Source organism: Pleurodeles waltl, unplaced genomic scaffold, assembly GCF_031143425.1.
Source record: "Pleurodeles waltl isolate 20211129_DDA unplaced genomic scaffold, aPleWal1.hap1.20221129 scaffold_72, whole genome shotgun sequence".
Lineage (NCBI taxonomy): Eukaryota > Metazoa > Chordata > Amphibia > Caudata > Salamandridae > Pleurodeles > Pleurodeles waltl.
In genome coordinates, this window is record NW_027150393.1 from 790,054 (window position 1) to 914,855 (window position 124,802).

Sequence of the window (124,802 nt, forward strand, 5' to 3'; positions counted from 1 at the left end):
CACTGGTGTGGCTAAAAATCACAACCACACCCCTCTCCTGCCCTCTCCTAATCTAATCAAGGGGGCACCTAGTTGTCTGGGGTTGCAGGATGTGGGGGTGTTGCTGGGTGCTGCAAATGTCCTTCTCTGCCTTTGAAGACCAGTTTGGCAGCCCTCCCCCTTCCTGCCTCACCATCTGCTGAGGGGAGATTCTCTCCCCCAAGCACATTCCTTTGTGTGAAGCCTGGCCACTTCACACCTCATCAAGGCAGCCTGGCAGAAGCTGCTGCAGGCTGGCCAATCAGAGCACAGCAGCAAAAACAATGCAGAGCTGAAATTGGCAACTTTTTAGGTAAAGTCTAAACTTTTTACCTGGACAAGTTGTATTAAATCCAACAACTGGAAGTTGTGGGATTTATTACAACAATCAATTTGATACCAAATTCTTGGTATGTAACATTTAAGGAGACTTTAAAATTTAAAATAAAGTCTGCCCATTCTAGCCTATGAAGGCCATTTACTTCAATGAGGGAAAAACGAATTTGGCTGTTTTTACCTCACCAGGGCTTATAAATCTATTTTTATAAAGTCCCTGCTTATAGTTACATGGCACCCAGCCCTAGGGGCACATAGTGCACACCTTAGGGGTGACTTATATGTAAAAATAAGGTAGTTTAAGACTTTGGAAGTACCTTTAATTCCAAAGTCGAATTTGCATATAACTTTAATTTAAAAGCAGCCAGCAAGGCAGGCTTGCTTTTAAAATGACACTGGGCACCTCAGCAATGCACCTAGGTGTGCACCACCTATGCTGTGGTCCCTAAACCTACATGCCCTACCATATACTAGGGACTTATAGGTAGGTTAACTTAGCCAATTATAATTAGCCTAATTTGCATATCCATTTTACTCAGAGCACAGGCCCTGGGACTGGTTAACAGTACCCAGGGCACCATCAAAGTCAGGAAAACACCAGCATAAAGTGGAAAATGGGGGCAAAAAGTTAGGGGGCCTCTGCAATCAGCCCTGTTTTCCCACACAACCCCCACCCAGCCCACACGCCCAGGAGACTCAGCCCAACCCTGGGAGAGTCTTCCTGGCTTGTTAGGCGAGGAAGACAGTGAAGAAAACTGGCTGTCCCTTTGCAGGGCCTACTCTGCCTTATATCCTCCTGTCAGGGTCACTCCCTCTGGGTAGTGAACCCACCCCAACAATGAAAGGACCCATTTCAAACTGAAACTTCCCTCTAGGGTGGTCTTCCTCCTCTCTCTCTGCCAACTTGGGTAGTGAGGTGCCCACCTCCCCTACTCCTAACTTTGCTAGGGCAACACCTAGCTTACCCAAAGAGGTCACCCAACACTTGAGCAACCCCACCATGACCAATAGGGTCAGGGGGCCTACTTTGCTATTGGCCCTGGGGTCTGCCTCCCAGGCCAAGTACAGTGCTGCCAGGAAGGCTAGCACCCAGCAGAGGCTACTGACAGCTGTCAGTACCCAGAACCACACCCTAAGCTCTCCACTGACAGGTGGCTGAGCTGCTTTAGGGGCATCTTTGGGGTCCTGGCACCCCTCTTGCTGTCTAGAGTGGGGGGCTACCACCTCCTGTGGCAGACACCCTCCTTCCACTCTCCCTTCTGTCAGTGCAGGGGCAACACCTTGCATCTGGACAGCTGCCTGACTACTCAGGACTTCCTTGGGGTCAGGTGAGGCCTCACCAGTGCCAACTCTGGGCTCCCCCCTACTGGGGCAGAAGGCCCTTGGCTCCCTGGAACTCTCTTTAAGAATGGCCTACCCTTCCTTTTCTTCTTTCCTTTTCTTGGGGACCCCTGTGTCCTAACTGTAGGGACTGACTCCCCAGGACTTTGGGTTGGGGGGCGCCCTGGGCGACTACCCCATCTGTGACCAGACTCACCTCTGGGAGGTCATTGCCCAGGATACAATCTAGGGGAAGGTCAGCACTGACTACCACCCTAATCCAGTCAAGGATACCCTCCCTTTCTAGGGGTACTATGGCTACAGGTTTGGAGGTGACCTCCCCTGTGGCTATCCTGACTTTCTTTGTCTTTCCTGGGACATACATGTCTGGGGTCACTAACCGGTCACTCACTATAGTGTGACTGGCACCGGTGTCTCTCAGGCCAGTGGTAGGGATCCCATTCACTTGAATGTGGTGGAAGTGCCTACTCCCACCCTCAGGGATCACCAGCTTACCATCTGGTCCTGTCTCCCAGCTCAATGCTAGGAGGACTTCTTCATCTGAGGAATCCTCCTCTATGGCTACACTGGACAGCCCAGTGCTAACCACCTTCTTTGGACAGGCTGCATCTCCTCTGAAGTGACCTGTCTGCTGACAGTCAAAGCAAGCCCTACTGTCCAAGAGTTTTTTTAACCCTGGGTCTCCCTGTCTCTGCTTGTCAGAGTGGGAGTGGGATTTACTCTCCTCCTTCTTAGGGTTCTGGGGTACAGAGGGAGTCTCTGTGGTGGGCTTACCACCTCCCTCCTTAGGTTTTTGGGGACCTGTCCCCCCCTTCTTGGAGTCTCCCCCCTGGGACTTGACAACCACCCTGGTTCTCAACCACTCATCAGCTGCCTCCCCTAGCTCTCTAGGGTTGGTCTGCTTAGAGTCCACTAGATGCTGGCGTAACCTTTCTTGGATACAATTGGTCAAGATGTGCTCTCTCATGATCAGATTGTATAACCCCTCATAAGTATCTACTTTGTTACCAATAATCCAGCCCTCTAGTGCCTTTAGTGAAATGTCCACAAAGTCAACCCAAGACTGGGTACTGACCTTCTGGGTGTCCCTGAACTTCATTCTATATTGCTCTGGGGTCAGACCAAACTTCTTGGCTAAGCACCTCTTCATACTAGGGTATGAATCTGCCTCCTCCCCCCTTAAGGTCAGAAGCCTATCCCTCCCTGAGTTGGGGACCAACTCCCACAAAATGGAACCCCAGTATTGAGGCCTAACCCTTCTCATTTGGAGTGCCCTCTCAAAGGCCCCCAGCCACTTATCTATGTCATCCCCCTCTACATAAGCAGGAACTACCCCCTTGGGTAACCTGGGGCAAACTCCCCCACCCATGGACACCTCGGCTTCTTTATCGCTGCTTCCATCTCTTTTCTCTTTGTATGCCCACTTTTTCTTTTCTAGGGCCAGCTTCTCTGCTTCCAAAGCTATGTATGCTAGCTGGGCCTCCAGCTCTCTTTCTCTGATGGATGGGTTCTCTCCTCCTGAAAGGACCCCCTTCCCACCACTAGCTTTGGATCTGCCCCTAGTGACTGTGTTTACTGAGGACCGTTCTTCCTCATCCTCACTTGGGCTCAGATGCCTTCCCTCCCCTGAGTGGTTAGAGCTTGCATCCTCCCTTCTTTCTCCCTCCTCTGGAGCTTCTTCTGACTCTACCTCTTGGGCCTCAGCCCATGCTGTCAGGGATGTGATCAGGATTTGCTTCCTGAGATCAGTGGTTGCAGGCAACCCTCTTTCAATACACAACCCCCTAAGCTGGACTACTGTCAGTGTGGGTAGGCTAGCCAGATCAAGCTCCATGGTTCCCTAGTTTTGTGTCAACAAAAACTTTTTGCAAAAATTGGAAACAAGAATTTAGAAAAATTACAAAAATTCAATAATTGAAATTAATCCAAATTAAAAATTAAAAACAATTTTTGCACTAGGACAATTTAAAGGATTTTTAATTTGTTTTACCTAAAACTGTAACGTGATATTGAACACAAGTACAGGATCCCGTCGCTGCGTCCAATTATGTTGGAAAATGGGTTATTGGTAGGGCAGGTCGGTACCTACACCTAGCAACAAGGCACTAACCTCCACAAAGGTACAGTTAGGTCTCAGTAAATTAATCCCAGCTCTACCCTTGGTAGCTTGGCAACGAGCGTCAAGGCTTAACTTAGGAGACAAAGTGTAAAGCATTCAAATATCACAAAACAGTAATTAAATAAAACACAGGAAACAGTTTAAAAATCCAAAACCAATTTATAAAAATAGTTTATATGTTTATCTTTAAAATGACACAAAAACGATTAAAATCGGTTCAGGGGAACCGGAGATATGAATTTTTAAAGAATTATTACTTTTCTAGCGCTTAGAAACAAAAAGCGCCAATCGGGTCATCTGGTTGCACCTCGACCGGGGCAAAGTCAAACTTTCAGGCCGACCGCGATGGAGCCCTGCTCGGCTACAGGTCGCGGAAGGCCTCGGTTAAAAAGTTACCTTCTGACTTAGTCTTTATTTTGAAGTTTTTCTTCACCGGGACGAACCTGCCAGTTGAATCCGACCTCCTGGAGCCCTTGTCCGGATACGCGATGTGGGTTTCCTCGGTGGAGACTTTTACCTTCGGACTTAGTCGTTTTTTCGAGATGAAAATCCTTCGATCGGGGTAAACCTGGATCTTGATCCGACGTCCATGGAGCCCTTCTGGGATACGATGGCTGGGAGGTCCCGGTCAACTTTTTACGTTCGGACTTAGTCTCTTTTTTGGATGTTTTTCTTTACCGGGACGAACCACGAAATCAGGCCGGGTCGCGGTTGAGGCAAGCCGGCTAGAATTTCCGCGGCGGGTCGGTCCCTCTCTGGAGCTTTTTTCCAAAAATTCTCAAATCTTTTCCAAACTTCTGGGGCTTCACCCAGATGTTCTTTTAAGGTTCTTTTGGGGTCCACAGCTCACCCCAAGGGTCCAGAAGTTCTGTGATGGTCCTTGGGGGGTGCGGACTTCAACTCCCAGAATGCACCTGGCGCAAACTCCTTTTTGGCCACTGGACAGTGGTCAGCTGGTCGCTTTCTTCAGGAGTTGGTGCAGGGGACTCTGGTTTAGCAATTTTTCACCTGTAGCAAACAGGGAGTCCCTCCTTGAACCAGTTGAAGCCAGGCAAAGTCCTTCTTGTGGTGAAGCCCAAGTGTGCAGCTGGTGCAGTCCTTCTGAGTGCAGGGTCCAGGTGCAGGCCAGGGGTCCAGCAGGGCAGTCCTTCTTCTTCTTTAGTTCCTTTCTTGTTGAATTCTGGAGGGGATCTGAGGCGTGGGTGCAGGTCTGCCAGTTTTATCCTTGCTCCTGGGTGAAAAGCAGGGGGGCCCTGGTTCTCCAATCAGGGACAGGGTCGTCCCCCTGTGATGACCACTTCCTGGGAAGTGTGGCAAAAATCCATCCCAGAAGGCAACAGTCTCTAAAAATCCAACATGGATGAATCTGATTTTTGGAGGTTACATCTGGCTGAGCCCACCCACTGGTGTGGCTAAAAATCACAACCACACCCCTCTCCTGCCCTCTCCTAATCTAATCAAGGGGGCACCTAGTTGTCTGGGGTTGCAGGATGTGGGGGTGTTGCTGGGTGCTGCAAATGTCCTTCTCTGCCTTTGAAGACCAGTTTGGCAGCCCTCCCCCTTCCTGCCTCACCATCTGCTGAGGGGAGATTCTCTCCCCCAAGCACATTCCTTTGTGTGAAGCCTGGCCACTTCACACCTCATCAAGGCAGCCTGGCAGAAGCTGCTCAGGCTGGCCAATCAGAGCACAGCAGCAAAAACAATGCAGAGCTGAAATTGGCAACTTTTTAGGTAAAGTCTAAACTTTTTACCTGGACAAGTTATATTAAATCCAACAACTGGATGTTGTGGGATTTATTACAACAATCAATTTGATACCAAATTCTTGGTATGTAACATTTAAGGAGACTTTAAAATTTAAAATAAAGTCTGCCCATTCTAGCCTATGAAGGCCATTTACTTCAATGAGGGAAAAACGAATTTGGCTGTTTTTACCTCACCAGGGCTTATAAATCTATTTTTATAAAGTCCCTGCTTATAGTTACATGGCACCCAGCCCTAGGGGCACATAGCGCACACCTTAGGGGTGACTTATATGTAAAAATAAGGTAGTTTAAGACTTTGGAAGTACCTTTAATTCCAAAGTCGAATTTGCATATAACTTTAATTTAAAAGCAGCCAGCAAGGCAGGCTTGCTTTTAAAATGACACTGGGCACCTCAGCAATGCACCTAGGTGTGCACCACCTATGCTGTGGTCCCTAAACCTACATGCCCTACCATATACTAGGGACTTATAGGTAGGTTAACTTAGCCAATTATAATTAGCCTAATTTGCATATCCATTTTACTCAGAGCACAGGCCCTGGGACTGGTTAGCAGTACCCAGGGCACCATCAAAGTCAGGAAAACACCAGCATAAAGTGGAAAATGGGGGCAAAAAGTTAGGGGGCCTCTGCAATCAGCCCTGTTTTCCCACACAACCCCCACCCAGCCCACACGCCCAGGAGACTCAGCCCAACCCTGGGAGAGTCTTCCTGGCTTGTTAGGCGAGGAAGACAGTGAAGAAAACTGGCTGTCCCTTTGCAGGGCCTACTCTGCCTTATATCCTCCTGTCAGGGTCACTCCCTCTGGGTAGTGAACCCACCCCAACAATGAAAGGACCCATTTCAAACTGAAACTTCCCTCTAGGGTGGTCTTCCTCCTCTCTCTCTGCCAACTTGGGTAGTGAGGTGCCCACCTCCCCTACTCCTAACTTTGCTAGGGCAACACCTAGCTTACCCAAAGAGGTCACCCAACACTTGAGCAACCCCACCATGACCAATAGGGTCAGGGGGCCTACTTTGCTATTGGCCCTGGGGTCTGCCTCCCAGGCCAAGTACAGTGCTGCCAGGAAGGCTAGCACCCAGCAGAGGCTACTGACAGCTGTCAGTACCCAGAACCAGACCCTAAGCTCTCCACTGACAGGTGGCTGAGATGCTTTAGGGGCATCTTTGGGGTCCTGGCACCCCTCTTGCTGTCTAGAGTGGGGGGCTACCACCTCCTGTGGCAGACACCCTCCTTCCACTCTCCCTTCTGTCAGTGCAGGGGCAACACCTTGCATCTGGACAGCTGCCTGACTACTCAGGACTTCCTTGGGGTCAGGTGAGGCCTCACCAGTGCCAACTCTGGGCTCCCCCCTACTGGGGCAGAAGACCCTTGGCTCCCTGGAACTCTCTTTAAGAATGGCCTACCCTTCCTTTTCTTCTTTCCTTTTCTTGGGGACCCCTGTGTCCTAACTGTAGGGACTGACTCCCCAGGACTTTGGGTTGGGGGGCGCCCTGGGCGACTACCCCATCTGTGACCAGACTCACCTCTGGGAGGTCATTGCCCAGGATACAATCTAGGGGAAGGTCAGCACTGACTACCACCCTAATCCAGTCAAGGATACCCTCCCTTTCTAGGGGTACTATGGCTACAGGTTTAGAGGTGACCTCCCCTGTGGCTATCCTGACTTTCTTTGTCTTTCCTGGGACATACATGTCTGGGGTCACTAACCGGTCACTCACTATAGTGTGACTGGCACCGGTGTCTCTCAGGCCAGTGGTAGGGATCCCATTCACTTGAATGTGGTGGAAGTGCCTACTCCCACCCTCAGGGATCACCAGCTTACCATCTGGTCCTGTCTCCCAGCTCAATGCTAGGAGGACTTCTTCATCTGAGGAATCCTCCTCTATGGCTACACTGGACAGCCCAGTGCTAACCACCTTCTTTGGACAGGCTGCATCTCCTCTGAAGTGACCTGTCTGCTGACAGTCAAAGCAAGCCCTACTGTCCAAGAGTTTTTTTAACCCTGGGTCTCCCTGTCTCTGCTTGTCAGAGTGGGAGTGGGATTTACTCTCCTCCTTCTTAGGGTTCTGGGGTACAGAGGGAGTCTCTGTGGTGGGCTTACCACCTCCCTCCTTAGGTTTTTGGGGACCTGTCCCCCCCTTCTTGGAGTCTCCCCCCTGGGACTTGACAACCACCCTGGTTCTCAACCACTCATCAGCTGCCTCCCCTAGCTCTCTAGGGTTGGTCTGCTTAGAGTCCACTAGATGCTGGCGTAACCTTTCTTGGATACAATTGGTCAAGATGTGCTCTCTCATGATCAGATTGTATAACCCCTCATAAGTATCTACTTTGTTACCAATAATCCAGCCCTCTAGTGCCTTTAGTGAAATGTCCACAAAGTCAACCCAAGACTGGGTACTGACCTTCTGGGTGTCCCTGAACTTCATTCTATATTGCTCTGGGGTCAGACCAAACTTCTTGGCTAAGCACCTCTTCATACTAGGGTATGAATCTGCCTCCTCCCCCCTTAAGGTCAGAAGCCTATCCCTCCCTGAGTTGGGGACCAACTCCCACAAAATGGAACCCCAGTATTGAGGCCTAACCCTTCTCATTTGGAGTGCCCTCTCAAAGGCCCCCAGCCACTTATCTATGTCATCCCCCTCTACATAAGCAGGAACTACCCCCTTGGGTAACCTGGGGCAAACTCCCCCACCCATGGACACCTCGGCTTCTTTATCGCTGCTTCCATCTCTTTTCTCTTTGTATGCCCACTTTTTCTTTTCTAGGGCCAGCTTCTCTGCTTCCAAAGCTATGTATGCTAGCTGGGCCTCCAGCTCTCTTTCTCTGATGGATGGGTTCTCTCCTCCTGAAAGGACCCCCTTCCCACCACTAGCTTTGGATCTGCCCCTAGTGACTGTGTTTACTGAGGACCGTTCTTCCTCATCCTCACTTGGGCTCAGATGCCTTCCCTCCCCTGAGTGGTTAGAGCTTGCATCCTCCCTTCTTTCTCCCTCCTCTGGAGCTTCTTCTGACTCTACCTCTTGGGCCTCAGCCCATGCTGTCAGGGATGTGATCAGGATTTGCTTCCTGAGATCAGTGGTTGCAGGCAACCCTCTTTCAATACACAACCCCCTAAGCTGGACTACTGTCAGTGTGGGTAGGCTAGCCAGATCAAGCTCCATGGTTCCCTAGTTTTGTGTCAACAAAAACTTTTTGCAAAAATTGGAAACAAGAATTTAGAAAAATTAAAAAAATTCAATAATTGAAATTAATCCAAATTAAAAATTAAAAACAATTTTTGCACTAGGACAATTTAAAGGATTTTTAATTTGTTTTACCTAAAACTGTAACGTGATATTGAACACAAGTACAGGATCCCGTCGCTGCGTCCAATTATGTTGGAAAATGGGTTATTGGTAGGGCAGGTCGGTACCTACACCTAGCAACAAGGCACTAACCTCCACAAAGGTACAGTTAGGTCTCAGTAAATTAATCCCAGCTCTACCCTTGGTAGCTTGGCAACGAGCGTCAAGGCTTAACTTAGGAGACAAAGTGTAAAGCATTCAAATATCACAAAACAGTAATTAAATAAAACACAGGAAACAGTTTAAAAATCCAAAACCAATTTATAAAAATAGTTTATATGTTTATCTTTAAAATGACACAAAAACGATTAAAATCGGTTCAGGGGAACCGGAGATATGAATTTTTAAAGAATTATTACTTTTCTAGCGCTTAGAAACAAAAAGCGCCAATCGGGTCATCTGGTTGCACCTCGACCGGGGCAAAGTCAAACTTTCAGGCCGACCGCGATGGAGCCCTGCTCGGCTACAGGTCGCGGAAGGCCTCGGTTAAAAAGTTACCTTCTGACTTAGTCTTTATTTTGAAGTTTTTCTTCACCGGGACGAACCTGCCAGTTGAATCCGACCTCCTGGAGCCCTTGTCCGGATACGCGATGTGGGTTTCCTCGGTGGAGACTTTTACCTTCGGACTTAGTCGTTTTTTCGAGATGAAAATCCTTCGATCGGGGTAAACCTGGATCTTGATCCGACGTCCATGGAGCCCTTCTGGGATACGATGGCTGGGAGGTCCCGGTCAACTTTTTACGTTCGGACTTAGTCTCTTTTTTGGATGTTTTTCTTTACCGGGACGAACCACGAAATCAGGCCGGGTCGCGGTTGAGGCAAGCCGGCTAGAATTTCCGCGGCGGGTCGGTCCCTCTCTGGAGCTTTTTTCCAAAAATTCTCAAATCTTTTCCAAACTTCTGGGGCTTCACCCAGATGTTCTTTTAAGGTTCTTTTGGGGTCCACAGCTCACCCCAAGGGTCCAGAAGTTCTGTGATGGTCCTTGGGGGGTGCGGACTTCAACTCCCAGAATGCACCTGGCGCAAACTCCTTTTTGGCCACTGGACAGTGGTCAGCTGGTCGCTTTCTTCAGGAGTTGGTGCAGGGGACTCTGGTTTAGCAATTTTTCACCTGTAGCAAACAGGGAGTCCCTCCTTGAACCAGTTGAAGCCAGGCAAAGTCCTTCTTGTGGTGAAGCCCAAGTGTGCAGCTGGTGCAGTCCTTCTGAGTGCAGGGTCCAGGTGCAGGCCAGGGGTCCAGCAGGGCAGTCCTTCTTCTTCTTTAGTTCCTTTCTTGTTGAATTCTGGAGGGGATCTGAGGCGTGGGTGCAGGTCTGCCAGTTTTATCCTTGCTCCTGGGTGAAAAGCAGGGGGGCCCTGGTTCTCCAATCAGGGACAGGGTCGTCCCCCTGTGATGACCACTTCCTGGGAAGTGTGGCAAAAATCCATCCCAGAAGGCAACAGTCTCTAAAAATCCAACATGGATGAATCTGATTTTTGGAGGTTACATCTGGCTGAGCCCACCCACTGGTGTGGCTAAAAATCACAACCACACCCCTCTCCTGCCCTCTCCTAATCTAATCAAGGGGGCACCTAGTTGTCTGGGGTTGCAGGATGTGGGGGTGTTGCTGGGTGCTGCAAATGTCCTTCTCTGCCTTTGAAGACCAGTTTGGCAGCCCTCCCCCTTCCTGCCTCACCATCTGCTGAGGGGAGATTCTCTCCCCCAAGCACATTCCTTTGTGTGAAGCCTGGCCACTTCACACCTCATCAAGGCAGCCTGGCAGAAGCTGCTCAGGCTGGCCAATCAGAGCACAGCAGCAAAAACAATGCAGAGCTGAAATTGGCAACTTTTTAGGTAAAGTCTAAACTTTTTACCTGGACAAGTTATATTAAATCCAACAACTGGATGTTGTGGGATTTATTACAACAATCAATTTGATACCAAATTCTTGGTATGTAACATTTAAGGAGACTTTAAAATTTAAAATAAAGTCTGCCCATTCTAGCCTATGAAGGCCATTTACTTCAATGAGGGAAAAACGAATTTGGCTGTTTTTACCTCACCAGGGCTTATAAATCTATTTTTATAAAGTCCCTGCTTATAGTTACATGGCACCCAGCCCTAGGGGCACATAGCGCACACCTTAGGGGTGACTTATATGTAAAAATAAGGTAGTTTAAGACTTTGGAAGTACCTTTAATTCCAAAGTCGAATTTGCATATAACTTTAATTTAAAAGCAGCCAGCAAGGCAGGCTTGCTTTTAAAATGACACTGGGCACCTCAGCAATGCACCTAGGTGTGCACCACCTATGCTGTGGTCCCTAAACCTACATGCCCTACCATATACTAGGGACTTATAGGTAGGTTAACTTAGCCAATTATAATTAGCCTAATTTGCATATCCATTTTACTCAGAGCACAGGCCCTGGGACTGGTTAGCAGTACCCAGGGCACCATCAAAGTCAGGAAAACACCAGCATAAAGTGGAAAATGGGGGCAAAAAGTTAGGGGGCCTCTGCAATCAGCCCTGTTTTCCCACACAACCCCCACCCAGCCCACACGCCCAGGAGACTCAGCCCAACCCTGGGAGAGTCTTCCTGGCTTGTTAGGCGAGGAAGACAGTGAAGAAAACTGGCTGTCCCTTTGCAGGGCCTACTCTGCCTTATATCCTCCTGTCAGGGTCACTCCCTCTGGGTAGTGAACCCACCCCAACAATGAAAGGACCCATTTCAAACTGAAACTTCCCTCTAGGGTGGTCTTCCTCCTCTCTCTCTGCCAACTTGGGTAGTGAGGTGCCCACCTCCCCTACTCCTAACTTTGCTAGGGCAACACCTAGCTTACCCAAAGAGGTCACCCAACACTTGAGCAACCCCACCATGACCAATAGGGTCAGGGGGCCTACTTTGCTATTGGCCCTGGGGTCTGCCTCCCAGGCCAAGTACAGTGCTGCCAGGAAGGCTAGCACCCAGCAGAGGCTACTGACAGCTGTCAGTACCCAGAACCAGACCCTAAGCTCTCCACTGACAGGTGGCTGAGATGCTTTAGGGGCATCTTTGGGGTCCTGGCACCCCTCTTGCTGTCTAGAGTGGGGGGCTACCACCTCCTGTGGCAGACACCCTCCTTCCACTCTCCCTTCTGTCAGTGCAGGGGCAACACCTTGCATCTGGACAGCTGCCTGACTACTCAGGACTTCCTTGGGGTCAGGTGAGGCCTCACCAGTGCCAACTCTGGGCTCCCCCCTACTGGGGCAGAAGACCCTTGGCTCCCTGGAACTCTCTTTAAGAATGGCCTACCCTTCCTTTTCTTCTTTCCTTTTCTTGGGGACCCCTGTGTCCTAACTGTAGGGACTGACTCCCCAGGACTTTGGGTTGGGGGGCGCCCTGGGCGACTACCCCATCTGTGACCAGACTCACCTCTGGGAGGTCATTGCCCAGGATACAATCTAGGGGAAGGTCAGCACTGACTACCACCCTAATCCAGTCAAGGATACCCTCCCTTTCTAGGGGTACTATGGCTACAGGTTTAGAGGTGACCTCCCCTGTGGCTATCCTGACTTTCTTTGTCTTTCCTGGGACATACATGTCTGGGGTCACTAACCGGTCACTCACTATAGTGTGACTGGCACCGGTGTCTCTCAGGCCAGTGGTAGGGATCCCATTCACTTGAATGTGGTGGAAGTGCCTACTCCCACCCTCAGGGATCACCAGCTTACCATCTGGTCCTGTCTCCCAGCTCAATGCTAGGAGGACTTCTTCATCTGAGGAATCCTCCTCTATGGCTACACTGGACAGCCCAGTGCTAACCACCTTCTTTGGACAGGCTGCATCTCCTCTGAAGTGACCTGTCTGCTGACAGTCAAAGCAAGCCCTACTGTCCAAGAGTTTTTTTAACCCTGGGTCTCCCTGTCTCTGCTTGTCAGAGTGGGAGTGGGATTTACTCTCCTCCTTCTTAGGGTTCTGGGGTACAGAGGGAGTCTCTGTGGTGGGCTTACCACCTCCCTCCTTAGGTTTTTGGGGACCTGTCCCCCCCTTCTTGGAGTCTCCCCCCTGGGACTTGACAACCACCCTGGTTCTCAACCACTCATCAGCTGCCTCCCCTAGCTCTCTAGGGTTGGTCTGCTTAGAGTCCACTAGATGCTGGCGTAACCTTTCTTGGATACAATTGGTCAAGATGTGCTCTCTCATGATCAGATTGTATAACCCCTCATAAGTATCTACTTTGTTACCAATAATCCAGCCCTCTAGTGCCTTTAGTGAAATGTCCACAAAGTCAACCCAAGACTGGGTACTGACCTTCTGGGTGTCCCTGAACTTCATTCTATATTGCTCTGGGGTCAGACCAAACTTCTTGGCTAAGCACCTCTTCATACTAGGGTATGAATCTGCCTCCTCCCCCCTTAAGGTCAGAAGCCTATCCCTCCCTGAGTTGGGGACCAACTCCCACAAAATGGAACCCCAGTATTGAGGCCTAACCCTTCTCATTTGGAGTGCCCTCTCAAAGGCCCCCAGCCACTTATCTATGTCATCCCCCTCTACATAAGCAGGAACTACCCCCTTGGGTAACCTGGGGCAAACTCCCCCACCCATGGACACCTCGGCTTCTTTATCGCTGCTTCCATCTCTTTTCTCTTTGTATGCCCACTTTTTCTTTTCTAGGGCCAGCTTCTCTGCTTCCAAAGCTATGTATGCTAGCTGGGCCTCCAGCTCTCTTTCTCTGATGGATGGGTTCTCTCCTCCTGAAAGGACCCCCTTCCCACCACTAGCTTTGGATCTGCCCCTAGTGACTGTGTTTACTGAGGACCGTTCTTCCTCATCCTCACTTGGGCTCAGATGCCTTCCCTCCCCTGAGTGGTTAGAGCTTGCATCCTCCCTTCTTTCTCCCTCCTCTGGAGCTTCTTCTGACTCTACCTCTTGGGCCTCAGCCCATGCTGTCAGGGATGTGATCAGGATTTGCTTCCTGAGATCAGTGGTTGCAGGCAACCCTCTTTCAATACACAACCCCCTAAGCTGGACTACTGTCAGTGTGGGTAGGCTAGCCAGATCAAGCTCCATGGTTCCCTAGTTTTGTGTCAACAAAAACTTTTTGCAAAAATTGGAAACAAGAATTTAGAAAAATTAAAAAAATTCAATAATTGAAATTAATCCAAATTAAAAATTAAAAACAATTTTTGCACTAAGACAATTTAAAGGATTTTTAATTTGTTTTACCTAAAACTGTAACGTGATATTGAACACAAGTACAGGATCCCGTCGCTGCGTCCAATTATGTTGGAAAATGGGTTATTGGTAGGGCAGGTCGGTACCTACACCTAGCAACAAGGCACTAACCTCCACAAAGGTACAGTTAGGTCTCAGTAAATTAATCCCAGCTCTACCCTTGGTAGCTTGGCAACGAGCGTCAAGGCTTAACTTAGGAGACAAAGTGTAAAGCATTCAAATATCACAAAACAGTAATTAAATAAAACACAGGAAACAGTTTAAAAATCCAAAACCAATTTATAAAAATAGTTTATATGTTTATCTTTAAAATGACACAAAAACGATTAAAATCGGTTCAGGGGAACCGGAGATATGAATTTTTAAAGAATTATTACTTTTCTAGCGCTTAGAAACAAAAAGCGCCAATCGGGTCATCTGGTTGCACCTCGACCGGGGCAAAGTCAAACTTTCAGGCCGACCGCGATGGAGCCCTGCTCGGCTACAGGTCGCGGAAGGCCTCGGTTAAAAAGTTACCTTCTGACTTAGTCTTTATTTTGAAGTTTTTCTTCACCGGGACGAACCTGCCAGTTGAATCCGACCTCCTGGAGCCCTTGTCCGGATACGCGATGTGGGTTTCCTCGGTGGAGACTTTTACCTTCGGACTTAGTCGTTTTTTCGAGATGAAAATCCTTCGATCGGGGTAAACCTGGATCTTGATCCGACGTCCATGGAGCCCTTCTGGGATACGATGGCTGGGAGGTCCCGGTCAACTTTTTACGTTCGGACTTAGTCTCTTTTTTGGATGTTTTTCTTTACCGGGACGAACCACGAAATCAGGCCGGGTCGCGGTTGAGGCAAGCCGGCTAGAATTTCCGCGGCGGGTCGGTCCCTCTCTGGAGCTTTTTTCCAAAAATTCTCAAATCTTTTCCAAACTTCTGGGGCTTCACCCAGATGTTCTTTTAAGGTTCTTTTGGGGTCCACAGCTCACCCCAAGGGTCCAGAAGTTCTGTGATGGTCCTTGGGGGGTGCGGACTTCAACTCCCAGAATGCACCTGGCGCAAACTCCTTTTTGGCCACTGGACAGTGGTCAGCTGGTCGCTTTCTTCAGGAGTTGGTGCAGGGGACTCTGGTTTAGCAATTTTTCACCTGTAGCAAACAGGGAGTCCCTCCTTGAACCAGTTGAAGCCAGGCAAAGTCCTTCTTGTGGTGAAGCCCAAGTGTGCAGCTGGTGCAGTCCTTCTGAGTGCAGGGTCCAGGTGCAGGCCAGGGGTCCAGCAGGGCAGTCCTTCTTCTTCTTTAGTTCCTTTCTTGTTGAATTCTGGAGGGGATCTGAGGCGTGGGTGCAGGTCTGCCAGTTTTATCCTTGCTCCTGGGTGAAAAGCAGGGGGGCCCTGGTTCTCCAATCAGGGACAGGGTCGTCCCCCTGTGATGACCACTTCCTGGGAAGTGTGGCAAAAATCCATCCCAGAAGGCAACAGTCTCTAAAAATCCAACATGGATGAATCTGATTTTTGGAGGTTACATCTGGCTGAGCCCACCCACTGGTGTGGCTAAAAATCACAACCACACCCCTCTCCTGCCCTCTCCTAATCTAATCAAGGGGGCACCTAGTTGTCTGGGGTTGCAGGATGTGGGGGTGTTGCTGGGTGCTGCAAATGTCCTTCTCTGCCTTTGAAGACCAGTTTGGCAGCCCTCCCCCTTCCTGCCTCACCATCTGCTGAGGGGAGATTCTCTCCCCCAAGCACATTCCTTTGTGTGAAGCCTGGCCACTTCACACCTCATCAAGGCAGCCTGGCAGAAGCTGCTCAGGCTGGCCAATCAGAGCACAGCAGCAAAAACAATGCAGAGCTGAAATTGGCAACTTTTTAGGTAAAGTCTAAACTTTTTACCTGGACAAGTTATATTAAATCCAACAACTGGATGTTGTGGGATTTATTACAACAATCAATTTGATACCAAATTCTTGGTATGTAACATTTAAGGAGACTTTAAAATTTAAAATAAAGTCTGCCCATTCTAGCCTATGAAGGCCATTTACTTCAATGAGGGAAAAACGAATTTGGCTGTTTTTACCTCACCAGGGCTTATAAATCTATTTTTATAAAGTCCCTGCTTATAGTTACATGGCACTCAGCCCTAGGGGCACATAGCGCACACCTTAGGGGTGACTTATATGTAAAAATAAGGTAGTTTAAGACTTTGGAAGTACCTTTAATTCCAAAGTCGAATTTGCATATAACTTTAATTTAAAAGCAGCCAGCAAGGCAGGCTTGCTTTTAAAATGACACTGGGCACCTCAGCAATGCACCTAGGTGTGCACCACCTATGCTGTGGTCCCTAAACCTACATGCCCTACCATATACTAGGGACTTATAGGTAGGTTAACTTAGCCAATTATAATTAGCCTAATTTGCATATCCATTTTACTCAGAGCACAGGCCCTGGGACTGGTTAGCAGTACCCAGGGCACCATCAAAGTCAGGAAAACACCAGCATAAAGTGGAAAATGGGGGCAAAAAGTTAGGGGGCCTCTGCAATCAGCCCTGTTTTCCCACACAACCCCCACCCAGCCCACACGCCCAGGAGACTCAGCCCAACCCTGGGAGAGTCTTCCTGGCTTGTTAGGCGAGGAAGACAGTGAAGAAAACTGGCTGTCCCTTTGCAGGGCCTACTCTGCCTTATATCCTCCTGTCAGGGTCACTCCCTCTGGGTAGTGAACCCACCCCAACAATGAAAGGACCCATTTCAAACTGAAACTTCCCTCTAGGGTGGTCTTCCTCCTCTCTCTCTGCCAACTTGGGTAGTGAGGTGCCCACCTCCCCTACTCCTAACTTTGCTAGGGCAACACCTAGCTTACCCAAAGAGGTCACCCAACACTTGAGCAACCCCACCATGACCAATAGGGTCAGGGGGCCTACTTTGCTATTGGCCCTGGGGTCTGCCTCCCAGGCCAAGTACAGTGCTGCCAGGAAGGCTAGCACCCAGCAGAGGCTACTGACAGCTGTCAGTACCCAGAACCAGACCCTAAGCTCTCCACTGACAGGTGGCTGAGATGCTTTAGGGGCATCTTTGGGGTCCTGGCACCCCTCTTGCTGTCTAGAGTGGGGGGCTACCACCTCCTGTGGCAGACACCCTCCTTCCACTCTCCCTTCTGTCAGTGCAGGGGCAACACCTTGCATCTGGACAGCTGCCTGACTACTCAGGACTTCCTTGGGGTCAGGTGAGGCCTCACCAGTGCCAACTCTGGGCTCCCCCCTACTGGGGCAGAAGACCCTTGGCTCCCTGGAACTCTCTTTAAGAATGGCCTACCCTTCCTTTTCTTCTTTCCTTTTCTTGGGGACCCCTGTGTCCTAACTGTAGGGACTGACTCCCCAGGACTTTGGGTTGGGGGGCGCCCTGGGCGACTACCCCATCTGTGACCAGACTCACCTCTGGGAGGTCATTGCCCAGGATACAATCTAGGGGAAGGTCAGCACTGACTACCACCCTAATCCAGTCAAGGATACCCTCCCTTTCTAGGGGTACTATGGCTACAGGTTTAGAGGTGACCTCCCCTGTGGCTATCCTGACTTTCTTTGTCTTTCCTGGGACATACATGTCTGGGGTCACTAACCGGTCACTCACTATAGTGTGACTGGCACCGGTGTCTCTCAGGCCAGTGGTAGGGATCCCATTCACTTGAATGTGGTGGAAGTGCCTACTCCCACCCTCAGGGATCACCAGCTTACCATCTGGTCCTGTCTCCCAGCTCAATGCTAGGAGGACTTCTTCATCTGAGGAATCCTCCTCTATGGCTACACTGGACAGCCCAGTGCTAACCACCTTCTTTGGACAGGCTGCATCTCCTCTGAAGTGACCTGTCTGCTGACAGTCAAAGCAAGCCCTACTGTCCAAGAGTTTTTTTAACCCTGGGTCTCCCTGTCTCTGCTTGTCAGAGTGGGAGTGGGATTTACTCTCCTCCTTCTTAGGGTTCTGGGGTACAGAGGGAGTCTCTGTGGTGGGCTTACCACCTCCCTCCTTAGGTTTTTGGGGACCTGTCCCCCCCTTCTTGGAGTCTCCCCCCTGGGACTTGACAACCACCCTGGTTCTCAACCACTCATCAGCTGCCTCCCCTAGCTCTCTAGGGTTGGTCTGCTTAGAGTCCACTAGATGCTGGCGTAACCTTTCTTGGATACAATTGGTCAAGATGTGCTCTCTCATGATCAGATTGTATAACCCCTCATAAGTATCTACTTTGTTACCAATAATCCAGCCCTCTAGTGCCTTTAGTGAAATGTCCACAAAGTCAACCCAAGACTGGGTACTGACCTTCTGGGTGTCCCTGAACTTCATTCTATATTGCTCTGGGGTCAGACCAAACTTCTTGGCTAAGCACCTCTTCATACTAGGGTATGAATCTGCCTCCTCCCCCCTTAAGGTCAGAAGCCTATCCCTCCCTGAGTTGGGGACCAACTCCCACAAAATGGAACCCCAGTATTGAGGCCTAACCCTTCTCATTTGGAGTGCCCTCTCAAAGGCCCCCAGCCACTTATCTATGTCATCCCCCTCTACATAAGCAGGAACTACCCCCTTGGGTAACCTGGGGCAAACTCCCCCACCCATGGACACCTCGGCTTCTTTATCGCTGCTTCCATCTCTTTTCTCTTTGTATGCCCACTTTTTCTTTTCTAGGGCCAGCTTCTCTGCTTCCAAAGCTATGTATGCTAGCTGGGCCTCCAGCTCTCTTTCTCTGATGGATGGGTTCTCTCCTCCTGAAAGGACCCCCTTCCCACCACTAGCTTTGGATCTGCCCCTAGTGACTGTGTTTACTGAGGACCGTTCTTCCTCATCCTCACTTGGGCTCAGATGCCTTCCCTCCCCTGAGTGGTTAGAGCTTGCATCCTCCCTTCTTTCTCCCTCCTCTGGAGCTTCTTCTGACTCTACCTCTTGGGCCTCAGCCCATGCTGTCAGGGATGTGATCAGGATTTGCTTCCTGAGATCAGTGGTTGCAGGCAACCCTCTTTCAATACACAACCCCCTAAGCTGGACTACTGTCAGTGTGGGTAGGCTAGCCAGATCAAGCTCCATGGTTCCCTAGTTTTGTGTCAACAAAAACTTTTTGCAAAAATTGGAAACAAGAATTTAGAAAAATTAAAAAAATTCAATAATTGAAATTAATCCAAATTAAAAATTAAAAACAATTTTTGCACTAGGACAATTTAAAGGATTTTTAATTTGTTTTACCTAAAACTGTAACGTGATATTGAACACAAGTACAGGATCCCGTCGCTGCGTCCAATTATGTTGGAAAATGGGTTATTGGTAGGGCAGGTCGGTACCTACACCTAGCAACAAGGCACTAACCTCCACAAAGGTACAGTTAGGTCTCAGTAAATTAATCCCAGCTCTACCCTTGGTAGCTTGGCAACGAGCGTCAAGGCTTAACTTAGGAGACAAAGTGTAAAGCATTCAAATATCACAAAACAGTAATTAAATAAAACACAGGAAACAGTTTAAAAATCCAAAACCAATTTATAAAAATAGTTTATATGTTTATCTTTAAAATGACACAAAAACGATTAAAATCGGTTCAGGGGAACCGGAGATATGAATTTTTAAAGAATTATTACTTTTCTAGCGCTTAGAAACAAAAAGCGCCAATCGGGTCATCTGGTTGCACCTCGACCGGGGCAAAGTCAAACTTTCAGGCCGACCGCGATGGAGCCCTGCTCGGCTACAGGTCGCGGAAGGCCTCGGTTAAAAAGTTACCTTCTGACTTAGTCTTTATTTTGAAGTTTTTCTTCACCGGGACGAACCTGCCAGTTGAATCCGACCTCCTGGAGCCCTTGTCCGGATACGCGATGTGGGTTTCCTCGGTGGAGACTTTTACCTTCGGACTTAGTCGTTTTTTCGAGATGAAAATCCTTCGATCGGGGTAAACCTGGATCTTGATCCGACGTCCATGGAGCCCTTCTGGGATACGATGGCTGGGAGGTCCCGGTCAACTTTTTACGTTCGGACTTAGTCTCTTTTTTGGATGTTTTTCTTTACCGGGACGAACCACGAAATCAGGCCGGGTCGCGGTTGAGGCAAGCCGGCTAGAATTTCCGCGGCGGGTCGGTCCCTTTCTGGAGCTTTTTTCCAAAAATTCTCAAATCTTTTCCAAACTTCTGGGGCTTCACCCAGATGTTCTTTTAAGGTTCTTTTGGGGTCCACAGCTCACCCCAAGGGTCCAGAAGTTCTGTGATGGTCCTTGGGGGGTGCGGACTTCAACTCCCAGAATGCACCTGGCGCAAACTCCTTTTTGGCCACTGGACAGTGGTCAGCTGGTCGCTTTCTTCAGGAGTTGGTGCAGGGGACTCTGGTTTAGCAATTTTTCACCTGTAGCAAACAGGGAGTCCCTCCTTGAACCAGTTGAAGCCAGGCAAAGTCCTTCTTGTGGTGAAGCCCAAGTGTGCAGCTGGTGCAGTCCTTCTGAGTGCAGGGTCCAGGTGCAGGCCAGGGGTCCAGCAGGGCAGTCCTTCTTCTTCTTTAGTTCCTTTCTTGTTGAATTCTGGAGGGGATCTGAGGCGTGGGTGCAGGTCTGCCAGTTTTATCCTTGCTCCTGGGTGAAAAGCAGGGGGGCCCTGGTTCTCCAATCAGGGACAGGGTCGTCCCCCTGTGATGACCACTTCCTGGGAAGTGTGGCAAAAATCCATCCCAGAAGGCAACAGTCTCTAAAAATCAAACATGGATGAATCTGATTTTTGGAGGTTACATCTGGCTGAGCCCACCCACTGGTGTGGCTAAAAATCACAACCACACCCCTCTCCTGCCCTCTCCTAATCTAATCAAGGGTGCACCTAGTTGTCTGGGGTTGCAGGATGTGGGGGTGTTGCTGGGTGCTGCAAATGTCCTTCTCTGCCTTTGAAGACCAGTTTGGCAGCCCTCCCCCTTCCTGCCTCACCATCTGCTGAGGGGAGATTCTCTCCCCCAAGCACATTCCTTTGTGTGAAGCCTGGCCACTTCACACCTCATCAAGGCAGCCTGGCAGAAGCTGCTGCAGGCTGGCCAATCAGAGCACAGCAGCAAAAACAATGCAGAGCTGAAATTGGCAACTTTTTAGGTAAAGTCTAAACTTTTTACCTGGACAAGTTATATTAAATCCAACAACTGGAAGTTGTGGGATTTATTACAACAATCAATTTGATACCAAATTCTTGGTATGTAACATTTAAGGAGACTTTAAAATTTAAAATAAAGTCTGCCCATTCTAGCCTATGAAGGCCATTTACTTCAATGAGGGAAAAACGAATTTGGCTCTTTTTACCTCACCAGGGCTTATAAATCTATTTTTATAAAGTCCCTGCTTATAGTTACATGGCACCCAGCCCTAGGGGCACATAGGGCACACCTTAGGGGTGACTTATATGTAAAAATAAGGTAGTTTAAGACTTTGGAAGTACCTTTAATTCCAAAGTCGAATTTGCATATAACTTTAATTTAAAAGCAGCCAGCAAGGCAGGCTTGCTTTTAAAATGACACTGGGCACCTCAGCAATGCACCTAGGTGTGCACCACCTATGCTGTGGTCCCTAAACCTACATGCCCTACCATATACTAGGGACTTATAGGTAGGTTAACTTAGCCAATTATAATTAGCCTAATTTGCATATCCATTTTACTCAGAGCACAGGCCCTGGGACTGGTTAGCAGTACCCAGGGCACCATCAAAGTCAGGAAAACACCAGCATAAAGTGGAAAATGGGGGCAAAAAGTTAGGGGGCCTCTGCAATCAGCCCTGTTTTCCCACAGAGGCTCTCTCTCTAAGCGTGCCATAGCAATTGATGTTTTCTGTCAAGGATTTTTTGTTTGTCTCTAGCAAGGAAAGAGGTAGTCAAGATGCCCTGTGCCAGTGAGCTGAACTAGGGCACTGATGTGAAAAGCAGACCCTTTCTGGTAGTTGTAACCCTCTGCAAGTCCTGGACCCTTGCACCGTAGACTTCCAGACCAGAAGCACTGAAGGGCCTGCTAGCTCTTGAGCCAGAGAAGCATGCCTCTTGGATTCAAGTACACTTGCTCACTCAGCGCTCGATCAGGCGAGATTTATAGTAGTGGCTCATAGGCCTGAAACACTCACCTGGGAGACGCGGGGTGGCTGATTTCCCGGAATGGCCCTTGATGGGGAAATCACCTCCTTTCCCCCGCCTCATTTCAGAATTGTGTGCAAGTCGCAAGACAGTGTTCAGGGGTTCATGGGTACTGCCTACTCCCAGCTGCCTCTCTGTCTTCTTCATGTAAATTGCAAGTCACGAGGAGGCACCATTGCCAATATGCTCCTCCCACCTAACCAAGAAACCCAGTTTGAGCTTGTCTGCCTGTGTTGTTGCAGGGGCAGTGTCTTCTTTGCCCAAAAGGTGGCAGGAGAGACTCACTTCAAACGATAGAATCAACTGCTTAAGTAGAAACCAGCATGGTAGTTACTGTCATAAAGTGCAGCTCTAACAGAAGGTGTGCCTGAGATGCCCCTTCCAGTAATACACAGAATTTTGATTGAGGGCCCAGCCGATGGGTTGGTGGATTTCTCCTCACATGCCACAGCAGCTTCCAAAGATAGTGGTGTGAGGAGCTGGCTGTGCAAGCAGAGCAAGATTTAAGGTAAGAAAACACACCTGTTAGGAGTGGGATTTGAACCCACGCCTCCATGAAGAGACCAGAAGGCTCAGCTTCACTGAAGATCAAGCTCTCTTGAGTCTGGCACCTTAGACCACTCGGCCATCCTGACAGCCAAAACATTGTGCAGGTCTGACTCTTCAGTCTGCACTTGTTGATGCTGCCGCTTGCAATGTTCCTATAAAAGTCACAGCTTTAAAGGCCCCACAATATAACATGGCCAAGAAAAAAAAAAAAAACAGAACAAGAAACAAGGCACATGCACGACCACCGAGGGATGCAGATAACTTTTTATCGTCCTGCAATAGTAAAGCACATTTTACACAGGTCACAAGTTTTTAAAGGTCATTTCTGTCTAAGTGTGCATTGAGAGAGACTGAGGTTTTAGTGAGCAAACACAAAAGCTACTGCTGCCCAGTGTCGAACCGGGAACCTTTTGCGTGTGAGGCAAATGTGATAACCACTACACTACAGAAACAAGCTTGCTGGCTTGACTGAAGGAGCACAGTTCCCCTCATATGTTTGCCCGATTTCCTCTATACTTGATCAGCAGTTGCTCAGAATGCGAGGGGTAAGTGTGAAAATTGCAGCGGTGTCAGCCAGCATGCATACACTCAGACGTCCTGAAAAGTCACAGCTGCGGGCAGAGACAGACAAATATCTGATGCCTAAATGCCAGGAACGCAAGCCTGTGAAATCATCACACAGGGCGCACTGAGAGCAAGCAGGAAGGAAGCCAAGGCATTGTAATCCATTTTTCGCCTGAGGCAAAAAATATGTTTTGCGCAACAATGCTTCGAGTGGAATGAGAAATGTTGAGGGGTTGTGTATTTTGAGCAGGATTTGATTGTTTTCCGCTAAAATGGGCTTGTCCAGGATTTGAACCCGGGACCTATCGCACCCGAAGCGAGAATCATACCCCTAGACCAACGAGCCTGGGCACAGAAGCGCTACGGCTCCCACCCTGCTCCGAGGGTTGGTGGCAGAGAGTGGGAGACTACATCCCAAAGCAAGAAACGCCACATGGTGCTCTCTTCTGCAGTATGACTAGAGTCATTTGCATGGTCGTCATCGAACATGACATAAAAAGCCTCTATCCTTTAGACATGTTGTCCCAGATTTACAAGAAAATCACTGAGCGCGACGCTGTGCCAAATTTGCAAGCCCCACGCTCCGTCATTTTCAAAATGCAGGGAAGCGCCGTATTTAGTAGAATACAGCGCACCCCTGTGCTTCCCCCGCACCAGCTCTAAATTAGCTGCTGAGCGCCAACGCAGCCGTTCTTGCACCATGGTACAAGGATGACTGCGTTGAGGGGGAAATTGTTTTTGTGCAGGAAGGGACACCTTCCTGGCCAAAAGAAAAATCTTCAATGGTGATTTGCTCTTACTTCTATGTGTGCTGCAGAATGCAGCACACATAGAAAGTGAAAAAACTAGGAGAAATGAAAACATTTCTCCTCAGTGCGCCACTCTAACGATACCCCTGGGATGGCATTGGATTTTGGCGCTGACGCAGATTTACGACAACTCCTAAATCTGGAGCAGCATCAAAATGCTATGGTGTTGCTGTGGCACACTCACAGCAACACCCATTGCACGCCCCTTCCAGGGAAAGTGCTGAATGCTAAGGTGCTGTATTTACAAGGTGGTGTTAAGCCACAAAAAGTGGCTGAACGCCATCTTGTAAATACCACGCAGTGCATAGTGCCACCGGGGCATCACTAAAAGTGATGCTCCGTTGGCGATTGGGCCTTGTAAGTCTGGCACCTTATTTGCTCAAGGTGTGTGTTCTTGGTGAGGGCAGGAAAGCTATTTTCGCTCTCATACCTTCCCTCCTTGGCTGGCTTGAATGCGGTAGGCTCAGGTTTCAATGCAAAGGTCAAACAGTGAGCAACTGACTGACGTAAGCTGGCGCAACTCCTCTTGGTGAGCTGTGACAGATGCCCCAGGAGCGTAGTACCTCACGATGGTGAGGGATAGATACAGTCTCTTTTATCTCAGCTTGCCTGTCAGCTGAGTCAGGAAATGCAAATACTGGGAAAAAGCCCAGCGACTTGCTGTTTTTGCTTGGCTTCGAACCAGGGACCTTTTGCATGTGAAGTGCGCATGATAACCACTACACTACACAAACAGACACACTTGCCGGTTTGCTTCATGTGGCTATGCATTGTACTGGAACCACCACACTATGGAAACAGACACACCTGCTTGCTTTATGTGGCTCTGCATTGGACTGGGATGCAAGGACTGAGGGCCAATGTTCATGACGCTCAAAGGTGAGCCTTCCGGAACACGATCTCTTGCTTGGAAGAAAGGAACTGGCATCACTTTCATTCCAAGAGGTGATTTCAGAACTGGACCCGAAATTACCATGGAGAAGCACTGTGCGTTTAATGTTCCTATGAGCACTGCTGCTCCAGCACAGAAAAGCAGTTGCAAAGAAATCTCGCATACCTTCATGATGCTGAACCGTCTCAACGCAGGTATAAAGCATGTATTGCATTGCAACATGACATCTTACAAGAGTGAAAAGCAGAAATACTCCTGTTTAAAACACAGACTGAACCTATAAAGGTAAGGGTTTGTCTGGGATTTGAACCAAGGTCCTCTCACACCCGAAGCGAGAATCATACCCCTACACCAACTAGACTGCTGCTGCAGAGGCATTTGAAACATCTTCTGAAGCGTCTTTCAGGAAAGCAGGGCCATTTGGAGGCTCTCTCTCTAAGCGTGCCATAGCAATTGATGTTTTCTGTCAAGGATTTTTTGTTTGTCTCTAGCAAGGAAAGAGGTAGTCAAGATGCCCTGTGCCAGTGAGCTGAACTAGGGCACTGATGTGAAAAGCAGACCCTTTCTGGTAGTTGTAACCCTCTGCAAGTCCTGGACCCTTGCACCTTAGACTTCCAGACCAGAAGCACTAAAGGGCCTGCCAGCTCTTGAGCCAGAGAAGCATGCCTCTTGGATTCAAGCACACTTGCTCACTCAGCGCTCGATCAGGCTCGATCAGGTGAGATTGATAGTAGTGGCTCATAGGCCTGAAACACTCACCTGGGAGACGCGGGTGGCTGATTTCCCGGAATGGCCCTTGATGGGGAAATCACCTCCTTTCCCCCGCCTCATTTCAGAATTGTGTGCAAGTCGCAAGACAGTGTTCAGGGGTTCATGGGTACTGCCTACTCCCAGCTGCCTCTCTGTCTTCTTCATGTAAATTGCAAGTCACGAGGAGGCACCATTGCCAATATGCTAAGCCCACCTAACCAAGAAACCCAGTTTGAGCTTGTCTGCCTGTGTTGTTGCAGGGGCAGTGTCTTCTTTGCCCAAAAGGTGGCAGGAGAGACTCACTTCAAACGATAGAATCAACTGCTTAAGTAGAAACCAGCATGGTAGTTACTGTCATAAAGTGCAGCTCTAACAGAAGGTGTGCCTGAGATGCCCCTTCCAGTAATACACAGAATTTTGATTGAGGGCCCAGCCGATGGGTTGGTGGATTTCTCCTCACATGCCACAGCAGCTTCCAAAGATAGTGGTGTGAGGAGCTGGCTGTGCAAGCAGAGCAAGATTTAAGGTAAGAAAACACACCTGTTAGGAGTGGGATTTGAACCCACTCCTCCATGAAGATACCAGAAGGCTCAGCTTCACTGAAGATCAAGCTCTCTTGAGTCTGGCACCTTAGACCACTCGGCCATCCTGACAGCCAAAACATTGTGCAGGTCTGACTCTTCAGTCTGCACTTGTTGATGCTGCCGCTTGCAATGTTCCTATCAAAGTCACAGCTTTAAAGGCCCCACAATATAACATGGCCAAGAAAAAAAAAAAAAACAGAACAAGAAACAAGGCACATGCACGACCACCGAGGGATGCAGATAACTTTTTATCGTCCTGCAATAGTAAAGCACATTTTACACAGGTCACAAGTTTTTAAAGGTCATTTCTGTCTCAGTGTGCATTGAGAGAGACTGAGGTTTTAGTGAGCAAACACAAAAGCTACTGCTGCCCAGTGTCGAATCGGGGACCTTTTGCGTGTGAGGCAAATGTGATAACCACTACACTACAGAAACAAGCTTGCTGGCTTGACTGAAGGAGCACAGTTCCCCTCATATGTTTGCCCGATTTCCTCTATACTTGATCAGCAGTTGCTCAGAATGCGAGGGGTAAGTGTGAAAATTGCAGCGGTGTCAGCCAGCATGCATACACTCAGACGTCCTGAAAAGTCACAGCTGCGGGCAGAGACAGACAAATATCTGATGCCTAAATGCCAGGAACGCAAGCCTGTGAAATCATCACACAGGGCGCACTGAGAGCAAGCAGGAAGGAAGCCAAGGCATTGTAATCCATTTTTCGCCTGAGGCAAAAAATATGTTTTGCGCAACAATGCTTCGAGTGGAATGAGAAATGTTGAGGGGTTGTGTATTTTGAGCAGGATTTGATTGTTTTCCGCTAAAATGGGCTCGTCCAGGATTTGAACCCGGGACCTCTTGCACCCGAAGCGAGAATCATACCCCTAGACCAACGAGCCTGGGGACAGAAGCGCTACTGCTCCCACCCTGCTCCGAGGGTTGGTGGCAGAGAGTGGGAGACTACATCCCAAAGCAAGAAACGCCACATGGTGCTCTCTTCTGCAGTATGACTAGAGTCATTTGCATGGTCGTCATCGAACATGACATAAAAAGCCTCTATCCTTTAGACATTTTGTCCCAGATTTACAAGAAAATGACTGAGCGCGACGCTGTGCCAAATTTGCAAGCCCCACGCTCCGTCATTTTCAAAATGCAGGGAAGCGCCGTATTTAGTAGAATACAGCGCACCCCTGTGCTTCCCCCTGCGCCAGCTCTAAATTAGCTGCTGAGCGCCAACGCAGCCGTTCTTGCACCATGGTACAAGGATGACTGCGTTGAGGGGGAAATTGTTTTTGTGCAGGAAGGGACACCTTCCTGGCCAAAAGAAAAATCTTCAATGGTGATTTGCTCTTACTTCTATGTGTGCTGCAGAATGCAGCACACATAGAAAGAGAAAAAACGAGGAGAAATGAAAACATTTCTCCTCAGTGCGCCACTCTAACGATACCCCTGGGATGGCGTTGGATTTTGGCGCTGACGCAGATTTACGACAACTCCTAAATCTGGAGCAGCATCAAAATGCTATGGTGTTGCTGTGGCACACTCACAGCAACACCCATTGCACGCTCCTTCCAGTGAAAGCGCTGAATGCTAAGGTGCCGTATTTACAAGGTGGTGTTAAGCCACAAAAAGTGGCTGAACGCCATCTTGTAAATACCGCGCAGTGCATAGTGCCACCGGGGCGTCACTAAAAGTGATGCTCCGTTGGCGATTGGGCGTTGTAAGTCTGGCACCTTATTTGCTCAAGGTGTGTGTTCTTGGTGAGGGCAGGAAAGCTATTTTCGCTCTCATACCTTCCTTCCTTGGCTGGCTTGAATGCGGTAGGCTCAGGCTTCAATGCAAAGGTCAAACAGTGAGCAACTGACTGACGTAAGCTGGCGCAACTCCTCTTGGTGAGTTGTGACAGATGCCCCAGGAGCGTAGTACCTCACGATGGTGAGGGATAGACACAGTCTCTTTTATCTCAGCTTGCCTGTCAGCTGAGTCAGGAAATGCAAATACTGGGAAAAAGCCCAGCGACTTGCTGTATTTGCTTGGCTTCGAACCAGGGACCTTTTGCATGTGAGGTGCGCATGATAACCACTACACTACACAAACAGACACACTTACCGGCTTGCTTCATGTGGCTATGCATTGTACTGGAACCACCACACTATGGAAACAGACACACCTGCTTGCTTCATGTGGCTCTGCATTGGACTGGGATGCAAGGACTGAGGGCTAATGTTCATGACGCTCAAAGCTGAGCCTTCCGGAACACGATCTCTTGCCTTGGAAGAAAGGAACTGGCATCACTTTCATTCCAAGAGGTGATTTCAGAACTGGACCCGAAATTACCATGGAGAAGCACTGTGCATTTAATGTTCCTATGAGCACTGCTGCTCCAGCACAGAAAAGCAGTTGCAAAGAAATCTCGCATACCTTCATGATGCTGAACCGTCTCAACGCAGGTATAAAGCATGTATTGCATTGCAACATGACATCTTACAAGAGTGAAAAGCAGAAATACTCCTGTTTAAAACACAGACTGAACCTATAAAGGTAAGGGTTTGTCTGGGATTTGAACCAAAGTCCTCTCACACCCGAAGCGAGAATCATACCCCTATACCAACTAGACTGCTGCTGCAGAGGCATTTGAAACATCTTCTGAAGCGTCTTTCAGAAAAGCAGGGCCATTCGGAGGCTCTCTCTCTAAGCGTGCCATAGCAATTGATGTTTTCTGTCAAGGATTTTTTGTTTGTCTCTAGCAAGGAAAGAGGTAGTCAGGATGCCCTGTGCCAGTGAGCTGAACTAGGGCACTGATGTGAAAAGCAGACCCTTTCTGGTAGTTGTAACCCTCTGCAAGTCCTGGACCCTTGCACCTTAGACTTCCAGACCAGAAGCACTGAAGGGCCTGCTAGCTCTTGAGCCAGAGAAGCATGCCTCTTGGATTCAAGCACACTTGCTCACTCAGCGCTCGATCAGGCTCGATCAGGTGAGATTGATAGTAGTGGCTCATAGGCCTGAAACACTCACCTGGGAGACGCGGGTGGCTGATTTCCCGGAATGGCCCTTGATGGGGAAATCACCTCCTTTCCCCCGCCTCATTTCAGAATTGTGTGCAAGTCGCAAGACAGTGTTCAGGGGTTCATGGGTACTGCCTACTCCCAGCTGCCTCTCTGTCTTCTTCATGTAAATTGCAAGTCACGAGGAGGCACCATTGCCAATATGCTAAGCCCACCTAACCAAGAAACCCAGTTTGAGCTTGTCTGCCTGTGTTGTTGCAGGGGCAGTGTCTTCTTTGCCCAAAAGGTGGCAGGAGAGACTCACTTCAAACGATAGAATCAACTGCTTAAGTAGAAACCAGCATGGTAGTTACTGTCATAAAGTGCAGCTCTAACAGAAGGTGTGCCTGAGATGCCCCTTCCAGTAATACACAGAATTTTGATTGAGGGCCCAGCCGATGGGTTGGTGGATTTCTCCTCACATGCCACAGCAGCTTCCAAAGATAGTGGTGTGAGGAGCTGGCTGTGCAAGCAGAGCAAGATTTAAGGTAAGAAAACACACCTGTTAGGAGTGGGATTTGAACCCACGCCTCCATGAAGATACCAGAAGGCTCAGCTTCACTGAAGATCAAGCTCTCTTGAGTCTGGCACCTTAGACCACTCGGCCATCCTGACAGCCAAAACATTGTGCAGGTCTGACTCTTCAGTCTGCACTTGTTGATGCTGCCGCTTGCAATGTTCCTATCAAAGTCACAGCTTTAAAGGCCCCACAATATAACATGGCCAAGAAAAAAAAAAAAAACAGAACAAGAAACAAGGCACATGCACGACCACCGAGGGATGCAGATAACTTTTTATCGTCCTGCAATAGTAAAGCACATTTTACACAGGTCACAAGTTTTTAAAGGTCATTTCTGTCTCAGTGTGCATTGAGAGAGACTGAGGTTTTAGTGAGCAAACACAAAAGCTACTGCTGCCCAGTGTCGAACCGGGGACCTTTTGCGTGTGAGGCAAATGTGATAACCACTACACTACAGAAACAAGCTTGCTGGCTTGACTGAAGGAGCACAGTTCCCCTCATATGTTTGCCCGATTTCCTCTATACTTGATCAGCAGTTGCTCAGAATGCGAGGGGTAAGCGTGAAAATTGCAGCGGTGTCAGCCAGCATGCATACACTCAGACGTCCTGAAAAGTCACAGCTGCGGGCAGAGACAGACAAATATCTGATGCCTAAATGCCAGGAACGCAAGCCTGTGAAATCATCACACAGGACGCACTGAGAGCAAGCAGGAAGGAAGCCAAGGCATTGTAATCCATTTTTCGCCTGAGGCAAAAAATATGTTTTGCGCAACAATGCTTCGAGTGGAATGAGAAATGTTGAGGGGTTGTGTATTTTGAGCAGGATTTGATTGTTTTCCGCTAAAATGGGCTCGTCTGGGATTTGAACCCAGGACCGCTTGCACCCAAAGCGAGAATCATACCCCTAGACCGACGAGCCTGGGCACAGAAGCGCTACGGCTCCCACCCTGCTCCGAGGGTTGGTGGCAGAGAGTGGGAGACTACATCCCAAAGCAAGAAACGCCACATGGTGCTCTCTTCTGCAGTATGACTAGTGTCATTTGCATGGTCGTCATCGAACATGACGTAAAAAGCCTGTATCCTTTAGACATTTTGTCCCAGATTTACAAGAAAATTACTGAGCGCGACGCTGTGACAAATTTGCAAGCCCCACGCTCCGTCATTTTCAAAATGCAGGGAAGCGCCGTATTTAGTAGAATACAGCGCACCCCTGTGCTTCCCCCTGCGCCAGCTCTAAATTAGCTGCTGAGCGCCAACGCAGCCGTTCTTGCACCATGGTACAAGGATGACTGCGTTGAGGGGGAAATTGTTTTTGTGCAGAAAGGGACACCTTCCTGGCCAAAAGAAAAATCTTCAATGGTGATTTGCTCTTACTTCTATGTGTGCTGCAGAATGCAGCACACATAGAAAGAGAAAAAACGAGGAGAAATGAAAACATTTCTCCTCAGTGCGCCACTCTAACGATACCCCTGGGATGTCGTTGGATTTTGGCGCTGACGCAGATTTACGACAACTCCTAAATCTGGAGCAGCATCAAAATGCTATGGTGTTGCTGTGGCACACTCACAGCAACACACATTGCACGCCCCTTCCAGGGAAAGCGCTGAATGCTAAGGTGCTGTATTTACAAGGTGGTGTTAAGCCACAAAAAGTGTCTGAACGCCATCTTGTAAATACCGCGCAGCGCATAGTGCCACCGGGGCGTCACTAAAAGTGATGCTCCGTTGGCGATTGGGCCTTGTAAGTCTGGCACCTTATTTGCTCAAGGTGTGTGTTCTTGGTGAGGGCAGGAAAGCTATTTTCGCTCTCATACCTTCCTTCCTTGGCTGGCTTGAATGCGGTAGGCTCAGGCTTCAATGCAAAGGTCAAACAGTGAGCAACTGACTGACGTAAGCTGGCGCAACTCCTCTTGATGAGCTGTGACAGATGCCCCAGGAGCGTAGTACCTCACGATGGTGAGGGATAGACACAGTCTCTTTTATCTCAGCTTGCCTGTCAGCTGAGTCAGGAAATGCAAATACTGGGAAAAAGCCCAGCGACTTGCTGTTTTTGCTTGGCTTCAAACCAGGGACCTTCTGCATGTGAGGTGTGCATTATAACCACTACACTACACAAACAGAAACACTCGCCGGTTTGCTTCATGTGGCTATGCATTGTACTGGAACCACCACACTATGGAAACAGACACACCTGCTTGCTTTATGTGGCTCTGCATTGGACTGGGATGCAAGGACTGAGGGCCAATGTTCATGACGCTCAAATCTGAGCCTTCTGGAACACGATCTCTTGCCTTGGAAGAAAGGAACTGGCATCACTTTCATTCCAAGAGGTGATTTCAGAACTGGACCCGAAATTACCATGGAGTAGCACTGTGCATTTAATGTTCCTATGAGCACTGCTGCTCCAGCACAGAAAAGCAGTTGCAAAGAAATATCGCATACCTTCATGATGCTGAACCGTCTCAATGCAGGTATAAAGCATGTATTGCATTGCAACATGACATCTTAAAAGAGTGAAAAGCAGAAATACTCCTGTTTAAAACACAGACTGAACCTATAAAGGTAAGGGTTTGTCTGGGATTTGAACCAAGGTCCTCTCACACCCGAAGCGAGAATCATAACCCTACACCAACTAGACTGCTGCTGCAGAGGTATTTGAAACATCTTCTGAAGCGTCTTTCAGGAAAGCAGGGCCATTTGTAGGCTCTCTCTCTAAGCGTGCCATAGCAATTGATGTTTTCTGTCAAGGATTTTTTGTTTGTCTCTAGCAAGGAAAGAGGTAGTCAAGATGCCCTGTGCTAGTGAGCTGAACTAGGGCACTGATGTGAAAAGCAGACCCTTTCTGGTAGTTGTAACCCTCTGCAAGTCCTGGACCCTTGCACCTTAGACTTCCAGACCAGAAGCACTGAAGGGCCTGCTAGCTCTTGAGCCAGAGAAGCATGCCTCTTGGATTCAAGCACACTTGCAACATGACATCTTACAAGAGTGAAAAGCAGAAATACTCCTGTTTAAAACACAGACTGAACCTATAAAGGTAAGGGTTTGTCTGGGATTTGAACCAAGGTCCTCTCACACCCGAAGCGAGAATCATACCCCTATACCAACTAGACAGCTGCTGCAGAGGCATTTGAAACATCTTCTGAAGCGTCTTTCAGAAAAGCAGGGCCATTCGGAGGCTCTCTCTCTAAGCGTGCCATAGCAATTGATGTTTTCTGTCAAGGATTTTTTGTTTGTCTCTAGCAAGGAAAGAGGTAGTCAAGATGCCCTGTGCCAGTGAGCTGAACTAGGGCACTGATGTGAAAAGCAGATCCTTTCTGGTAGTTGTAACCCTCTGCAAGTCCTGGACGCTTGCACCTTAGACTTCCAGACCAGAAGCACTGAAGGGCCTGCTAGCTCTTGAGCCAGAGAAGCATGCCTCTTGGATTCAAGCACACTTGCTCGCTCAGCGCTCGATGAGGTTCGATCAGGCGAGATTTATAGTAGTGGCTCATAGGCCTGAAACACTCACCTGGGAGACGCAGGGTGGCTGATTTCCCAGAATGGCCCTTGATGGGGAAATCACCTCCTTTCACCCGCCTCATTTCAGAATTGTGGGCAAGTCGCAAGACAGTGTTCAGGGGTTCATGGGTACTGCCTACTCCCAGCTGCCTCTCTGTCTTCTTCATGTAAATTGCAAGTCACGAGGAGGCACCATTGCCAATATGCTCCGCCCACCTAACCAAGAAACCCAGTTTGAGCTTGTCTGCCTGTGTTGTTGCAGGGGCAGTGTCTTCTTTGCCCAAAAGGTGGCAGGAGAGACTCACTTCAAACGATAGAATCAACTGCTTAAGTAGAAACCAGCATGGTAGTTACTGTCATAACGTGCAGCTCTAACAGAAGGTGTGCCTGAGATGCCCCTTCCAGTAATACACAGAATTTTGATTGAGGGCCCAGCCGATGGGTTGGTGGATTTCTCCTCACATGCCACAGCAGCTTCCAAAGATAGTGGTGTGAGGAGCTGGCTGAGCAAGCAGATCAAGATTTAAGGTAAGAAAACACTCCTGTTAGGAGTGGGATTTGAACCCACGCCTCCATGAAGAGACCAGAAGACTCAGCTTCACTGAAGATCAAGCTCTCTTGAGTCTGGCACCTAAGACCACTCGGCCATCCTGACAGCCAAAACATTGTGCAGGTCTGACTCTTCAGTCTGCATTTGTTGATGCTGCCGCTTGCAATGTTCCTATCAAAGTCACAGCTTTAAAGGCCCCACAATATAACATGGCCAAGAAAAAAAAAAAAACAGAACAAGAAACAAGGCACATGCACGACCACCGAGGGATGCAGATAACTTTTTATCGTCCTGCAATAGTAAAGCACATTTTACACAGGTCACAAGTTTTTAAAGGTCATTTCTGTCTAAGTGTGCATTGAGAGAGACTGAGGTTTTAGTGAGCAAACACAAAAGCTACTGATGCCCAGTGTCGAACCGGGGACCTTTTGCGTGTGAGGCAAATGTGATAACCACTACACTACAGAAACAAGCTTGCTGGCTTGACTGAAGGAGCACAGTTCCCCTCATATGTTTGCCCGATTTCCTCTATACTTGATCAGCAGTTGCTCAGAATGCGAGGGGTAAGTGTGAAAATTGCAGCGGTGTCAGCCAGCATGCATACACTCAGACGTCCTGAAAAGTCACAGCTGCGGGCAGAGACAGACAAATATCTGATGCCTAAATGCCAGGAACGCAAGCCTGTGAAATCATCACACAGGGCGCACTGAGAGCAAGCAGGAAGGAAGCCAAGGCATTGTAATCCATTTTTCGCCTGAGGCAAAAAATATGTTTTGCTCAACAATGCTTCGAGTGGAATGAGAAATGTTGAGGGGTTGTGTATTTTGAGCAGGATTTGATTGTTTTCCGCTAAAATGGGCTCGTCCGGGATTTGAACCCGGGACCTCTCGCACCCGAAGCCAGAATCATACCCTTAGACCAACGAGCCTGGGCACAGAAGCGCTACGGCTCCCACCCTGCTCCGAGGGTTGGTGGCAGAGAGTGGGAGACTACATCCCAAAGCAAGAAACGCCACATGGTGCTCTCTTCTGCAGTATGACTAGAGTCATTTGCATGGTCGTCATCGAACATGACATAAAAAGCCTCTATCCTTTAGACATTTTGTCCCAGATTTACAAGAAAATGACTGAGCGCGACGCTGTGCCAAATTTGCAAGCCCCACGCTCCGTCATTTTCAAAATGCAGGGAAGCGCCGTATTTAGTAGAATACAGCGCACCCCTGTGCTTCCCCCTGCGCCAGCTCTAAATTAGCTGCTGAGCGCCAACGCAGCCGTTCTTGCACCATGGTACAAGGATGACTGCGTTGAGGGGGAAATTGTTTTTGTGCAGGAAGGGACACCTTCCTGGCCAAAAGAAAAATCTTCAATGGTGATTTGCTCTTACTTCGTTGTGTGCTGCAGAATGCAGCACACATAGAAAGAGAAAAAACGAGGAGAAATTAAAACATTTCTCCTCAGTGCGCCACTCTAACGATTCCCCTGGGATGGCGTTGGATTTAGGCGCTGACGCAGATTTACGACAACTCCTAAATCTGGAGCAGCATCAAAATGCTATGGTGTTGCTGTGGCACACTCACAGCAACACCCATTGCACGCCCCTTCCAGGGAAAGCGATGCGTGCTAAGGTGCCGTATTTACAAGGTGGTGTTAAGCCACAAAAAGTGGCTGAACGCCATCTTGTAAATACCGCGCAGTGTATAGTGCCACCGGGGCGTCACTAAAAGTGATGCTCCGTTGGCGATTGGGCCTTGTAAGTCTGGCACCTTATTTGCTCAAGGTGTGTGTTCTTGGTGAGGGCAGGAAAGCTTTTTTCGCTCTCATACCTTCCTTCCTTGGCTGGCTTGAATGCGGTAGGCTCAGGCTTCAATGCAAAGGTCAAACAGTGAGCAACTGACTGACGCAAGCTGGCGCAACTCCTCTTGGTGAGCTGTGACAGATGCCTCAGGAGCGTAGTACCTCACGATGGTGAGGGATAGACACAGTCTCTTTTATCTCAGCTTGCCTGTCAGCTGAGTCAGGAAATGCAAATACTGGGAAAAAGCCCAGCGACTTGCTGTATTTGCTTGGCTTCGAACCAGGGACCTTTTGCATGTGAGGTGCGCATGATAACCACTACACTACACAAACAGACACACTTGCTGGCTTGCTTCATGTGGCTATGCATTGTACTGGAACCACCACACTATGGAAACAGACACACCTACTTGCTTTATGTGGCTCTGCATTGGACTGGCATGCAAGGACTGAGGGCTAATGTTCATGACTCTCAAAGCTGAGCCTTCCGGAACACGATCTCTTGCCTTGGAAGAAAGGAACTGGCATCACTTTCATTCCAAGAGGTGATTTCAGAACTGGACCCGAAATTACCATGGAGAAGCACTGTGCATTTAATGTTCCTATGAGCACTGCTGCTCCAGCACAGAAAAGCAGTTGCAAAGAAATCTCGCATACCTTCATGATGCTGAACCGTCTCAACGCAGGTATAAAGCATGTATTGCATTGCAACATGACAACTTACAAGAGTGAAAAGCAGAAATACTCCTGTTTAAAACACAGACTGAACATATGAAGGTAAGGGTTTGTCTGGGATTTGAACCAAGGTCCTCTCACACCTGAAGCGAGAATCATACCCCTATACCAACTAGACTGCTGCTGCAGAGGCATTTGAAACATCTTCTGAAGCGTCTTTCAGAAAAGCAGGGCCATTCGGAGGCTCTCTCTCTAAGCGTGCCATAGCAATTGATGTTTTCTGTCAAGGATTTTTTGCTTGTCTCTAGCAAAGGAAAGAGGTAGTCAAGATGCCCTGTGCCAGTGAGCTGAACTAGGGCACTGATGTGAAAAGCAGACCCTTTTTGGTAGTTGTAACCCTCTGCAAGTCCTGGACCCTTGCACCTTAGACTTCCAGACCAGAAGCACTGAAGGGCCTGCTAGCTCTTGAGCCAGAGAAGCATGCCTCTTGGATTCAAGCACACTTGCTCGCTCAGGCGAGATTTATAGTAGTGGCTCATAGGCCTGAAACACTCACCTGGGAGACGCGGGGTGGCTGATTTCCCGGAATGGCCCTTGATGGGGAAATCACCTCCTTTCCCCCGCCTCATTTCAGAATTGTGTGCAAGTCGCAAGACAGTGTTCAGGGGTTCATGGGTACTGCCTACTCCCAGCTGCCTCTCTGTCTTCTTCATGTAAATTGCAAGTCACGAGGAGGCACCATTGCCAATATGCTCCGCCCACCTAACCAAGAAACCCAGTTTGAGCTTGTCTGCCTGTGTTGTTGCAGGGGCAGTGTCTTCTTTGCCCAAAAGGTGGCAGGAGAGACTCACTTCAAACGATAGAATCAACTGCTTAAGTAGAAACCAGCATGGTAGTTACTGTCATAAAGTGCAGCTCTAACAGAAGGTGTGCCTGAGATGCCCCTTCCAGTAATACACAGAATTTTGATTGAGGGCCCAGCCGATGGGTTGGTGGATTTCTCCTCACATGCCACAGCAGCTTCCAAAGATAGTGGTGTGAGGAGCTGGCTCTGCAAGCAGAGCAAGATTTAAGGGAAGAAAACACACCTGTTAGGAGTGGGATTTGAACCCACGCCTCCATGAAGAGACCAGAAGGCTCAGCTTCACTGAAGATCAAGCTCTCTTGAGTCTGGCACCTTAGACCACTCGGCCATCCTGACAGCCAAAACATTATGCATGTCTGACTCTTCAGTCTGCACTTGTTGATGCTGCCGCTTGCAATGTTCCTATCAAAGTCACAGCTTTAAAGGCCCCACAATATAACATGGGCAAGAAAAAAAAAAACAACAGAACAAGAAACAAGGCACATGCACGACCACCGAGGGATGCAGATAACTTTTTATCGTCCTGCAATAGTAAAGCACATTTTACACAGGTCACAAGTTTTTAAAGGTCATTTCTGTCTAAGTGTGCATTGAGAGAGACTGAGGTTTTAGTGAGCAAACACAAAAGCTACTGCTGCCCAGTGTCGAACCGGGGACCTTTTGCGTGTGAGGCAAATGTGATTACCACTACACTACAGAAACAAGCTTGCTGGTTTGACTGAAGGAGCACAGTTCCCCTCATATGTTTGCCCGATTTCCTCTATACTTGATCAGCGGTTGCTCAGAATGCGAGGGGTAAGTGTGAAAATTGCAGCGGTGTCAGCCAGCATGCATACACTCAGACGTCCTGAAAAGTCACAGCTGCGGGCAGAGACAGACAAATATCTGATGCCTAAATGCCAGGAACGTAAGCCTGTGAAATCATCACACAGGGCGCACTGAGAGCAAGCAGGAAGGAAGCCAAGGCATTGTAATCCATTTTTCGCCTGAGGCAAAAAATATGTTTTGCGCAACAATGCTTCGAGTGGAATGAGAAATGTTGAGGGGTTGTGTATTTTGAGCAGGATTTGATTGTTTTCCGCTAAAATGGGCTCGTCGGGGATTTGAACCCGGGACCTCTCGCACCCGAAGCGAGAATCATACCCCTAGACCAACGAGCCTGGGCACACAAGTGCTATGGCTCCCACCCTGCTCCGAGGGTTGGTGGCAGAGAGTGGGAGACTACATCCCAAAGCAAGAAACGCCACATGGTGCTCTCTTCTTCAGTATGACTAGAGTCATTTGCATGGTCGTCATCGAACATGACATAAAAAGCCTCTATCCTTTAGACATTTTGTCCCAGATTTACAAGAAAATGACTGAGCGCGACGCTGTGCCAAATTTGCAAGCCACACGCTCCGTCATTTTCAAAATGCAGGGAAGCGCCGTATTTAGTAGAATACAGCGCACCCCTGTGCTTCCCCCTGCGCCAGCTCTAAATTAGCTGCTGAGCGCCAACGCAGCCGTTCTTGCACCATGGTACAAGGATGAATGCGTTGAGGGGGAAATTGTTTTTGTGCAGGAAGGGACACCTTCCTGGCCAAAAGAAAAATCTTCAATGGTGATTTGCTCTTACTTCTATGTGTGCTGCAGAATGCAGCACACATAGAAAGAGAAAAAACGAGGAGAAATGAAAACATTTCTCCTCAGTGCGCCACTCTAACGATACCCCTGGGATGGCGTTGGATTTTGGCGCTGACGCAGATTTACGACAACTCCTAAATCTGGAGCAGCATCAAAATGCTATGGTGTTGCTGTGGCACACTCACAGCAACACCCATTGCACGCCCCTTCCAGGGAAAGCGCTGCGTGCTAAGGTGCCGTATTTACAAGGTGGTGTTAAGCCACAAAAAGTGGCTGAACGCCATCTTGTAAATACCGCGCAGTGCATAGTGCCACCGGGCCGTCACTAAAAGTGATGCTCCGTTGGCGATTGGGCCTTGTAAGTCTGGCACCTTATTTGCTCAAGGTGTGTGTTCTTGGTGAGGGCAGGAAAGCTTTTTTCGCTCTCATACCTTCCTTCCTTGGCTGGCTTGAATGCGGTAGGCTCAGGCTTCAATGCAAAGGTCAAACAGTGAGCAACTGACTGACATAAACTGGCGCAACTCCTCTTGGTGAGCTGTGACAGATGCCCCGGGAGCGTAGTACCTCACCATGGTGAGGGATAGACACAGTCTCTTTTATCTCAGCTTGCCTGTCAGCTGAGTCAGGAAATGCAAATACTGGGAAAAAGCCCAGCGACTTGCTGTTTTTGCTTGGCTTTGAACCAGGGACCTTTTGCATGTGAGGTGCGCATGATAACCACTACACTACACAAACAGACACACTTGCCGGCTTGCTTCATGTGGCTATGCATTGTACTGGAACCACCACACTATGGAAACAGACACACCTGCTTGCTTTATGTGGCTCTGCATTGGACTGGGATGCAAGGACTGAGGGCCAATGTTAATGACGCTCAAAGCTGAGCCTTCCGGAACACGATCTCTTGCCTTGGAAGAAAGGAACTGGCATCACTTTCATTCCAAGAGGTGATTTCAGAACTGGACCCGAAATTACCATGGAGAAGCACTGTGCATTTAATGTTCCTGTGAGCACTGCTGCTCCAGCACAGAAAAGCAGTTGCAAAGAAATCTCGCATACCTTCATGATGCTGAACCGTCTCAACGCAGGTATAAAGCATGTATTGCATTGCAACATGACAACTTACAAGAGTGAAAAGCAGAAATACTCCTGTTTAAAACACAGACTGAACCTATAAAGGTAAGGGTTTGTCTGGGATTTGAACCAAGGTCCTCTCACACCCGAAGCGAGAATCATACCCCTATACCAACTACACTGCTGCTGCAGAGGCATTTGAAACATCTTCTGAAGCGTCTTTCAGTAAAGCAGGGCCATTCGGAGGCTCTCTCTCTAAGCGTGCCATAGCAATTGATGTTTTCTGTCAAGGATTTTTTGTTTGTCTCTAGCAAGGAAAGAGGTAGTCAAGATGCCCTGTGCCAGTGAGCTGAACTAGGGCACTGATGTGAAAAGCAGACCCTTTCTGGTAGTTGTAACCCTCTGCAAGTCCTGGACCCTTGCACCTTATACTTCCAGACCAGAAGCACTGAAGGGCCTGCTAGCTCTTGAGCCAGAGAAGCATGCCTCTTGGATTCAAGCACACTTGCTCGCTCAGCGCTCGATCAGGCTCGATCAGGCAAGATTTATAGTAGTGGCTCATAGGCCTGAAACACTCACCTGGGAGACGCGGGTGGCTGATTTCCCGGAATGGCCCTTGATGGGGAAATCACCTCCTTTCCCCCGCCTCATTTCAGAATTGTGTGCAAGTCGCAAGACAGTGTTCAGGGGTTCATGGGTACTGCCTACTCCCAGCTGCCTCTCTGTCTTCTTCATGTAAATTGCAAGTCACGAGGAGGCACCATTGCCAATATGCTCCGCCCACCTAACCAAGAAACCCAGTTTGAGCTTGTCTGCCTGTGTTGTTGCAGGGGCAGTGTCTTCTTTGCCCAAAAGGTGGCAGGAGAGACTCACTTCAAACGATAGAATCAACTGCTTAAGTAGAAACCAGCATGGTAGTTACTGTCATAAAGTGCAGCTCTAACAGAAGGTGTGTCTGAGATGCCCCTTCCAGTAATACACAGAATTTTGATTGAGGGCCCAGCCGATGGGTTAGTGGATTTCTCCTCACATGCCACAGCAGCTTCCAAAGATAGTGGTGTGAGGAGCTGGCTGTGCAAGCAGAGCAAGATTTAAGGTAAGAAAACACACCTGTTAGGAGTGGGATTTGAACCCACGCCTCCATGAAGAGACCAGAAGGCTCAGCTTCACTGAAGATCAAGCTCTCTTGAGTCTGGCACCTTAGACCACTCGGCCATCCTGACAGCCGAAACATTGTGCAGGTCTGACTCTTCAGTCTGTACTTGTTGATGCTGCCGCTTGCAATGTTCCTATCAAAGTCACAGCTTTAAAGGCACCACAATATAACATGGCCAAGAAAAAAAAAAAAAAACAGAACAAGAAACAAGGCACATGCACGACCACCGAGGGATGCAGATAACTTTTTATCGTCCTGCAATAGTAAAGCACATTTTACACAGGTCACAAGTTTTTAAAGGTCATTTCTGTCTCAGTGTGCATTGAGAGAGACTGAGGTTTTAGTGAGCAAACACAAAAGCTACTGCTGCCCAGTGTCGAACCGGGGACCTTTTGCGTGTGAGGCAAATGTGATAACCACTACACTACAGAAACAAGCTTGCTGGCTTGACTGAAGGAGCACAGTTCCCCTCATATGTTTGCCCGATTTCCTCTATACTTGATCAGCAGTTGATCAGAATGCGAGGGGTAAGTGTGAAAATTGCAGCGGTGTCAGCCAGCATGCATACACTCAGACGTCCTGAAAAGTCACAGCTGCGGGCAGAGACAGACAAATATCTGATGCCTAAATGCCAGGAACGCAAGCCTGTGAAATCATCACACAGGGCGCACTGAGAGCAAGCAGGAAGGAAGCCAAGGCATTGTAATCCATTTTTCGCCTGAGGCAAAAAATATGTTTTGCGCAACAATGCTTCGAGTGGAATGAGAAATGTTGAGGGGTTGTGTATTTTGAGCAGGATTTGATTGTTTTCCGCTAAAATGGGCTCGTCCGGGATTTGAACCCGGGACCTCTCGCACCCGAAGCGAGAATCATACCCCTAGACCAACCAGCCTGGGGACAGAAACGCTACGGCTCCCACCCTGCTCCGAGGGTTGGTGGCAGAGAGTGGGAGACTACATCCCAAAGCAAGAAACGCCACATGGTGCTCTCTTCTGCAGTATGACTAGAGTCATTTGCATGGTCGTCATCGAACATGACATAAAAAGCCTCTATCCTTTAGACATTTTGTCCCAGATTTACAAGAAAATGACTGAGCGCGACGCTGTGCCAAATTTGCAAGCCCCACGCTCCGTCATTTTCAAAATGCAGGGAAGCGCCGTATTTAGTAGAATACAGCGCACCCCTGTGCTTCCCCTTGCGCCAGCTCTAAATTAGCTGCTGAGCGCCAACGCAGCTGTTCTTGCACCATGGTACAAGGATGACTGCGTTGAGGGGGAAATTGTTTTTGTGCAGGAAGGGACACCTTCCTGGCCAAAAGAAAAATCTTCAATGGTGATTTGCTCTTACTTCTATGTGTGCTGCAGAATTTACGACAACTCCTAAATCTGGAGCAGCATCAAAATGCTATGGTGTTGCTGTGGCACACTCACAGCAACACCCATTGCACGCCCCTTCCAGGGAAAGCGCTGCGTGCTAAGGTGCCGTATTTACAAGGTGGTGTTAAGCCACAAAAAGTGGCTGAACGCCATCTTGTAAATACCGCGGAGTGCATAGTGCCACCGGGGCGTCACTAAAAGTGATGCTCCGTTGGCGATTGGGCCTTGTAATTCTGGCACCTTATTTGCTCAAGGTGTGTGTTCTTGGTGAGGTCAGGAAAGCTATTTTCGCTCTCATACCTTCCTTCCTTGGCTGGCTTGAATGCGGTAGGCTCAGGCTTCAATGCAAAGGTCAAACAGTGAGCAACTGACTGACGTAAGCTGGCGCAACTCCTCTTGGTTAGCTGTGACAGATGCCCCAGGAGCGTAGTACCTCACGATGGTGAGGGATAGACACAGTCTCTTTTATCTCAGCTTGCCGTCAGCTGAGTCAGGAAATGCAAATACTGGGAAAAAGCCCAGCGACTTGCTGTCTTTGCTTGGCTTCAAACCAGGGACCTTTTGTATGTGAGGTGCGCATGATAACCACTACACTACACAAACAGACACACTTGCCGGTTTGCTTCATGTGGCTATGCATTGTACTGGAACCACCACACTATGGAAACAGACACACCTGCTTGCTTTATGTGGCTCTGCATTGGACTGGGATGCAAGGACTGAGGGCCAATGTTCATGACGCTCAAAGCTGAGCCTTCCGGAACACGATCTTTTGCCTTGGAAGAAAGGAACTGGCATCACTTTCATTCCAAGAGGTGATTTCAGAACTGGAACCGAAATTACCATGGAGAAGCACTGTGCATTTAATGTTCCTATGAGCACTGCTGCTCCAGCACAGAAAAGCAGTTGCAAAGAAATCTCGCATACCTTCATGATGCTGAACCGTCTCAACGCAGGTATAAAGCATGTATTGCATTGCAGCATGACATCTTACAAGAGTGAAAAGCAGAAATACTCCTGTTTAAAACACAGACTGAACCTATAAAGGTAAGGGTTTGTCTGGGATTTGAACCAAGGTCCTCTCACACCCGAAGCGAGAAACATACCCCTATACCAACTAGACTGCTGCTGCAGAGGCATTTGAAACATCTTCTGAAGCGTCTTTCAGAAAAGCAGGGCCATTTGGAGGCTCTCTCTCTAAGCGTGCCATAGCAATTGATGTTTTCTGTCAAGGATTTTTTGTTTGTCTCTAAAAGGAAAGAGGTAGTCAAGATGCCCTGTGCCAGTGAGGTGAACTAGGGCACTGATGTGAAAAGCAGACCCTTTCTGGTAGTTGTAACCCTCTGCAAGTCCTGGACCCTTGCACCTTAGACTTCCAGACCAGAAGCACTGAAGGGCCTGCTAGCTCTTGAGCCAGAGAAGCATGCCTCTTGGATTCAAGCACACTTGCTCGATCAGGCTCGATCATGCGATATTTATAGTAGTGGCTCATAGGCCTGAAACACTCACCTGGGAGACGCGGGGTGGCTGATTTCCCGGAATGGCCCTTGATGGGGAAATCACCTCCTTTCCCCCGCCTCATTTCAGAATTGTGAGCAAGTCGCAAGACAGTGTTCAGGGGTTCATGAGTACTGCCTACTCCCAGCTGCCTCTCTGTCTTCTTCATGTAAATTGCAAGTCACGAGGAGGCACCATTGCCAATATGCTCCGCCCACCTAACCAAGAAACCCAGTTTGAGCTTGTCTGCCTGTGTTGTTGCAGGGGCAGTGTCTTCTTTGCCCAAAAGGTGGCAGGAGAGACTCACTTCAAACGATAGAATCAACTGCTTAAGTAGAAACCAGCATGGTAGTTACTGTCATAAAGTGCAGCTCTAACAGAAGGTGTGCCTGAGATGCCCCTTCCAGTAATACACAGAATTTTGATTGAGGGCCCAGCCGATGGGTTGGTGGATTTCTCCTCACATGCCACAGCAGCTTCCAAAGATAGTGGTGTGAGGAGCTGGCTGTGCAAACAGAGCAAGATTTAAGGGAAGAAAACAAACCTGTTAGGAGTGGGATTTGAAGCCACGCCTCCATGAAGAGACCAGAAGGCTCAACTTCACTGAAGATCAAGCTCTCTTGAGTCTGGCACCTTAGACCACTCGGCCATCCTGACAGCCAAAACATTGTGCAGGTCTGACTCTTCAGTCTGCACTTGTTGATGCTGCCGCTTGCAATGTTCCTATCAAAGTCACAGCTTTAAAGGCCCCACAATATAACATGGCCAAGAAAAAGAAAAAAAACAGAACAAGAAACAAGGCACATGCACGACCACCGAGGGATGCAGATAACTTTTTATCGTCCTGCAATAGTAAAGCACATTTTACACAGGTCACAAGTTTTTAAAGGTCATTTCTGTCTAAGTGTGCATTGAGAGAGACTGAGGTTTTAGTGAGCAAACACAAAAGCTACTGCTGCCCAGTGTCGAACCGGGGACCTTTTGCGTGTGAGGCAAATGTGATTACCACTACACTACAGAAACAAGCTTGCTAGCTTGACTAAAGGAGCACAGTTCCCCTCATATGTTTGCCCGATTTCCTCTATACTTGATTAGCAGTTGCTCAGAATGCGAGGGGTAAGTGTGAAAATTGCAGCGGTGTCAGCCAGCATGCATACACTCAGACGTCCTGAAAAGTCACAGCTGCGGGCAGAGACAGACAAATATCTGATGCCTAAATGCCAGGAACGCAATCCTGTGAAATCATCACACAGGGCGCACTGAGAGCAAGCAGGAAGGAAGCCAAGGCATTGTAATCCATTTTTCGCCTGAGGCAAAAATTATGTTTTGCGCAACAATGCTTCGAGTGGAATGAGAAATGTTGAGGGGTTGTGTATTTTGAGCAGGATTTGATTGTTTTCCGCTAAAATTGGCTTGTCCGGGATCTGAACCCGGGACCTCTCGCACCCGAAGCGAGAATCATACCCCTAGACCAACGAACCTGGGCACAGAAGCGCTATGGTTCCCACCCTGCTCCGAGGGTTGGTGGCAGAGAGTGGGAGACTACATCCCAAAGCAAGAAAAGCCACATGGTGCTCTCTTCTGCAGTATGACTAGAGTCATTTGCATGGTCATCATCGAACATGACATAAAAAGCCTCTATCCTTTAGACATTTTGTCCCAGATTTACAAGAAAATGACTGAGCGCGACGCTGTGCCAAATTTGCAAGCCCCACGCTCAGTCATTTTCAAAGTGCAGGGAAGCGCCGTATTTAGTAGAATACAGCGCACCCCTGTGCTTCCCCCTGCGCCAGCTCTAAATTAGCTGCTGAGCGCCAACGCAGCCGTTCTTGCACCATGGTACAAGGATGACTGCGTTGAGGGGGAAATTGTTTTTGTGCAGGAAGGGACACCTTCCTGGCCAAAAGAAAAATCTTCAATGGTGATTTGCTCTTACTTCTATGTGTGCTGCAGAATGCAGCACACAAAGAAAGAGAAAAAACGTGGAGAAATGAAAACATTTCTCCTCAGTGCGCCACTCTAACGATACCCCTGGGATGGCGTTGGATTTTGGCGCTGACGCAGATTTACGACAACTCCTAAATCTGGAGCAGCATCAAAATGCTATGGTGTTGCTGTGGCACACTCACAGCAACACCCATTGCACGCCCCTTCCAGGGAAAGCTCTGAATGCTAAGGTGCCGTATTTACAAGGTGATGTTAAGCCACAAAAAGTGGCTGAACGCAATCTTGTAAATACCGCGCAGTGCATAGTGCCACCGGGGCGTCACTAAAAGTGATGCTCCGTTGGCGATTGGGCCTTGTAAGTATGGCACCTTATTTGCTCAAGGTGTGTGTTCTTGGTGAGGGCAGGAAAGCTATTTTCGCTCTCATACCTTCCTTCCTTGGCTGGCTTGAATGCGGTAGGCTCAGGCTTCAATGCAAAGGTCAACAGTGAGCAACTGACTGACGTAAGCTGGCGCAACTCCTCTTGGTGAGCTGTGACAGATGCCTCAGGAGGGTAGTACCTCACGATGGTGAGGGATAGACACAGTCTCTTTTATCTCAGCTTGCCTGTCAGCTGAGTCAGGAAATGCAAATACTGGGAAAAAGCCCAGCGACTTGCTGTATTTGCTTGGCTTCAAACCAGGGACCTTTTGCATGTGAGGTGCGCATGATAACCACTACACTACACAAACAGACACACTTGCCGGCTTGCTTCATGTGGCTATGCATTGTACTGGAACCACCACACTATGGAAACAGACACACCTGCTTGCTTTATGTGGCTCTGCATTGGACTGGGATGCAAGGACTGAGGGCCAATGTTCATGACGCTCAAAGCTGAGCCTTCCGGAACACGATCTCTTGCCTTGGAAGAAAGGAACTGGCATCACTTTCATTCCAAGAGGTGATTTCAGAACTGGACCCGAAATTACCATGGAGAAGCACTGTGCATTTAACGTTCCTATGAGCACTGCTGCTCCAGCACAGAAAAGCAGTTGCAAAGAAATCTCGCATACCTTCATGATGCTGAACCGTCTCAACGCAGGTATAAAGCATTTATTGCATTGCAACATGACATCTTACAAGAGTGAAAAGCAGAAATACTCCTGTTTAAAACACAGACTGAACCTATAAAGGTAAGGGTTTGTCTGGGATTTGAACCAAGGTCCTCTCACACCCGAAGCGAGAATCATACCCCTATACCAACTAGACTGCTGCTGCAGAGGCATTTGAAACATCTTCTGAAGCGTCTTTCAGAAAAGCAGGGCCATTTGGAGGCTCTCTCTCTAAGCGTGCCATAGCAATTGATGTTTTCTGTCAAGGATTTTTTGTTAGTCTCTAGCAAGGAAAGAGGCAGTCAAGATGCCCTGTGCCAGTGAGCTGAACTAGGGCACTGATGTGAAAAGCAGACCCTTTCTGGTAGTTGTAACCCTCTGCAAGTCCTGGACCCTTGCATCTTAGACTTCCAGACCAGAAGCACTGAAGGGCCTGCTAGCTCTTGAGCCAGAGAAGCATGCCTCTTGGATTCAAGCAGACTTGCTTGCTCAGGGCTCGATCAGGCCCGATCAGGCGAGATTTATAGTAGTGGCTCATAGGCCTGAAACACTCACCTGGGAGACGCGGGGTGGCTGATTTCCCGGAATGGCCCTTGATGGGGAAATCACCTCCTTTCCCCGCCTCATTTCAGAATTGTGTGCAAGTCGCAAGACAGTGTTCAGGGGTTCATGGGTGCTGCCTACTCCCAGCTGCCTCTCTGTCTTCTTCATGTAAATTGCAAGTCACGAGGAGGCACCATTGCCAATATGCTCCGCCCACCTAACCAAGAAACCCAGTTTGAGCTTGTCTGCCTATGTTGTTGCAAGGGCAGTGTCTTATTTGCCCAAAAGGTGGCAGGAGAGACTCACTTCAAACGATAGAATCAACTGCTTAAGTAGAAACCAGCATGGTAGTTACTGTCATAAAGTGCAGCTCTAACAGAAGGTGTGCCTGAGATGCCCCTTCCAGTAATACACAGAATTTTGATTGAGGGCCCAGCCGATGGGTTGGTGGATTTCTCCTCACATGCCACAGCAGCTTCCAAAGATAGTGGTGTGAGGAGCTGGCTGTGCAAGCAGAGCAAGATTTAAGGTAAGAAAACACACCTGTTAGGAGTGGGATTTGAACCCACAGCTCCATGAAGAGACCAGAAGGCTCAGCTTCACTGAAGATCAAGCTCTCTTGAGTCTGGCACCTTAGACCACTCGGCCATCCTGACAGCCAAAACATTGTGCAGGTCTGACTCTTCAGTCTGCACTTGTTGATGCTGCTGCTTGCAATGTTCCTATCAAAGTCACAGCTTTAAAGGCCCCACAATATAACATGGCCAAGAAAAAAAAAAAACAGAACAAGAAACAAGGCACATGCACGACCACCGAGGGATGCAGATAACTTTTTATCGTCCTGCAATAGTAAAGCACATTTTACACAGGTCACAAGTTTTTAAAGGTCATTTCTGTCTAAGTGTGCATTGAGAGAGACTGAGGTTTTAGTGAGCAAACACAAAGGTACTGCTGCCCAGTGTCGAACCGGGGACCTTTTGCATGTGAGGCAAATGTGATAACCACTACACTACAGAAACAAGCTTGCTAGCTTGACTGAAGGAGCACAGTTCCCCTCATATGTTTGCCCGATTTCCTCTGTACTTGATCAGCAGTTGCTCAGAATGCGAGGGGTAAGTGTGAAAATTGCAGCGGTGTCAGCCAGCATGCATACACTCAGACGTCCTGAAAAGTCACAGCTGCGGGCAGAGACAGACAAATATCTGATGCCTAAATGCCAGGAACGCAAGCCTGTGAAATCATCACACATGGCGCACTGAGAGCAAGCAGGAAGGAAGCCAAGGCATTGTAATTCATTTTTCGCCTGAGGCAAAAAATATGTTTTGCGCAACAATGCTTCGAGTGGAATGAGAAATGTTGAGGGGTTGTGTATTTTGAGCAGGATTTGATTGTTTTCCGCTAAAATGGGCTCGTCCAGGATTTGAACCCGGGACATCTCGCTCCCGAAGCGAGAATCATACCCCTAGACCAACGAGCCTGGGCACAGAATTACTACGGCTCCCACCCTGCTCCGAGCGTTGGTGGCAGAGAGTGGGAGACTACATCCCAAAGCAAGAAACACCACATGGTGCTCTCTTCTGCAGTATGACTAGAGTCATTTGCATGGTCGTCATCGAACATGACATAAAAAGCCTCTATCCTTTATACATTTTGTCCCAGATTTACAAGAAAATGACTGAGCGCGACGCTGTGCCAAATTTGCAAGCCCCACGCTCCGTCATTTTCAAAATGCAGGGAAGCGCCGTATTTAGTAGAATACAGCGCACCCCTGTGCTTCCCCCTGCGCCAGCTCTAAATTAGCAGCTGAGCGCCAACGCAGCCGTTCTTGCACCATGGTACAAGGATGACTGCGTTGAGGGGGAAATTGTTTTTGTGCAGGAAGGGACACCTTCCTGGCCAAAAGAAAAATCTTCAATGGTGATTTGCTCTTACTTCTATGTGTGCTGCAGAATGCAGCACACATAGAAAGAGAAAAAACGAGAAGAAATGAAAACATTTCTCCTCAGTGCGCCACTCTAACGATACCCCTGGGATGGCGTTGGATTTTGGCGCTGACACAGATTTACGACAACTCCTAAATCTGGAGCAGAATCAAAATGCTATGGTGTTGCTGTGGCACACTCACAGCAACACCCATTGCACGCCCCTTCCAGGGAAAGCGCTGAATGCTAAGGTGCAGTATTTACAAGGTGGTGTTAAGCCACAAAAAGTGGCTGAACGCCATCTTGTAAATACCGCGCAGTGCATAGTGCCACCGGGGCGTCACTAAAAGTGATGCTCCGTTGGCGATTGGGCCTTGTAAGTCTGGCACCTTATTTGCTCAAGGTGTGTGTTATTGGTGAGGGCAGGAAAGCTATTTTCGCTCTCATACCTTCCTTCCTTGGCTGGCTTGAATGCGGTAGGCTCAGGCTTCAATGCAAAGGTCAAACAGTGAGCAACTGACTGACGTAAGCTGGCGCAACTCCTCTTGGTGAGCTGTGACAGATGCCCCAGGAGCGTAGTACCTCACGATGGTGAGGGATAGACACAGTCTCTTTTATCTCAGCTTGCCTGTCAGCTGAGTCAGGAAATGCAAATACTGGGAAAAAGCCCAGCGACTTGCTGTATTTGCTTGGCTTCGAACCAGGGACCTTTTGCATGTGAGGTGCGCATGATAACCACTACACTACACAAACAGACACACTTGCCGGCTTGCTTCATGTGGCTATGCATTGTACTGGAACCACCACACTATGGAAACAGACACACCTGCTTGCTTTATGTGGCTCTGCATTGGACTGGGATGCAAGGACTGAGGGCCAATGTTCATGACGCTCAAAGCTGAGCCTTCCGGAACACGATCTCTTGCCTTGGAAGAAAGGAACTGGCATCACTTTCATTCCAAGAGGTGATTTCAGAACTGGACCCGAAATTACCATGGAGAAGCACTGTGCATTTAATGTTCCTATGAGCACTGCTGCTCCAGCACAGAAAAGCAGTTGCAAAGAAATCTCGCATACCTTCATGATGCTGAACCGTCTCAACGCAGGTATAAAGCATGTATTGCATTGCAACATGACATCTTACAAGAGTGAAAAGCAGAAATACTCCTGTTTAAAACACAGACTGAACCTATAAAGGTAAGGGTTTGTCAGGGATTTGAACCAAGGTCCTCTCACACCCGAAGCGAGAATCATACCCCTATACCAACTAGACTGCTGCTGCAGAAGCATTTGAAACATCTTCTGAAGCGTCTTTCAGAAAAGGAGGGCCATTTGGAGGCTCTCTCTCTAAGCGTGCCATAGCAATAGATGTTTTCTGTCAAGGATTTTTTGTTTGTCTCTAGCAAGGAAAGAGGCAGTCAAGATGCCCTGTGCCAGTGAGCTGAACTAGGGCACTGATGTGAAAAGCAGACCCTTTCTGGTAGTTGTAACCCTCTGCAAGTCCTGGACCTTGCATCTTAGACTTCCAGACCAGAAGCATTGAAGGGCTTGCTAGCTCTTGAGCCAGAGAAACATGCCTCTTGGATTCAAGCACACTTGCTCGCTCAGCGCTCGATCAGGCTCGATCAGGCGAGATTTATAGTAGTGGCTCATAGGCCTGAAACACTCACCTGGGAGACGCGGGTGGCTGATTTCCCGGAATGGCCCTTGATGGGGAAATCACCTCCTTTCCCCCGCCTCATTTCAGAATTGTGTGCAAGTCGCAAGACAGTGTTCAGGGGTTCATGGGTACTCCCTAATCCCAGCTGCCTCTCTGTCTTCTTCATGTAAATTGCAAGTCACGAGGAGGCACCATTGCCAATATGCTCCGCCCACCTAACCAAGAAACCCATTTTGAGCTTGTCTGCCTGTGTTGTTGCAGGGGCAGCGTCTTCTTTGCCCAAAAGGTGGAAGGAGAGACTCACTTCAAACGATAGAATCAACTGCTTAAGTAGAAACCAGCATGGTAGTTACTGTCATAAAGTGCAGCTCTAACAGAAGGTGTGCCTGAGATGCCCCTTCCAGTAATACACAGAATTTTGATTGAGGGCCCAGCCGATGGGTTGGTGGATTTCTCCTCACATGCCACAGCAGCTTCCAAAGATAGTGGTGTGAGGAGCTGGCTGTGCAAGCAGAGCAAGATTTAAGGGAAGAAAACACACCTGTTAGGAGTGGGATTTGAACCCACGCCTCCATGAAGAGACCAGAAGGCTCAGCTTCACTGAAGATCAAGCTCTCTTGAGTCTGGCACCTTCGACCACTCGGCCATAATGACAGCCAAAACATTATGCAGGTCTGACTCTTCAGTCTGCACTTGTTGATGCTGCCGCTTGCAATGTTCCTATCAAAGTCACAGCTTTAAAGGCCCCACAATATAACATGGCCAAGAAAAAAAAAAACAGAACAAGAAACAAGGCACATGCACGACCACCGAGGGATGCAGATAACTTTTTATCGTCCTGCAATAGTAAAGCACATTTTACACAGGTCACAAATTTTTAAAGGTCATTTCTGTCTAAGTGTGCATTGAGAGAGACTGAGGTTTTAGTGAGCAAACACAAAAGCTACTGCTGTCCAGTGTCGAACCAGGGACCTTTTGCGTGTGAGGCAAATGTGATAACCACTACACTACAGAAACAAGCTTGCTGGCTTGACTGAAGGAGCACAGTTCCCCTCATATGTTTGCCTGATTTCCTCTATACTTGATCAGCAGTTGCTCAGAATGCGAGGGGTAAGTGTGAAAATTGCAGCCGTGTCAGCCAGCATGCGTACACTCAGACGTCCTGAAAAGTCACAGCTGCGGGCAGAGACAGACAAATATCTGATGCCTAAATGCCAGGAACGCAAGCCTGTGAAATCATCACACAGGGCGCACTGAGAGCAAGCAGGAAGGAAGCCAAGGCATTGTAATCCATTTTTCGCCTGAGGCAAAAAATATGTTTTGCGCAACAATGCTTCGAGTGGAATGAGAAATGTTGAGGGGTTGTGTATTTTGAGCAGGATTTGATTGTTTTCCGCTAAAATGGGCTCGTCCGGGATTTGAACCCGGGACCTCTCGCACCCAAAGCGAGAATCATACCCCTAGACCAACGAGCCTGGGCACAGAAGCGCTACGGCTCCCACCCTGCTCCGAGGGTTGGTGGCAGAGAGTGGGAGACTACATCCCAAAGCAAGAAACGCCACATGGTGCTCTCTTCTGCAGTATGACTAGAGTCATTTGCATGGTCGTCATCGAACATGACATAAAAAGCCTCTATCCTTTAGACATTTTGTCCCAGATTTACAAGAAAATGACTGAGCGCGACGCTGTGCCAAATTTGCAAGCCCCATGCTCCGTCATTTTAAAAATGCAGGGAAGCGCCGTATTTAGTAGAATACAGCGCACCCCTGTGCTTCCCCCTGCGCCAGCTCTAAATTAGTTGCTGTGTGCCAACGCAGCCGTTCTTGCACCATGGTACAAGGATGACTGCGTTGAGGGGGAAATTGTTTTTGTGCAGGAAGGGACACCTTCCTGGCCAAAAGAAAAATCTTCAATGGTGATTTGCTCTTACTTCTATGTGTGCTGCAGAATGCAGCACACATAGAAAGAGAAAAAACGAGGAGAAATGAAAACATTTCTCCTCAGTGCGCCACTCTAACGATACCCCTGGGATGGCGTTGGATTTTGGCGCTGACGCAGATTTACGACAACTCCTAAATCTGTAGCAGCATCAAAATGCTATGGTGTTGCTGTGGCACACTCACAGCAACACCCATTGCACGCCCCTTCCAGGGAAAGCGCTGAATGCTAAGGTGCCGTATTTACAAGGTGGTGTTAAGCCACAAAAAGTGGCTGAACGCCATTTTGTAAATACCGCGCAGTGCATAGTGCCACCGGGGCGTCACTAAAAGTGATGCTCCGTTGGCGATTGGGCCTTGTAAGTCTGGCACCTTATTTGCTCAAGGTGTGTGTTCTTGGTGAGGGCAGGAAAGCTATTTTCGCTCTCATACCTTCCTTCCTTGGCTGGCTTGAATGCGGTAGGCTCAGGCTTCAATGCAAAGGTCAAACAGTGAGCAACTGACTGACGTAAGCTGGCGCAACTCCTCTTGGTGAGCTGTGACAGATGCCCCAGGAGCGTAGTACCTCACGATGGTGAGGGATAGATACAGTCTCTTTTATCTCAGCTTGCCTGTCAGCTGAGTCAGGAAATGCAAATACTGGGAAAAAGCCCAGCGACTTGCTGTATTTGCTTGGCTTCGAACCAGGGACCTTTTGCATGTGAGGTGCGCATGATAACCACTACACTACACAAACAGACACACTTGCCGGCTTGCTTCATGTGGCTATGCATTGTACTGGAACCACCACACTATGGAAACAGACACACCTGCTTGCTTTATGTGGCTCTGCATTGGACTGGGATGCAAGGACTGAGGGCCAATGTTCATGACGCTCAAAGCTGAGCCTTCCGGAACACGATCTCTTGCCTTGGAAGAAAGGAACTGGCATCACTTTCATTCCAAGAGGTGATTTCAGAACTGGACCCGAAATTACCATGGAGAAGCACTGTGCATTTAATGTTCCTATGAGCACTGCTGCTCCAGCACAGAAAAGCAGTTGCAAAGAAATCTCGCATACCTTCATGATGCTGAACCGTCTCACCGCAGGTATAAAGCATGTATTGCATTGCAACTTGACATCTTCCAAGAGTGAAAAGCAGAAATACTCCTGTTTAAAACACAGACTGAACCTATAAAGGTAAGGGTTTGTCTGGGATTTGAACCAAGGTCCTCTCACACCCGAAGCGAGAATCATACCCCTATACCAACTAGACTGCTGCTGCAGAGGCATTTGAAACATCTTCTGAAGCGTCTTTCAGAAAAGCAGGGCCATTTGGAGGCTCTCTCTCTAAGCGTGCCATAGCAATTGATGTTTTCTGTCAAGGATTTTTTGTTTGTCTCTAGCAAGGAAAGAGGTAGTCAAGATTCCGTGTGTCAGTGAGCTGAACTAGGGCACTGATGTGAAAAGCAGACCCTTTCTGGTAGTTGTAACCCTCTGCAAGTCCTGGACCCTTGAACCTTAGACTTCCAGAACAGAAGCACTGAAGGGCCTGCTAGCTCTTGAGCCAGAGAAGCATGCCTCTTGGATTCAAGCACACTTGCTCGCTCAGCGCTCGATCAGGCTCGATCAGGCGAGATTTATAGTAGTGGCTCATAGGCCTGAAACACTCACCTGGGAGACGCGGGTGGCTGATTTCCCGGAATGGCCCTTGATGGGGAAATCACCTCCTTTCCCCCGCCTCATTTCAGAATTGTGTGCAAGTCGCAAGACAGTGTTCAGGGGTTCATGGGTACTGCCTAATCCCAGCTGCCTCTCTGTCTTCTTCATGTAAATTGCAAGTCACGAGGAGGCACCATTGCCAATATGCTCCGCCCACCTAACCAAGAAACCCAGTTTGAGCTTGTCTGCCTGTGTTGTTGCAGGGGCAGTGTCTTCTTTGCCCAAAAGGTGGCAGGAGAGACTCACTTCAAATGATAGAATCAACTGCTTAAGTAGAAACCAGCATGGTAGTTACTGTCATAAAGTGCAGCTCTAACAGAAGGTGTGCCTGAGATGCCCCTTCCAGTAATACACAGAATTTTGATTGAGGGCCCAGCCGATGGGTTGGTGGATTTCTCCTCACATGCCACAGCAGCTTCCAAAGATAGTGGTGTGAGGAGCTGGCTGTGCAAGCAGAGCAAGATTTAAGTGAAGAAAACACACCTGTTAGGAGTGGGATTTGAACCCACGCCTCCATGAAGAGACCAGAAGGCTCAGCTTCACTGAAGATCAAGCTCTCTTGAGTCTGGCACCTTCGACCACTCGGCCATCCTGACAGCCAAAACATTATGAAGGTCTGACTCTTCAGTCTGCACTTGTTGATGCTGCCGCTTGCAATGTTCCTATCAAAGTCACAGCTTTAAAGGCCCCACAATATAACATGGCCAAGAAAAAAAAAAAAACAGAACAAGAAACAAGGCACATGCACGACCACCGAGGGATGCAGATAACTTTTTATCGTCCTGCAATAGTAAAGCACATTTTACACAGGTCACAAGTTTTTAAAGGTCATTTCTGTCTAAGTGTGCATTGAGAGAGACTGAGGTTTTAGTGAGCAAACACAAAAGCTACTGCTGCCCAGTGTCAAACCAGGGACCTTTTGCGTGTGAGGCAAATGTGATAACCACTACACTACAGAAACAAGCTTGCTGGCTTGACTGAAGGAGCACAGTTCCCCTCATATGTTTGCCTGATTTCCTCTATACTTGATCAGCAGTTGCTCAGAATGCGAGGGGTAAGTGTGAAAATTGCAGCGGTGTCAGCCAGCATGCATACACTCAGACGTCCTGAAAAGTCACAGCTGCGGGCAGAGACAGACAAATATCTGATGCCTAAATGCCAGGAACGCAAGCCTGTGAAATCATCACACAGGGCGCACTGAGAGCAAGCAGGAAGGAAGCCAAGGCATTGTAATCCATTTTTCGCCTGAGACAAAAAATATGTTTTGCGCAACAATGCTTCGAGTGGAATGAGAAACGTTGAGGGGTTGTGTATTTTGAGCAGGATTTGATTGTTTTCCACTAAAATGGGCTCGTCCGGGATTTGAACCCGGGACCTCTCGCACCCAAAGCGAGAATCATACCCCTAGACCAACGAGCCTGGGCACAGAAGCGTTACGGCTCCCACCCTGCTCCGAGGGTTGGTGGCAGAGAGTGGGAGACTACATCCCAAAGCAAGAAATGCCACATGGTGCTCTCTTCTGCAGTATGACTAGAGTCATTTGCATGGTCGTCATCGAACATGACATAAAAAGCCTCTATCCTTTAGACATTTTGTCCCAGATTTACAAGAAAATGACTGAGCGCGACGCTGTGCCAAATTTGCAAGCCCCACGCTCCGTCATTTTCAAAATGCAGGGAAGCGCCGTATTTAGTAGAATACAGTGCACCCCTGTGCTTCCCCCTGCGCCAGCTCTAAATTAGCTGCTGAGCGCCAACGCAGCCGTTCTTGCACCATGGTACAAGGATGACTGCGTTGAGGGGGAAATTGTTTTTGTGCAGGAAGGGACACCTTCCTGCCCAAAAAAAAATCTTCAATGGTGATTTGTTCTTACTTCTATGTGTGCTGCAGAATGCATCACACATAGAAAGAGCAAAAACAAGGAGAAATGAAGACATTTCTCCTCAGTGCGCCACTCTAACGACACCCCTGGGATGGCGTTGGATTTTGGCGCTGACGCAGATTTACGCCAACTCCTAAATCTGGAGCAGCATCAAAATGCTATGGTGTTGCTGTGGCACACTCCCAACAACACCCATTGCACGCCCCTTCCAGGGAAAGCGCTGAATGCTAAGGTGCCGTATTTACAAGGTGGTGTTAAGCCACAAAAAGTGGCTGAACGCCATCTTGTAAATACCGCGCAGTGCATAGTGCCACCGGAGCGTCACTAAAAGTGATGCTCCGTTGGCGATTGGGCCTTGTAAGTCTGGCACCTTTTTTGCTCAAGGTGTGTGTTCTTGGTGAGGGCAGGAAAGCTATTTTCGCTCTCATACCTTCCTTCCTTGGCTGGCTTGAATGCGGTAGGCTCAGGCTTCAATGCAAAGGTCAAACAGTGAGCAACTGTCTGACGTAAGCGGGCGCAACCCCTCGTGGTGAGCTGTGACAGATGCCCCAGGAGCGTAGTACCTCACGATGGTGAGGGATAGACACAGTCTCTTTTATCTCAGCTTGCCTGTCAGCTGAGTCAGGAAATGCAAATACTGGGAAAAAGCCCAGCGACTTGCTGTATTTGCTTGGCTTCGAACCAGGGACCTTTTGCATGTGAGGTGCGCATGATAACCACTACAATACACAAACAGACACACTTGCCGGCTTGTTTCATGTGGCTATGCATTGTACTGGAACCACCACACTATGGAAACAGACACACCTGCTTGCTTTATGTGGCTCTGCATTGGACTGGGATGCAAGGACTGAGGGCCAATGTTCATGACGCTCAAAGCTGAGCCTTCCGGAACACAATCTCTTGCCTTGGAAGAAAGGAACTGGCATCACTTTCATTCCAAGAGGTGATTTCAGAACTGGACCCGAAATTACCATGGAGAAGCACTGTGCATTTAATGTTCCTATGAGCACTGCTGCTCCAGCACAGAAAAGCAGTTGCAAAGAAATCTCGCATACCTTCATGATGCTGAACCGTCTCAACGCAGGTATAAAGCATTTATTGCATTGCAACATGACATCTTACAAGAGTGAAAAGCAGAAATATTCCTGTTTAAAACACAGACTGAACCTATAAAGGTAAGGCTTTGTCTGGGATTTGAACCAAGGTCCTCTCACACCCGAAGCGAGAATCATACCCCTATACCAACTAGACTGCTGCTGCAGAGGCATTTGAAACATCTTCTGAAGCGTCTTTCAGAAAAGCAGTGCCATTTGGAGGCTCTCTCTCTAAGCGTGCCATAGCAATTGATGTTTTCTGTCAAGGATTTTTTGTTTGTCTCTAGCAAGGAAAGAGGTAGTCAAGATTCCGTGTGCCAGTGAGCTGAACTAGGGCACTGATGTGAAAAGCAGACCCTTTCTGGTAGTTGTAACCCTCTGCAAGTCCTGGACCCTTGCACCTTAGACTTCCAGACCAGAAGCACTGAAGGGCCTGCTAACTCTTGAGCCAGAGAAGCATGCCTCTTGGATTCAAGCACACTTGCTTGCTCAGCGCTCAATCAGGCTCGATCAGGCGAGATTTATAGTAGTGGCTCATAGGCCTGAAACACTCACCTGGGAGACGCAGGGTGGCTGATTTCCCGGAATGGCCCTTGATGGGGAAATCACCTCCTTTCCCCCGCCTCATTTCAGAATTGTGTGCAAGTCGCAAGACAGTGTTCAGGGGTTCATGGGTACTGCCTAATCCCAGCTGCCTCTCTGTCTTCTTCATGTAAATTGCAAGTCACGAGGAGGCACCATTGCCAATATGCTGCGCCCACCTAACCAAGAAACCCAGTTTGAGCTTGTCTACCTGTGTTGTTGCAGGGGCAGTGTCTTCTTTGCCCAAAAGGTGGCAGGAGAGACTCACTTCAAACGATAGAATCAACTGCTTAAGTAGAAACCAGCATGGTAGTTACTGTCATAAAGTGCAGCTCTAACAGAAGGTGTGCCTGAGATGCCCAATCCAGTAATACACAGAATTTTGATTGAGGGCCCAGCCGATGGGTTGGTGGATTTCTCCTCACATGCCACAGCAGCTTCCAAAGATAGTGGTGTGAGGAGCTGGCTGTGCAAGCAGAGCAAGATTTAAGGTAAGAAAACACACCTGTTAGGAGTGGGATTTGAACCCACGCCTCCATGAAGAGACCAGAAGGCTCAGCTTCACTGAAGATCAAGCTCTCTTGAGTCTGGCACCTTAGACCACTCGGCCATCCTGACAGCCAAAACATTGTGCAGGTCTGACTCTTCAGTCTGCACTTGTTGATGCTGCCGCTTGCAATGTTCCTATCAAAGTCACAGCTTTAAAGGCCCCACAATATAACATGGCCAAGAAAAGAAAAAAAAAACAGAACAAGAAACAAGGCACATGCACGACCACCGAGGGATGCAGATAACTTTTTATCGTCCTGCAATAGTAAAGCACATTTTACACAGGTCACAAGTTTTTAAAGGTCATTTCTGTCTAAGTGTGCATTGAGAGAGACTGAGGTTTTAGTGAGCAAACACAAAAGCTACTGCTGCCCAGTGTCGAACCGGGGACCTTTTGCGCGTGAGGCAAATGTGATAACCACTACACTACAGAAACAAGCTTGCTGGCTTGACTGAAGGAGCACAGTTCCCCTCATATGTTTGCCCGATTTCCTCTATACTTGATCAGCAGTTGCTCAGAATGCGAGGGGTAAGTGTGAAAATTGCAGCGGTGTCAGCCAGCATGCATACACTCAGACGTCTTGAAAAGTCACAGCTGCGGGCAGAGACAGACAAATATCTGATGCCTAAATGCCAGGAACGCAAGCCTGTGAAATCATCACACAGGGCGCACTGAGAGCAAGCAGGAAGGAAGCCAAGGCATTGTAATCCATTTTTCGCCTGAGGCAAAAAATATGTTTTGCGCAACAATGCTTCGAGTGGAATGAGAAATGTTGAGGGGTTGTGTATTTTGAGCAGGATTTGATTGTTTTCCGCTAAAATGGGCTCGTCCGGGATTTGAACCCGGGACCTCTCACACCCGAAGCGAGAATCATACCCCTAGACCACCAAGCCTGGGCACAGAAGCGCTACGGCTCCCACCCTGCTCCGAGGGTTGGTGGCAGAGAGTGGGAGACTACATCCCAAAGCAAGAAACGCCACATGGTGCTCTCTTCTGCAGTATGACTAGAGTCATTTGCATGGTCGTCATCGAAGATGACATAAAAAGCCTCTATCCTTTAGACATTTTGTCCCAGATTTACAAGAAAATGACTGAGCGCGACGCTGTGCCAAATTTGCAAGCCCCACGTTCCGTCATTTTCAAAATGCAGGGAAGCGCCGTATTTAGTAGAATACAGCGCACCCCTGTGCTTCCCCCTGCGCCAGCTCTAAATTAGATGCTGAGCGCCAACGCAGCTGTTCTTGCACCATGATACAAGGATGACTGCGTTGAGGGGGAAATTGTTTTTGTGCAGGAAGGGATACCTTCCTGGCCCAAATAAAAATCTTCAATGGTGATTTGCTCTTACTTCTATGTGTGCTGCAGAATGCAGCACACATAGAAAGAGAAAAAACGAGGAGAAATGAAAACATTTCTCCTCAGTGCGCCACTCTAACGATACCCCTGGGATGGCGTTGGATTTTGGCGCTGACGCAGATTTACGACAACTCCTAAATCTGGAGCAGCATCAAAATGCTATGGTGTTGCTGTGGCACACTCACAGCAACACCCATTGCACGCCCCTTCCAGGGAAAGCGCTGAATGCTAAGGTGCCGTATTTACAAGGTGGTGTTAAGCCACAAAAAGTGGCTGAACGCCATCTTGTAAATACCGCGCAGTGCATAGTGCCACCGGGGCGTCACTAAAAGTGATGCTCCGTTGGCGATTGGGCCTTGTAAGTCTGGCACCTTATTTGCTCAAGGTGTGTGTTCTTGGTGAGGGCAGGAAAGCTATTTTCGCTCTCATACCTTCCTTCCTTGGCTGGCTTGAATGCGGTAGGCTCAGGCTTCAATGCAAAGGTCAAACAGTGAGCAACTGACTGACGTAAGCTGGGGCAACTCCTCTTGGTGAGCTGTGACAGATGCCCCAGGAGCGTAGTACCTCACGATGGTGAGGGATAGACACAGTCTCTTTTATCTCAGCTTGCCTGTCAGCTGAGTCAGGAAATGCAAATACTGGGAAAAAGCCCAGCGACTTGCTGTATTTGCTTGGCTTCAAACCAGGGACCTTTTGCATGTGAGGTGCGCATGATAACCACTACACTACACAAACAGACACACTTGCCGGCTTGCTTCATGTGGCTATGCATTGTACTGGAACCACCACCCTATGGAAACAGACAAACCTGCTTGCTTTATGTGGCTCTGCATTGGACTGGGATGCAAGGACTGAGGGCCAATGTTCATGACGCTCAAAGCTGAGCCTTCCGGAACACGATCTCTTGCCTTGGAAGAAAGGAACTGGCATCACTTTCATTCCAAGAGGTGATTTCAGAACTGGACCCGAAATTACCATGGAGAAGCACTGTGCATTTAATGTTCCTATGAGCACTGCTGCTCCAGCACAGAAAAGCAGTTGCAAAGAAATCTTGCATACCTTCATGATGCTGAACCGTCTCAACGCAGGTATAAAGCATATATTGCATTGCAACATGACATCTTACAAGAGTGAAAAGCAGAAATACTCCTGTTTAAAACACAGACTGAACCTATAAAGGTAAGGGTTTGTCTGGGATTTGAACCAAGGTCCTCTCACACCCGAAGCGAGAATCATACCCCTATACCAACTAGACTGCTGCTGCAGAGGCATTTGAAACATCTTCTGAAGCGTCTTTCAGAAAAGCAGGGCCATTCGGAGGCTCTCTCTCTAAGCGTGCCATAGCAATTGATGTTTTCTGTCAAGGATTTTTTGTTTGTCTCTAGCAAGGAAAGAGGTAGTCAAGATGCCCTGTGCCAGTGAGCTTAACTAGGGCACTGATGTGAAAAGCAGACCCTTTCTGGTAGTTGTAACCCTCTGCAAGTCCTGGACCCTTGCACCTTAGACTTCCAGACCAGAAGCACTGAAGGGCCTGCTAACTCTTGAGCCAGAGAAGCACCTCTTGGATTCAAGCACACTTGCTTGCTCAGCGCTCAATCAGGCTCGATCAGGCGAGATTTATAGTAGTGGCTCATAGGCCTGAAACACTCACCTGGGAGACGCGGGTGGCTGATTTCCCGGAATGGCCCTTGATGGGGAAATCACCTCCTTTCCCCCGCCTCATTTCAGAATTGTGTGCAAGTCGCAAGACAGTGTTCAGGGGTTCATGGGTACTGCCTACTCCCAGCTGCCTCTCTGTCTTCTTCATGTAAATTGCAAGTCACGAGGAGGCACCATTGACAATATGCTCCGCCCACCTAACCAAGAAACCCAGTTTGAGCTTGTCTGCCTGTGTTGTTGCAGGGGCAGTGTCTTCTTTGCCCAAAAGGTGGCAGGAGAGACTCACTTCAAACGATAGAATCAACTGCTTAAGTAGAAACCAGCATGGTAGTTACTGTCATACAGTGCAGCTCTAACAGAAGGTGTGCCTGAGATGCCCCTTCCAGTAATACACAGAATTTTGATTGAGGGCCCAGCCGATGGGTTGGTGGATTTCTCCTCACATGCCCCAGCAGCTTCCAAAGATAGTGGTGTGAGGAGCTGGCTGTGCAAGCAGAGCAAGATTTAAGGTAAGAAAACACACCTGTTAGGAGTGGGATTTGAACCCACGCCTCCATGAAGAGACCAGAAGGCTCAGCTTCACTGAAGATCAAGCTCTCTTGAGTCTGGCACCTTAGACCACTCGGCCATCCTGACAGCCAAAACATTGTGCAGGTCTGACTCTTCAGTCTGCACTTGTTGATGCTGCCGCTTGCAATGTTCCTATCAAAGTCACAGCTTTAAAGGCCCCACAATATAACATGGCCAAGAAAAGAAAAAAAAAACAGAACAAGAAACAAGGCACATGCACGACCACCGAGGGATGCAGATAACTTTTTATCGTCCTGCAATAGTAAAGCACATTTTACACAGGTCACAAGTTTTTAAAGGTCATTTCTGTCTAAGTGTGCATTGAGAGAGACTGAGGTTTTAGTGAGCAAACACAAAAGCTACTGCTGCCCAGTGTCGAAGCGGGGACCTTTTGCGCGTGAGGCAAATGTGATAACCACTAGACTACAGAAACAAGCTTGCTGGCTTGACTGAAGGAGCACAGTTCCCCTCATATGTTTGCCCGATTTCCTCTATACTTGATCAGCAGTTGCTCAGAATGCGAGGGGTAAGTGTGAAAATTGCAGCGGTGTCAGCCAGCATGCATACACTCAGACGTCTTGAAAAGTCACAGCTGCGGGCAGAGACAGACAAATATCTGATGCCTAAATGCCAGGAACGCAAGCCTGTGAAATCATCACACAGGGCGCACTGAGAGCAAGCAGGAAGGAAGCCAAGGCATTGTAATCCATTTTTCGCCTGAGGCAAAAAATATGTTTTGCGCAACAATGCTTCGAGTGGAATGAGAAATGTTGAGGGGTTGTGTATTTTGAGCAGGATTTGATTGTTTTCCGCTAAAATGGGCTCGTCCGGGATTTGAACCCGGGACCTCTCGCACCCGAAGCGAGAATCATACCCCTAGACCAACGACCCTGGGCACAGAAGCGCTACGGCTCCCACCCTGCTCCGAGGGTTGGTGTCAGAGAGTGGGAGACTACATCCCAAAGCAAGAAACGCCACATGGTGCTCTCTTCTGCAGTATGACTAGAGTCATTTGCATGGTCGTCATCGAACATGACATAAAAAGCCTCTATCCTTTAGACATTTTGTCCCAGATTTACAAGAAAATGACTGAGCGCGACGCTGTGCCAAATTTGCAAGCCCCACGCTCCGTCATTTTCAAAATGCAGGGAAGCGCCGTATTTAGTAGAATACAGCGCACCCCTGTGCTTCCCCCTGCGCCAGCTCTAAATTAGCTGCTGAGCGCCAACGCAGCCGTTCTTGCACCATGGTACAAGGATGACTGCGTTGAGGGGGAAATTGTTTTTGTGCAGGAAGGGATACCTTCCTGGCCAAAGAAAAATCTTCAATGGTGATTTGCTCTTACTTCTATGTGTGCTGCAGAATGCAGCACACATAGAAAGAGAAAAAACGAGGAGAAATGAAAACATTTCTCCTCAGTGCGCCACTCTAACGATACCCCTGGGATGGCGTTGGATTTTGGCGCTGACGCAGATTTACGACAACTCCTAAATCTGGAGCAGCATCAAAATGCTATGGTGTTGCTGTGGCACACTCACAGCAACACCCATTGCACGCCCCTTCCAGGGAAAGCGCTGAATGCTAAGGTGCCGTATTTACAAGGTGGTGTTAAGCCACAAAAAGTGGCTGAACGCCATCTTGTAAATACCGCGCAGTGCATAGTGCCACCGGGGCGTCACTAAAAGTGATGCTCCGTTGGCGATTGGGCCTTGTAAGTCTGGCACCTTATTTGCTCAAGGTGTGTGTTCTTGGTGAGGGCAGGAAAGCTATTTTCGCTCTCATACCTTCCTTCCTTGGCTGGCTTGAATGCGGTAGGCTCAGGCTTCAATGCAAAGGTCAAACAGTGAGCAACTGACTGACGTAAGCTGGGGCAACTCCTCTTGGTGAGCTGTGACAGATGCCCCAGGAGAGTAGTACCTCACGATGGTGAGGTATAGACACAGTCTCTTTTATCTCAGCTTGCCTGTCAGCTGAGTCAGGAAATGCAAATACTGGGAAAAAGCCCAGCGACTTGCTGTATTTGCTTGGCTTCAAACCAGGGACCTTTTGCATGTGTGGTGCGCATGATAACCACTACACTACACAAACAGACACACTTGCCGGCTTGCTTCATGTGGCTATGCATTGTACTGGAACCACCACACTATGGAAACAGACACACCTGCTTGCTTTATGTGGCTCTGCATTGGACTGGGATGCAAGGACTGAGGGCCAATGTTCATGACGCTCAAAGCTGAGCCTTCCGGAACACGATCTCTTGCCTTGGAAGAAAGGAACTGGCATCACTTTCATTCCAAGAGGTGATTTCAGAACTGGACCCGAAATTACCATGGAGAAGCACTGTGCATTTAATGTTCCTATGAGCACTGCTGCTCCAGCACAGAAAAGCAGTTGCAAAGAAATCTTGCATACCTTCATGATGCTGAACCGTCTCAACGCAGGTATAAAGCATGTATTGCATTGCAACATGACATCTTACAAGAGTGAAAAGCAGAAATACTCCTGTTTAAAACACAGACTGAACCTATAAAGGTAAGGGTTTGTCTGGGATTTGAACCAAGGTCCTCTCACACCCGAAGCGAGAAGCATACCCCTATACCAACTAGACTGCTGCTGCAGAGGCATTTGAAACATCTTCTGAAGCGTCTTTCAGAAAAGCAGGGCCATTCGGAGGCTCTCTCTCTAAGCGTGCCATAGCAATTGATGTTTTCTGTCAAGAATTTTTTGTTTGTCTCTAGCAAGGAAAGAGGTAGTCAAGATGCCCTGTGCCAGTGAGCTTAACTAGGGCACTGATGTGAAAAGCAGACCCTTTCTGGTAGTTGTAACCCTCTGCAAGTCCTGGACCCTTGCACCTTAGACTTCCAGACCAGAAGCACTGAAGGGCCTGCTAACTCTTGAGCCAGAGAAGCACGCCTCTTGGATTCAAGCACACTTGCTTGCTCAGCGCTCAATCAGGCTCGATCAGGCGAGATTTATAGTAGTGGCTCATAGGCCTGAAACACTCACCTGGGAGACGCGGGGTGGCTGATTTCCCGGAATGGCCCTTGATGGGGAAATCACCTCCTTTCCCCCGCCTCATTTCAGAATTGTGTGCAAGTCGCAAGATAGTGTTCAGGGGTTCATGGGTACTGCCTACTCCCAGCTGCCTCTCTGTCTTCTTCATGTAAATTGCAAGTCACGAGGAGGCACAATTGCCAATATGCTCCGCCCACCTAACCAAGAAACCCAGTTTGAGCTTGTCTGCCTGTGTTGTTGCAGGGGCAGTGTCTTCTTTGCCCAAAAGGTGGCAGGAGAGACTCACTTCAAACGATAGAATCAACTGCTTAAGTAGAAACCAGCATGGTAGTTACTGTCATAAAGTGCAGCTCTAACAGAAGGTGTGCCTGAGATGCCCCTTCCAGTAATACACAGAATTTTGATTGAGGGCCCAGCCGATGGGTTGGTGGATTTCTCCTCACATGCCACAGCAGCTTCCAAAGATAGTGGTGTGAGGAGCTGGCTGTGCAAGCAGAGCAAGATTTAAGGTAAGAAAACACACGTGTTAGGAGTGGGATTTGAACCCACGCCTCCATGAAGAGACCAGAAGGCTCAGCTTCACTGAAGATCAAGCTCTCTTGAGTCTGGCACCTTAGACCACTCGGCCATCCTGACAGCCAAAACATTGTGCAGGTCTGACTCTTCAGTCTGCACTTGTTGATGCTGCCGCTTGCTATGTTCCTATCAAAGTCACACCTTTAAAGGCCCCACAATATAACATGGCCAAGAAAAGAAAAAAAAAACAGAACAAGAAACAAGGCACATGCACGACCACCGAGGGATGCAGATAACTTTTTATCGTCCTGCAATAGTAAAGCACATTTTACACAGGTCACAAGTTTTTAAAGGTCATTTCTGTCTAAGTGTGCATTGAGAGAGACTGAGGTTTTAGTGAGCAAACACAAAAGCTACTGCTGTCCAGTGTCGAACCGGAGACCTTTTGCGCGTGAGGCAAATGTGATAACCACTACACTACAGAAACAAGCTTGCTGGCTTGACTGAAGGAGCACAGTTCCCCTCATATGTTTGCCCGATTTCCTCTATACTTGATCAGCAGTTGCTCAGAATGCGAGGGGTAAGTGTGAAAATTGCAGCGGTGTCAGCCAGCATGCATACACTCAGACGTCTTGAAAAGTCACAGCTGCGGGCAGAGACAGACAAATATCTGATGCCTAAATACCAGGAACGCAAGCCTGTGAAATCATCACACAGGGCGCACTGAGAGCAAGCAGGAAGGAAGCCAAGGCATTGTAATCCATTTTTCGCCTGAGGCAAAAAATATGTTTTGCGCAACAATGCTTCGAGTGGAATGAGAAATGTTGAGGGGTTGTGTATTTTGAGCAGGATTTGATTGTTTTCCGCTAAAATGGGCTCGTCCGGGATTTGAACCCGGGACCTCTCGCACCCGAAGCGAGAATCATACCCCTAGACTAACGAGCCTGGGCACAGAAGCGCTACGGCTCCCACTCTGCTCCGAGGGTTGGTGGCAGAGAGTGGGAGACTTCATCCCAAAGCAAGAAACGCCACATGGTGCTCTCTTCTGCAGTATGACTAGAGTCATTTGCATGGTTGTCATCGAACATGACATAAAAAGCCTCTATCCTTTAGACATTTTGTCCCAGATTTACAAGAAAATGACTGAGCGCGACGCTGTGCCAAATTTGCAAGCCCCACGCTCCGTCATTTTCAAAATGCAGGGAAGCGCCGTATTTAGTAGAATACAGCGCACCCCTGTGCTTCCCCCTGCGCCAGCTCTAAATTAGCTGCTGAGCGCCAACGCAGCCGTTCTTGCACCATGGTACAAGGATGACTGCGTTGAGGGGGAAATTGTTTTTGTGCAGGAAGGGATACCTTCCTGGCCCAAAGAAAAATCTTCAATGGTGATTTGCTCTTACTTCTATGTGTGCTGCAGAATGCAGCACACATAGAAAGAGAAAAAACGAGGAGAAATGAAAACATTTCTCCTCAGTGCGCCACTCTAACGATACCCCTGGGATGGCGTTGGATTTTGGCGCTGACGCAGATTTACGACAACTCCTAAATCTGGAGCAGCATCAAAATGCTATGGTGTTGCTGTGGCACACTCACAGCAACACCCATTGCACGCCCCTTCCAGGGAAAGCGCTGAATGCTAAGGTGCCTTATTTACAAGGTGGTGTTAAGCCACAAAAAGTGGCTGAACGCCATCTTGTAAATACCTCGCAGTGCATAGTGCCACCGGGGCGTCACTAAAAGTGATGCTCCGTTGGCGATTGGGCCTTGTAAGTCTGGCACCTTATTTGCTCAAGGTGTGTGTTCTTGGTGAGGGCAGGAAAGCTATTTTCGCTCTCATACCTTCCTTCCTTGGCTGGCTTGAATGCGGTAGGCTCAGGCTTCAATGCAAAGGTCAAACAGTGAGCAACTGACTGACGTAAGCTGGCGCAACTCCTCTTGGTGAGCTGTGACAGATGCCCCAGGAGCGTAGTACCTCACGATGGTGAGGGATAGACACAGTCTCTTTTATCTCAGCTTGCCTGTCAGCTGAGTCAGGAAATGCAAATACTGGGAAAAAGCCCAGCGACTTGCTGTTTTTGCTTGGCTTCGAACCAGGGACCTTTTGCATGTGAGGTGCGCATGATAACCACTACACTACACAAACAGACACGCTTGCTGGTTTGCTTCATGTGGCTATGCATTGTACTGGAACCACCACACTATGGAAACAGACACACCTGCTTGCTTTATGTGGCTCTGCATTGGACTGGGATGCAAGGACTGAGGGCCAATGTTCATGACGCTCAAAGCTGAGCCTTCCGGAACACGATCTCTTGCCTTGGAAGAAAGGAACTGGCATCACTTTCATTCCAAGAGGTGATTTCAGAACTGGACCCGAAATTACCATGGAGAAGCACTGTGCATTTAATGTTCCTATGAGCACTGCTGCTCCAGCACAGAAAAGCAGTTGCAAAGAAATCCCGCATACCTTCATGATGCTGAACAGTCTCAACGCAGGTATAAAGCATGTATTGCATTGCAACATGACATCTTACAAGAGTGAAAAGCAGAAATACTCCTGTTTAAAACACAGACTGAACCTATAAAGGTAAGGGTTTGTCTGGGATTTGAACCAAGGTCCTCTCACACCCGAAGCGAGAATCATACCCCTACACCAACTAGACTGCTGCTGCAGAGGCATTTGAAACATCTTCTGAAGCGTCTTTCAGTAAAGCAGGGCCATTTGGAGGCTCTCTCTCTAAGCGTGCCATAGCAATTGATGTTTTCTGTCAAGGATTTTTTGTTTGTCTCTAGCAAGGAAAGAGGTAGTCAAGATGCCCTGTGCCAGTGAGCTGAACTAGAGCACTGATGTGAAAAGCAGACCCTTTCTGATAGCTGTAACCCTCTGCAAGTCCTGGACCCTTGCACCTTAGACTTCCAGACCAGAAGCACTGAAGAGCCTTCTAGCTCTTGAGCCAGAGAAGCATGCCTCTTGGATTCAAGCACACTTGCTCACTCAGCGCTCGATCAGGCGAGATTTATAGTAGTGGCTCATAGGCCTAAAACACTCACCTGGGAGACGCGGGGTGGCTGATTTCCCGGAATGGCCCTTGATGGGGAAATCACCTCCTTTCCCCCGCCTCATTTCAGAATTGTGTGCAAGTCGCAAGACAGTGTTCAGGGGTTCATGGGTACTGCCTACTCCCAGCTGCCTCTCTGTCTTCTTCATGTAAATTGCAAGTCACGAGGAGGCACCATTGCCAATATGCTCCGCCCACCTAACCAAGAAACCCAGTTTGAGCTTGTCTGCCTGTGTTGTTGCAGGGGCAGTGTCTTCTTTGCCCAAAAGGTGGCAGGAGAAACTCACTTCAAACGATAGAATCAACTGCTTAAGTAGAAACCAGCATGGTAGTTACTGTCATAAAGTGCAGCTCTAACAGAAGGTGTGCCTGAGATGCCCCTTCCAGTAATACACAGAATTTTGATTGAGGGCCCAGCCGATGGGTTGGTGGATTTCTCCTCACATGCCACAGCAGCTTCCAAAGATAGTGGTGTGAGGAGCTGGCTGTGCAAGCAGAGCAAGATTTAAGGTAAGAAAACACACCTGTTAGGAGTGGGATTTGAACCCACGCCTCCATGAAGAGACCAGAAGGCTCAGCTTCACTGAAGATCAAGCTCTCTTGAGTCTGGCACCTTAGACCACTTGGCCATCCTGATAGCCAAAACATTGTGCAGGTCTGACTCTTCAGTCTGCACTTGTTGATGCTGCCGCTTGCAATGTTCCTATCAAAGTCACAGCTTTAAAGGCCCCACAATATAACATGGCCAAGAAAAAAAAAAAACAGAACAAGAAACAAGGCACATGCACGACCACCGAGGGATGCAGATAACTTTTTATCGTCCTGCAATAGTAAAGCACATTTTACACAGGTCACAAGTTTTTAAAGGTCATTTCTGTCTAAGTGTGCATTGAGAGAGACTGAGGTTTTAGTGAGCAAACACAAAAGCTACTGATGCCCAGTGTCGAACCGGGGACCTTTTGCGTGTGAGGCAAAAGTGATAACCACTACACTACAGAAACAAGCTTGCTGGCTTGACTGAAGGAGCACAGTTCCCCTCATATGTTTGCCCGATTTCCTCTATACTTGATCAGCAGTTGCTCAGAATGCGAGGGGTAAGTGTGAAAATTGCAGCGGTGTCAGCCAGCATGCATACACTCAGACGTCCTGAAAAGTCACAGCTGCGGGCAGAGACAGACAAATATCTGATGCCTAAATGCCAGGAACGCAAGCCTGTGAAATCATCACACAGGGCGCACTGAGAGCAAGCAGGAAGGAAGCCAAGGCATTGTAATCCATTTTTCGCCTGAGGCAAAAAATATGTTTTGCGCAACAATGCTTCGAGTGGAATGAGAAATGTTGAGGGGTTGTGTATTTTGAGCAGGATTTGATTGTTTTCCGCTAAAATGGGCTCATCCGGGATTTGAACCCGGGACCTCTCGCACCCGAAGCGAGAATCATACCCCTAGACCAACGAGCCTTGGCACAGAGGCACTACGGCTCCCACCCTGCTCCGAGGGTTGGTGGCAGAGAGTGGGAGACTACATCCCAAAGCAAGAAACGCCACATGGTGCTCTCTTCTGCAGTATGACTAGAGTCATTTGCATGGTCGTCATCGAACATGACATAAAAAGCCTTTATCCTTTAGACATTTTGTCCCAGATTTACAAGAAAATGACTGAGCGCGACGCTGTGCCAAATTTGCAAGCCCCACGCTCCGTCATTTTCAAAATGCAGGGAAGCGCCGTATTTAGTAGAATACAGAGCACCCCTGTGCTTCCCCCTGCGCCAGATCTAAATTAGCTGCTGAGCGCCAACGCAGCCGTTCTTGCACCATGGTACAAGGATGACTGCGTTGAGGGGGAAATTGTTTTTGTGCAGGAAGGGACACCTTCCTGGCCAAAAGAAAAATCTTCAATGGTGATTTGCTCTTACTTCTATGTGTGCTGCAGAATGCAGCACACATAGAAAGAGAAAAAACGAGGAGAAATGAAAACATTTCTCCTCAGTGCGCCACTCTAACGATACCCCTGGGATGCCGTTGGATTTTGGCGCTGACGCAGATTTACGACAACTCCTAAATCTGGAGCAGCATTAAAATGCTATGGTGTTGCTGTGGCACACTCACAGCAACACCCATTGCACGCCCCTTCCAGGGAAAGCGCTGAATGCTAAGGTGCCGTATTTACAAGGTGGTGTTAAGCCACAAAAAGTGGCTGAACGCCATCTTGTAAATACCGCGCAGTGCATAGTGCCACCGGGGCGTCACTAAAAGTGATGCTCTGTTGGCGATTGGGCCTTGTAAGTCTGGCACCTTATTTGCTCAAGGTGTGTGTTCTTGGTGAGGGCAGGAAAGCTATTTTCGCTCTCATACCTTCCTTCCTTGGCTGGCTTGAATGCGGTAGGCTCAGGCTTCAATGCAAAGGTCAAACAGTGAGCAACTGACTGACGTAAGCTGGCGCAACTCCTCTTGGTGAGTTGTGACAGATGCCCCAGGAGCATAGTACCTCACGATGGTGAGGGATAGACACAGTCTCTTTTATCTCAGCTTGCCTGTCAGCTGAGTCAGGAAATGCAAATACTGGGAAAAAGCCCAGCGACTTGCTGTATTTGCTTGGCTTCGAACCAGGGACCTTTTGCATGTGAGGTGCGCATGATAACCACTACACTACACAAACAGACACACTTGCCGGTTTGCTTCATGTGGCTATGCATTGTACTGGAACCACCACACTATGGAAACAGACACACCTGCTTGCTTTATGTGGCTCTGCATTGGACTGGGATGCAAGGACTGAGGGCCAATGTTCATGACGCTCAAAGCTGAGCCTTCCGGAACACGATCTCTTGCCTTGGAAGAAAGGAACTGGCATCACTTTCATTCCAAGAGGTGATTTCAGAACTGGACCCGAAATTACCATGGAGAAGCACTGTGCATTTAATGTTCCTATGAGCACTGCTGCTCCAGCACAGAAAAGCAGTTGCAAAGAAATCTCGCATACCTTCATGATGCTGAACCGTCTCAACGCAGGTATAAAGCATGTATTGCATTGCAATATGACATCTTACAAGAGTGAAAAGCAGAAATACTCCTGTTTAAAACACAGACTGAACCTATAAAGGTAAGGGTTTGTCTGGGATTTGAACCAAAGTCCTCTCACACCCGAAGCGAGAATCATACCCCAACACCAACTAGACTGCTGCTGCAGAGGCATTTGAAACATCTTCTGAAGCGTCTTTCAGGAAAGCAGGGCCATTTGGAGGCTCTCTCTCTAAGCGTGCCATAACAATTGATGTTTTCTGTCAAGGATTTTTTGTTTGTCTCTAGCAAGGAAAGAGGTAGTCAAGATGCCCTGTGCCAGTGAGCTGAACTAGGGCACTGATGTGAAAAGCAGACCCTTTCTGGTAGTTGTAACCCTCTGCAAGTCCTGGACCCTTGCACCTTAGACTTACAGACCAGAAGCACTGAAGGGCCTGCTAGCTCTTGAGCCAGAGAAGCATGCCTCTTGGATTCAAACACACTTGCTCGATCAGGCTCGATCAGGCGAGATTTATAGTAGTGGCTCATAGGCCTGAAACACTCACCTGGGAGACGCGGGGCGGCTGATTTCCCGGAATGGCCCTTGATGGGGAAATCACCTCCTTTCCCCCGCCTCATTTCAGAATTGTGTGCAAGTCGCAAGACAGTGTTCAGGGGTTCATGGGTACTGCCTACTCCCAGCTGCCTCTCTGTCTTCTTCATGTAAATTGCAAGTCACGAGGAGGCACCATTGCCAATATGCTCCGCCCACCTAACCAAGAAACCCAGTTTGAGCATGTCTGCCTGTGTTGTTGCAGGGTCAGTGTCTTCTTTGCCCAAAAGGTGGCAGGAGAGACTCACTTCAAACGATAGAATCAACTGCTTAAGTAGAAACCAGCATGGTAGTTACTGTCATAAAGTGCAGCTCTAACAGAAGGTGTGCCTGAGATGCCCCTTTTAGTAATACACAGAATTTTGATTGAGGGCCCAGCCGATGGGTTGGTGGATTTCTCCTCACATGCCACAGCAGCTTCCAAAGATAGTGGTGTGAGGAGCTGGCTGTGCAAGCAGAGCAAGCTTTAAGGTAAGAAAACACACCTGTTAGGAGTGGGATTTGAACCCACGCCTCCATGAGGAGACCAGAAGGCTCAGCTTCACTGAAGATCAAGCTCTCTTGAGTCTGGCACCTTAGACCACTCGGCCATCCTGACAGCCAAAACATTGTGCAGGTCTGACTCTTCAGTCTGCACTTGTTGATGCTGCCGCTTGCAATGTTCCTATCAAAGTCACAGCTTTAAAGGCCCCACAATATAACATGGCCAAGAAAAAAAAAAAAACAGAACAAGAAACAAGGCACATGCACGACCACCGAGGGATGCAGATAACTTTTTATCGTCCTGCAATAGTAAAGCACATTTTACACAGGTCACAAGTTTTTAAAGGTCATTTCTGTCTAAGTGTGCATTGAGAGAGACTGAGGTTTTAGTGAGCAAACACAAAAGCTACTGCTGCCCAGTGTCGAACCGGGGACCTTTTGCGTGTGAGGCAAATGTGATAACCACTACTCTACAGAAACAAGCTTGCTGGCTTGACTGAAGGAGCACAGTTCCACTCATATGTTTGCCCGATTTCCTCTATACTTGATCAGCAGTTGCTCAGAATGCGAGGGGTAAGTGTGAAAATTGCAGCGGTGTCAGCCAGCATGCATACACTCAGACGTCCTGAAAAGTCACAGCTGCGGGCAGAGACAGACAAATATCTGATGCCTAAATGCCAGGAACGCAAGCCTGTGAAATCATCACACAGGGCGCACTGAGAGGAAGCAGGAAGGAAGCCAAGGCATTGTAATCCATTTTTCGCCTGAGGCAAAAAATATGTTTTGCGCAACAATGCTTCGAGTGGAATGAGAAATGTTGAGGGGTTGTGTATTTTGAGCAGGATTTGATTGTTTTCCGCTAAAATGGGCTCGTCCGGGATTTGAACCCGGGACCTCTCGCACCCGAAGCGAGAATCATACCCCTAGACCAACGAGCCTGGGAACAGAAGCGCTACGGCTCCCACCCTGCTCCGAGGGTTGGTGGCAGAGAGTGGGAGACTACATCCCAAAGCAAGAAACGCCACATGGTGCTCTCTTCTGCAGTATGACTAGAGTCATTTGCATGGTCGTCATCGAACATGACATAAAAAGCCTCTATCCTTTAGACATTTTGTCCCACATTTACAAGAAAATGACTGAGCGCGACGCTGTGCCAAATTTGCAAGCCCCACGATCCGTCATTTTCAAAATGCAGGGAAGCGCCGTATTTAGTAGAATACAGCGCACCCCTGTGCTTCCCCCTGCGCCAGCTCTAAATTAGCTGCTGAGCGCCAACGCAGCCGTTCTTGCACCATGGTACAAGGATGACTGCGTTGAGGGGGAAATTGTTTTTGTGCAGGAAGGGACACCTTCCTGGCCAAAAGAAAAATCTTCAATGGTGATTTGCTCTTACTTCTATGTGTGCTGCAGAATGCAGCACACATAGAAAGAGAAAAAACGAGGAGAAATGAAAACATTTCTCCTCAGTGCGCCACTCTAACGATACCCCTGGGATGGTGTTGGATTTTGGCGCTGACGCAGATTTACGACAACTCCTAAATCTGGAGCAGCATCAAAATGCTATGGTGTTGCTGTGGCACACTCACAGCAACACCCATTGCACGCCCCTTCCGGGGAAAGCGCTGAATCCTACGGTGCCGTATTTACAAGGTGGTGTTAAGCCACAAAAAGTGGCTGAACGCCATCTTGTAAATACCGCGCAGTGCATAGTGCCACCGGGGCATCACTAAAAGTGATGCTCCGTTGGCGATTGTGCCTTGAAAGTCTGGCACCTTATTTGCTCAAGGTGTGTGTTCTTGGTGAGGGCAGGAAAGCTATTTTCGCTCTCATACCTTCCTTCCTTGACTGGCTTGAATGCGGTAGGCTCAGGCTTCAATGCAAAGGTCAAACAGTGAGCAACTGACTGACGTAAGCTGGCGCAACTCCTCTTGGTGAGCTGTGACAGATGCCCCAGGAGCGTAGTACCTCACGATGGTGAGGGATAGACACAGTCTCTTTTATCTCAGCTTGCCTGTCAGCTGAGTCAGGAAATGCAAATACTGGGAAATAGCCCAGCGACTTGCTGTTTTTGCTTGGCTTCGAACCAGGGACCTTTTGCATGTGAGGTGCGCATGATAACCACTACACTACACAAACAGACACACTTGCCGGTTTGCTTCATGTGGCTATGCATTGTACTGGAACCACCACACTATGGAAACAGACACACCTGCTTGCTTTATGTGGCTCTGCATTGGACTGGGATGCAAGGACTGAGGGCCAATGTTCATGACGCTCAAAGCTGAGCCTTCCGGAACACGATCTCTTGCCTTGGAAGAAAGGAACTGGCATCACTTTCATTCCAAGAGGTGATTTCAGAACTGGACCCGAAATTACCATGGAGAAGCACTGTGCATTTAATGTTCCTATGAGCACTGCTACTCCAGCACAGAAAAGCAGTTGCAAAGAAATCTCGCATACCTTCATGATGCTGAACCGTCTCAACGCAGGTATAAAGCATGTATTGCATTGCAACATGACATCTTACAAGAGTGAAAAGCAGAAATACTCCTGCTTAAAACACAGACTGAACCTATAAACGTAAGGGTTTGTCTGGGATTTGAACCAAGGTCCTCTCACACCCGAAGCGAGAATCATACCCCTATACCAACTAGACTGCTGCTCCAGAGGCATTTGAAACATCTTCTGAAGCGTCTTTCAGAAAAGCAGGGCCATTCGGAGGCTCTCTCTCTAAGCGTGCCATAGCAATTGATGTTTTCTGTCAAGAATTTTTTGTTTGTCTCTAGCAAGGAAAGAGGTAGTCAAGATGCCCTGTGCCAGTGAGCTGAACTAGGGCACTGATGTGAAAAGCAGACCCTTTCTGGTAGTTGTAACCCTCTGCAAGTCCTGGACCCTTGCACCTTAGACTTCCAGACCAGAAGCACTGAAGGGCCTGCTAGCTCTTGAACCAGAGAAGCATGCCTCTTGGATTCAAGCACACTTGCTCACTCAGCGCTCGATCAGGCTCGATCAGGTGAGATTGATAGTAGTGGCTCATAGGCCTGAAACACTCACCTGGGAGACGCGGGGTGGCTGATTTCCCGGAATGGCCCTTGATGGGGAAATCACCTCCTTTCCCCCGCCTCATTTCAGAATTGTGTGCAAGTCGCAAGACAGTGTTCAGGGGTTCATGGGTACTGCCTACTCCCAGCTGCCTCTCTGTCTTCTTCATGTAAATTGCAAGTCACGAGGAGGCACCATTGCCAATATGCTCCGCCCACCTAACCAAGAAACCCAGTTTGAGCTTGTCTGCCTGTGTTGTTGCAGGGGCAGTGTCTTCTTTGCCCAAAAGGTGGCAGGAGAGACTCACTTCAAACGATAGAATCAACTGCTTAAGTAGAAACCAGCATGGTAGTTACTGTCATAAAGTGCAGCTCTAACAGAAGGTGTGCCTGAGATGCCCCTTCCAGTAATACACAGAATTTTGATTGAGGGCCCAGCCGATGGGTTGGTGGATTTCTCCTCACATGCCACAGCAGCTTCCAAAGATAGTGGTGTGAGGAGCTGGCTGTGCAAGCAGAGCAAGATTTAAGGTAAGAAAACACACCTGTTAGCAGTGGGATTTGAACCCACGCCTCCATGAAGAGACCAGAAGGCTCAGCTCCACTGAAGATCAAGCTCTCTTGAGTCTGGCACCTTAGACCACTCGGCCACCCTGACAGCCAAAACATTGTGCAGGTCTGACTCTTCAGTCTGCACTTGTTGATGCTGCCGCTTGCAATGTTCCTATCAAAGTCACAGCTTTAAAGGCCCCACAATATAACATGGCCAAGAAAAAAAAAAAAAACAGAACAAGAAACAAGGCACATGCACGACCACCGAGGGATGCAGATAACTTTTTATCGTCCTGCAATAGTAAAGCACATTTTACACAGGTCACAAGTTTTTAAAGGTCATTTCTGTCTAAGTGTGCATTGAGAGAGACTGAGGTTTTAGTGAGCAAACACAAAAGCTACTGCTGCCCAGTGTCGAACCGGGGACCTTTTGCGTGTGAGGCAAATGTGATAACCACTACACTACAGAAACAAGCTTGCTGGCTTGACTGAAGGAGCACAGTTCCCCTCATATGTTTGCCCGATTTCCTCTATACTTGATCAGCAGTTGCTCAGAATGCGAGGGGTAAGTGTGAAAATTGCAGCGGTGTCAGCCAGCATGCATACACTCAGACGTCCTGAAAAGTCACAGCTGCGGGCAGAGACAGACAAATATCTGATGCCTAAATGCCAGGAATGCAAGCCTGTGAAATCATCACACAGGGCGCACTCAGAGCAAGCAGGAAGGAAGCCAAGGCATTGTAATCCATTTTTCGCCTGAGACAAAAAATATGTTTTGCGCAACAATGCTTCGAGTGGAATGAGAAATGTTGAGGGGTTGTGTATTTTGAGCAGGATTTGATAGTTTTCCGCTAAAATGGGCTCGTCTGGGATTTGAACCCGGGACCTCTCACACCCGAAGCGAGAATCATACCCCTAGACCAACGAGCCTGGGCACAGAAGCGCTACGGCTCCCACCCTGCTCCGAGGGTTGGTGTCAGAGAGTGGGAGACTACATCCCAAAGCAAGAAACGCCACATGGTGCTCTCTTCTGCAGTATGACTAGAGTCATTTGCATGGTCGTCATCGAACATGACATAAAAAGCCTCTATCCTTTAGACATTTTGTCCCAGATTTACAAGAAAATGACTGAGCGCGACGCTGTGCCAAATTTGCAAGCCCCACGCTCCGTCATTTTCAAAATGCAGGGAAGCGCCGTATTTAGTAGAATACAGCGCACCCCTGTGCTTCCCCCTGCGCCAGCTCTAAATTAGCTGCTGAGCGCCAACGCAGCCGTTCTTGCACCATGGTACAAGGATGACTGCGTTGAGGGGGAAATTGTTTTTGTGCAGGAAGGGACACCTTCCTGGCCAAAAGAAAAATCTTCAATGGTGATTTGCTCTTACTTCTATGTGTGCTGCAGAATGCAGCACACATAGAAAGAGAAAAAACGAGGAGAAATGAAAACATTTCTCCTCAGTGCGCCACTCTAACGATACCCCTGGGATGGCGTTGGATTTTGGCGCTGACGCAGATTTACGACAACTCCTAAATCTGGAGCAGCATCAAAATGCTATGGTGTTGCTGTGGCACACTCACAGCAACACCCATTGCACGCCCCTTCCAGGGAAAGCGCTGAATGCTACGGTGCCGTATTTACAAGGTGGTGTTAAGCCACAAAAAGTGGCTGAACGCCATCTTGTAAATACCGCGCAGTGCATAGTGCCACCGGGGCGTCACTAAAAGTGATGCTCCGTTGGCGATTGGGCCTTGTAAGTCTGGGACCTTATTTGCTCAAAGTGTGTGTTCTTGGTGAGGGCAGGAAAGCTATTTTCGCTCTCATACCTTCCTTCCTTGGCTGGCTTGAATGCGGTAGGCTCAGGCTTCAATGCAAAGGTCAAACAGTGAGCAACTGACTGACGTAAGCTGGCGCAACTCCTCTTGGTGAGCTGTGACAGATGCCCCAGGAGCGTAGTACCTCACGATGGTGAGGGATAGACACAGTCTCTTTTATCTCAGCTTGCCTGTCAGCTGAGTCAGGAAATGCAAATACTGGGAAAAAGCCCAGCGACTTGCTGTTTTTGTTTGGCTTCGAACCAGGGACCTTTTGCATGTGAGGTGCGCATGATAACCACTACACTACACAAACAGACACACTTCCCGGTTTGCTTCATGGGGCTATGCATTGTACTGGAACCACCACACTATGGAAACAGACACACCTGCTTGCTTTATGTGGCTCTGCATTGGACTGGGATGCAAGGACTGAGGGCCAATGTTCATGACGCTCAAAGCTGAGCCTTCCGGAACACGATCTCTTGCCTTGGAAGAAAGGAACTGGCATCACTTTCATTCCAAGAGGTGATTTCAGAACTGGACCCGAAATTACCATGGAGAAGCACTGTGCATTTAATGTTCCTATGAGCACTGCTGCTCCAGCACAGAAAAGCAGTTGCAAAGAAATCTCGCATACCTTCATGATGCTGAACCGTCTCAACGCAGGTATAAAGCATGTATTGCATTGCAACATGACATCTTACAAGAGTGAAAAGCAGAAATACTCCTGTTTAAAACACAGACTGAACCTATAAAGGTAAGGGTTTGTCTGGGATTTGAACCAAGGTCCTCTCACACCCGAAGCGAGAATCATACCCCTATACCAACTAGACTGCTGCTGCAGAGGCATTTGAAACATCTTCTGAAGCGTCTTTCAGAAAAGCAGGGCCATTCGGAGGCTCTCTCTCTAAGCGTGCCATAGCAATTGATGTTTTCTGTCAAGGATTTTTTGTTTGTCTCTAGCAAGGAAAGAGGTAGTCAGGATGCCCTGTGCCAGTGAGCTGAACTAGGGCACTGATGTGAAAAGCAGACCCTTTCTGGTAGTTGTAACCCTCTGCAAGTCCTGGACCCTTGCACCTTAGACTTCCAGACCAGAAGCACTGAAGGGCCTGCTAGCTCTTGAGCCAGAGAAGCATGCCTCTTGGATTCAAGCACACTTGCTCACTCAGCGCTCGATCAGGCTCGATTTATAGTAGTGGCTCATAGGCCTGAAACACTCACCTGGGAGACGCGGGGTGGCTGATTTCCCGGAATGGCCCTTGATGGGGAAATCACCTCCTTTCCCCCGCCTCATTTCAGAATTGTGTGCAAGTCGCAAGATAGTGTTCAGGGGTTCATGGGTACTGCCTACTCCCAGCTGCCTCTCTGTCTTCTTCATGTAAATTGCAAGTCACGAGGAGGCACAATTGCCAATATGCTCCGCCCACCTAACCAAGAAACCCAGTTTGAGCTTGTCTGCCTGTGTTGTTGCAGGGGCAGTGTCTTCTTTGCCCAAAAGGTGGCAGGAGAGACTCACTTCAAACGATAGAATCAACTGCTTAAGTAGAAACCAGCATGGTAGTTACTGTCATAAAGTGCAGCTCTAACAGAAGGTGTGCCTGAGATGCCCCTTCCAGTAATACACAGAATTTTGATTGAGGGCCCAGCCGATGGGTTGGTGGATTTCTCCTCACATGCCACAGCAGCTTCCAAAGATAGTGGTGTGAGGAGCTGGCTGTGCAAGCAGAGCAAGATTTAAGGTAAGAAAACACACGTGTTAGGAGTGGGATTTGAACCCACGCCTCCATGAAGAGACCAGAAGGCTCAGTTTCACTGAAGATCAAGCTCTCTTGAGTCTGGCACCTTAGACCACTCGGCCATCCTGACAGCCAAAACATTGTGCAGGTCTGACTCTTCAGTCTGCACTTGTTGATGCTGCCGCTTGCTATGTTCCTATCAAAGTCACACCTTTAAAGGCCCCACAATATAACATGGCCAAGAAAAGAAAAAAAAAACAGAACAAGAAACAAGGCACATGCACGACCACCGAGGGATGCAGATAACTTTTTATCGTCCTGCAATAGTAAAGCACATTTTACACAGGTCACAAGTTTTTAAAGGTCATTTCTGTCTAAGTGTGCATTGAGAGAGACTGAGGTTTTAGTGAGCAAACACAAAAGCTACTGCTGCCCAGTGTCGAACCGGAGACCTTTTGCGCGTGAGGCAAATGTGATAACCACTACACTACAGAAACAAGCTTGCTGGCTTGACTGAAGGAGCACAGTTCCCCTCATATGTTTGCCCGATTTCCTCTATACTTGATCAGCAGTTGCTCAGAATGCGAGGGGTAAGTGTGAAAATTGCAGCGGTGTCAGCCAGCATGCATACACTCAGACGTCTTGAAAAGTCACAGCTGCGGGCAGAGACAGACAAATATCTGATGCCTAAATACCAGGAACGCAAGCCTGTGAAATCATCACACAGGGCGCACTGAGAGCAAGCAGGAAGGAAGCCAAGGCATTGTAATCCATTTTTCGCCTGAGGCAAAAAATATGTTTTGCGCAACAATGCTTCGAGTGGAATGAGAAATGTTGAGGGGTTGTGTATTTTGAGCAGGATTTGATTGTTTTCCGCTAAAATGGGCTCGTCCGGGATTTGAACCCGGGACCTCTCGCACCCGAAGCGAGAATCATACCCCTAGACCAACGAGCCTGGGCACAGAAGCGCTACGGCTCCCACTCTGCTCCGAGGGTTGGTGGCAGAGAGTGGGAGACTACATCCCAAAGCAAGAAACGCCACATGGTGCTCTCTTCTGCAGTATGACTAGAGTCATTTGCATGGTTGTCATCGAACATGACATAAAAAGCCTCTATCCTTTAGACATTTTGTCCCAGATTTACAAGAAAATGACTGAGCGCGACGCTGTGCCAAATTTGCAAGCCCCACGCTCCGTCATTTTCAAAATGCAGGGAAGCGCCGTATTTAGTAGAATACAGCGCACCCCTGTGCTTCCCCCTGCGCCAGCTCTAAATTAGCTGCTGAGCGCCAACGCAGCCGTTCTTGCACCATGGTACAAGGATGACTGCGTTGAGGGGGAAATTGTTTTTGTGCAGGAAGGGATACCTTCCTGGCCCAAAGAAAAATCTTCAATGGTGATTTGCTCTTACTTCTATGTGTGCTGCAGAATGCAGCACACATAGAAAGAGAAAAAACGAGGAGAAATGAAAACATTTCTCCTCAGTGCGCCACTCTAACGATACCCCTGGGATGGCGTTGGATTTTGGCGCTGACGCAGATTTACGACAACTCCTAAATCTGGAGCAGCATCAAAATGCTATGGTGTTGCTGTGGCACACTCACAGCAACACCCATTGCACGCCCCTTCCAGGGAAAGCGCTGAATGCTAAGGTGCCGTATTTACAAGGTGGTGTTAAGCCACAAAAAGTGGCTGAACGCCATCTTGTAAATACCGCGCAGTGCATAGTGCCACCGGGGCGTCACTAAAAGTGATGCTCCGTTGGCGATTGGGCCTTGTAAGTCTGGCACCTTATTTGCTCAAGGTGTGTGTTCTTGGTGAGGGCAGGAAAGCTATTTTGGCTCTCATACCTTCCTTCCTTGGCTGGCTTGAATGCGGTAGGCTCAGGCTTCAATGCAAAGGTCAAACAGTGAGCAACTGACTGACGTAAGCTGGCGCAACTCCTCTTGGTGAGTTGTGACAGATGCCCCAGGAGCATAGTACCTCACGATGGTGAGGGATAGACACAGTCTCTTTTATCTCAGCTTGCCTGTCAGCTGAGTCAGGAAATGCAAATACTGGGAAAAAGCCCAGCGACTTGCTGTATTTGCTTGGCTTCGAACCAGGGACCTTTTGCATGTGAGGTGCGCATGATAACCACTACACTACACAAACAGACACACTTGCTGGTTTGCTTCATGTGGCTATGCATTGTACTGGAACCACCACACTATGGAAACAGACACACCTGCTTGCTTTATGTGGCTCTGCATTGGACTGGGATGCAAGGACTGAGGGCCAATGTTCATGACGCTCAAAGCTGAGCCTTCCGGAACACGATCTCTTGCCTTGGAAGAAAGGAACTGGCATCACTTTCATTCCAAGAGGTGATTTCAGAACTGGACCCGAAATTACCATGGAGAAGCACTGTGCATTTAATGTTCCTATGAGCACTGCTGCTCCAGCACAGAAAAGCAGTTGCAAAGAAATCTCGCATACCTTCATGATGCTGAACCGTCTCAACGCAGGTATAAAGCATGTATTGCATTGCAACATGACATCTTACAAGAGTGAAAAGCAGAAATACTCCTGTTTAAAACACAGACTGAACCTATAAAGGTAAGGGTTTGTCTGGGATTTGAACCAAGGTCCTCTCACACCCGAAGCGAGAATCATACCCCTACACCAACTAGACTGCTGCTGCAGAGGCATTTGAAACATCTTCTGAAGCGTCTTTCAGGAAAGCAGGGCCATTTGGAGGCTCTCTCTCTAAGCGTGCCATAACAATTGATGTTTTCTGTCAAGGATTTTTTGTTTGTCTCTAGCAAGGAAAGAGGTAGTCAAGATGCCCTGTGCCAGTGAGCTGAACTAGGGCACTGATGTGAAAAGCAGACCCTTTCTGGTAGTTGTAACCCTCTGCAAGTCCTGGACCCTTGCACCTTAGACTTACAGACCAGAAGCACTGAAGGGCCTGCTAGCTCTTGAGCCAGAGAAGCATGCCTCTTGGATTCAAACACACTTGCTCGATCAGGCTCTATCAGGCGAGATTTATAGTAGTGGCTCATAGGCCTGAAACACTCACCTGGGAGACGCGGGGTGGCTGATTTCCCGGAATGGCCCTTGATGGGGAAATCACCTCCTTTCCCCCGCCTCATTTCAGAATTGTGTGCAAGTCGCAAGACAGTGTTCAGGGGTTGATGGGTACTGCCTACTCCCAGCTGCCTCTCTGTCTTCTTCATGTAAATTGCAAGTCACGAGGAGGCACCATTGCCAATATGCTCCGCCCACCTAACCAAGAAACCCAGTTTGAGCATGTCTGCCTGTGTTGTTGCAGGGGCAGTGTCTTCTTTGCCCAAAAGGTGGCAGGAGAGACTCACTTCAAACGATAGAATCAACTGCTTAAGTAGAAACCAGCATGGTAGTTACTGTCATAAAGTGCAGCTCTAACAGAAGGTGTGCCTGAGATGCCCCTTTTAGTAATACACAGAATTTTGATTGAGGGCCCAGCCGATGGGTTGGTGGATTTCTCCTCACATGCCACAGCAGCTTCCAAAGATAGTGGTGTGAGGAGCTGGCTGTGCAAGCAGAGCAAGCTTTAAGGTAAGAAAACACACCTGTTAGGAGTGGGATTTGAACCCACGCCTCCATGAGGAGACCAGAAGGCTCAGCTTCACTGAAGATCAAGCTCTCTTGAGTCTGGCACCTTAGACCACTCGGCCATCCTGACAGCCAAAACATTGTGCAGGTCTGACTCTTCAGTCTGCACTTGTTGATGCTGCCGCTTGCAATGTTCCTATCAAAGTCACAGCTTTAAAGGCCCCAAATTATAACATGGCCAAGAAAAAAAAAAAAAACAGAACAAGAAACAAGGCACATGCACGACCACCGAGGGATGCAGATAACTTTTTATCGTCCTGCAATAGTAAAGCACATTTTACACAGGTCACAAGTTTTTAAAGGTCATTTCTGTCTAAGTGTGCATTGAGAGAGACTGAGGTTTTAGTGAGCAAACACAAAAGCTACTGCTGCCCAGTGTCGAACCGGGGACCTTTTGCGTGTGAAGCAAATGTGATAACCACTACTCTACAGAAACAAGCTTGCTGGCTTGACTGAAGGAGCACAGTTCCACTCATATGTTTGCCCGATTTCCTCTATACTTGATCAGCAGTTGCTCAGAATGCGAGGGGTAAGTGTGAAAATTGCAGCGGTGTCAGCCAGCATGCATACACTCAGACGTCCTGAAAAGTCACAGCTGCGGGCAGAGACAGACAAATATCTGATGCCTAAATGCCAGGAACGCAAGCCTGTGAAATCATCACACAGGGCGCACTGAGAGCAAGCAGGAAGGAAGCCAAGGCATTGTAATCCATTTTTCGCCTGAGGCAAAAAATATGTTTTGCGCAACAATGCTTCGAGTGGAATGAGAAATGTTGAGGGGTTGTGTATTTTGAGCAGGATTTGATTGTTTTCCGCTAAAATGGGCTCGTCCGGGATTTGAACCCGGGACCTCTCGCACCCGAAGCGAGAATCATACCCCTAGACCAACGAGCCTGGGCACAGAAGCGCTACGGCTCCCACCCTGCTCCGAGGGTTGGTGGCAGAGAGTGGGAGACTACATCCCAAAGCAAGAAACGCCACATGGTGCTCTCTTCTGCAGTATGACTAGAGTCATTTGCATGGTCGTCATCGAACATGACATAAAAAGCCTCTATCCTTTAGACATTTTGTCCCACATTTACAAGAAAATGACTGAGCGCGACGCTGTGCCAAATTTGCAAGCCCCACGATCCGTCATTTTCAAAATGCAGGGAAGCGCCGTATTTAGTAGAATACAGCGCACCCCTGTGCTTCCCCCTGCGCCAGCTCTAAATTAGCTGCTGAGCGCCAACGCAGCCGTTCTTGCACCATGGTACAAGGATGACTGCGTTGAGGGGGAAATTGTTTTTGTGCAGGAAGGGACACCTTCCTGGACAAAAGAAAAATCTTCAATGGTGATTTGCTCTTACTTCTATGTGTGCTGCAGAATGCAGCACACATAGAAAGAGAAAAAACGAGGAGAAATTAAAACATTTCTCCTCAGTGTGCCACTCTAACGATACCCCTGGGATGGCGTTGGATTTTGGCGCTGACGCAGATTTACGACAACTCCTAAATCTGGAGCAGCATCAAAATGCTATGGTGTTGCTGTGGCACACTCACAGCAACACCCATTGCACGCCCCTTCCGGGGAAAGCGCTGAATCCTACGGTGCCGTATTTACAAGGTGGTGTTAAGCCACAAAAAGTGGCTGAACGCCATCTTGTAAATACCGCGCAGTGCATAGTGCCACCGGGGCATCACTAAAAGTGATGCTCCGTTGGCGATTGGGCCTTGTAAGTCTGGCACCTTATTTGCTCAAGGTGTGTGTTCTTGGTGAGGGCAGGAAAGCTATTTTCGCTCTCATACCTTCCTTCCTTGGCTGACTTGAATGCGGTAGGCTCAGGCTTCAATGCAAAGGTCAAACAGTGAGCAACTGACTGACGTAAGCTGGCGCAACTCCTCTTGGTGAGCTGTGACAGATGCCCCAGGAGCGTAGTACCTCACGATGGTGAGGGATAGACACAGTCTCTTTTATCTCAGCTTGCCTGTCAGCTGAGTCAGGAAATGCAAATACTGGGAAAAAGCCCAGCGACTTGCTGTTTTTGCTTGGCTTCGAACCAGGGACCTTTTGCATGTGAGGTGCGCATGATAACCACTACACTACACAAACAGACACACTTGCTGGTTTGCTTCATGTGGCTATGCATTGTACTGGAACCACCACACTATGGAAACAGACACACCTGCTTGCTTTATGTGGCTCTGCATTGGACTGGGATGCAAGGACTGAGGGCCAATGTTCATGACGCTCAAAGCTGAGCCTTCCGGAACACGATCTCTTGCCTTGGAAGAAAGGAACTGGCATCACTTTCATTCCAAGAGGTGATTTCAGAACTGGACCCGAAATTACCATGGAGAAGCACTGTGCATTTAATGTTCCTATGAGCACTGCTACTCCAGCACAGAAAAGCAGTTGCAAAGAAATCTCGCATACCTTCATGATGCTGAACCGTCTCAACGCAGGTATAAAGCATGTATTGCATTGCAACATGACATCTTACAAGAGTGAAAAGCAGAAATACTCCTGCTTAAAACACAGACTGAACCTATAAAGGTAAGGGTTTGTCTGGGATTTGAACCAAGGTCCTCTCACACCCGAAGCGAGAATCATACCCCTATACCAACTAGACTGCTGGTCCAGAGGCATTTGAAACATCTTCTGAAGCGTCTTTCAGAAAAGCAGGGCCATTCGGAGGCTCTCTCTCTAAGCGTGCCATAGCAATTGATGTTTTCTGTCAAGAATTTTTTGTTTGTCTCTAGCAAGGAAAGAGGTAGTCAAGATGCCCTGTGCCAGTGAGCTGAACTAGGGCACTGATGTGAAAAGCAGACCCTTTCTGGTAGTTGTAACCCTCTGCAAGTCCTGGACCCTTGCACCTTAGACTTCCAGACCAGAAGCACTGAAGGGCCTGCTAGCTCTTGAACCAGAGAAGCATGCCTCTTGGATTCAAGCACACTTGCTCACTCAGCGCTCGATCAGGCTCGATCAGGTGAGATTGATAGTAGTGGCTCATAGGCCTGAAACACTCACCTGGGAGACGCGGGGTGGCTGATTTCCCGGAATGGCCCTTGATGGGGAAATCACCTCCTTTCCCCCGCCTCATTTCAGAATTGTGTGCAAGTCGCAAGACAGTGTTCAGGGGTTCATGGGTACTGCCTACTCCCAGCTGCCTCTCTGTCTTCTTCATGTAAATTGCAAGTCACGAGGAGGCACCATTGCCAATATGCTCCGCCCACCTAACCAAGAAACCCAGTTTGAGCTTGTCTGCCTGTGTTGTTGCAGGGGCAGTGTCTTCTTTGCCCAAAAGGTGGCAGGAGAGACTCACTTCAAACGATAGAATCAACTGCTTAAGTAGAAACCAGCATGGTAGTTACTGTCATAAAGTGCAGCTCTAACAGAAGGTGTGCCTGAGATGCCCCTTCCAGTAATACACAGAATTTTGATTGAGGGCCCAGCCGATGGGTTGGTGGATTTCTCCTCACATGCCACAGCAGCTTCCAAAGATAGTGGTGTGAGGAGCTGGCTGTGCAAGCAGAGCAAGATTTAAGGTAAGAAAACACACCTGTTAGGAGTGGGATTTGAACCCACGCCTCCATGAAGAGACCAGAAGGCTCAGCTCCACTGAAGATCAAGCTCTCTTGAGTCTGGCACCTTAGACCACTCGGCCACCCTGACAGCCAAAACATTGTGCAGGTCTGACTCTTCAGTCTGCACTTGTTGATGCTGCCGCTTGCAATGTTCCTATCAAAGTCACAGCTTTAAAGGCCCCACAATATAACATGGCCAAGAAAAAAAAAAAAAACAGAACAAGAAACAAGGCACATGCACGACCACCGAGGGATGCAGATAACTTTTTATCGTCCTGCAATAGTAAAGCACATTTTACACAGGTCACAAGTTTTTAAAGGTCATTTCTGTCTAAGTGTGCATTGAGAGAGACTGAGGTTTTAGTGAGCAAACACAAAAGCTACTGCTGCCCAGTGTCGAACCGGGGACCTTTTGCGTGTGAGGCAAATGTGATAACCACTACACTACAGAAAAAAAGCTTGCTGGCTTGACTGAAGGAGCACAGTTCCCCTCATATGTTTGCCCGATTTCCTCTATACTTGATCAGCAGTTGCTCAGAATGCGAGGGGTAAGTGTGAAAATTGCAGCGGTGTCAGCCAGCATGCATACACTCAGACGTCCTGAAAAGTCACAGCTGCGGGCAGAGACAGACAAATATCTTATGCCTAAATGCCAGGAATGCAAGCCTGTGAAATCATCACACAGGGCGCACTCAGAGCAAGCAGGAAGGAAGCCAAGGCATTGTAATCCATTTTTCGCCTGAGACAAAAAATATGTTTTGCGCAACAATGCTTCGAGTGGAATGAGAAATGTTGAGGGGTTGTGTATTTTGAGCAGGATTTGATTGTTTTCCGCTAAAATGGGCTCGTCTGGGATTTGAACCCGGGACCTCTCACACCCGAAGCGAGAATCATACCCCTAGACCAACGAGCCTGGGCACAGAAGCGCTACGGCTTCCACCCTGCTCCGAGGGTTGGTGTCAGAGAGTGGGAGACTACATCCCAAAGCAAGAAACGCCACATGGTGCTCTCTTCTGCAGTATGACTAGAGTCATTTGCATGGTCGTCATCGAACATGACATAAAAAGCCTCTATCCTTTAGACATTTTGTCCCAGATTTACAAGAAAATGACTGAGCGCGACGCTGTGCCAAATTTGCAAGCCCCACGCTCCGTCATTTTCAAAATGCAGGGAAGCGCCGTATTTAGTAGAATACAGCGCACCCCTGTGCTTCCCCCTGCGCCAGCTCTAAATTAGCTGCTGAGCGCCAACGCAGCCGTTCTTGCACCATGGTACAAGGATGACTGCGTTGAGGGGGAAATTGTTTTTGTGCAGGAAGGGACACCTTCCTGGCCAAAAGAAAAATCTTCAATGGTGATTTGCTCTTACTTCTATGTGTGCTGCAGAATGCAGCACACATAGAAAGAGAAAAAACGAGGAGAAATGAAAACATTTCTCCTCAGTGCGCCACTCTAACGATACCCCTGGGATGGCGTTGGATTTTGGCGCTGACGCAGATTTACGACAACTCCTAAATCTGGAGCAGCATCAAAATGCTATGGTGTTGCTGTGGCACACTCACAGCAACACCCATTGCACGCCCCTTCCAGGGAAAGCGCTGAATGCTACGGTGCCGTATTTACAAGGTGGTGTTAAGCCACAAAAAGTGGCTGAACGCCATCTTGTAAATACCGCGCAGTGCATAGTGCCACCGGGGCGTCACTAAAAGTGATGCTCCGTTGGCGATTGGTCCTTGTAAGTCTGGGACCTTATTTGCTCAAAGTGTGTGTTCTTGGTGAGGGCAGGAAAGCTATTTTCGCTCTCATACCTTCCTTCCTTGGCTGGCTTGAATGCGGTAGGCTCAGGCTTCAATGCAAAGGTCAAACAGTGAGCAACTGACTGACGTAAGCTGGCGCAACTCCTCTTGGTGAGCTGTGACAGATGCCCCAGGAGCATAGTACCTCACGATGGTGAGGGATAGACACAGTCTCTTTTATCTCAGCTTGCCTGTCAGCTGAGTCAGGAAATGCAAATACTGGGAAAAAGCCCAGCGACTTGCTGTTTTTGCTTGGCTTCGAACCAGGGACCTTTTGCATGTGAGGTGCGCATGATAACCACTACACTACACAAACAGACACACTTCCCGGTTTGCTTCATGGGGCTATGCATTGTACTGGAACCACCACACTATGGAAACAGACACACCTGCTTGCTTTATGTGGCTCTGCATTGGACTGGGATGCAAGGACTGAGGGCCAATGTTCATGACGCTCAAAGCTGAGCCTTCCGGAACACGATCTCTTGCCTTGGAAGAAAGGAACTGGCATCACTTTCATTCCAAGAGGTGATTTCAGAACTGGACCCGAAATTACCATGGAGAAGCACTGTGCATTTAATGTTCCTATGAGCACTGCTGCTCCAGCACAGAAAAGCAGTTGCAAAGAAATCTCGCATACCTTCATGATGCTGAACCGTCTCAACGCAGGTATAAAGCATGTATTGCATTGCAACATGACATCTTACAAGAGTGAAAAACAGAAATACTCCTGTTTAAAACACAGACTGAACCTATAAAGGTAAGGGTTTGTCTGGGATTTGAACCAAGGTCCTCTCACACCCGAAGCGAGAATCATACCCCTATACCAACTAGACTGCTGCTGCAGAGGCATTTGAAACATCTTCTGAAGCGTCTTTCAGAAAAGCAGGGCCATTCGGAGGCTCTCTCTCTAAGCGTGCCATAGCAATTGATGTTTTCTGTCAAGGATTTTTTGTTTGTCTCTAGCAAGGAAAGAGGTAGTCAGGATGCCCTGTGCCAGTGAGCTGAACTAGGGCACTGATGTGAAAAGCAGACCCTTTCTGGTAGTTGTAACCGTCTGCAAGTCCTGGACCCTTGCACCTTAGACTTCCAGACCAGAAGCACTGAAGGGCCTGCTAGCTCTTGAGCCAGAGAAGCATGCCTCTTGGATTCAAGCACACTTGCTCACTCAGCGCTCGATCAGGCTCGATTTATAGTAGTGGCTCATAGGCCTGAAACACTCACCTGGGAGACGCGGGGTGGCTGATTTCCCGGAATGGCCCTTGATGGGGAAATCACCTCCTTTCCCCCGCCTCATTTCAGAATTGTGTGCAAGTCGGAAAACAGTGTTCAGGGGTTCATGGGTACTGCCTACTCCCAGCTGCCTCTCTGTCTTCTTCATGTAAATTGCAAGTCACGAGGAGGCACCATTGCCAATATGCTCCGCCCACCTAACCAAGAAACCCAGTTTGAGCTTGTCTGCCTGTGTTGTTGCAGGGGCAGTGTCTTCTTTGCCCAAAAGGTGGCAGGAGAGACTCACTTCAAACGATAGAATCAACTGCTTAAGTAGAAACCAGCATGGTAGTTACTGTCATAAAGTGCAGCTCTAACAGAAGGTGTGCCTGAGATGCCCCTTCCAGTAATTACCAGAATTTTGATTGAGGGCCCAGCCGATTGGTTGGTGGATTTCTCCTCACATGCCACAGCAGCTTCCAAAGATAGTGGTGTGAGGAGCTGGCTGTGCAAGCAGAGCAAGATTTAATGTAAGAAAACACACCTGTTAGGAGTGGGATTTGAACCCACGCCTCCATGAAGAGACCAGAAGGCTCAGCTTCACTGAAGATCAAGCTCTCTTGAGTCTGGCACCTTAGAGCACTCGGCCATCCTGACAGCCAAAACATTGTGCAGGTCTGACTCTTCAGTCTGCACTTGTTGATGCTGCCGCTTGCAATGTTCCTATCAAAGTCACAGCTTTAAAGGCCCCACAATATAACATGGCCAAGAAAAGAAAAAAAAAACAGAACAAGAAACAAGGCACATGCACGACCACCGAGGGATGCAGATAACTTTTTATCGTCCTGCAATAGTAAAGCACATTTTACACAGGTCACAAGTTTTTAAAGGTCATTTCTGTCTAAGTGTGCATTGAGAGAGACTGAGGTTTTAGTGAGCAAACACAAAAGCTACTGCTGCCCAGTGTCGAACCGGGGACCTTTTGCGTGTGAGGGAAATGTGATAACCACTACTCTACAGAAACAAGCTTGCTGGCTTGACTGAAGGAGCACAGTTCCCCTCATATGTTTGCCCGATTTCCTCTATACTTGATCAGCAGTTGCTCAGAATGCGAGGGGTAAGTGTGAAAATTGCAGCGGTGTCAGCCAGCATGCATACTCTCAGACGTCCTGAAAAGTCACAGCTGCGGGCAGAGACAGACAAATATCTGATGCCTAAATGCCAGGAACGCAAGCCTGTGAAATCATCACACAGGGCGCACTCAGAGCAAGCAGGAAGGAAGCCAAGGCATTGTAATCCATTTTTCGCCTGATACAAAAAATATGTTTTGCGCAACAATGCTTCGAGTGGAATGAGAAATGTTGAGGGGTTGTGTATTTTGAGCAGGATTTGATTGTTTTCCGCTAAAATGGGCTCGTCCGGGATTTGAACCCGGGACCTCTCGCACCCGAAGCGAGAATCATACCCCTAGACCAACGAGCCTGGGCACAGAAGTGCTACGGCTCCCACCCTGCTCCGAGGGTTGGTGTCAGAGAGTGGGAGACTACATCCCAAAGCAAGAAACGCCACATGGTGCTCTCTTCTGCACTATGACTAGAGTCATTTGCATGGTCGTCATCGAACATGACATAAAAAGCCTCTATCCTTTAGACATTTTGTCCCAGATTTACAAGAAAATGACTGAGCGCGACGCTGTGCCAAATTTGCAAGCCCCACGCTCCGTCATTTTCAAAATGCAGGGAAGCGCCGTATTTAGTAGAATACAGCGCACCCCTGTGCTTCCCCCTGCGCCAGCTCTAAATTAGCTGCTGAGCGCCAACGCAGCCGTTCTTGCACCATGGTACAAGGATGACTGCGTTGAGGGGGAAATTGTTTTTGTGCAGGAAGGGACACCTTCCTGGCCAAAAGAAAAATCTTCAATGGTGATTTGCTCTTACTTCTATGTGTGCTGCAGAATGCAGCACACATAGAAAGAGAAAAAACGAGGAGAAATGAAAACATTTCTCCTCAGTGCGCCATACTAACGATACCCCTGGGATGGCGTTGGATTTTGGCGCTGACGCAGATTTACGACAACTCCTAAATCTGGAGCAGCATCAAAATGCTATGGTGTTGCTGTGGCACACTCACAGCAACACCCATTGCACGCCCCTTCCAGGGAAAGCGCTGAATGCTACGGTGCCGTATTTACAAGGTGGTGTTAAGCCACAAAAAGTGGCTGAACGCCATCTTGTAAATACCGCGCAGTGCATAGTGCCACCGGGGCGTCACTAAAAGTGATGCTCCGTTGGCGATTGGGCCTTGTAAGTATGGGACCTTATTTGCTCAAAGTGTGTGTTCTTGGTGAGGGCAGGAAAGCTATTTTCGCTCTCATACCTTCCTTCCTTGGCTGGCTTGAATGCGGTCGGCTCAGGCTTTAATGCAAAGGTCAAACAGTGAGCAACTGACTGACGTAAGCTGGCGCAACTCCTCTTGGTGAGCTGTGACAGATGCCCCAGGAGCGTAGTACCTCACGATGGTGAGGGATAGACACAGTCTCTTTTATCTCAGCTTGCCTGTCAGCTGAGTCAGGAAATGCAAATACTGGGAAAAAGCCCAGCGACTTGCTGTATTTGCTTGGCTTCGAACCAGGGACCTTTTGCATGTGAGGTGCGCATGATAACCACTACACTACACAAACAGACACACTTGCCGGTTTGCTTCATGTGGCTATGCATTCTACTGGAACCACCACACTATGGAAACAGACACACCTGCTTGCTTTATGTGGCTCTGCATTGGACTGGGATGCAAGGACTGAGGGCCAATGTTCATGACGCTCAAAGCTGAGCCTTCCGGAACACGATCTCTTGCCTTGGAAGAAAGGAACTGGCATCACTTTCATTCCAAGAGGTGATTTCAGAACTGGACCCGAAATTACCATGGAGAAGCACTGTGCATTTAATGTTCCTATGAGCACTGCTGCTCCAGCACAGAAAAGCAGTTGCAAAGAAATCTCGCATACCTTCATGATGCTGAACCGTCTCAACGCAGGTATAAAGCATGTATTGCATTGCAACATGACATCTTACAAGAGTGAAAAGCAGAAATACTCCTGTTTAAAACACAGACTGAACCTATAAAGGTAAGGGTTTGTCTGGGATTTGAACCAAGGTCCTCTCACACCCGAAGCGAGAATCATACCCCTATACCAACTAGACTGCTGCTGCAGAGGCATTTGAAACATCTTCTGAAGCGTCTTTCAGAAAAGCAGGGCCATTCGGAGGCTCTCTCTCTAAGCGTGCCATAGCAATTGATGTTTTCTGTCAAGGATTTTTTGTTTGTCTCTAGCAAGGAAAGAGGTAGTCAGGATGCCCTGTGCCAGTGAGCTGAACTAGGGCACTGATGTGAAAAGCAGACCCTTTCTGGTAGTTGTAACCCTCTGCAAGTCCTGGACCCTTGCACCTTAGACTTCCAGACCAGAAGCACTGAAGGGCCTGCTAGCTCTTGAGCCAGAGAAGCATGCCTCTTGGATTCAAGCACACTTGCTCACTCAGCGCTCGATCAGGCTCGATTTATAGTAGTGGCTCATAGGCCTGAAACACTCACCTGGGAGACGCGGGGTGGCTGATTACCCGGAATGGCCCTTGATGGGGAAATCACCTCCTTTCCCCCGCCTCATTTCAGAATTGTGTGCAAGTCGCAAGACAGTGTTCAGGGGTTCATGGGTACTGCCTACTCCCAGCTGCCTCTCTGTCTTCTTCATGTAAATTGCAAGTCACGAGGAGGCACCATTGCCAATATGCTCCGCCCACCTAACCAAGAAACCCAGGCCCATATTTATACTTTTTGACGCTAAACTGCGCTAACGCAGTTTAGCGTCAAAAAATTTTGCGCCGTCTAACGCCATTCTGAAGCGCCATGCGGGCGCCGTATTTATGGAATGGCGTTAGACGGCGCAATCAGACCGGCGCTGCCTGGTTTGCGTGGGAAAAAACCACGTAGACCAGACAGCGCCGGCGTAGGGGGAAAATGGCGTATGGGCGTCTTAAAATGGGGCAAGTCAGGTTACGTCGAAAAAATCGTCGTAACCCGACTTGCGCCATTTTTTTTCGGCGCCCATCCCCCATCAACATGACTCCTATCATTGTAAAGATAGGAGTCATGCCCCCTTGCCCAATGGCCATGCCCAGGGGACTTCTGTCCCCTGGGCATGGTCATTGGGCATAGTGGCATGTAGGGGGGCACAAATCAGGCCCCCCTATGCCACAAAAAATTAAAAAAAAAATACTTACCTGAACTTACCTTAATGTCCATGGGATGGGTCCCTCCGTCCTTGGGTGTCCTCCTGGGGTGGGCAAGGGTGGCAGGGGGGGTCCCTGGGGGCAGGGGAGGGCACTCTGGGCTCATTTTGAGCCCACTTGTCCCTTAACGCCATGCCTGACCCAGGCGTTAAAAAGCGGCGCAAATGCGCCGTTTTTAGCCACGCCCACTCCCGGGCGTCTCTTTTGCCCGGGAGTATAAATACCACGTAAAGGCCTGGGAGTCATTTTTTAAGACGGGAACGCCTCCCTTGCATATCATTAACGCAAGGAAGGGGTTCACGCTAAAAAATGACGCACATTCCGGGAACTTTGGCGCTAGACGCCTCTAACGCCATAGTATAAATATGGCGTTAGTTGGCGTTAGTTTAGCGTCGAATTTGCGTCGAAAAAAACGACGCAAATTCGGCGCAAACGGAGTATAAATACGGGCCCCAGTTTGAGCTTGTCTGCCTGTGTTGTTGCAGGGGCAGTGTCTTCTTTGCCCAAAAGGTGGCAGGAGAGACTCACTTCAAACGATAGAATCAACTGCTTAAGTAGAAACCAGCATGGTAGTTACTGTCATAAAGTGCAGCTCTAACAGAAGGTGTGCCTGAGATGCCCCTTCCAGTAATTACCAGAATTTTGATTGAGGGCCCAGCCGATTGGTTGGTGGATTTCTCCTCACATGCCACAGCAGCTTCCAAAGATAGTGGTGTGAGGAGCTGGCTGTGCAAGCAGAGCAAGATTTAATGTAAGAAAACACACCTGTTAGGAGTGGGATTTGAACCCACGCCTCCATGAAGAGACCAGAAGGATCAGCTTCACTGAAGATCAAGCTCTCTTGAGTCTGGCACCTTAGAGCACTCGGCCATCCTGACAGCCAAAACATTGTGCAGGTCTGACTCTTCAGTCTGCACTTGTTGATGCTGCCACTTGCAATGTTCCTATCAAAGTCACAGCTTTAAAGGCCCCACAATATAACATGGCCAAGAAAAGAAAAAAAAAACAGAACAAGAAACAAGGCACATGCACGACCACCGAGGGATGCAGATAACTTTTTATCGTCCTGCAATAGTAAAGCACATTTTACACAGGTCACAAGTTTTTAAAGGTCATTTCTGTCTAAGTGTGCATTGAGAGAGACTGAGGTTTTAGTGAGCAAACACAAAAGCTACTGCTGCCCAGTGTCGAACCGGGGACCTTTTGCGTGTGAGGCAAATGTGATAACCACTACTCTACAGAAACAAGCTTGCTGGCTTGACTGAAGGAGCACAGTTCCCCTCATATGTTTGCCCGATTTCCTCTATACTTGATCAGCAGTTGCTCAGAATGCGAGGGGTAAGTGTGAAAATTGCAGCGGTGTCAGCCAGCATGCATACTCTCAGACGTCCTGAAAAGTCACAGCTGCGGGCAGAGACAGACAAATATCTGATGCCTAAATGCCAGGAACGCAAGCCTGTGAAATCATCACACAGGGCGCACTGAGAGCAAGCAGGAAGGAAGCCAAGGCATTGTAATCCATTTTTCGCCTGAGGCAAAAAATATGTTTTGCGCAACAATGCTTCGAGTGGAATGAGAAATGTTGAGGGGTTGTGTATTTTGAGCAGGATTTGATTGTTTTCCGCTAAAATGGGCTCGTCTGGGATTTGAACCCCAGACCTCTCGCACCCGAAGCGAGAATCATACCCCTAGACCAACGAGCCTGGGCACAGAAGCGCTACGGCTCCCACCCTGCTCCGAGGGTTGGTGGCAGAGAGTGGGAGACTACATCCCAAAGCAAGAAACGCCACATGGTGCTCTCTTCTGCAGTATGACTAGAGTCATTTGCATGGTCGTCATCGAACATGACATAAAAAGCCTCTATCCTTTAGACATTTTGTCCCAGATTTACAAGAAAATGACTGAGCGCGACGCTGTGCCAAATTTGCAAGCCCCACGCTCCGTCATTTTCAAAATGCAGGAAAGCGCCGTATTTAGTAGAATACAGCGCACTCCTGTGCTTCCCCCTGCGCCAGCTCTAAATTAGCTGCTGAGCGCCAACGCAGCCGATCTTGCACCATGGTACAAGGATGACTGCGTTGAGGGGGAAATTGTTTTTGTGCAGGAAGGGACACCTTCCTGGCCAAAAGAAAAATCTTCAATGGTGATTTGCTCTTACTTCTATGTGTGCTGCAGAATGCAGCACACATAGAAAGAGAAAAAACGAGGAGAAATGAAAACATTTCTCCTCAGTGCGCCACTCTAACGATACCCCTGGGATGGCGTTGGATTTTGGCGCTGACGCAGATTTACGACAACTCCTAAATCTGGAGCAGCATCAAAATGCTATGGTGTTGCTGTGGCACACTCACAGCAACACCCATTGCACGCCCCTTCCAGAGAAAGCGCTGAATGCTACGGTGCCGTATTTACAAGGTGGTGTTAAGCCACAAAAAGTGGCTGAACGCCATCTTGTAAATACCGCGCAGTGCATAGTGCCACCGGGGCGTCACTAAAAGTGATGCTCCGTTGGCGATTGGGCCTTGTAAGTCTGGCACCTTATTTGCTCAAGGTGTGTGTTCTTGGTGAGGGCAGTAAAGCTATTTTCGCTCTCATACCTTCCTTCCTTAGCTGGCTTGAATGCGGTAGGCTCAGGCTTCAATGCAAAGGTCAAACAGTGAGCAACTGACTGACGTAAGCTGGCGCAACTCCTCTTGGTGAGCTGTGACAGATGCCCCAGGAGCGTAGTACCTCACGATGGTGAGGGATAGACATAGTCTCTTTTATATCAACTTGCCTGTCAGCTGAGTCAGGAAATGCAAATACTGGGAAAAAGCCCAGCGACTTGCTGTTTTTGCTTGGCTTCGAACCAGGGACCTTTTGCATGTGAGGTGCGCACGATAACCACTACACTACACAAACAGACACACTTGCCGGTTTGCTTCATGTGGCTATGCATTGTACTGGAACCACCACACTATGGAAACAGACACACCTGCTTGCTTTATGTGGCTCTGCATTGGACTGGGATGCAAGGACTGAGGGCCAATGTTCATGACGCTCAAAGCTGAGCCTTCCGGAACACGATCTCTTGCCTTGGAAGAAAGGAACTGGCATCACTTTCATTCCAAGAGGTGATTTCAGAACTGGACCCGAAATTACCATGGAGAAGCACTGTGCATTTAATGTTCCTATGAGCACTGCTGCTCCAGCACAGAAAAGCAGTTGCAAAGAAATCTCGCATACCTTCATGATGCTGAACCGTCTCAACGCAGGTATAAAGCATGTATTGCATTGCAACATGACATCTTACAAGAGTGAAAAGCAGAAATACTCCTGTTTAAAACACAGACTGAACCTATAAAGGTAAGGGTTTGTCTGGGATTTGAACCAAGGTCCTCTCACACCCGAAGCGAGAATCATACCCCTATACCAACTAGACTGCTGCTGCAGAGGCATTTGAAACATCTTCTGAAGCGTCTTTCAGAAAAGCAGGGCCATTCGGAGGCTCTCTCTCTAAGCGTGCCATAGCAATTGATGTTTCAGTCGAGGATTTTTTGTTTGTCTCTAGCAAGGAAAGAGGTAGGCAAGATGCCCTGTGCCAGTGAGCTGAACTAGGGCACTGATGTGAAAAGCAGACCCTTTCTGGTAGTTGTAACCCTCTGCAAGTCCTGGACCCTTGCACCTTAGACTTCCAACCAGAAGCACTGAAGGGCCTGCTAGCTCTTGAGCCAGACAAGCATGCCTCTTGGGTTCAAGCACACTTGCTCGCTCAGCGCTCGATCAGGCGAGATTTATAGTAGTGGCTCAAAGGCCTGAAACACTCACCTGGGAGACGCAGGGTGGCTGATTTCCCGGAATGGCCCTTGATGGGGAAATCACCTCCTTTCCCCCGACTCATTTCAGAATTGTGTGCAAGTCACAAGACAGTGTTCAGGGGTTCATGGGTACTGCCTACTCCCAGCTGCCTCTCTGTCTTCTTCATGTAAATTGCAAGTCACGAGGAGGCACCATTGCCAATATGCTCCGCCCACCTAACCAAGAAACCCAGTTTGAGCTTGTCTGCCTGTGTTGTTGTAGGGGCAGTGTCTTCTTTGCCCAAAAGGTGGCAGGAGAGACTCACTTCAAACGATAGAATCAACTGCTTAAGTAGAAACCAGCATGGTTTTTACTGTCATAAAGTGCAGCTCTAACAGAAGGTGTGCCTGAGATGCCCCTTCCAGTAATACACAGAATTTTGATTGAGGGCCCAGCCGATGGGTTGGTGGATTTCTCCTCACATGCCACAGCAGCTTCCAAAGATAGTGGTGTGAGGAGCTGGCTGTGCAAGCAGAGCAAGCTTTAAGGTAAGAAAACACACCTGTTAGGAGTGGGATTTGAATCCACGCCTCCATGAAGAGACCAGAAGGCTCAGCTTCACTGAAGATCAAGCTCTCTTGAGTCTGGCACCTTAGACCACTCGGCCATCCTGACAGCCAAAACATTGTGCAGGTCTGACTCTTCAATCTGCACTTGTTGATGCTGCCGCTTGCAATGTTCCTATCAAAGTCACAGCTTTAAAGGCCCCACAATATAACATGGCCAAGAAAAAAAAAAAAAACAGAACAAGAAACAAGGCACATGCACGACCACCGAGGGATGCAGATAACTTTTTATCGTCCTGCAATAGTAAAGCACATTTTACACAGGTCACAAGTTTTTAAAGGTCATTTCTGTCTAAGTGTGCATTGAGAGAGACTTAGGTTTTAGTGAGCAAACACAAAAGCTACTGCTGCCCAGTGTCGAACCGGGGACCTTTTGCGTGTGAGGCAAATGTGATAACCACTACACTACAGAAACAAGCTTGCTGGCTTGACTGAAGGAGCACAGTTCCCCTCATATGTTTGCCCGATTTCCTCTATACTTGATCAGCAGTTGCTCAGAATGCGAGGGGTAAGTGTGAAAATTGCAGCGGTGTCAGCCAGCATGCATACACTCAGACGTCCTAAAAAGTCACAGCTGCGGGCAGAGACAGACAAATATCTGATGCCTAAATGCCAGGAACGCAAGCCTGTGAAATCATCACACAGGGCGCACTGAGAGCAAGCAGGAAGGAAGCCAAGGCATTGTAATCCATTTTTCGCCTGAGGCAAAAAATATGTTTTGCGCAACAATGCTTCGAGTGGAATGAGAAATGTTGAGGGGTTGTGTATTTTGAGCAGGATTTGATTGTTTTCCGCTAAAATGGGCTCGTCTGGGATTTGAAACCGGGACCTCTCGCACCCGAAGCGAGAATCATATCCCTAGACCAACGAGCCTGGGCACAGAAGCGCTACGGCTCCCACCCTGCTCCGAGGGTTGGTGGCAGAGAGTGGGAGACTACATCCTAAAGCAAGAAACGCCACATGGTGCTCTCTTCTGCAGTATGACTAGAGTCATTTGCATGGTCGTCATCGAACATGACATAAAAAGCCTCTATCCTTTAGACATTTTGTCCCAGATTTACAAGAAAATGACTGAGCGCGACGCTGTGCCAAATTTGCAAGCCCTACGCTCCGTCATTTTCAAAATGCAGGGAAGCGCCGTATTTAGTAGAATACAGCGCACTCCTGTGCTTCCCCCTGCGCCAGCTCTAAATTAGCTGCTAAGCGCCAACGCAGCCGTTCTTGCACCATGGTACAAGGATGACTGCGTTGAGGGGGAAATTGTTTTTGTGCAGGAAGGGACACCTTCCTGGCCAAAAGAAAAATCTTCAATGGTGATTTGCTCTTACTTCTATGTGTGCTGCAGAATGCAGCACACATAGAAAGAGAAAAAACGAGGAGAAATGAAAACATTTCTCCTCAGTGCGCCACTCTAACGATACCCCTGGGATGGCGTTGGATTTTGGCGCTGACGCAGATTGACGACAACTCCTAAATCTGGAGCAGCATCAAAATGCTATGGTGTTGCTGTGGCACACTCACAGCAACACCCATTGCACGTCCCTTCCAGGGAAAGCGCTGAATGCTACGGTGCCGTATTTACAAGGTGGTGTTAAGCCACAAAAAGTGGCTGAACGCCATCTTGTAAATACCGCGCAGTGCATAGTGCCACCGGGGCGTCACTAAAAGTGATGCTCCGTTGGCGATTGGGCCTTGTAAGTCTGGCACCTTATTTGCTCAAGGTGTGTGTTCTTGGTGAGGGCAGGAAAGCTATTTTCGCTCTCATACCTTCCTTCCTTGGCTGGCTTGAATGCGGTAGGCTCAGGCTTCAATGCAAAGGTCAAACAGTGAGCAACTGACTGACGTAAGCTGGCGCAACTCCTCTTGGTGAGCTGTGACAGATGCCCCAGGTGCGTAGTACCTCACGATGGTGAGGGATAGACATAGTCTCTTTTATATCAACTTGCCTGTCAGCTGAGTCAGGAAATGCAAATACTGGGAAAAAGCCCAGCGACTTGCTGTTTTTGCTTGGCTTTGAACCAGGGACCTTTTGCATGTGAGGTGCGCATGATAACCACTACACTACACAAACAGACACACTTGCCGGTTTGCTTCATATGGCTATGCATTGTACTGGAACCACCACACTATGGAAACAGACACACCTGCTTGCTTTATGTGGCTCTGCATTGGACTGGGATGCAAGGACTGAGGGCCAATGTTCATGACGCTCAAAGCTGAGCCTTCCGGAACACGATCTCTTGCCTTGGAAGAAAGGAACTGGCATCACTTTCATTCCAAGAGGTGATTTCAGAACTGGACCCGAAATTACCATGGAGAAGCACTGTGCATTTAATGTTGCTATGAGCACTGCTGCTCCAGCACAGAAAAGCAGTTGCAAAGAAATCTCGCATACCTTCATGATGCTGAACCGTCTCAACGCAGGTATAAAGCATGTATTGCATTGCAACATGACATCTTACAAGAGTGAAAAGCAGAAATACTCCTGTTTAAAACACAGACTGAACCTATAAAGGTAAGGGTTTGTCTGGGATTTGAACCAAGGTCCTCTCACACCCGAAACGAGAATCATACCCCTATACCAACTAGACTGCTGCTGCAGAAGCATTTGAAACATCTTCTGAAGCGTCTTTCAGAGCTCGATCAGGCGAGATTTATAGTAGTGGCTCATAGGCCTGAAACACTCACCTGGGAGACGCGGGGTGGCTGATTTCCCGGAATGGCCCTTGATGGGGAAATCACCTCCTTTCCCCCGCCTCATTTCAGAATTGTGTGCAAGTCGCAAGACAGTGTTCAGGGGTTCATGGGTACTGCCTACTCCCAGCTGCCTCTCTGTCTTCTTCATGTAAATTGCAAGTCACGAGGAGGCACCATTGCCAATATGCTCCGCCCACCTAACCAAGAAACCCAGTTTGAGCTTGTCTGCCTGTGTTGTTGTAGGGGCAGTGTCTTCTTTGCCCAAAAGGTGGTAGGAGAGACTCACTTCAAACGATAGAATCAACTGCTTAAGTAGAAACCAGCATGGTTTTTACTGTCATAAAGTGCAGCTCTAACAGAAGGTGTGCCTGAGATGCCCCTTCCAGTAATTACCAGAATTTTGATTGAGGGCCCAGCCGATGGGTTGGTGGATTTCTCCTCACATGCCACAGCAGCTTCCAAAGATAGTGGTGTGAGGAGCTGGCTGTGCAAGCAGAGCAAGATTTAAGGTAAGAAAACACACGTGTTATGAGTGGGATTTGAACCCACGCCTCCATGAAGAAACCAGAAGGCTCAGCTTCTCTGAAGATCAAGCTCTCTTGAGTCTGGCACCTTAGACCACTCGGCCATCCTGACAGCCAAAACATTGTGCAGGTCTGACTCTTCAGTCTGCACTTGTTGATGCTGCCGCTTGCAATGTTCCTATCAAAGTCACAGCTTTAAAGGCCCCACAATATAACATGGCCAAGAAAAAAAAAAAAAACAGAACAAGAAACAAGGCACATGCACGACCACCGAGGGATGTAGATAACTTTTTATCGTCCTGCAATAGTAAAGCACATTTTACACAGGTCACAAGTTTTTAAAGGTCATTTCTGTCTAAGTGTGCATTGAGAGAGACTTAGGTTTTAGTGAGCAAACACAAAAGCTACTGCTGCCCAGTGTCGAACCAGGGACCTTTTGCGTGTGAGGCAAATGTGATAACCACTACACTACAGAAACAAGCTTGCTGGCTTGACTGAAGGAGCACAGTTCCCCTCATACGTTTGCCCGATTTCCTCTATACTTGATCAGCAGTTGCTCAGAATGCGAGGGGTAAGTGTGAAAATTGCAGCGGTGTCAGCCAGCATGCATACACTCAGACGTCCTGAAAAGTCAGAGCTGCGGGAAGAGATAGACAAATATCTGATGCCTAAATGCCAGGAACGCAAGCCTGTGAAATCATCACACAGGGCGCACTGAGAGCAAGCAGGAAGGAAGCCAAGGCATTGTAATCCATTTTTCGCCTGAGGCAAAAAATATGTTTTGCGCAACAATGCTTCGAGTGGAATGAGAAATGTTGAGGGGTTGTGTATTTTGAGCAGGATTTGATTGTTTTCCGCTAAAATGGGCTCGTCTGGGATTTGAACCCGGGACCTCTCGCACCCGAAGCGAGAATCATACCCCTAGACCAACGAGCCTGGGCACAGAAGCGCTACGGCTCCCACCCTGCTCCGAGGGTTGGTGGCAGAGATTGGGAGACTACATCCCAAAGCAAGAAACGCCACATGGTGCTCTCTTCTGCAGTATGACTAGAGTCATTTTCATGGTCGTCATCGAACATGACATAAAAAGCCTCTATCCTTTAGACATTTTGTCCCAGATTTACAAGAAAATGACTGAGCGTGACGCTGTGCCAAATTTGCAAGCCCCACGCTCCGTCATTTTCAAAATGCAGGGAAGCGCCGTATTTAGTAGAATACAGCGCACCCCTGTGCTTCCCCCTGCGCCAGCTCTAAATTAGCTGCTGAGCGTCAACGCAGCCGTTCTTGCACCATGGTACAAGGATGACTGCGTTGAGGGGGAAATTGTTTTTGTGCAGGAAGGGACACCTTCCTGGCCAAAAGAAAAATCTTCAATGGTGATTTGCTCTTACTTCTATGTGTGCTGCAGAATGCAGCACACATAGAAAGAGAAAAAACGAGGAGAAATGAAAACATTTCTCCTCAGTGCGCCACTCTAACGATACCCCTGGGATGGCGTTGGATTTTGGCACGGACGCAGATTTACGACAACTCCTAAATCTGGAGCAGCATCAAAATGCTATGGTGTTGCTGTGGCACACTCACAGCAACACCCATTGCACGCCCCTTCCAGGGAAAGCGCTGAATGCTACGGTGCCGTATTTACAAGGTGGTGTTAAGCCACAAAAAGTGTCTGAACGCCATCTTGTAAATACCGCGCAGTGCATAGTGCCACCGGGGCATCACTAAATGTGATGCTCCGTTGGCGATTGGGCCTTGTAAGTCTGGCACCTTATTTGCTCAAGGTGTGTGTTCTTGGTGAGGGCAGGAAAGCTATTTACGCTCTCATACCTTCCTTCCTTGGCTGGCTTGAATGCGGTAGGCTCAGGCTTCAATGCAAAGGTCAAACAGTGAGCAACTGACTGACGTAAGCTGGCGCAACTCCTCTTGGTGAGCTGTGACAGATGCCCCAGGAGCGTAGTACCTCACGATGGTGAGGGATAGACACAGTCTCTTTTATCTCAGCTTGCCTGTCAGCTTAGTCAGGAAATGCAAATACTGGGAAAAAGCCCAGCGACTTGCTGTTTTTGCTTGGCTTCGAACCAGGGACCTTTTGCATGTGAGGTGCGCATGATAACCACTACACTACACAAACAGACACACTTGCCGGTTTGCTTCATGTGGCTATGCATTGTACTGGAACCACCACACTATGGAAACAGACACACCTGCTTGCTTTATGTGGCTCTGCATTGGACTGGGATGCAAGGACTGAGGGCCAATGTTCATGACGCTCAAAGCTGAGCCTTCCGGAACACGATCTCTTGCCTTGGAAGAAAGGAACTGGCATCACTTTCATTCCAAGAGGTGATTTCAGAACTGGACCCGAAATTACCATGGAGAAGCACTGTGCATTTAATGTTCCTATGAGCACTGCTGCTCCAGCACAGAAAAGCAGTTGCAAAGAAATCTCGCATACCTTCATGATGCTGAACCGTCTCAACGCAGGTATAAAGCATGTATTGCATTGCAACATGACATCTTACAAGAGTGAAAAGCAGAAATACTCCGGTTTAAAACACAGACTGAACCTATAAAGGTAAGGGTTTGTCTGGGATTTGAACCAAGGTCCTCTCACACCCGAAGCGAGAATCATACCCCTATACCAACTAGACTGCTGCTGCAGAGGCATTTGAAACATCTTCTGAAGCGTCTTTCAGAAAAGCAGGGCCATTTGTTGGAAAATGGGTTATTGGTAGGGCAGGTAGGTACCTACACCTAGCAACAAGCCACTAACCTCCACAAAGGTACAGTTAGGTCTCAGTAAATTAATCCCAGCTCAACCCTTGGTAGCTTGGCAACGAGCGTCAAGGCTTAACTTAGGAGACAAAGTGTAAAGCATTCAAATATCACAAAACAGTAATTAAATAAAACACAGGAAACAGTTTAAAAATCCAAAACCAATTTATAAAAATAGTTTATATTTTTATCTTTAAAATGACACAAAAACGATTAAAATCGGTTCAGGGGAACCGGAGATATGAATTTTTAAAGAATTATTACTTTTCTAGCGCTTGGAAACAAAAAGCGCCAATCGGGTCATCTGGTTGCACCTCGACCGGAGCAAAGTCAAACTTTCAGGCCGACCGCGATGGAGCCCTGCTCGGCTACAGGTCGCGGGAGGCCTCGGTTAAAAAGTTACCTTCTGACTTAGTCTTTATTTTGAAGTTTTTCTTCACCGGGACGAACCTGCCAGTTGAATCCGACCTCCTGGAGCCCTTGTCCGGATACGCGATGTGGGTTTCCTCGGTGGAGACTTTTACCTTCGGACTTAGTCGTTTTTTCGAGATGAAAATCCTTCGACCGGGGTAAACCTGGATCTTGATCCGACGTCCATGGAGCCCTTCTCGGATACGATGGCTGGGAGGTCCCGGTCAACTTTTTACGTTCGGACTTAGTCTCTTTTTTGGATGTTTTTCTTTACCGGGAGGAACCACGAAGTCAGGCCGGGTCGCGGTTGAGGCAAGCCGGCTAGAATTTCCGCGGCGGGTCGGTCCCTCTCTGGAGCTTTTTGCCAAAAATTCTCAAATCTTTTCCAAACTTCTGGGGCTTCACCCAGATGTTCTTTTAAGGTTCTTTTGGGGTCCACAGCTCACCCCAAGGGTCCAGAAGTTCTGTGATGGTCCTTGGGGGGTGCGGACTTCAACTCCCAGAATGCACCTGGCGCAAACTCCTTTTTGGCCACTGGACAGTGGTCAGCTGGTCGCTTTCTTCAGGAGTTGGTGCAGGGGACTCTGGTTTAGCAATTTTTCACCTGTAGCAAACAAGGAGTCCCTCCTTGAACCAGTTGAAGCCAGGCAAAGTTCTTCTTGTGGTGAAGCCCAAGTGTGCAGCTGGTGCAGTCCTTCTGAGTGCAGGGTCCAGGTGCAGGCCAGGGGTCCAGCAGGGCAGTCCTTCTTCTTCTTTAGTTCCTTTCTTGTTGAATTCTGGAGGGGATCTGAGGCGTGGGTGCAGGTCTGACAGTTTTATCCTTGCTCCTGGGTGAAAAGCAGGGGGGCCCTGGTTCTCCAATCAGGGACAGGGTCGTCCCCCTGTGATGACCACTTCCTGGGAAGTGTGGCAAAAATCCATCCCAGAAGGCAACAGTCTCTAAAAATCCAACATGGATGAATCTGATTTTTGGAGGTTACATCTGGCTGAGCCCACCCACTGGTGTGGCTAAAAATCATAACCACACCCCTCTCCTGCCCTCTCCTAATCTAATCAAGGGGGCACCTAGTTGTCTGGGGTTACAGGATGTGGGGGTGTTGCTGGGTGCTGCAAATGTCCTTCTCTGCCTTTGAAGACCAGTTTGGCAGCCCTCCCCCTTCCAGCCTCACCATCTGCTGAGGGGAGATTCTCTCCCCCAAGCACATTCCTTTGTGTGAAGCCTGGCCACTTCACACCTCATCAAGGCAGCCTGGCAGAAGCTGCTGCAGGCTGGCCAATCAGAGCACAGCAGCAAAAACAATGCAGAGCTGAAATTGGCAACTTTTTAGGTAAAGTCTAAACTTTTTACCTGGACAAGTTATATTAAATCCAACAACTGGAAGTTGTGGGATTTATTACAACAATCAATTTGATACCAAATTCTTGGTATGTAACATTTAAGGAGACTTTAAAATTTAAAATAAAGTCTGCCCATTCTAGCCTATGAAGGCCATTTACTTCAATGAGGGAAAAACGAATTTGGCTGTTTTTACCTCACCAGGGCTTATAAATCTATTTTTATAAAGTCCCTGCTTATAGTTACATGGCACCCAGCCCTAGGGGCACATAGGGCACACCTTAGGGGTGACTTATATGTAAAAATAAGGTAGTTTAAGACTTTGGAAGTACCTTTAATTCCAAAGTCGAATTTGCATATAACTTTAATTTAAAAGCAGCCAGCAAGGCAGGCTTGCTTTTAAAATGACACTGGGCACCTCAGCAATGCACCTAGGTGTGCACCACCTATGCTGTGGTCCCTAAACCTACATGCCCTACCATATACTAGGGACTTATAGGTAGGTTAACTTAGCCAATTATAATTAGCCTAATTTGCATATCCATTTTACTCAGAGCACAGGCCCTGGGACTGGTTAGCAGTACCCAGGGCACCATCAAAGTCAGGAAAACACCAGCATAAAGTGGAAAATGGGGGCAAAAAGTTAGGGGGCCTCTGCAATCAGCCCTGTTTTCCCACACAACCCCCACCCAGCCCACACGCCCAGGAGACTCAGCCCAACCCTGGGAGAGTCTTCCTGGCTTGTTAGGCGAGGAAGACAGTGAAGAAAACTGGCTGTCCCTTTGCAGGGCCTACTCTGCCTTATATCCTCCTGTCATGGTCACTCCCTCTGGGTAGTGAACCCACCCCAACAATGAAAGGACCCATTTCAAACTGAAACTTCCCTCTAGGGTGATCTTCCTCCTCTCTCTCTGCCAACTTGGGTAGTGAGGTGCCCACCTCCCCTACTCCTAACTTTGCTAGGGCAACACCTAGCTTACCCAAAGAGGTCACCCAACACTTGAGCAACCCCACCATGACCAATAGGGTCAGGGGGCCTACTTTGCTATTGGCCCTGGGGTCTGCCTCCCAGGCCAAGTACAGTGCTGCCAGGAAGGCTAGCACCCAGCAGAGGCTACTGACAGCTGTCAGTACCCAGAACCACACCCTAAGCTCTCCACTGACAGGTGGCTGAGCTGCTTTAGGGGCATCTTTGGGGTCCTGGCACCCCTCTTGCTGTCTAGAGTGGGGGGCTACCACCTCCTGTGGCAGACACCCTCCTTCCACTCTCCCTTCTGTCAGTGCAGGGGTAACACCTTGCATCTGGACAGCTGCCTGACTACTCAGGACTTCCTTGGGGTCAGGTGAGGCCTCACCAGTGCCAACTCTGGGCTCCCCCCCTACTGGGGCAGAAGGCCCTTGGCTCCCTGGACCTCTCTTTAAGAGTGGCCTACCCTTCCTTTTCTTCTTTCCTTTTCTTGGGGACCCCTGCCTCCTAACTGTAGGGACTGACTCCCCAGGACTTTGGGTTGGGGGGGCGCCCTGGGCGACCACCCCATCTGTGACCAGACTCACCTCTGGGAGGTCATTGCCCAGGATACAATCTAGGGGAAGGTCAGCACTGACTACCACCCTAATCCAGTCAAGGATACCCTCCCTTTCTAGGGGCACTATGGCTACAGGTTTGGAGGTGACCTCCCCTGTGGCTATCCTGACTTTCTTTGTCTTTCCTGGGACATACATGTCTGGGGTCACTAACCAGTCACTCACTATAGTGTGACTGGCACCGGTGTCTCTCAGGCCAGTGGTAGGGATCCCATTCACTTGAATGTGGTGGAAGTGCCTACTCCCACCCTCAGGGATCACCAGCTTACCATCTGGTCCTGTCTCCCAGCTCAATGCTAGGAGGACTTCATCATCTGAGGAATCCTCCTCTATGGCTACACTGGACAGCCCAGTGCTAACCACCTTCTTTGGACAGGCTGCATCTCCTCTGAAGTGACCTGTCTGCTGACAGTCAAAGCAAGCCCTACTGTCCAAGAGTTTTTTTAACCCTGGGTCTCCCTGTCTCTGCTTGTCAGAGTGGGAGTGGGATTTACTCTCTTCCTTCTTAGGGTTCTGGGGTACAGAGGGAGTCTCTGTGGTGGGCTTACCACCTCCCTCCTTAGGTTTTTGGGGACCTGTCCCCCCCTTCTTGGAGTCTCCCCCCTGGGACTTGACAACCACCCTGGTTCTCAACCACTCATCAGCTGCCTCCCCTAGCTCTCTAGGGTTGGTCTGCTTAGAGTCCACTAGATGCTGGCGTAACCTTTCTTGGATACAATTGGTCAAGATGTGCTCTCTCATGATCAGATTGTATAACCCCTCATAAGTATCTACTTTGTTAAAAATAATCCAGCCCTCTAGTGCCTTTAGTGAAATGTCCACAAAGTCAACCCAAGACTGGGTACTGACCTTCTGGGTGTCCCTGAACTTCATTCTATATTGCTCTGGGGTCAGACCAAACTTCTTGGCTAAGCACCTCTTCATACTAGGGTATGAATCTGCCTCCTCCCCCCTTAAGGTCAGAAGCCTATCCCTCCCTGAGTTGGGGACCAACTCCCACAAAATGGAACCCCAGTATTGAGGCCTAACCCTTCTCATTTGGAGTGCCCTCTCAAAGGCCCCCAGCCACTTATCTATGTCATCCCCCTCTACATAAGCAGGAACTACCCCCTTGGGTAACCTGGGGAAAACTCCCCCACCCATGGACACCTCGGCTTCTTTATCGCTGCTTCCATCTCTTTTCTCTTTGTATGCCCACTTTTTCTTTTCTAGGGCCAGCTTCTCTGCTTCCAAAGCTATGTATGCTAGCTGGGCCTCCAGCTCTCTTTCTCTGATGGATGGGTTCTCTCCTCCTGAAAGGACCCCCTTCCCACCACTAGCTTTGGATCTGCCCCTAGTGACTGTGTTTACTGAGGACCGTTCTTCCTCATCCTCACTTGGGCTCAGATGCCTTCCCTCCCCTGAGTGGTTAGAGCTTGCATCCTCCCTTCTTTCTCCCTCCTCTGGAGCTTCTTCTGACTCTACCTCTTGGGCCTCAGCCCATGCTGTCAGGGATGTGATCAGGATTTGCTTCCTGAGATCAGTGGTTGCAGGCAACCCTCTTTCAATACACAACCCCCTAAGCTGGACTACTGTCAGTGTGGGCAGGCTAGCCAGATCAAGCTCCATGGTTCCCTAGTTTTGTGTCAACAAAAACTTTTTGCAAAAATTGGAAACAAGAATTTAGAAAAATAAAAAAAATTCAATAATTGAAATTAATCCAAATTAAAAATTAAAAACAATTTTTGCACTAGGACAATTTAAAGGATTTTTAATTTGTTTTACCTAAAACTGTAACGTGATATTGAACACAAGTACAGGATCCCGTCGCTGCTTCCAATTATGTTGGAAAATGGGTTATTGGTAGGGCAGGTAGGTACCTACACCTAGCAACAAGCCACTAACCTCCACAAAGGTACAGTTAGGTCTCAGTAAATTAATCCCAGCTCAACCCTTGGTAGCTTGGCAACGAGCGTCAAGGCTTAACTTAGGAGACAAAGTGTAAAGCATTCAAATATCACAAAACAGTAATTAAATAAAACACAGGAAACAGTTTAAAAGTCCAAAACCAATTTATAAAAATAGTTTATATTTTTATCTTTAAAATGACACAAAAACAATTAAAATCGGTTCAGGGGAACCGGATATATGAATTTTTAAAGAATTATTACTTTTCTAGCACTTAGAAACAAAAAGCGCCAATCGGGTCATCTGGTTGCACCTCGACCTGGGCAAAGTCAAACTTTCAGGCCGACCGCGATGGAGCCCTGCTCGGCTACAGGTCGCGGAAAGCCTCGGTTAAAAAGTTACCTTCTGACTTAGTCTTTATTTTGAAGTTTTTCTTCACCGGGACGAACCTGCCAGTTGAATCCGACCTCCTGGAGCCCTTGTCCGGATACGCGATGTGGGTTTCCTCGGTGGAGACTTTTACCTTCGGACTTAGTCGTTTTTTCGAGATGATAATCCTTCGACCGGGGTAAACCTGGATCTTGATCCGACGTCCATGGAGCCCTTCTCGGATACGATGGCTGGGAGGTCCCGGTCAACTTTTTACGTTCGGACTTAGTCTCTTTTTTGGATGTTTTTCTTTACCGGGACGAACCACGAAGTCAGGCCGGGTCGCGGTTGAGGCAAGCCGGCTAGAATTTCCGCGGCGGGTCGGTCCCTCTCTGGAGCTTTTTTCCAAAATTCTCAAATCTTTTCCAAACTTCTGGGGCTTCACCCAGATGTTCTTTTAAGGTTCTTTTGGGGTCCACAGCTCACCCCAAGGGTCCAGAAGTTCTGTGATGGTCCTTGGGGGGTGCGGACTTCAACTCCCAGAATGCACCTGGCGCAAACTCCTTTTTGGCCACTGGACAGTGGTCAGCTGGTCGCTTTCTTCAGGAGCTGGTGCAGGGGACTCTGGTTTAGCAATTTTTCACCTGTAGCAAACAGGGAGTCCCTCCTTGAACCAGTTGAAGCCAGGCAAAGTCCTTCTTGTGGTGAAGCCCAAGTGTGCAGCTGGTGCAGTCCTTCTGAGTGCAGGGTCCAGGTGCAGGCCAGGGGTCCAGCAGGGCAGTCCTTCTTCTTCTTTAGTTCCTTTCTTGTTGAATTCTGGAGGGGATCTGAGGCGTGGGTGCAGGTCTGACAGTTTTATCCTTGCTCCTGGGTGAAAAGCAGGGGGGCCCTGGTTCTCCAATCAGGGACAGGGTCGTCCCCCTGTGATGACCACTTCCTGGGAAGTGTGGCAAAAATCCATCCCAGAAGGCAACAGTCTCTAAAAATCCAACATGGATGAATCTGATTTTTGGAGGTTACATCTGGCTGAGCCCACCCACTGGTGTGGCTAAAAATCATAACCACACCCCTCTCCTGCCCTCTCCTAATCTAATCAAGGGGGCACCTAGTTGTCTGGGGTTGCAGGATGTGGGGATGTTGCTGGGTGCTGCAAATGTCCTTCTCTGCCTTTGAAGACCAGTTTGGCAGCCCTCCCCCTTCCTGCCTCACCATCTGCTGAGGGGAGATTCTCTCCCCCAAGCACATTCCTTTGTGTGAAGCCTGGCCACTTCACACCTCATCAAGGCAGCCTGGCAGAAGCTGCTGCAGGCTGGCCAATCAGAGCACAGCAGCAAAAACAATGCAGAGCTGAAATTGGCAACTTTTTAGGTAAAGTCTAAACTTTTTACCTGGACAAGTTATATTAAATCCAACAACTGGAAGTTGTGGGATTTATTACAACAATCAATTTGATACCAAATTCTTGGTATGTAACATTTAAGGAGACTTTAAAATTTAAAATAAAGTCTGCCCATTCTAGCCTATGAAGGCCATTTACTTCAATGAGGGAAAAACAAATTTGGCTGTTTTTACCTCACCAGGGCTTATAAATCTATTTTTATAAAGTCCCTGCTTATAGTTACATGGCACCCAGCCCTAGGGGCACATAGGGCACACCTTAGGGGTGACTTATATGTAAAAATAAGGTAGTTTAAGACTTTGGAAGTACCTTTAATTCCAAAGTCGAATTTGCATATAACTTTAATTTAAAAGCAGCCAGCAAGGCAGGCTTGCTTTTAAAATGACACTGGGCACCTCAGCAATGCACCTAGGTGTGCACCACCTATGCTGTGGTCCCTAAACCTACATGCCCTACCATATACTAGGGACTTATAGGTAGGTTAACTTAGCCAATTATAATTAGCCTAATTTGCATATCCATTTTACTCAGAGCACAGGCCCTGGGACTGGTTAGCAGTACCCAGGGCACCATCAAAGTCAGGAAAACACCAGCATAAAGTGGAAAATGGGGGCAAAAAGTTAGGGGGCCTCTGCAATCAGCCCTGTTTTCCCACAGAGGCTCTCTCTCTAAGCGTGCCATAGCAATTGATGTTTTCTGTCAAGGATTTTTTGTTTGTCTCTAGCAAGGAAAGAGGTAGTCAAGATGCCCTGTGCCAGTGAGCTGAACTAGGGCACTGATGTGAAAAGCAGACCCTTTCTGGTAGTTGTTACCCTCTGCAAGTCCTGGACCCTTGCACCTTAGACTTCCAGACCAGAAGCACTGAAGGGCCTGCTAGCTCTTGAGCCAGAGGAGCATGCCTCTTGGATTCAAGCACACTTGCTCACTCAGCGCTCGATCAGGCGAGATCAGGCGAGATTTATAGTAGTGGCTCATAGGCCTGAAACACTCACCTGGGAGACGCGGGGTGGCTGATTTCCCGGAATGGCCCTTGATGGGGAAATCACCTCCTTTCCCCCGCCTCATTTCAGAATTGTGTGCAAGTCGCAAGACAGTGTTCAGGGGTTCATGGGTACTGCCTACTCCCAGCTGCCTCTCTGTCTTCTTCATGTAAATTGCAAGTCACGAGGAGGCACCATTGCCAATATGCTCTGCCCACCTAACCAAGAAACCCAGTTTGAGCTTGTCTGCCTGTGTTGTTGCAGGGGCAGTGTCTTCTTTGCCCAAAAGGTGGCAGGAGAGACTCACTTCAAACGATAGAATCAACTGCTTAAGTAGAAACCAGCATGGTAGTTACTGTCATAAAGTGCAGCTCTAACAGAAGGTGTGCCTGAGATGCCCCTTCCAGTAATACACAGAATTTTGATTGAGGGCCCAGCCGATGGGTTGGTGGATTTCTCCTCACATGCCACAGCAGCTTCCAAAGATAGTGGTGTGAGGAGCTGGCTGTGCAAACAGAGCAAGATTTAAGGTAAGAAAACACACCTGTTAGGAGTGGGATTTGAACCCACGCCTCCATGAAGAGACCAGAAGGTTCAGCTTCACTGAAGATCAAGCTCTCTTGAGTCTGGCACCTTAGACCACTCGGCCATCCTGACAGCCAAAACATTGTGCAGGTCTGACTCTTCAGTCTGCACTTGTTGATGCTGCCGCTTGCAATGTTCCTATCAAAGTCACAGCTTTAAAGGCCCCACAATATAACATGGCCAAGAAAAAAAAAAAAAAACAGAACAAGAAACAAGGCACATGCACGACCACCGAGGGATGCAGATAACTTTTTATCGTCCTGCAATAGTAAAGCACATTTTACACAGGTCACAAGTTTTTAAAGGTCATTTCTGTCTAAGTGTGCATTGAGAGAGACTGAGGTTTTAGTGAGCAAACACAAAAGCTACTGCTGCCCAGTGTCGAACCGGGGACCTTTTGCATGTGAGGCAAAAGTGATAACCACTACACTACAGAAACAAGCTTGCTGGCTTGACTGAAGGAGCACAGTTCCCCTCATATGTTTGCCCGATTTCCTCTATACTTGATCAGCAGTTGCTCAGAATGCGAGGGGTAAGTGTGAAAATTGCAGCGGTGTCAGCCAGCATGCATACACTCAGACGTCCTGAAAAGTCACAGCTGCGGGAAGAGACAGACAAATATCTGATGCCTAAATGCCAGGAACGCAAGCCTGTGAAATCATCACACAGGGCGCACTGAGAGCAAGCAGGAAGGAAGCCAAGGCATTGTAATCCATTTTTCGCCTGAGGCAAAAAATATGTTTTGCGCAACAATGCTTCGAGTGGAATTGGAAATGTTGAGGGGTTGTGTATTTTGAGCAGGATTTGATTGTTTTCCACTAAAATGGGCTTGTCCGGGATTTGAACCCGGGACTTCTCACACCCGAAGCGAGAATCATACCCCTAGACCAACGAGCCTGGGCACAGAAGCGCTACAGCTCCCACCCTGCTCCGAGGGTTGGTGGCAGAGAGTGGGAGACTACATCCCAAAGCAATAAACGCCACATGGTGCTCTCTTCTGCAGTATGACTAGAGTCATTTGCATGGCCGTCATCGAACATGACATAAAAAGCCTCTATCCTTTAGACATTTTGTCCCAGATTTACAAGAAAATGACTGAGCGCGACGCTGTGCCAAATTTGCAAACCCCACGCTCCGTCATTTTCAAAATGCAGGGAAGCGCCGTATTTAGTAGAATACAGCGCACCCCTGTGCTTCCCCCTGCGCCAGCTCTAAATTAGCTGCTGAGCGCCAACGCAGCCGTTCTTGCACCATGGTACAAGTATGACTGCGTTGAGGGGGAAATTGTTTTTGTGCAGGAAGGGACACCTTCCTGGCCAAAAGAAAAATCTTCAATGGTGATTTGCTCTTACTTCTATGTGTGCTGCAGAATGCAGCACACATAGAAAGAGAAAAAACGAGGAGAAATGAAAACATTTCTCCTCAGTGCGCTACTCTAACGATACCCCTGGGATGGCATTGGATTTTGGCACTGACGCAGATTTACGACAACTCCTAAATCTGGAGCAGCATCAAAATGCTATGGTGTTGCTGTGGCACACTCACAGCAACACCCATTGCAGGCCCCTTCCAGGGAAAGCGCTGAATGCTAAGGTGCCGTATTTACAAGGTGGTGTTAAGCCACAAAAAGTGGCTGAACGCCATCTTGTAAATACCGCGCAGTGCATAGTGCCACTGGGGCGTCACTAAAAGTGATGCTCCGTTGGCGATTGGGCCTTGTAAGTCTGGCACCTTATTTGCTCAAGGTGTGTGTTCTTGGTGAGGGCAGGAAAGCTATTTTCGCTCTCATACCTTCCTTCCTTGGCTGGCTTGAATTCGGTAGGCTCAGGCTTCAATGCAAAGGTCAAACAGTGAGCAACTGACTGACGTAAGCTGGCGCAACTCCTCTTGGTGAGCTGTGACAGATGCCCCAGGAGCGTAGTACCTCACGATGGTGAGGGATAGACACAGTCTCTTTTATCTCAGCTTGCCTGTCAGCTGAGTCAGGAAATGCAAATACTGGGAAAAAGCCCAGCGACTTGCTGTTTTTGCTTGGCTTCAAACCAGGGACCTTTTGCATGTGAGGTGCGCATGATAACCACTACACTACACAAACAGACACACTTGCCGGTTTGCTTCATGTGGCTATGCATTGTACTGGAACCACCACACTATGGAAACAGACACACCTGCTTGCTTTATGTGGCTCTGCATTGGACTGGGATGCAAGGACTGAGGGCCAATGTTCATGACGCTTTAAGCTGAGCCTTCCGGAACACGATCTCTTGCCTTGGAAGAAAGGAACTGGCATCACTTTCATTCCAAGAGGTGATTTCAGAACTGGACCCGAAATTACCATGGAGAAGCACTGTGCATTTAATGTTCCTATGAGCACTGCTGCTCCAGCACAGAAAAGCAGTTGCAAAGAAATCTCGCATACCTTCATGATGCTGAACCGTCTCAACGCAGGTATAAAGCATGTATTGCATTGCAACATGACATCTTACAAGAGTGAAAAGCAGAAATACTCCTGTTTAAAACACAGACTGAACCTATAAAGGTAAGGGTTTGTCTGGGATTTGAACCAAGGTCCTTTCACAACCGAAGCGAGAATCATACCCCTACACCAACTAGACTGCTGCTGCAGAGGAATTTGAAACATCTTCTGAAGCGTCTTTCAGGAAAGCAGGGCCATTTGGAGGCTCTCTCTCTAAGCGTGCCATAGCAATTGATGTTTTCTGTCAAGGATTTTTTGTTTGTCTCTAGCAAGGAAAGAGGTAGTCAAGATGCCCTGTGCCAGTGAGCTGAACTAGGGCACTGATGTGAAAAGCAGACCCTTTCTGGTAGTTGTAACCCTCTGCAAGTCCTGGACCCTTGCACTTTAGACTTCCAGACCAGAAGCACTGAAGGGCCTGCTAGCTCTTGAGCCAGAGAAGCATGCCTCTTGGATTCAAGCACACTTGCTCGCTCAGCGCTCAATCAGGCTCGATCAGGCGAGATTTATAGTAGTGGCTCATAGGCCTGAAACACTCACCTGGGAGACGCGGGGTGGCTGATTTCCCGGAATGGCCCTTGATGGGGAAATCACCTCCTTTCCCCCGCCTCATTTCAGAATTGTGTGCAAGTCGCAAGACATTGTTCAGGGGTTCATGGGTACTGCCTACTCCCAGCTGCCTCTCTGTCTTCTTCATGTAAATTGCAAGTCACGAGGAGGCACCATTGCCAATATGCTCTGCCCACCTAACCAAGAAACCCAGTTTGAGCTTGTCTGCCTGTGTTGTTGCAGGGGCAGTGTCTTCTTTGCCCAAAAGGTGGCAGGAGAGACTCACTTCAAACGATAGAATCATCTGCTTAAGTAGAAACCAGCATGGTAGTTACTGTCATAAAGTGCAGCTCTAACAGAAGGTGTGCCTGAGATGCCCCTTCCAGTAATACACAGAATTTTGATTGAGGGCCCAGCCGATGGGTTGGTGGATTTCTCCTCACATGCCACAGCAGCTTCCAAAGATAGTGGTGTGAGGAGCTGGCTGTGCAAGCAGAGCAAGATTTAAGGTAAGAAAACACACCTGTTAGGAGTGGGATTTGAACCAACGTCTCCATGAAAAGACCAGAAGGCTCAGCTTCACTGAAGATGAAGCTCTCTTGAGTCTGACACCTTAGACCACTCGGCCATCCTGACAGCCAAAACATTGTGCAGGTCTGACTCTTCAGTCTGCACTTGTTGATGCTGCCGCTTGCAATGTTCCTATCAAAGTCACAGCTTTAAAGGCCCCACAATATAACATGGCCAAGAAAAAAAAAAAAAAACAGAACAAGAAACAGGGCACATGCACGACCACCGAGGGATGCAGATAACTTTTTATCGTCCTGCAATAGTAAAGCACATTTTACACAGGTCACAAGTTTTTAAAGGTCATTTCTGTCTAAGTGTGCATTGAGAGAGACTGAGGTTTTAGTGAGCAAACACAAAAGCTACTGCTGCCCAGTGTCGAACCGGGGACCTTTTGCGAGTGAGGCAAATGTGATAACCACTACACTACAGAAACAAGCTTGCAGGCTGGACTGAAGGAGCACAGTTCCCCTCATATGTTTGCCCTATTTCCTCTATACTTGATCAGCAGTTGCTCAGAATGCGAGGGGTAAGTGTGAAAATTGCAGCGGTGTCAGCCAGCATGCATACACTCAGACGTCCTGAAAAGTCACAGCTGCGGGCAGAGACAGACAAATATCTGATGCCTAAATGCCAGGAACGCAAGCCTGTGAAATCATCACACAGGGCGCACTGAGAGCAAGCAGGAAGGAAGCCAAGGCATTGTAATCCATTTTTCGCCTGAGGCAAAAAATATGTTTTGCGCAACAATGCTTCGAGTGGAATGAGAAATGTTGAGGGGTTGTGTATTTTGAGCAGGATTTGATTGTTTCCCGCTAAAATGGGCTCGTCTGGGATTTGAACCCGGGACCTCTCGCACACGAAGCGAGAATCATACCCCTAGACCAACGAGCCTGGGCACAGAAGCGCTACGGCTCCCACCCTGCTCCGAGGGTTGGTGGCAGAGAGTGGGAGACTACATCCCAAAGCAAGAAACGCCACATGGTGCTCTCTTCTGCAGTATGACTAGAGTTATTTGCATGGTCGTCATCGAACATGACATAAAAAGCCTCTATCCTTTAGACATTTTGTCCCAGATTTACAAGAAAATGACTGAGCGCGACGCTGTGCCAAATTTGCAAGCCCCACGCTCCGTCATTTTCAAAATGCAGGGAAGCGCAGTATTTAGTAGGATACAGCGCACCCCTGTGCTTCCCCCTGCGCCAGCTCTAAATTAGCTGCTGAGCGCCAACGCAGCCGTTCTTGCACCATGGTACAAGGATGACTGCGTTGAGGGGGAAATTGTTTTTGTGCAGGAAGGGACACCTTCCTGGCCAAAAGAAAAATCTTCAATGGTGATTTGCTCTTACTTCTATGTGTGCTGCAGAATGCAGCACACATAGAAAGAGAAAAAACGAGGAGAAATTAAAACATTTCTCCTCAGTGCGCCACTCTAACGATACCCCTGGGATGGCGTTGGATTTTGGCGCTGACGCAGATTTACGACAACTCCTAAATCTGGAGCAGCATCAAAATGCTATGGTGTTGCTGTGGCACACTCACAGCAACACCCATTGCACGCCCCTTCCAGGGAAAGCGCTGAATGCTAAGGTGCCGTATTTACAAGGTGGTGTTAAGCCATAAAAAGTGGCTGAACGCCATCTTGTAAATACCGCGCAGTGCATAGTGCCACCGGGGCATCACTAAAAGTGATGCTCCGTTGGCGATTGGGCCTTGTAAGTCTGGCACCTTATTTGCTCAAGGTGTGTGTTCTTGGTGAGGGCAGGAAAGCTATTTTCGCTCTCATACCTTCCTTCCTTGGCTGGCTTGAATGCGGTAGGCTCAGGCTTCAATGCAAAGGTCAAACAGTGAGCAACTGACTGACGTAAGCTGGCGCAACTCCTCTTGGTGAGCTGTGACAGATGCCCCAGGAGCGTAGTACCTCACGATGGTGAGGAATAGACACAGTCTCTTTTATCTCAGCTTGCCTGTCAGCTGAGTCAGGAAATGCAAATACTGGGAAAAAGCCCAGCTTCTTGCTGTTTTTGCTTGGCTTCGAACCAGGGACCTTCTGCATGTGAGGTGCGCATTATAACCACTACACTACACAAACAGAAACACTCGCCGGTTTGCTTCATGTGGCTATGCATTTTACTGGAACCACCACACTATGGAAACAGACACACCTGCTTGCTTTATGTGGCTCTGCATTGGACTGGGATGCAAGGACTGAGGGCCAATGTTCATGACGCTCAAAGCTGAGCCTTCCGGAACACGATCTCTTGCTTTGGAAGAGAGGAACTGGCATCACTTTCATTCCAAGAGGTGATTTCAGAACTGGACCCGAAATTACCATGAAGAAGCACTGTGCATTTAATGTTCCTATGAGCACTGCTGCTCCAGCACAGAAAAGCAATTGCAAAGAAATCTCGCATACCTTCATGATGCTGAACCGTCTCAACCCAGGTATAAAGCATGTATTGCATTGCAACATGACATCTTACAAGAGTGAAAAGCAGAAATACTCCTGTTTAAAACACAGACTGAACCTATAAAGGTAAGGGTTTGTCTGGGATTTGAACCAAGGTCCTCTCACACCTGAAGCGAGAATCATACCCCTATACCAACTAGACTGCTGCTGCAGAGGCATTTGAAACATCTTCTGAAGCGTCTTTCAGAAAAGCAGGGCCATTTGGAGGCTCTCTCTCTAAGCGTGCCATAGCAATTGATGTTTTCTGTCAAGGATTTTTTGTTTGTCTCTAGCAAGGAAAGAGGTAGTCAAGATGCCCTGTGCCAGTGAGCTGAACTAGGTCACTGATGTGAAAAGCAGACCCTTTCTGGTAGTTGTAACCCTCTGCAAGTCCTGGACCCTTGCACCTTAGACTTCCAGACCAGAAGCACTGAAGGGCCTGCTAGCTCTTGAGCCAGAGAAGCATGCCTCTTGGATTCAAGCACACTTGCTCACTCAGCGCTCGATCAGGCGAGATTTATAGTAGTGGCTCATAGGCCTGAAACACTCACCTGGGAGACGCGGGTGGCTGATTTCCCGGAATGGCCCTTGATGGGGAAATCACCTCCTTTCCCCCGCCTCATTTCAGAATTGTGTGCAAGTCGCAAGACAGTGTTCAGGGGTTCATGGGTACTGCCTACTCCCAGCTGCCTCTCTGTCTTCTTCATGTAAATTGCAAGTCACGAGGAGGCACCATTGCCAATATGCTCCGCCCACCTAACCAAGAAACCCAGTTTGAGCTTGTCTGCCTGTCTTGTTGCAGGGGCAGTGTCTTCTTTGCCCAAAAGGTGGCAGGAGAGACTCACTTCAAACGATAGAATCAACTGCTTAAGTAGAAACCAGCATGGTAGTTACTGTCATAAAGTGCAGCTCTAACAGAAGGTGTGCCTGAGATGCCCCTTCCAGTAATACACAGAATTTTGATTGAGGGCCCAGCCAATGGGTTGGTGGATTTCTCCTCACATGCCACAGCAGCTTCCAGCAAGCAGAGCAAGATTTAAGGTAAGAAAACACACCTGTTAGGAGTGGGATTTGAACCCACGCCTCCATGAAGAGACCAGAAGGCTCAGCTTCACTGAAGATCAAGCTCTCTTGAGTCTGGCACCATAGACCACTTGGCCATCCTGACAGCCAAAACATTGTGCAGGTCTGACTCTTCAGTCTGCACTTGTTGATGCTGCCGCTTGCAATGTTCCTATCAAAGTCACAGCTTTAAAGGCCCCACAATATAACATGGCCAAGAAAAAAAAAAAAAACAGAACAAGAAACAAGGCACATGCACGACCACCGAGGGATGCAGATAACTTTTTATCGTCCTGCAATAGTAAAGCACATTTTACACAGGTCACAAGTTTTTAAAGGTCATTTCTGTCTAAGTGTGCATTGAGAGAGACTGAGGTTTTAGTGAGCACACACAAAAGCTACTGCTGCCCCGTGTCGAACCGCAGACCTTTTGCGTGTGAGGCAAATGTGATAACCACTACACTACAGAAACAAGCTTGCTGGATTGACTGAAGGAGCTCAGTTCCCCTCATATGTTTGCCCGATTACCTCTATACTTGATCAGCAGTTGCTCAGAATGCAAGGGGTAAGTGTGAAAATTGCAGCGGTGTCAGCCAGCATGCATACACTCAGGCGTCCTGAAAAGTAACAGCTGCGGGCAGAGACAGACAAATATCTGATGCCTAAATGCCAGGAACGCAAGCCTGTGAAATCATCACAAAGGGCGCACTGAGAGCAAGCAGGAAGGAAGCCAAGGCATTGTAATCCATTTTTCGCCTGAGGCAAAAAATATGTTTTGCGCAACAATGCTTCGAGTGGAATGAGAAATGTTGAGGGGTTGTGTATTTTGAGCAGGATTTGATTGTTTTCCGCTAAAATGGGCTTGTCTGGGATTTGAACCCAGGACCTCTTGCACCCGAAGCGAGAATCATACCCCTAGACCAACGAGCCTGGGCACAGAAGCGCTACGGCTCCCACCCTGCTCCGAGGGTTGGTGGCAGAGAGTGGGAGACTACATCCCAAAGCAAGAAACGCCACATGGTGCTCTCTTCTGCAGTATGACTAGAGTCATTTGCATGGTCGTCCTCGAACATGACATAAAAAGCCTCTATCCTTTAGACATTTTGTCCCAGATTTACAAGAAAATGACTGAGCGCGACGCTGTGCCAAATTTGCAAGCCCCACGCTCCGTCATTTTCAAAATGCAGGGAAGCGCCGTATTTAGTAGAATACAGCGCACCCCTGTGCTTCCCCCTGCGCCAGCTCTAAATTAGCTGCTGTGCGCCATCGCAGCCGTTCTTGCACCATGGTACAAGGATGACTGCGTTGAGGGGGAAATTGTTTTTGTGCAGGAAGGGACACCTTCCTGGCCAAAAGAAAAATCTTCAATGGTGATTTGCTCTTACTTCTATGTGTGCTGCAGAATGCAGCACACATAGAAAGAGAAAAAACAAGGAGAAATGAAAACATTTCTCCTCAGTGCGCCACTCTAACGATACCCCTGGGATGGCGTTGGATTTTGGCGCTGACGCAGATTTACGACAACTCCTAAATCTGGAGCAGCATCAAAATGCTATGGTGTTGCTGTGGCACACTCACAGCAACACCCATTGCACGCCCCTTCCAGGGAAAGCGCTGAATGCTAAGGTGCCGTATTTACAAGGTGGTGTTAAGCCACAAAAAGTGGCTGAACGCCATCTTGTAAATACCGCGCAGTGCATAGTGCCACTGGGGCGTCACTAAAAGTGATGCTCCGTTGGCGATTGGGCCTTGTAAGTCTGGCACCTTATTTGCTCAAGGTGTGTGTTCTTGGTGAGGGCAGGAAAGCTATTTTCGCTCTCATACCTTCCTTCCTTGGCTGGCTTGAATGCGGTAGGCTCAGGCTTCAATGCAAAGGTCAAACAGTGAGCAACTGACTGACGTAAGCTGGCGCAACTCCTCTTGGTGAGCTGTGACAGATGCCCCAGGAGCGTAGTACCTCACGATAGTGAGGAATAGACACAGTCTCTTTTATCTCAGCTTGCCTGTCAGCTGAGTCAGGAAATGCAAATACTGGGAAAAAGCCCAGCGACTTGCTGTTTTTGCTTGGCTTCGAACCAGGGACCTTCTGCATGTGAGGTGCGCATTATAACCACTACACTACACAAACAGAAACACTCGCCGGTTTGCTTCATGTGGCTATGCATTTTACTGGAACCACCACACTATGGAAACAGACACACCTGCTTGCTTTATGTGGCTCTGCATTGGACTGGGATGCAAGGACTGAGGGCCAATGTTCATGACGCTCAAAGCTGAGCCTTCCGGAACACGATCTCTTGCTTTGGAAGAAAGGAACTGGCATCACTTTCATTCCAAGAGGTGATTTCAGAACTGGACCCGAAATTACCTTGGAGAAGCACTGTGCATTTAATGTTCCTATGAGCACTGCTGCTCCAGCACAGAAAAGCAATTGCAAAGAAATCTCGCATACCTTCATGATGCTGAACCGTCTCAACGCAGGTATAAAGCATGTATTGCATTGCAACATGACATCTTACAAGAGTGAAAAGCAGAAATACTCCTGTTTAAAACACAGACTGAACCTATAAAGGTAAGGGTTTGTCTGGGATTTGAACCAAGGTCCTCTCACACCCGAAGCGAGAATCATACCCCTATACTAACTAGACTACTGCTGCAGAGGCATTTGAAACATCTTCTGAAGCGTCTTTCAGAAAAGCAGGGCCATTCGGAGGCTCTCTCTCTAAGCGTGCCATAGCAATTGATGTTTTCTGTCAAGGATTTTTTGTTTGTCTCTAGCAAGGAAAGAGGTAGTCAAGATGCCCTGTGCCAGTGAGCTGAACTAGGGCACTGATGTGAAAAGCAGACCCTTTCTGGTAGTTGTAACCCTCTGCAAGTACTGGACCCTTGCACCTTAGACTTCCAAACCAGAAGCACTGAAGGGCCTGCTAGCTCTTGAGCCAGAGAAGCATGCCTCTTGGATTCAAGCACACTTGCTCACTCAGCGCTCGATCAGGCGAGATTTATAGTAGTGGCTCATAGGCCTGAAACACTCACCTGGGAGACGCGGGGTGGCTGATTTCCCGGAATGGCCCTTGATGGGGAAATCACCTCCTTTCCCCCGCCTCATTTCAAAATTGTGTGCAAGTCGCAAGACAGTGTTCAGGGGTTCATGGGTACTGCCTACTCCCAGCTGCCTCTCTGTCTTCTTCATGTAAATTGCAAGTCACGAGGAGGCACCATTGCCAATATGCTCCGCCCACCTAACCATGAAACCCAGTTTGAGCTTGTCTGCCTGTGTTGTTGCAGGGGCAGTGTCTTCTTTGCCCAAAAGGTGGCAGGAGAGACTCACTTCAAACGATAGAATCAACTGCTTAAGTAGAAACCAGCATGGTAGTTACTGTCATAAAGTGCAGCTCTAACAGAAGGTGTGCCTGAGATGCCCCTTCCAGTAATACACAGAATTTTGATTGAGGGCCCAGCCGATGGGTTGGTGGATTTCTCCTCACATGCCACAGCAGCTTCCAAAGATAGTGGTGTGAGGAGCTGGCTGTGCAAGCAGAGCAAGATTTAAGGTAAGAAAACACACCTGTTAGGAGTGGGATTTGAACCCACGCCTCAATGAAGAGACCAGAAGGCTCAGCTTCACTGAAGATCAAGCTCTCTTGAGTCTGGCACCTTAGACCACTCGGCCATCCTGACAGCCAAAACATTGTGCAGGTCTGACTCTTCAGTCTGCACTTGTTGATGCTGCCGCTTGCAATGTTCCTATCAAAGTCACAGCTTTAAAGGCCCCACAATATAACATGGCCAAGAAAAAATAAAAAAACAGAACAAGAAACAAGGCACATGCACGACCACCGAGGGATGCAGATAACTTTTTATCGTCCTGCAATAGTAAAGCACATTTTACACAGGTCACAAGT

At 48.5% G+C, this 124,802-nt stretch overlaps 21 non-coding genes across 21 annotated transcripts; all 21 read right to left on the reverse strand.

Annotated features, from left to right (window-relative positions):
* Positions 1-27,180: 27,180 nt before the first annotated feature.
* Positions 27,181-27,252, reverse strand: TRNAP-CGG (transfer RNA proline (anticodon CGG)). The gene has a single exon. It is a non-coding gene; the product is annotated as a tRNA-Pro (tRNA).
* Positions 27,253-34,820: 7,568 nt separating this feature from the next.
* Positions 34,821-34,892, reverse strand: TRNAP-CGG (transfer RNA proline (anticodon CGG)). Its single transcript has one exon. It is a non-coding gene; the product is annotated as a tRNA-Pro (tRNA).
* A 3,493-nt stretch (positions 34,893-38,385) lies between these two features.
* TRNAP-CGG (transfer RNA proline (anticodon CGG)) lies at positions 38,386-38,457 on the reverse strand. Its single transcript has one exon. It is a non-coding gene; the product is annotated as a tRNA-Pro (tRNA).
* A 3,513-nt stretch (positions 38,458-41,970) lies between these two features.
* Positions 41,971-42,042, reverse strand: TRNAP-CGG (transfer RNA proline (anticodon CGG)). The gene has a single exon. It is a non-coding gene; the product is annotated as a tRNA-Pro (tRNA).
* A 6,970-nt stretch (positions 42,043-49,012) lies between these two features.
* Positions 49,013-49,084, reverse strand: TRNAP-CGG (transfer RNA proline (anticodon CGG)). The gene has a single exon. It is a non-coding gene; the product is annotated as a tRNA-Pro (tRNA).
* Positions 49,085-52,592: 3,508 nt separating this feature from the next.
* Positions 52,593-52,664, reverse strand: TRNAP-UGG (transfer RNA proline (anticodon UGG)). Its single transcript has one exon. It is a non-coding gene; the product is annotated as a tRNA-Pro (tRNA).
* Positions 52,665-56,175: 3,511 nt separating this feature from the next.
* TRNAP-UGG (transfer RNA proline (anticodon UGG)) lies at positions 56,176-56,247 on the reverse strand. Its single transcript has one exon. It is a non-coding gene; the product is annotated as a tRNA-Pro (tRNA).
* Positions 56,248-59,760: 3,513 nt separating this feature from the next.
* TRNAP-CGG (transfer RNA proline (anticodon CGG)) lies at positions 59,761-59,832 on the reverse strand. Its single transcript has one exon. It is a non-coding gene; the product is annotated as a tRNA-Pro (tRNA).
* A 3,510-nt stretch (positions 59,833-63,342) lies between these two features.
* Positions 63,343-63,415, reverse strand: TRNAP-CGG (transfer RNA proline (anticodon CGG)). Its single transcript has one exon. It is a non-coding gene; the product is annotated as a tRNA-Pro (tRNA).
* Positions 63,416-66,928: 3,513 nt separating this feature from the next.
* On the reverse strand, positions 66,929-67,000 carry TRNAP-CGG (transfer RNA proline (anticodon CGG)). Its single transcript has one exon. It is a non-coding gene; the product is annotated as a tRNA-Pro (tRNA).
* Positions 67,001-70,501: 3,501 nt separating this feature from the next.
* Positions 70,502-70,573, reverse strand: TRNAP-CGG (transfer RNA proline (anticodon CGG)). Its single transcript has one exon. It is a non-coding gene; the product is annotated as a tRNA-Pro (tRNA).
* Positions 70,574-74,074: 3,501 nt separating this feature from the next.
* TRNAP-CGG (transfer RNA proline (anticodon CGG)) lies at positions 74,075-74,146 on the reverse strand. Its single transcript has one exon. It is a non-coding gene; the product is annotated as a tRNA-Pro (tRNA).
* A 3,513-nt stretch (positions 74,147-77,659) lies between these two features.
* On the reverse strand, positions 77,660-77,731 carry TRNAP-CGG (transfer RNA proline (anticodon CGG)). The gene has a single exon. It is a non-coding gene; the product is annotated as a tRNA-Pro (tRNA).
* Positions 77,732-81,235: 3,504 nt separating this feature from the next.
* Positions 81,236-81,307, reverse strand: TRNAP-CGG (transfer RNA proline (anticodon CGG)). Its single transcript has one exon. It is a non-coding gene; the product is annotated as a tRNA-Pro (tRNA).
* A 3,502-nt stretch (positions 81,308-84,809) lies between these two features.
* Positions 84,810-84,881, reverse strand: TRNAP-CGG (transfer RNA proline (anticodon CGG)). The gene has a single exon. It is a non-coding gene; the product is annotated as a tRNA-Pro (tRNA).
* A 3,514-nt stretch (positions 84,882-88,395) lies between these two features.
* On the reverse strand, positions 88,396-88,467 carry TRNAP-CGG (transfer RNA proline (anticodon CGG)). Its single transcript has one exon. It is a non-coding gene; the product is annotated as a tRNA-Pro (tRNA).
* Positions 88,468-91,971: 3,504 nt separating this feature from the next.
* Positions 91,972-92,043, reverse strand: TRNAP-CGG (transfer RNA proline (anticodon CGG)). Its single transcript has one exon. It is a non-coding gene; the product is annotated as a tRNA-Pro (tRNA).
* Positions 92,044-96,475: 4,432 nt separating this feature from the next.
* On the reverse strand, positions 96,476-96,547 carry TRNAP-CGG (transfer RNA proline (anticodon CGG)). The gene has a single exon. It is a non-coding gene; the product is annotated as a tRNA-Pro (tRNA).
* A 6,785-nt stretch (positions 96,548-103,332) lies between these two features.
* TRNAP-CGG (transfer RNA proline (anticodon CGG)) lies at positions 103,333-103,404 on the reverse strand. The gene has a single exon. It is a non-coding gene; the product is annotated as a tRNA-Pro (tRNA).
* A 14,804-nt stretch (positions 103,405-118,208) lies between these two features.
* Positions 118,209-118,280, reverse strand: TRNAT-CGU (transfer RNA threonine (anticodon CGU)). The gene has a single exon. It is a non-coding gene; the product is annotated as a tRNA-Thr (tRNA).
* Positions 118,281-121,755: 3,475 nt separating this feature from the next.
* TRNAP-CGG (transfer RNA proline (anticodon CGG)) lies at positions 121,756-121,827 on the reverse strand. Its single transcript has one exon. It is a non-coding gene; the product is annotated as a tRNA-Pro (tRNA).
* Between the last annotated feature and the right edge of the window lie 2,975 nt (positions 121,828-124,802).